This window comes from Mus musculus, chromosome 9 (genome assembly GCF_000001635.26).
Source record: "Mus musculus strain C57BL/6J chromosome 9, GRCm38.p6 C57BL/6J".
Classification (NCBI taxonomy): Eukaryota; Metazoa; Chordata; class Mammalia; order Rodentia; family Muridae; genus Mus; species Mus musculus.
In genome coordinates, this window is record NC_000075.6 from 52,108,468 (window position 1) to 52,252,646 (window position 144,179).

At 41.0% G+C, this 144,179-nt stretch overlaps 1 protein-coding gene and 1 non-coding gene across 4 annotated transcripts; one reads left to right on the forward strand and one right to left on the reverse strand.

Moving 5' to 3' along the window:
• Nucleotides 1-1,101: 1,101 nt before the first annotated feature.
• Nucleotides 1,102-60,263, reverse strand: Zc3h12c (zinc finger CCCH type containing 12C). 3 transcript variants are annotated; one of them, XM_006510333.3, is made up of 6 exons: nucleotides 60,035-60,263; nucleotides 35,208-35,959; nucleotides 18,096-18,235; nucleotides 11,690-11,924; nucleotides 9,072-9,178; nucleotides 1,102-8,335 (listed from the first exon to the last, which is right to left on the reverse strand). In XM_006510333.3, exons 1-6 carry the CDS (start codon nucleotides 60,056-60,058, stop codon nucleotides 6,939-6,941), a joined length of 2,655 nt encoding a protein of 884 aa, XP_006510396.1. In that variant the 5' UTR covers nucleotides 60,059-60,263; the 3' UTR covers nucleotides 1,102-6,938. The 3 variants fall into 3 exon arrangements, with proteins under 3 accessions (XP_006510396.1, NP_001156393.1, NP_001355739.1); NM_001162921.2 differs by lacking the exon at nucleotides 60,035-60,263 and adding an exon at nucleotides 59,564-59,939; NM_001368810.1 differs by lacking the exon at nucleotides 60,035-60,263 and adding an exon at nucleotides 40,802-40,896.
• On the forward strand, nucleotides 7,156-7,272 carry Mir6244 (microRNA 6244). The gene has a single exon (NR_105750.1). It is a non-coding gene; the product is annotated as a microRNA 6244 (primary transcript).
• Nucleotides 60,264-144,179: the final 83,916 nt, after the last annotated feature.

Here is a 144,179-nt window from a genome sequence, read left to right on the forward strand (position 1 = left end):
AGTCCTGGGAAGGCTAGACGCCTCTCCCTCTAAGTGCTTTTGATGTACTGCTTTTGGATATGTTGGAGTCTCTGGCAACTAAGAGCACCAGTGCTTCAAGTGTATGAGCACAGTCTGAGACTGCAAGGTCTCAGCTCATATGTAGATAAGGAAGTGGGAGAAGGGGCAGATGACCAGCTGACACTGGCCAATGGAAAGTGCCAATTTTAGGGACAACACTGGAGAAAAAGCAAAGCAAAGGTCTGCAAAGTGGCAGAGGAGGAAAATCCCACTAGAATTTAATCAGAACATCCTGTTATAATGACCACAACAGAAGTAGAATATTTCCACTGACCAAAATTCCTGCCATTGGGTCAGGAAAACAAGCTCTGGAGGTCAGCAAGGGTCCAGTTCCCCGTCTCAAGGCTCAAGAGCAGGGCCAGGCAGCACTGCACTCATCTGTCCCTGCCGTGGAGTTCTCCTCCTTCTCGTGTACTACAGACAGGAAAAGGTGTCAGTGCCACTTTACAAGGGGATTTGGGAAAGACTCAGTTCATCTGCTTGATCTGGCAAACTGTGTGTGCGGTGTCTCTCATCATACTAACATGTGCAAGATGCACTCAAGCACGAGTTTCACATGTTGACCTCTGCCTGCAGTCTCTCCCAATCTCTGAAAGAAATGACACATTGTCTATAGCCATCTAGGGTTTTGAGCCTCAACTAGCAACAAAATAAAACTTATCTATTATTTGTTTGGTCTGCTGTTTTTTTTTTTCTTTTTTAATACTCATATTGACTGTGTTGCTTTTAGACTCCCGTTTAACTTACAAGACAAGAGACCTTGAAGGATACACTTGGAGCCTGTTTAGAGTTCACAGTTCCCCAAGTTGGTATACCATTCCAGTCTATACTGCCCCATGAAGAGAAGCCTGCTCAGTACCTTTTAATGCCCTGCTGGCCTTCATCAGAACAAGCACACCTACACTTTCCAGCCTTTCTATAAACTCAGTGGATAAAGTCCCTATCCACAACCACACTGTCTTAGCTAAACAACCAGGCACTTCAGAATCACCAGAAACAAAACATCTTAGAGACTAAGAGAAAGAAAACACTCTTACCATGTTTTGAGTCATGACTAATTTTTGACATTTAATTTCAGTTTAATAGGAATTAATTGTGGCTCTAACATTTACATCAATGCTGAACATGTGTAGCCCAATGTCACTAATCACAGAATCTGAGAAAGCCAGGGGAACAGAAAAGGAAATGCTTTGTTTATTTAGAATCTATGCCATCATATGAGATCTATTTTTTCATGTAACAACCACCTGCCACAAGAAAGATGGATATCTTAGAATCTCCCCCTCTATGGCAGAATCATATAGCTATTTCCACTGTTTTGGGAATTGTAAAAGTTCTATACAGAAACATACAGAACAGATAGTGATAAACAGAATAATATGTTTATAAAATGGTTGATCTAAACATATTCATTACTTTATTTTTCCTGTAAGAAAAGCTTGAAGGATGAGTAAGGAAATTCTCTACTGGCAAAAAGCTACAGTTGGGAGGAATAGAAGACCTGACAGCGAGGGTATACCCTGTCTGCAGTATTTGACCATTTGTGAGTATTTCACAGAAGGTTGAAAATTTATAATTAAAAAAACCCCAGAGGAAATATATACATACATACATACATACATACACCCATGTATGTGTTTATACCTTACAAAACAACCGCGCACTTCTTTGTCTTAAAGACATGAGCTGCTTTAGATAGAAGTGGGAAAAGCTTTTCTGGGAAGCATCTTGTTCACCTGGACAGAAAGTTCAGTACATGGATTAAGAAATAAAACTTCACAGGTTTGTAAGGATTGAAAACATGCATAGACATTTTCTACTGTCAAATGGTCAAAACCTGAAATTGTGTTTAGGTCTGAAGGATTGAGGATCCTAGGGGAAAAGCCATGTATAAATATGACAGTGTTGACATAACATGGGTGACAGGCAGGAGGTGAGAGGGTGTAACAGACAAAACATCAATACTGATAAAGCCAGGACTGCACTCCAATTTTAAAAGAAGGTGTAACTACTTAAGTAGGCGGTAGTTTTCGTAGCTATTTAACAATCCTGTAAAGATAGTGTTATTGCTGAGATACCATGAATGGAGCAGTGTGAATGAGCATGTTCAGTGGTGTGTACCTTCAATCAATTCAGACTCGCAGGTGCTCATGAGAGCATCACTCCCATGGCAGGCCCTAAGGTAGCTAAACACTCCATAGTGAACATTCAGACAGAGAAAGAAGACGCATGTTTCTTATTAAGAGTGACAATGTAAAAAATACACTCATTGGTCTAGTCAGCTTTAAACATCACAGAGAAATCTGACACTGTGAAGTTATAGTATGTTAATCTTTAAACTCACTTGTAAAGAAGGGTAAGTCTGTTAAGCATCAGAAGACAAAAACCTAACAGAAAAACGTAACTGACAAATGCAATCTTGAAAAACATGTGGCTGAGTTAAAAAAAAAAAAAGGCTGGTTTTTGGCCCACGAGGCCACTGAGAAACAAAAGATAAAGGAGTCCTACTTAAAAATAAGAACTTAAGCAAAATTCCCAGTCCTGATACCTTTCTTTTATAGATTTCTTGGTGGCTAGATAAGTGACATCTCAAATGATGGATGTGCTGAACGTAACAAATGCTTCCCTGTGACTGTTGCACAGCCATCTTCTGAAGGACACCAGTGACTCGTCATACTGCCTCTAGATGGCTGCTGAGATACAGCTATTGTTGATTATATTAACATGCACAAGAATTTACAGCTTAAGATGTCTGGCTTTTTTTCCCTCAAGGACAGGGCTGGGGAATGGCCCACAGGTAAAAACTGGCCTGTTGCTTGTTTCTGTAAATAAAATTTTATTTAAAAGGTCACATTTTCATCTCTATGCTACCTGTGGCTGTCACACTGTAAAGGCAAAGGTGTACAGTAAAGAGACTATCTGATTCTCAGAGAAGCCTGAATTATTGACTACCAGATCCTATAGAGAGAGCATCTAGAACACACGTGTCTTCCTTGTCACAGGTCCCAGGCCTCCTCGAACTCTGGTGTGTGGATGACTCGATCTTCTAGGCTTATTCTGTTCATTGGTGTGGATCCTGAAATTTTCACATCACAGCGGGGTTCACTTTTAATATATTTGGAACATAGTCATTATCTCCAGTCATAATCTGCTTGATGTCAGGCCTTCTCTAAGAATTAGAGATTAATACAATGGAAGAGCCATCTGGCAACAGACAGACAAGAAAACTGTACCTCTTATTTTATCTTGAATAAGGAATAAGGGTATTAAAAGGAGCAAAACCCAAATACATTTTAGAGTAAATCCCAGCAAGTCAGGGAAAGAGGTTTCAGCATTCAAACACAGGCAGACAGACACATCAACACGTGTGTGCACATGTACACACATGTGAGTGCTTGCTCACATACACACAGTCATACTTACATTCATTACAAACTAAAAAATACAACATAAAGTATATTGTTTTATAAATATATTACTGTCTATATACATATAGATACATCCATAAAAGACATGTTAAATAATCATTTGTATAATCAATACTACTTTTGTGTATTTAAAAATTACACATTCTATTAAAATTATCAAAATAATCTTTAAAAATACCAAGAATAAAACCAAGTGTTTCTTTCCATGTAAGAGGTTCTGAATCTTATCATTGGTCAAATAGACCCTAGACTTGGTCATTCACAACTCAAAGACACCGTTCAATCAGGAAAATGTTATCCATTGAAAGACAACCCCCTATTTTTTAATACTTCATAACAAACGTGTATATATAAAACACCCTCTTTAGGTAATTACATATTTTCATAAATGTATTTTCATGAAATCAAAAATTCAAGTTGTCACCAGTGTCAAATATTTTACTGGCGACCATTACTTTCACTGTTTAGGTCAGTGACAAACTCCCATTAGGATAACAAGAAATGTCTATATTACATGCAAGAAAAGAGGAAATTCTGAGGGCCATTTTGGCCAGTTAGGTACTATTCCCTCTGGACTAAGACACAGGGACAACAAACTGCTATTACTGCATAAAGTACAGTTGACTGTCTATTATTCAGGGGCAGAATATTCCAGTCTGAGTCCTTTTTAATCAGCTGACCAATTCTGACTTTTACTATTCATTAGCACACCATTTCAGGTTATTTATTTATTTTAGCTAGTCTCTTAAATAGAAATTAGAGATTGGGAAGAAATATTCTAGCTAAAATTAAGGTTTATGATCAGCTACAAATTTGATAATGGACTCCTTTTACTTATTACCTGAGGTTTTTGTTTTGTTTTGTTTTTTGAGAAACTGATGTAGCTAAAATTTGCCAATCACCTTATTCTTAACGTCTGAAAGCAGCATTGGTGCTTTATCAAAGGGGACAGACAGACTGTCCTCTTGTCATAAGAAAACCTTTTCTTAGCACACAGCCAATGGCACTGAGAAATGTAGGAGTGGGTGGGTCAGAGCTACCCACTCCATGACACACACTGGCAGAGATGAAAAAGAGGGCAACTTCAGCTAAAAATGTAAGAAGGCCAAATTTTAAGTCATATCCTTTTTACCTAAGGTCTCGCTTAAACCATTTTAGTCAAGTGTGCCCATTTCCAAACAATCACAGTGCTAATATGAAGCAAAAGTGACATGTTCATTAACTGACTTCCTAGCCTGGCCTCACAATGTGGCTGGGCAGCCTGGGTATGAGGAACCCCACATTTGCAACCCTGTTCTTGGCATTCACTTAGCCTCCACATTTCAACTTGTCCTTTAGATTATGACTGAGAGAATCAAGGACAGTTTCACAGGTCGGCTGTGTCACTCTCAGACACAGCACTCGGGAGGGCTGGGGTGGCACCACCTGCAGCACTCCGGGAACAGATGTGTGCCACGCTCACTCAAACACAACAGCAGTAACTGTAGAACATCACTTTCCTGAATTAAGTTTGCTGAACATGGTTCAGATTATTGGATATGCTAATATGCACAATGCCGTTTAGAAGCATTTACTGTGTACCCAAATCCTACTCCATGCAACACACAGTGTCACACAAGTAGTGAAAATGTTATCCTAGTCGAAGATGCTTGGACATTATTTTCAGGCAGCATTTTACCTTTATTTTAAGTTAAGTTCACACTAGGTAAGTTTTAGGAAAAAGAAAATGCCAATAAATTTATTTAATATATTTTAATATATAAAACTAAGACAGACACCTTTATTTACCTTAATTGTTACTTTTATTTTCTATCCTATTCTAGACTTCAATTTTCCTTTAAAAATTTTTTTTATTTAAATAAGGGATAAAATGTTGCCCAAAAGTCTAATTATAGTTACACATTTGTGTTTTTAACTAGATCTACAAATCAAAATAGTTCTTATTGTTAAAAAGATACAATTTGTATCAACAGTAAAAGGTACTTTCTGGTTTCCAGGGCTTTGCCTCTCTCAGACTGCAGGAGCATCTAGACCAAGCCTCCAGGCTGACTACAGGAGCAGAGCTAGACTTGTCGCTGCAACAAGTAACGTCAGAGGCAGCCTCTGTCCATCACAGCACTGTCTGCACTGTCTGCCATAGATCCATCTCTGATGCTCAGAAAGGTCGCTACAGCAAGCAAAAGCCATGACGTTGCAACCAGAAATATCCCTTACTAATACTAGAACAGACTTTAGTCTGTATCTAAAACTACACTATTTGTGGCAAGAGTCTGGCCTTAATATTATAGCAGGCTCCCCAAAAAAACTACCTTCAGGAAAATGGAAAATATACAATATCTTACAAAAACTTTAAGTTACCATTTACAAGTCCTCCATTGCCATTTCTCTAGTGCAGTATCAGTAAATGTTGCATATCCTCAACACATCAGACCACCTCAGGCCAGCCTCAGTAAATAGCAGGAAGCTAGAGTGTATTCAATATAAAAGTTGCATTGAGAATACTTGGATTCATTAAAAACAGGCAAGTACTGAGAAAGGGCTATTCATCCAGTACTGTGCCTCCCACAAAAAGACAGATTAAAAATACATGTTAATGGAAATCAAGGACTTCAATCCCACTTCTACTGTCAAAAAGCACATTTTAGCTAGAAAGCAAAGCCCTAACCTGTAATAGTCACAGCTTTTGCCTTATTCATAAAAAAGAAACATTTTTTTTCGATTGATTGCATCTGCTTTCTTTTAAACTGACCATTTAAAATAACTAATTTTCTTAACAGGAAACATCCAAACAAAAATAAAATAATAAAAAGTGCCATACCGGGAATCACTCTAATATGTACTATTTCCATTTTAACATAACTGGAAGCTTAAATTTTTTAAAAATATAAAGTCAGTGCTGTAGTATATCTTTGTTCCTATAAATAATGATTATAGCACAAAGAAGCCCACTTTCCCCAAATAAAAATAACTTAAAAAGCTGTAAAGGATTCTAGCTACGCTTGGCTTGAGGACATTGTTTGCTAGGTCTAGCCCGGTACCTCCACATTCTGAAGGTGCTGCAATTGCTTGCAGTTGACAGACAAACACCAAGTTAATAAGACAGGAAACAAGGATAAAAAGTGCTGCATATAAACCCCTGATGCACCAAAGAGGAATATCAAAGATCACAGATACATCTAGTAAATCAAACTGGAGAAATTTCCAGCCAAGTGTATATAGCTTTAAAAAGGAAATGTTAAAAAAAAAAAAAAAAAGTTTGAATGTAAAGCAATCCCGTGATAAGTCCACCAAGTGGGGTTCCATACAATTCCATGATACAGTATTTCACATAAATGGATACTATATAACCTCCCTGCCGAGAAGGAGATCACATGTGCTATTGTAGCAAACCTCCCTCAGCAACTGAGCTGAACAAAAAACTACTCAACACCACAAAGATGCATCATGCTTTCAGTAACCCAGCTGCGATTTCTCCACTAAGATGGCTGCGGCGAGCTGCTGGGCATCCGTCATATGAGGATTCCTTTTCATGACGAGCCTCACAAGGTCAGGGGGGAAGATGTTACACAAATTGATAAAAATCTTCTCTCGGTTGTCCTGGTACCTTGGAGGATCGTGTGGCATTCCACAGTAGGGGATTCTCCAGGTGGGTTCCTGCTGCTCAGGCAGGCTCTGGAAGGTGATCGACTCATAGCATGGGGGCGTGGAATTATCGGGTAAGGAGTACGTCTGCCGATAGCCATATGCTTCCAGCCCATAGCTTGGCCTACCCCAGCTTCCTAGGCCTTCCTGGCGAGAATAAGGCTTTCTTTGTCTTGAAGGAGAACTATCATAGAGTCGGGAATCAGAAATGCTGTCTATTCTCGTGGCCACTAAGGACCTCCCTAGGTGTGGTGCCTTCGAATGTGCTGAACTTGGTGGGGAGGGGTAATCGCCAGGACAGCTGGAGCGGGCACCCACGGCAGGGTGCTGCAGATGCATAGCCAAGTGTGGAAGAGGACGCTTGGGATGGAACTTTGGTTCTTCGTGACTGTAACTCTGGACTCTGGTTAAGGGATCGTGGAAATTCTGCAGGAAGGGCTGGGAATTAAGGCGGCTGTGGGGGTGCATGTGCTGACACTTGAGACTCTCTTCCAGCTGTGGGTCAGGAGAGCTGACATAGGAGCGGTCATTGTACCCCACGTAGGAGTCGCTGCTCCCACAACTCATGCTCCCTTCACTGCTGCAGTCTGAAGCCACAGAGTTTACTCTGTAATCAGTGTCTAGTGAGAAACGCCTTTCAGGACTTCGGGGGCCTGAGATACTCAGATTAGAATATGCATTCAACATGGAATAATATCCAACGTCAACAGGGGAGTCACATTTTGGATACTGTTCATAAGGCATTGGCGTTCCATGATTTTTGGTTGCCATCATCATTGGAGGGTATTGTCCCTGTGGTCTTTGATCCTGAGGTGGGAAATGAACTCCAGATGGAAGGCCATTGCTTAAAGGTGTAGTGCTTTGGGGTTTTGCAGTAGAAGTGGCCGGGATACTAACTAAGGAAGGTACAGACCTGGTTTCCAACTTGTTTTTGGTGGGAAGCTTCTCCTCTATGTCTTGGTAGACGTGAGTCCTTATGCTTGGGTCTGACTGCCTCTTTGGAGCACCGCGTTTAACATCCGAAGTGCTGTCTGCCTTGGTGCTGCAAGGAACACTGTTGCTTTTCACCAGTCCCCCTTCATTTGTAGTTTTGGCTGCTGTGTTTCTAGACATGGCACGAAGTTCATCAGCCACTGACCGCTGAGGCTGACTGCCCCTTTCTGGGTGGTAGTATTTGCACTTGTGTCCATACGTACACTTCTTTCCTAGGGAGATAAAATCAGTTAGGCAAAGGAGCACACCATGAGGTCCTGCACAGTCAGTGAGGCGGGGCTATCTGAACGTGTGTAACAAAGGCAGAAATGGGAGCTGGGCTAGGTCTTAGTGTGTTCCTCGCTCTCCTTGGTCTTCTTGCTTACTAGGAAGAGCACCGAGGAAGCTCGAAGTTGATCTCTCAGATCAGATCTGCCTCTTCTCTTCCACGTCTTTACAACTGGGTGGGAAAGTCTGCTATGAAGAGCAACAGGGCTACACTTATCTGATGCATACCTACATAAAAGAATTCCTAGGGAGGCAGAGGCAGGAGGACTTCTGAGTTCAAGGCCAGCCTGGTCTACAGAGTGAGTTCCAGGACAGCCAGGGCTACACAGAGAAACCCTGTCTCAGAAAAAACAAAAACAAAAACAAAACAAAACAAAACAAAAACAACAACCCCCCCCAAAAAAACAAAAAAAAACCCCAAAAAACAAGAAAGAAAAAAGAATTCCTAATTTTCATTCATTCCCATAAAGAGTAACTTGACACAGAATTAGCACTACTCTCACACTGAGAAATCCTATATTGAACCCAAATAAGTAACAAACAATTGTTTAAGGCTAGCACACTCCCTTAAGTTTACTTATAACCAAAAGAAGCAGATAGTAGACAGCACATGAAGTTTGCAGTGTCTATCAACGCGCTGGATTCTAAAGGCACATGTCAAGTATCCATAAGGACAGTTACCATAGGGACAAGGCTGCTTTTTGTGCTCAGGAACAATGGGTTTCTTCCTCAGAAAATTATCCAGACTTGGGCCATGTCTGCCAAGAGGGTCATCTGGGGGCATGAACCTGTCACAGAGATAACAATAAAGAATGACACACAAAAAGAAGGTTATTCTAATCTTAAAGATATATTCATTTATTCTTTTTCTTTTGAAATTTTATTCCATGTGTTAGACTAATATTTGTAAAATTAGAAAGAAAAAAAAAAAAAAAAACCAAAACAGCCGGGTGGTAGTGGTGCACGCCTTTAATCCCAGGACTTGGGAGGCAGAGGTGGGTGGATTTCTGATTTCGGTGCCAGCCTAGTCTACAAAATGAGTTCCAGGACAGCCAGGGCTATACAGAGAAACCCTGTCTTGAAACACCCACCCCCAACCCCCCAAAAAAGAAAAAAAATTAGAAAAAAACCCAAACTTTAAACTACATTCTCCTATAATGTTCCATTCTCCCCTTAACTTGTATCTGTTTTAATTTAAATAACTTTTGTGACAGAATGTGCTACCATCTTTCTTTCTTTCTCTCTTTCATTTATTCATTCATTCATTTTATTTTTGGTTTTTCCAGAAAAGGTTTCTCTGTGTAGCCCTGGCTGTCCTGGAACTCACTCTGTGGACCAGGCTGGCACCGAACTCAGAAATATGCCTGCCTCTGCCTCCCAAGTGCTGGGATTAAAGGCGTGCACCACCACTGCCTGGCACTACTGTTTTTCTTTCTTCCTCTCAGTCTTGGGATTAGAGTACTGAGTACCAGGGCATTTTAGGAGAGCTCTGTGAACAGCCATCTGGCAAGGGAATGCAGGGCAGGTGGAGAAGGGAGGGACAGCAATGAGGACAGACACCACTATGTGCCAGATGAGCCTCACACACCACTGTATCTCCAAGTACAAGCTCCAATTATAGATCAATCAATAATTCTCACTCAGGATCAGATAAATTAAAATACTTTGTATCTGATATCCAACTCTGAGGTCAAGATTCAAGTGTACACAACTCTGAAGTCTGTTCTCTTCCCATTGGAGCAATGACTTCTCAGCTGAGAGAAAACAGAAGGCGCAGAGGTGGAACACGCCTATGATCCCAGTTGCCACAGGCCAAGGGAGGAGGGCAAGACTCTTAGTCTTGAAAGAGGGGAGGAAGTTAAGGCACATCCAGGCTTCCTAGACTTCAGAATGAGTTCAAGGCCAGTCTGAGTTAATAATAGATCATCTCAAAAAGACTAAGAAACAAAAATGTTGAGGCTGTAATTGAGTGTGGCAGAATGTTTGCCTAGCATGCATAAGTGAGGTCTTGGCATTGATCCTGCTACTAAAAGAAGGAACTAAATCTAAGGGCATAAGCGTACCATTGGGTTGTCTATCAATGGAGGAAAGAAAAATTCATATATCATGCACAGAAATAAATTTGAATACTTGTAACATCTTTGTTCTAGCTTGAAATAAGCCCAAGTGTTTACCTGCAAAATGAGAATGTGAGCAATAAAGAAACTCAAAGAGGAACAATCAAAATGGCTAAAGAAAGCACTTAATATGTAGTGTTACTATGATAAAAGAAAAATTCAGTAAGAAACCTAGAGTTAGAGCTGTAGGTCAGTGGTACAGCACATGGTCATCCCCAGTACTGCTAAATAAAAATATTTTTCATGTTCACTCATGTTTCCATGACTCTCTTTCCTTTTGAGAGTCTCACTATGTAGCCCAGATGGTCTTGAACTCATGATTCTCCTGTCCCAGCCTACAGAGTGCTGAGACCACAGGTGCGTGCCAACCCTCACTTTGCACAAGTGTGTCCTATCTCTGTGCATGGGTGTTGGCCTGCATGTGTGTCCTATCTCTGTGCATGGGTGTTGGCCTGCATGTGTGTCCTACCTTTCTGTGCATGGGTGTTGGCCTGCAGTCGTCTTGCAGCATGTGTATGAGTGCTCAAAGAGGTCAGAGGAAGTGTCGGATCTCCTGGAACTGGAGTTACGGAGGGTTGTGAACTGTCATGTGGGTGCTCAGACTTCAACCTGAGTCCTCTAGAAAAGCAGACAGTGCTCTTAACTCTAAGCCATCTCTCCAGCCCTAGGTTTTATGTATCTTTAATAGAACAAGTGTTCTTAGTTTTGTGAATTAATCAGGTGAGAAAATAAACTCATGTTGGGTTTAGATTAACAATAGGTAAATGTCTTCCACATGTTTGTAAGTATTTTTGCTTCTTGTAACTTGTGCTTGTTTATGTCAATTGCCCTTTTACTAACTTTAAGTCTGCAATCATGACCACAGTCTTCCTTCAAAAACAAACAAACAAACAAACAAACAAACAGACTGTTAAATGTGTGTGTTTAGTAAGCTATCATGCTCTAAGTGGACTTGACAGGCATTTTGGGGGGACAGATATTTCTGTCAGCCAGGCCCTTGAGACAGAGTCTAAGAAGCCTCACAAAGCTCACACTGGCCCTTCTATGGTACAAGTATTCAGTTGTTGGCTCCCATCAGGACAAATAGGAAACTGGTGGTCAAAAGAAACCTATCTCAGATCTGGTCAGTGGCCAAATGGAAAGGCTACTACTGCAGCTGCTGGGGACAGCCGGCTTACTTACTTGTCATTGACAAAGGAATACATCAATAACCGCTCATCTATGAACTTCTTCCATTCTGGTTTCTCATTTGCCAAATCTCTGTAGTTATCATTGGACACAATTATACCATCGGACTCAAAAGCCAGCTTCACGATGAATCTGTCATCATAGCACACCACTCGCCTGCCCTGGACACGCCGTGATGGTGTGAATACCAGGATTTTTTCCTTCTCTAGTTTACGTAAAATTTCCTGATCTGCAACAAGAAAAGGGTGGAATTTCAGGAGTAAATACATAATTAGATACATAGTGACTTTCATATGATGAGAGGTTTTCTTTTTAATTAAAAAGATATTTATTTTATGTATATGAGTGTTTTGCTTGATGTAGGAATGTGCACTGTGTATGCCTGGTTCCCACAGAGGTCACAAGAGGTTGTTAGATCCAGTGGAACTGTAGTTAGAGATGGCTGTAAGCACCATCTAGGTGCTGGGAATTAAGCACAAGCTCTTCTGAGCTATCTCTCCAGTTTCCTGGTGAGGGTGTTTTTGGTTTTGTTTTGTTTCTTTTCTTAAATAAGAACTGGACTGTATAGATTATGACTCTCAGTTGTAAGATGTAGCATAATCAGTAACTCTCAACAATAGAAATTTCTTTTTTAAAATTAAAAAAATTTTATTGGATATTTTATGTATTTACATTTCAAATGTTATCGCCTTTCCCAGTTTCCCCTTTGGAAAACCCCTATCCCTTCCTCCCTCCCCCTGCTTCTTTAAGGGTGCTTACCCACCCACCCACCCACTCCCACCTCACTGCCCTGGCCTTCCCCTACACTGGGGAATCGAGCCTTCACAGGACCAAGGGCTTCTCTTCCAACTGATGCCAGACAATGCCACCCTCTGCTACATATGTGTCTGGAGCCACAGTACTCTTTGGTTGGTGGTTTCATCTCTGAGAGCTCTGGGGGATCTGGTTGGTTGATATTGCTGTTCTTCCTATTCTATTATTGAAATTTTACAAAAGCTTTGGTGCTGAAGCCACAAGCACTCGGGTGACAACACAGCCTCTCAAGCATTGTGCCAAAGGGACAGTCATACTAAGCTGTTATTTGGTTCAGTTTTGAGCAACAGGCACATTCCTCTCATCTGTGGGTATGTTTTGTAGGTTTTGTTCCTAACTAGGAGCTGTGATGGTGAGAGTTGGACACGTAGTGATGAAGGAAGCAAAGGAAACACTGCAGAGCACAGGTTCACAAGGAAGACAGCGGGTTAGAAGTGAGTGCTGCTATAGTCACGGGCGTCACATGGTCTGCATCCTGGCCTCTGAAATGTGCTGATAATTGCCAATGAATAATTTTTTATAATTACTCATCAGCACCCAGCCCATGAAGCCCATCAGAAGATTCTCAGTGAACATCTGTGGAGTGGCTGAATAAAGGAGCCACTACAGGAGGCGTGCAGGGGATGCTGTGATCCCCTGTGTCATGCTCCTGAGTACCTCAGGGCCCTTTATCCCCTGAAGGATGTTTCCTGATGGATGTATGGTATGCTTTCAGCCTCACTGAAGAAACCTGCAGAGTAACTGCAGGCAGCCCAGCAGTCACCATCATTGCTTAATTTCCACTTATGAAACAGATTGTGAGGTTGAGAAAAACATTTATTGGGATGACACATAGATAATTCCATCTTGAAAAAAATACAGGTTTAGTAGAAAGCTAGTAAGTTAACATGGTTAGTGCATGTTAAGTATTTACTAAGTGAGTATTAGATTAGCATAGTGCTAGTCTGAATCCATGACTGGAGACTGTAATGTATGGTTACTTATCTACACCTAGTGAGAGAGAACGGAACTATTCCGTTCCCCAGAGACTATGTGGTTGAGGGCTTTAGTTAAGAAAAGTATTACTTTGGGAAGGAGGCACTTAAAGCCTCTGACTATTGTGCATCATTTTACAAGTAAGCTGTATCCTGACGTCTTCCAGGGCCTGCCTGGCATGCTGGGACTTCTGCCCTGGACTCAGCCGTGCCCCACTGCTGTGTTATTCTTTTCCTTTCTGATCTCAGATGTGCACAAAGGTCGCATGTGCACATCTCAGCATTGCTTCCCTTCCTCTGTTTCCAGACATGGTCTTACTGAGGACCAGGTAACAGGACATGTTGTCTCAGCCTCTCAAAGCCTGGACTGCAGGTTTGTGTCCTCAGGCTCAGTTGTTGCCTTTCCATTTTAGTTTAATTAATCATACTCTACCTACTGTTTATCAAAGTAGTACTTATGAAAAAATTAGGAAAGTAGAAGCATAAAGAAATAGGGAGAAAGGAACATCCCATAAAAACATAAAAACACAACTTGGGGAGTATTTAACATTTTCCATATTTCCTTTAAGTCATTTTCTGTGAATTTTTCTACTGTTAATACATGTATATACACACACATACACACATTTCATAAATTTATACACATACATGCATAATAAAAGTTATGAGTTTTATATAGTACTATATTCTCTAAAAAAAAAATAATTATGCCTATGGGCTGGGCAGATGGTTAAGTGGGTGAAGTTCTTAGTGCACAAACGTGAGGACCTGAGTTCAAATCGCCAGCAATTCAGAGCCCTGGAACCCAGATCCCATGCTGGGGAAACACAGACAGATAGAATGCAATAGCCAATCTAGCTTCTAGACAACATATAAGGCAGAAAACAATAGAGGACACCCAGTGTTGACTTCTGGTCACTGGATGTGCATGCAGGGGTGGGAACACTTACACACACACACACACACACACACACACACACACAATTCTGCCTAAACACTGGATCACTGAAAAATGTTCTAATTTATTGAACTATTCTTCTAGTGAGTATACAATTGATTTTTTTCTTTTTTCTTTTTTCTTTTCAATTGAAAATAATTGTACACTGAATTTTTGGTTCTAGAATTTCACCTACATCCCTGCCTATTTTCTTGGAATTCATTTTTTAAGGGGAACTTGAAAATCTAAAGCATAGTAATTCCTCCTCCTTATTCATTGAGAAGGATACAAGACAGCCCATCACAGCTACAAGTGAGGACACAGGCAGTACAGAATACATATGTGCATAAGTGTGTGTGTGTGTGTGTGTGTGTGTGTATGGATATACCTTGTTCCTCATAGCTTGCTCAGCATGCTTGCTTTTAGCACCCTGACCATCAGCCCAGGGGTGGCACTGCAGTGAGCTAGGCCCTTCCACATCAACCATCAATTAAGAAACCACCAACTAGAGGTCAGTCTAGTTGAGGTATTTTCTTAATTGAGATCCCTTCTTCCCAAATGACATTAGCTGGTATCAAGTTGGCATAAAATGAGCCAGCATAAAAATGGAACAATTATAACAATATGCTGTCAAAAACGATGTTGAACCTGACATTTTTCAGAATATCTTCCTGTACTGCATGACCTAGCAACCTTAGCATATACCTTTTCCTTCTTCATAAACTTGAGAACTTTTACCTTTCACTTAAACGGTATCCTTTACAACTTTTGATTTGACTACAATCAGAATGCTAGCAAAAAGCTTTGGTTGGAGGGAGGGAGCAGCATCTATAGGCTGGAGATGCTGGACAGAGGGAACATTCCTTTCCTGGCTGGAACATAGTAGGACAACACAGTATTTCATCTCATGACTCAAAACACTTCAATTTTAAATTCATGATCTGGTTATTTCTTTTTTTCTTCTTTTTTTGAAGATAAAAATTTTTTTATTAGATATTTTCTTTATTTACATTTCAAATGCTATCCCAAAAGTCCCCTATACCCTCTCCTCACCCTGCTCCCCTACCCAACCACTCCCACGATCTGTTTATTTCTAAAAGCTTCCATTAAATAATTTTGGTTCACAGTAGACCTTGGCTGCCTTAGATTTTGAAAAACTTTGAATGGAGCAGGAACTACTCAATTGACAGCCTAAGAACAAATGCATTGAGGGTGGCTGTTGTAACTTAGTGTAAAGGGAGCCTCCTCGGAGCACTGGATACTGTTCACTTTTAGTGTTACTTTGATGGATAAAAAGTAGTGGTTATTTACATTTGTATGCTTTTTTTTTTTTTTTTTTTAAAGATTTATTTATTTATTATATGTAAGTACACTGTAGCTGTCTTCAGACACACCAGAAGAGGGAGTCAGATCTCATTACGGATGGTTGTGAGCCACCATGTGGTTGCTGGGATTTGAACTTCTGACCTTCGGAAGAGCAGTCGGGTGCTCTTACCCACTGAGCCATCTCACCAGCCCCATTTGTATGCTTTTAACTACTAATGAAGTTGGACTCTTTTTTCCTTACTTGGACCCTCTGAGTTGTTTACTTCAACCACTATGTGTTAAAAACAGCTTTGTGTTTGCCAATTTGTGTAAAGGCTTTATGTCACCAGCATGAATTCTTAGTATACTTTAAAAATGTAATCAATAGGTACTGAGTTTTTTTCTTTTCTTTTCTTTTCTTTTTTTTTTTTTTTTTGGTTTTTTGAGACAGGGTTTCTCTGTGTAGCCCTAGCTGTCCTGGAACTCACTCTGTAGACCAGGCTGGCCTCAGAAATCCGCCTGCCTCTGCCTCCCATGTGCTGGGATTAAAGGCGTGCGCCACCACGCTCGGCTGGTACTGAGTTTTAAGAAAGTCTATCAAAAGGTTGGAACTGAAGTTTTGCTTTAATTACATCAATTTTTCCTTCAAATCACTTCTAAAACTTTCTAAATTTAGAAAGGCTGTTCCCTTCCTCCAACTCAAAGACTATAATCTTTGATGGTTTAATTCTGACAACTAAGTCTTCAAGTATGTAAAAATTGTGATAGGGCATAAGATAAGAATCTAAGCAAGTATTTTTTTTTCTAGAGTTATTTCGACATTTTGTTTCTCTGTGCTGGATCACACAGGTATTCCACTCTGTAGTTTACCTAGCTACTTGGAGCCCGTATAAAGCGAGGACGTGACCGCTCCAATGTATGGTTGCGGGGAAAGTTTCGATTTGTAGATATGAGGGACAGTACAGCAGGAGGCATCTGGAAAAGTCCAGAGAGAAAGAAGTGGGCTGGACAGGGCCATGGTGGGGGCTGAGAGGCTGAGCGAGGAAGAGAAAGAGAGACACAAAACAGAGAGAGCAAAGAGAGGCGACCAAGAGAGCTCGCGGAGGAAACTGTGTGGTTGTGTGGGAATGAGAAGCCCGTGAAGGAAAGCTATGAGCTGGAGAAGGTTAGAGTAGGGGTGAGGCAAGAAGAGCTGAGAGGAGTGGCCGGAGGTGTAGGGGTGTGTGTGTGTGTGTGTGTGTGTGTGTGCTTTTGGTATGCTAATAAACACCACAGAGAGCCATTTGTCCCCAGTTCCTTTTGGACCTGGGTTTTAGCCTCCAGCAATGCTTGCCTGTTCACTGTATCCTATTCTAACAATGCCTGAGTGGCATTAGATAAAAAGGAAACCTTAAAAGAATCTTTCTCACTGGAAGCATGGTAGTCTGTATGTCTGTCTCAGTCTCCTTCATTCCCTCCATCCCTCCTTCCCTCTCTAAAACGTTCTGCAGTTCTGTTTACATAGATCCTTCATACTTCTGTTGACACTGGAGGGAGGAAGAGGATTGGATGCTGCCTGTGAGTCTCTATAACTGGACCAAACATTCAATAACAATCAACACTTAAGAAGGACATGTTCGTTCCAAACTCATTCATTTAAACGTGACAACATAATGCAAATAAATAAATAAATAAATAAATAAATAAATAACTGGGATCTGGTAATTTCTTCCTTTTTGGCTGGATCACATATCTCAGGGTCTTAATAGGCCTTTTATGTCCTGTGACCATTAGAACTTGAGAGCTGCCTATCTCTATTTCATAGAGATAGGACAAAAGTAGTTTCTGAAGATCTTCAGTGCGTTTTTTCCCAAATACTATAGAGCAAATGTCAAAGCTAGAATAAATCTACTAAGAACACCTTAGAAAGTCAGAATTTTATAAAATTTGATGTTAAAGTTTCCAAATAAATGAAAAATATCCAACATATAGCTACGGTGGTTTAAATGAGAATGGCTCCTATAAGCTAGTATGTTTGAATGATTTTCCTCAGTTGGTAGAACTGTGTGGGGAGGATTAGGAGGAGTGGCCGTGCTGCAGGAAGTGTCACTGGAAGACGGCTTTGAGGTTCCAAAGCCTCACGCCATCATGCCAACTGGGCTCTTGGCTGTTCCTGCCGCTATCCTCTTTCCATCCTTGTCTTACCACAGCAACAGAAAAGTATCTAGTACACACAGTATTTAGTTAATGCAATTACATTATTTTCAAACTGGCAAAGAATATTGCAACCCAGACAATGGCAGTCATATAGACTGGGTAAACAGAAACAGAGAAGCCTCCCTAGAGTGACAAGGCCCTGCATGGCGGCGGCAGCTGTGTGTGAGGAGCTCACCTGTGATGAGGGCGTCAGGGCGGGACTGTTCTTTTCTCCAAGCAGGAACAAAGACCGTGATATCTTTATGGCCTCTTTCCAAAAACCAATCCACCGCCAATTTTATTCCTCGGCACGAGAATACTTCTTTGTTTCCATGGCTGAAAAATTTGTAGTTTAGAATATTTAAAGCACAATGAAACCCAAATTCAAGTTTATAAACATAAATAGTCACATATTTATAATCATAAAAAACTTGAAATTTAATGTAAAGCTACATAACTAAGAAAAATCAAAGCAGTTGACTTCAATTAACAATTAAAAATCAGAATCTGTGGAAAAAAGAAAATGAAAATAGTGTGGACAATAAAGAAAGATGAGTTTTAAATGTTAACTACAAAGGTTAACTATCAAAAAGATGCAACTTCTTTTTATTAGTGATAGGGTAAATAGAAAGTGTTCAACAGGAAAACTTTCACTAAAAATAGAGAAATGTCGCCCACAGACACATACATACACACATACACACACACTCACACACTCAAGCACTGCATGGCCTACCCTGAGCTCTGCTGCACACCACTGTGTTGGACAAGATGAATGATGACCACAGGCATTCAGAACTGGACCAGCGGTGTCGGCGCACCCACTGTTAGCACTAACCTGGTGCCAGCTCGGCCTTGTCCTAGCAGTTAAACAAGACACAGCCTGATGTTTTTAAAGGACAAGTTTCCTGCTTTGGATGCACTATGTTTGTTGCCTTTTACAGTATGAACACCTAAGGCTTCATTCATTTCTTTCTTCTTTCTTTCTTTCTTTCTTTCTTTCTTTCTTTCCTTCCCTTTCCTTCCTTCCTTCCTTCCTTCCTTCCTTCCTTCCTTCCTTCCTTCCTTCCTCTCTCTCTCTCTCTCTCTCTTTCTTTCTTTTGTTCTTGGAACAAAGAAAAGCATAGTAAAATAGGGAAATGCTTTGCTAACTTTTAGCAAGTATCAGCTATTAGGCATGTTAATATACTGTCCTAGCTGGAAGCACTAGAACCTTCTAATATATGGAAATCAACTTAGAATAAATTAGAAATAAAATCTACTTGCTTTGAAGATGTTGAAAGCTATGTTGAAATACAACTGTAGATTGCATATTGTCCACAGCCAAGGCTAGAGGTGAAACAGGTGTACTGAAATGTTCAGAGGATGACGTAAGGCAGAGTGTGAGGCCACATTTCCTAGGTAAGATGGGCTGCCTGACAGCTGACTAATACAACAGCAAAGTGTTCAATGTGATGTTAGGTTTCATGGGAAATACTGACTGACATTTCATCATTCTTCTAATAAAAAAAAAAAAAAAGAGAAATCTAAAAAGATCCCATGCCGGGCAGTGGTGGTGCACACCTTTAATCCCAGTACTTGGGAGGCAGAGGCAGGCAGATTTCTGAGTTCGAGACCAGCCTGGTTCACAAAGTGAGTTCCAGGACAGCCAGGGCTACAGAGAAACCCTGTCTTGAAAAAACCCAAAAAAAATAAAATAAAAAAAAATAAATAAATACCCCCCCCCCAAAAAAAAAGAAAAAGAAAAAGAAAAATCCCATTATCTCTGGAGAGAATATATATAGCAAGTATTGCTAAATACACCCTACTTGCTAAGCCTTAACTACATTGTTACTTTGATTTAGTGGTTTGGGATCTATTGTTTTATGCTTTGCTAGTAATCTGCATTATCTGGCAATCTGAGAATCAACAATTTAATTACTTCTTGGAGTTCTCAAGTCTGGCCTGCCTAAGCTTTTTCTTTCTGGTGCTTCATTTGGCAAGAATTGTTATACTCACTCAAGAAAGTAAGCTTATCAATAAAGAACAATAAAATGTGTATAGACAGTAGATTATTTACAAAGAGGAAACTACCCCACAGACACAGTTGGGCTAATAAACTGTCTGTCCCATTCTCCTCTGCTCCCCTCCCATAAGCTTCTTAGGGAGAAGACAGACAAGGGGGTGAAGGTTAGCCATGGGAAAGGTGGGACGTTATAGACGCTGCATCTGCAGTGAACCCACATCTATGCCCAATCTTCTTCTCTGAGAAAAAAATAATTCTCTACTTGTTTACATAACTACATAAAGTTTTTTGTTACCTGCGCTTGAACATATTCCTAACTTCTCTTGGCATACTATAAACCAAAGAAAACTGGCATCACTCTATTACTTCTAGGAGAAAATGTAACTTTTAGGTAGGCAAAACATTATTAGGGATTTAAAAGAAGAACATCCATAGGAAACTTCAGTAATTATGGATTCTGTCTCTAGAATAGTAAGACAACAACACAGGATTACTAGAAGAAACGAGCAAATCAACATCATACTAATTCACACTTAAGAGACACAGAAGAAAGGAACAATCATTTGACTCCTGATCCTGTAATATTAGAGGGGGACATCTTTTCACGAGCACATGGAAGCTAGATGAACAGTCACTTTCCAGAAGAGGTAACCCAAATGACCAATATACATGAAATGCTCAATAGTAAAAATGTAAATTAAAGTCAAAATGAGACACCACTTCACACCCATCAGATGGGTAAAAATAAAATCTGCAAACACCAGATGTTGCCAAGAATGTGTGAAAATAGGAACCCATACATTACAGGTGGGAATGTAAATTGATGTAACTATTTGGGAGAAGAATTTGGCAATATTATGAAGTTGAAATCGTACTTTCTTTAAAACATACTAACTCTACATCCTGGTACACTAAACCCCTATAGTAACCTAAAGCTGAATATAATGCAGTTAGTCATTGGCTTCTCTCCTCTGACCAGTCTTCTATTTCAAGTAGACATAAGCTAATGCTCCTCCTACCTTTGCAAGGGGTGTAAAAAATAAAAGGCAAGTGGGAGTGTGCAGGTTAAGTCCCTGAGTGTCCAGGATGTTCTGATCCAACCTCCATCTGATCGGGTCAAAAATGAATGTCATCAGTGGAGTGCTGAGATGCAAACAGGACACCTTTACCCCCCTCCATCGTAAGAATTAGGGACCACTGTGGAATATGGGGAAAAAAGATCTAAATAGCTAGAAGGCTAGCAAAACACTGTCTTCTGAACATGCCAGGATTCCTGGGCTCATAGCAGCAGCTCAGCATTTGTCTGCACAGGAGCAAGCCAGTCATCATTCAACAAGGAGGAGTAAAGGGCGCCTGATTCCCACCCTGAGCCCCTACTGATAGCGGATGGCTTCTTGTGGGGAGGAAGAGCCTGTTTTCTTTGAAAGTGTGGCTCTGGTAGGTCAACCGTGCTCCAGTGGATGGTTCCACACTCCTCAGTATCAGAAGCACAAACTGGACTCACTGGGTTCTCAGAAACAAAAGAGAACAAGAAACTGGAAGGGGAAAGAAGATGGGGCTAGGCCTCAGAAGAGGGAGCAGAGGAAGCCCTGAGTGAGGGAATATATGCTGCTGGCATGGGCACAGATGTCAAGGACGCCATAGCTCAGGCTCATGGGAAATGGAGGAAAAGCCTTGCTTGGTGGTGGTGGTGTATCTGAGTGCTGATGCTAACAGTGTGTACAGAAAATGTCTACAATAGCTCCCATATTTACAACCCGAAGACTGATCCCCTACAGAGACTGTCTCCTTGATCCATTGTATACCATAAACTCTGCCTCCTTGTTTATCTAACCCCAGCTTCTTATTCAATTGTATACAATAACCCTGCCTCGCTCTTCAACTCTACAACAAACATGTGCTCTGGGGTAATATACTTTCTCTATCAGAGAGCTCAGGCCACCCAAATCTAGCTTTTATTGTGTCTGTTTTTCTTCAGTCTCTTGTGGCCCCTGGTCAAGTCCATCCCTGGAGTAGTGCTTGATATGGCAAAAATATAATGTATGAAACTATCAAAGAATTAAGAAAAATGCAATGTTAAAGATGAATGGTCACTAAACAGTCCTCAATGCCTTTAGATAGAAGCCTCCATTAGCATCCAAGTCTCAGAACCACCTAGTAACAGATGGCCACCAGGCGGCTCCAAATTGCAGATGGAACTCGGATCGTGAGGAAAAGTGTTGGGAAAAGAACGAAAAGTTTCTATACTGAGAGATGTAGCAAGATATGACAACTCATGTAGAATAGAAAGATCAGCTGAGGGGTTGCTGATGGAGAATGAAATAAGAGTAATTCTGAGAAAACATTACAAAAAACAGGATCTAAAAGTGTACTGTAGCCACAGATACAAACCAACTGCTTGCTGATTACTAAAGCACTACATTTCTAATTCTTCATGCAAAGAAATTTACTATAGCTTTGTAAGCATTAATGAACTCCATGTGTGCATTCAGAGTGTGTTCCCATTCAATTAAAAAAATCTGACACTATATTTATAATTTAAATTTTCTTTATGTATCAATTTCTTTTTATTTTAATACTTCAGTAATAAGTATAGTTGACATTTCTTATGATGCAACCCTTATATCCGGGGAATATTTTGGAAGATTTGTAGTCATCTTGGATTAAGTAGGACCAGGAATAGTTACTAAGAGCACCTCCTCCCCAACTATTTTGTTTTAGTGGGATTGAATTTCCAGGGAAAATTCCAATCCCCCACTGCAAATACTGAGTTTCTATGGAGCAAAATGGGTAAGCTTAAGATCCCATTGGACTCACCACTTAGAGGTTAGTATGAAAAACCCAGATGTCATTCTTATAAACAGAAGGCCCAGTTTATTGTTATGTTTGGAGCTGTATACTTAAGAGAATTCTACTTTGCAGTGGCCAGAGCTCATTTGAAGTAAACAAAGTAATGTATTTACAGAGATTCTTAGATAAACTCCATCCAAAATAAAAATAATTGTATCTCTGTAAATTATGAAATTTCTCAGAGAATAGAAAGGATGATCTAGAGACCGAGTGAAGCAAACAGGAGGTCATTCAGGTTCCTGACCTGCTTGGCTGTTGGCTCTCTTGATTCTACCCCCTTTTCTCTCTGTTTGCCTCCTTATAAGCCCTAAAAAGGTACGGTGGCTAGACAGACATTTGCATTGGCTTTAGAGTGTGTGGATAACTAGCCCTTCAAAAGGAGAGACCTGCAGCCTTATCAGATTACTCTTTCTTTTTTTTAATTGGGTATTTATTTCATTTACATTTCCAATGCAGATTACTCTTATATGAATTCACTTTCTCAAATTGCCCTAAGGTGAACATTCAGAACACATCTAGGAAAGAAGACACGAGGAGGAAGGACTGTGGAGTTTGACGCTGTAAATCATGAGACCGTTCTAGAGATGAAGATGCTGGTTGGCAGGTGGTTTCTCTGGTAACCTGAACAAGAGGACCCAGAAGGAATCAAAACACCAAATAAGTCTACTACCCTGGAGCTCCAGTGACTCAAATGTCCTTTTTCTTTTTGAGACAGAGCATCTCTACTATGTAGCCCTGGCTGTACTGGAACTTACAATGTAGACCAGGATGACCTGGAACTCACAGAGAGGAGCTTGTCTTTGCCTCCTGAGTACTGGGATTAAAGGCGTGCCATCATATAAGGCTCTCAAATATCTTCATGATGATCCAAGACTATCAGGAATATCAGGTACATTAAGAGTTCACACACCTTATGTCCCAGCTGACATTATTCACCTTAAAAGTTAAGTTTCCAGTACTCTGGAAAAACTTGTAAAAACGTACCAAAGTGCTTTGTGGCATATTTTAAGCTTCTAGCTCTATGCATGAAGACGCTGCATGCAGCGACTTTGCCTGACCAGCGGGACAGGAAAGGCAGAGGTGAAGAATAACCCTCTTCATAAGGCTGTGTCATGGTCCCGGGAAGCTATCACCCCAACAGCTCTATCCGCCCCTGTGCTGGCAGCAGCCCTGGAAACTCTTCTGTAGGAGGTGGCCTGGGAGACCCTGCAGTGCTGTTCTATCCTTCCTGGAGCTTTACTAGTGTCCACTGGGAGCTGCCTCAAATGAATGAGGATGGACTTAGGAACGGGTCGAAACAGCCACTTCCTCTTTTCTACTTCTCCTGGACTTTCTGGACACTTCCTGGAAATTCAAACATCAGAGGAGAGGGAAAACATGGAGCACGATAAAGAAGGCAAAGGAACCCAAGCTGCAACCTTGTTTGGTTGGTTAAGTCTGCATAGGGGACGCCGGGAAATGGATGTAGCTCAGTTGGTAGAATACTTGCTTAGTATATATGAAGCCCGGGTTTGATAATCAGCACCCTTAAAAGAACGCCCTAGAAGAAACACGCATCTATTTACACACACAACCAGGGAACAAACCTTTTTCTAGGGCCACTAAAAAGAAGAGACTTTTAATAAAAAGTCAATAGGCCAAGATAGCATGAAGCCAGGACACTGATAAAAGGAAGCCAGGAAAACACAGGGTGTAGCTCAACCCTAAAGCCTGGCTGCCTTCAGATGACTCACCCTTCAGGAAAGAGGCAGAGAGCAACTGGCAAATGAGCAAAGCAACACTATAGGTAGGACAGCGACCCTCAGAGTTGGAAAGGAAACAACCTCATGCCTGCTGTGCTTTTTGCCTTCATCTGTCTCTGTTTTTCTCATGAATACTGAAGGCAAAAGCTCTGCAATAAGAGAAATAACTAGTTGCCTTCTCTGACAGCCTTCTGTCTGTTCTTTCCTCTGAGGTCCCTAACTAACTACATCCCGGGGAGAACTACTTATGCTCTTCTCTTGCCTCTCAAGGCCATTACCCTGTGGGAAACAGACCTGCTGTGTCAAGCAAGAGCATCCACACTCTGAGGGAAAAAGTCAACTGAGCTGCCGACTGCGTGCTCATTTTACTGACAGTTTTCCATGCCACGTGACCAACTGAGACCAACATGGGACCACTGCTTTCCTATATTCATGGGAACAACACTATCACATGGGAAGAAACCTCTCACTTATTAGAACCAATGAGACCTCCTAAACAAATATACTAGAATATATTCTAGACCCTGTGCAGGAAAGAAAGGGGAGATAAATTTGCGGATGAAACTATAACTATACCACTGACTGTTGGGATGATTAATTTGAGTCATATTACTTTTACAAGGGCCACCAAATTGGTTTCAGATATGCATACACAACTCTCTATGCCTAGTAAACTGAAAAGAAGCAGGAGGTACAATGGGTACATATTATCTTGACTAATAAATATATTCTTTATAAAACTCACTATTTTAACTACTCTGCAAGATCACTTTTTTTTATAGATGTAAAAGTGATTATCTGTAATTGGTTCATATTTACCACTGCAGTATATCTGAAAAACATATACATTTTTCTGTCTTCAAACACAGATGCAATTTCATGAGAAGTCAAACTTTGTTATTTATAATATTTTATGTCATAGTTACCATTGGAGATTTAAAGTCTACTTGCTTATTAATGCCATTAAACTACTTATGAGAGTTAACAGATTAATAAGGTATGTTTTTTAAAAAATATACAGAGGAAGATTCAGGAAACCACTTATTCAATTATAATTTGTGTAATTCAGAAAAAGGAAATGACAGACAGCCACTATTTGCTTTATCTAGTGAATGCAAGTCCCTTTATTATATCATCGTAACAATAAGTAGGCTAGGCCAAGGGAAAGAAAGCTTATTTTAGAACCATAGTTCTCATCTTCCAATGGAAGATGCAAGGAGTAATGAAGAAGAACCTAAAATAGGATAAAGTCATCTACTAAGGAGACTACTGCTTCTTAATGATTTATATGGCAGTCACAGACAAGAAAGAATCAAGTGTCATTTCCCAATTATAGATGACCTTATTACATAAAATTATATAAATGTATTTATTGAATAAATATACTAACTACATGATCAAAGAAAAGCTATTCTTAAAAATCCTTTGCATAACATCTACAACATAATTATAAAAATTGTACCCAGAATGGCACGTTTTAAAATTTAAAATACAAGTGGATTTTCAAGAGTAATATAGTAAAATTAACAGTAGTCTCTGGAATGAAACATGTCTGCTTTTAAGCCACTTTTCTGTATGACCTTGGGCAAATTGTTATCTTGAACTTCAGTTTCCTATACTTCAAACCTTATGTGACTGAGAATCAAAAGAGGGTGATACACATGTGGAGGCTGCCTGAGGGTCCAGCAGACAGTAGCTCCCCCAGTTCCTCATGAGCTCTGAGCCCTCAGGTTTAGAAAAGACACTTGATTTAGAATGGAAAAACAAAACTCTTTTTGTACATGGGTACACTGCAGCTGTCTTCAGACTCACCAGGAGAGGGCATCAAATCCCATTACAGATGGTTGGGAGCCACCATGTGGTTGCTGGGAATTGAACTCAGGACTACTGGAAGAGCAGTCAGCACTCTTAACCGCTGGGCCATCTCTCCAGCCCCGGAAAAACAAAACTTTAATAGCTTCAATTTCACTATGCAGTATAAAAATTCTTAGATATGATGGTCTGAGGACACCACTAAGCATTTTAATTTTCCAAAGAAACAAAAAAGGATCAAGGTAATCAGAGGACTCAAGGAGAAAACAACTGCTTTCTATAATCCTCTATTTCTTTTATTTAATTAAAAAACTTGACCTATTCATTTACTATATTCTAAACTGTTCCTTTATATGATAGTCTCCCTGGGATTGTTAATTATGAATATACACAATGCCCCAGACTTTAATGGATCTTCATACCAGCCAACCATCGTGACAACTACACAGCAGAGCTGGGCAGCAGTGTGCAGAATGAAAGACAGAGAGGATGAAGAGCACTGTTAGCACGTAAGACCCATAATCTCTAGTACTAGAGGTCTTCATGGTTAGATCTATATTATAGAAAATCAAGGGTTTACAGAATAATCCCAGAATAGTAGCAATATAATAGTATTAAATATTTGATGAACAGTAAATTATTTAGATAAAGCCTAGGTGTTCTCCAAATATTTGAATTCATTTTACTGATTTCTTCAATTTTAGACCTTATACGGGAGTCATGTTAGACATATAAAAAATGTATTTTAATTTTAAAGCAACCTAAAAAAATGCCTTTAGAACCTTCATTGAAGCCATCTTTCAATGTTTAATAATTTTTTTAAAGAAAATGTATTTCATTTACACGGTGCTTTGCTAGTGTGAATTACTAGGACTTTCAACACAGAGCTAAAGAACAATTTACTCTATTTTTGTAGTCCAGTTAACTTTCACACTGTACTTGAGAACTTACAATTAATATCATGTTGTAGACTTAGAAGCATTTGAAGATGTTTTTCCTGCAGAAGCAAAGGTTCCGGAGTTTTCTTCCCTGGGCGCACCTGCTCTGGGGCTATCCTACAGGCACTCAGCTCTGCTGTCTCTCACCTCTTTCCAATAGCAGCAAATCACTGAGAAACTCAGGCTAGTTTTCCGGCTGCTATCACAGTAAACCCATGCTGTTACAGGTCATTCAAATCAATGTTTACACGTTGCGTTCCAGACAGAAACTCCACAGCAGGGCAGAGGCTCTTTTGGGGAAGGACATTTCTGCAGTGGGCCATAAAGTCCCACATACATTCAAACCGAATTCCACTTTGCTTCCAAGCAAGTTGTGCAAGATTATGCTGATTCCAGGGGAGAGACAATTTTGAAAAGTCACTGACTTAGGAAAATAAAAATATTCAACCAAAATTGATTATGAATCTAGCAAGAGAGGTAGTACTGAGACCTGAGGAGTGGAAGAGAAAGAGGAGAAGGAAGAAGAGGAGAAAGAAGAGGAAGAGGAGGAGGAGGCGATGGCTGTGGCAGCTCTTTATTTTACAAGGTCCATGTTTGAGGCGAGATTAACATGCAAGTACACATCTCACTAATCTGATCTGAGTGGGCCATGGGTTTAAAGATGACAAAGAAAACATCAGCTAAGAAAAAATAAACATGTAAATTAGTAAAAGTATTCTCTACCCACATTTTGACAGTAATGCTGGTAAGTGAAGCTCTTTGGTTAACTTTTACTATTTTTTTTTTTGCAGTAATTAGAGAAACCAATTTTATTTAAAGATTTACTAATTTTATGTATGCAAATACACCTTCATTCTTTTCAGACACACCAGAAGAGGGCATCGGATCCTATTACAGATGGTTGTGAGCCACCATGTGGTTGCTGGGAATTGAACTCAGGACCTCTAGAAGAGCAGTCAGTGCTCTTAACCACTGAGCCATCTCTCTAGCCCAACTTTTACTAGTTTGCTATGCTTTAGGTTACGGTTTAAATAAACACATGTAAGGCAGGAGGCCACTGCTCTCTCATAATGTGTGACTATCAGTGCTAAGTAGAATTATGTACTTAAAGGGACAGAGGTATTTTGGAGCATAATTAGGCTCTGTCTACACTGCTACAATTAAACAACAAAAAACACATCCAACTTTACTCTATAAAAACAGAAAGAGAAATGGGGCACTGTCAACTAACTTGTAAGTAATACCAGCGATATATTTGAGGGATATTATGCTGCCCTTGAACTCACATTCTAAGTTGGACTTACAAGCATTTTACTGAGAGCCCTGTCCAACAGAAATGAGAATCACATATGTAATTTTAAGTAACCTAGCATACCATATTACAAAAAGTAAAATTACTTGAAATCAATTTTATTATGCATTTTGGTTAACATAATTATATCAATATGTAATCAATATAAGTCAATGAAAAAATTTATATATTATTTGTAATGAGCTTTGAAAATCTGTATGTGTTTTACATTTTGGATGCTCAATTCCAACTAGACATACTTTGAGTTCAATAGCCATAAGCTGCCAGTGCTACTATATATAGCGTGTCAGGAAGGTCTACAATACACAATTTTGTTGAGGGAGCCAAAATGTATCTGAATGAATTCTGGCCAGTTAGGTTTTCCTGCAAGCTAATGAAAGCATCATGATTTTAATAATTGTAAGACAATACTAAACTTAAATAATAAGCAGGCAACAGGAGAAGAACCTAACCCACCACTGAAGGTGAATTTTAGCTTGGGAGAGATGGTGTTCACTACTGAAATTTAAGAATTCCCAAGCCTTTATAAAGTAGATTACATACATGAGAAAATTTGTACTTTAAAATCTTTCTACATGCCAACTTTGTACTAATGGCAGTTGCTTTTCCAACAGAAGTCTTCAGGGGAGGCAGAATATAAACTGCTAAGCAAATAGTTGGATTTATTTTTGTTTTGTGCCATTTCATTGGCATGTCAAAGTACTGATTTTATCAGTGCCTCTTCCTCTCCAGTTGTTCACAGTTCTGTACATAGTTTTATCTCCAGTCTTAGTTCTCAAACACAGTCTCTAAGTTTCTCTATAGAATCATCATCCTGAAGACAAACCTGTAACACCACTCTTCCCTTGGAAAGATTCACTTCGTGGTTCTTCAGCACTAACGGAAGTAATGCAAGGCAGAGCCTATTGGCAAGAGTTTATGCTGAAGTATCAGGTAATAAAACACTGAGTCCGATACTTGGCATAAACATGTACTAAGATATTCTGGTTCACTTATCAGTCAGGAGTTTTATCCCAACCCAAAAACCTGAGTTTGCTGAGAAAGAGAAACTTGTACTGGTGGGGCGGGACTCAATAATTTGGTCATATTAAACAGAGGACAAGTGTCCCAGCTTTGCTTCCAAAGTGTGACAGGAAAATAGGTGCTCCAATGTATTGACAAGGCTCTCGGCTTCTTTTCTTATTTGTAATCCTTACTGTATATGAAATCTGAAAGAAGCTTAGGTAGCAGGTGGAGATCTACTTCATTTGCATGTCCTATGATGAGGCCAGAGCAGCCTACTAAGGAGAGACAGCCCTTTCTAGCAGCAGCGGCTCTTGCTCCTGACAGCTCACATGTTTTACTTTCTTATTGATGTGATAAGTCATCTAAACCTGAAAAAATTAAAATGTTGGATTTGTTTAAGGAAACACACTAGTTTAAACTAAGGGTATATATGGAGAGACAGCAATTTTATATTCCACTGCTGAGCTATCCCAAGTTTGGAATCACAAACTTTAAAGAAATAGGAATCATAACAACAAGAATTCTAGCAATTATGGTAGATATTATATTTTGTTTCCATGTCTGCAAGTGATGTACAAACTTCATCATCATGAAATATTACTATTAAGGAAAGAGGTCTATTTGCTGAATTAATAATATGTGAAATAACTTAGCTGATTTAAAAAAATTTTTTTTTTTAGCATTTATTTATTTAACAGACTTACATGATCAAACAGCTTCTGCAGGAAAATCTCCTAACGGTTTGTGTAAAGGAGACTGCAAGAGGAAAGCCAAAGCGTAAGTAATCAGACGTGCCCGACTCGATTGCAGTAGAAATGCAAGTTTATCAGAGAATATCGAGAAGCACAAAGGAAAAATCCTGCCTGCAGCTTCATCAGTCAGCCTTACACAGTATTTACATTTTAATATATCCTTTGCACTTATTTTTCTTCTATGTGTGCATGATATCTGGTAACTTAGCTGATTTTTAAAAAGAATTGATATTAGCTACAGGGCTTGCCAGAGCTTCTCAGACTAGCTCCACTAACTACACATTCTATTCTGTTCCATACCCAGACAGCAAGCACTTCTTTGGTTCCCATCACTTTACAGGAAACTTAAAATAGCTCACCCTTTCTAGTTTTACATACCACGTCTTGAAGAGCCTACACCTAGTTGGTAATGATGTAGCTATCTCAAATGCTGTAGACTAAGTTGAGTACTCATCTTTCAGTTTGTGGCAAACTGTATTCAATTCCTTTCATTGTAGAACACTAGAAACAACAACAACAGCCAACAGCTCCAACACCACCAAAAGAAAACCAATAACCAAGCTAAAAGAGGAAGCATGATCCCTAAAAGCAACAGGAAAGCTCCACAATTTTGGGACCCATGATAGATCTATTATTCTGGAGACTCCTTTATGACACTGTGGAAACTACCATTGAATGAGTGATCCAAATCAACATAATTATTAAAATATATCATTTATAGCTCATAAGAATAACATGAGCCATTAAGTTACAATGGTTATGATCTGCATGAAGACCACACCAGATGGCATGTCAACATGGATGGGAAAAGGTTCATGAGGCCACGCCCCTAGGAGAAGAACTATAGGCAGCAAGACTTCTGAGGGAGGAAAGAACCAGTTTTCTTCAGGAACAAGTTCCCTGATAGTTTACCTAAATGGTCATCCCTAAACCTACACACATAGGGTAATGATATTTAGACTCAGTAGATTGTGCATGCATGTATGTATATTACACATATAAGTATATATAAAACAATAATAATCATAGAATAAGAAAATATGAATTTGAGAGGGGGTGTTACTGGGGAAAAATAGGAGTAGGCAGAGGGGAGAGACGGATGGGGAAAATTATAAAACTTTAGTGTACAAAATTCTCAAGAAATGGTTCATGAATAAAAGTAAATAAAGCTGGAATAAAAACTAAGTTTAAGTCCCCTCAGTATTTCAAACTGAGCCTAGGGACTCATTCATGGGACTCAAGTACTCTGCCCTGGGCCAAATCCCCATTTTAATTGTTACTCTATTCTTGATTGAGAAGAGATTAGTTCTTTGAGGTAAGGGTACGTGCGTGTAATTTATTGTCTATTACACATCAGCCATTGGTAACAATTATCTCCCATCCTAATAAGCAGTATTGGAAAATAAGACTCCCCCTCCAAGAATCTGAAAATAGAGCCTGAAGACTTCCAGCAACTGGAGAAACACGAGAAGAATATCACATATAGGATTAAGTACCGTGAAAGCCCACAGGGAAGCCGGGAAGTTCAGTGGTAGCTTTCCTAACAGGCATCAGGTCCTATTCAAGCCTTAGCACACTCTGTGTTGTAATAAAGATGGTATTGCTGTTCTACTTTAAATCTGCATGTAAACATGACCGTGTATCAAGACTGTGGTTAGCATTTCACTGATAATGAAATATACTTTCTTACAGTCTGTCAGGAGATAATAAAGATAATAAGATTTTATTCTAAACTAGTTCCATAATTACTTATCACATATAATCTATTACATGGGTAAATATATTAGATACAAAGTGGGTTTGCTAAGTTTAGCATAAGTATATAATTAATTTTAAAAGTGAAGGTATTTAATATTTAATGGAGGCAACCTTCATCCATTTCTTAAAGAAAATTTGGGGACCTGAGTAAGTAGGTATTTATAAATGATTTTGTAACTGCAAGTATAACTTATAAATGGCACAGTGTTTAAGTTCCCTATAAATTTTCATGAGTTCTGACACTTTCAAAATTATAGACATGGTGAAATGTTTTATTGTGACTGAAAGAATAATACTGCTATAATAAAAAAAAATTCGTCAACTTGTTCTCTCCTAAAATGCCTTCAGCACTTCAGTTAGGTGTCAGATTACAAATACATGAAGAAGAGAAGCAATGGGTGTGCATGACCATGGAGCCCAAAATAGGTGCGGACAGAGGTCTGTATAGTTATATAAAAGTAGTTGTTTAAAATGATGTAATTATGCCATGTGTCTTGAATTAAAGCTTTTCAGTAGGTAATTTTCACCATGTTCTATTAAAACTCAACAAAGTCTTCCCTCCTTGCCTGTCCTTCCTCTGTTGACCTTCTAGAGCAGCGGTTCTCAGCCTTCCTAGTGCTGCAACTTTTTAACACAGCTTTTCATCTTGTGGTGACCCCCAACCATAAAATTATTTCAGTACTTCTTGGTAACTGGAATTTTGCAACGGTTATGAATTGTAATGTAAATATCTAATTTGCAGGATACTTGATATGAGACCCCTATGAAAAGCTCACTTGATCCCTGTGGCCCTCAGGTTGAGAACCAGTGTTCTTGCAGTCTAGATCCATTTCTTAATGTTCAGTAGCTGGGCTTCTGGCTGCAATAGCGCAGAACAATAATAACTGCAACTTCCTGACAACAACTTCCTGGCTGTAATGACTTTTTTTTGGCACCACATAGCATATTCTTTCCTGAAAGCCTTCTTCTTCCTCCTCCATTTCTTCCTCCTCCTCTTTGTTTTTGTCCTTGTTGTTGTTTGTTTGTTTTGTTTTTGGGTTTTTTTTCTCTTGATATTTCTAACTTTAGTTCCTTTCATATTACCAACTGTGGGTCACCCCTTCCTTTTATGCACTGATCTCGAGATATAAGAACTGTTAATGCTGATTCTCAAAATACCCATCAAAATAATGGCACCACAAAGTACAGCGTATTGGGCTTTCCCTTGGCTTGACTGAACCACCAGGCTCTTTAGCTGTACTTTTAAAGAGCTCTGCTACTTCTGGCAGTGTCGCCATGACAACAGGTGTTTCCCCAAGGATGTACAACTCCTTACTACTTTCCTCATTGCAAGTTCATGGCTCTTGGAACGATGTATTATCACCATGGTGATCATTTAGTACTTTGGGGTTATTGTAAGAAAAACTATCATTCTGCCATCAATTTTGGAAAATATAAAACAGCAGAGGAGCTCTTACTGAAAGACTTCTCAGAGCCATATGCATGCTTCATACCTGTGCGGCACGTGGCAAAGGTCTTTTCACCATTTGGATGCATTGTTTGCGTTAAAATTCTCTCCTATCTACTTGCTGCACATCGCTGATGAGTTGGTGTAAAACATTCTTCTATTTAATTAAATTAATTAATTAATTTTTGAAATTTTATTTAATCTTCTTTTTCCCTATGTCCAGATTGTATCCCCATCATGGTCCGCCCTCTGGCTGCTCCCCATCCCATCCCTCCTCCTCCCCATACCCCGTCTTCAGCCATCTTTGGATTGCAAAGCATTTAAGGCTTTGTTGCAGTGTTGGGATTAACTCGTGGGGTTACACACACTAGGCAAGTGCTCGCACTACCTCTGGACTGCACGCCACCTCTGTGAAAGCCTTGTAAGGTACGACCAGAGCCTTTGCCACACCTCCTCCTCTGCTCTATGATGAAGGGTGGGCCTTTTGAAGTCAGGCATATTTGGTTTTGAATAATGTTTAGCCATGGTAAGTATTTTAGATCCCATAAGATCAATTTGTTGATAAGTGAAAGAAAGATCCTGTTGCCTCCATCTGGAAGGGATACCCAGGAGAACACAAGCTGGCCCTCCGCATACCTTATGTGGCCTTATGAGCACTTAACTATAACAATTCCAAATAGAGACACACCATATCACATTCAAAGAACTCATTATCACAAGAATAATGTCAAATGTCTTATTAGTAACTTTCAAACTGGGCCATATGTTAGAATGTTAACTACTGAGTTATATAAGGTAACATGTAGTTTTCATTGTACTGCCACTGAAATCACTGCTAGGAAACAAACATTTCAACAACTTCTCTTGGCTAAGTGTCTCTAAGAAACGCTTTGATACCCAGTAGACGAAGCACGAAGCTCTTGAAGATCTCATGTCTTTTTGTGTCTGATCATTCTCAAATGACACTGTGGGCAGTTAACTAGACTGACTGAATCCAGACTAACTTTAAACTTTAGGGCATCAAATTCACTTGAATAAGATATTTTCCTTTCCCTTTCCTCAGACCCTAAAGGATTATGTTTGAATTAGTTCTTGAACAGAGAATTATAATTTTATATAATTATAACTATTATAATACTGATATTTTGGATAGTGATTGCTGAAAGGCACAGTCACAGAAAATTATTAGTATAATAGGAAATCAGTAACCAGACCCTGAGTGTGATACTGAGGCAGTTTTTCAGTGTTACAGAATGATAGTTCATGAATTCAAAGATCATACAACACAGAGCTGAAAAGTATACCTACAATTTGTTCTCAAACCAATGAACAGATTCTTATCTTTTAGAAGAACTGAGTTTTCTAAGTTTTTTTCATATAAAAATAGATTATTTGACTAAAATTCTAGAATTGGTGAGTGGCACCATATGAGAGTCTTTTAAAACTCACAATCTAAGCTGGCAACATACTGATTTTTAAGCCATCACGATTTAGTCAGAGGGTGAAAAAAAATGATCTGAAAAGAGTGTCTACTCAAGGATAGAAAACAAATGTTTTCTAAGAGCTGGTGTAGAGACGTTTAATAATATTGATTTTAATGACTATGAAGAAGAAAACATTTAACAGCCAGAAATAACTTTCAAAGATTTAGGAATATCTTCAAGAAAGATTTTTTTTTTAAACTTACCTCATTGCCACATTGCTGCCATCAATAACTACTGGTCTCAGATTCTCACCGTCATCTACTACAACCTCTTGCATTGGAGATTCAGACCTCTGAGACTCCAGGGATGAGGTTTCTCGCATTACGCTGTTAATAGTACTAACTGTTTGATCGGCTTCACTTTTATTTCCAAGTTTGACAAGTTCTCCCAATATATCATTGATTAAAGCATCAGTACCAAGTTTGTTTAGCACAAGCTGGACCTGTTCTTCAGAATAACCTAACTTAAGTGCAAACTCCAGTTTTGTTTGGTATTCTCGAACCACATCAGGGGGTTTCTTCACTTCCTTAGATGGAGTCTGGGACTCTTCTGGTTTAAAGTCTTGCAAAATGTCACTGTGTTTCAGTAGGCGAGGCTCTAAGCAGGGAGAGCGACATAGCTGTCTGTGAGTCTTGGTTAATGAGCATGGCTCTACCGAAAGGCTACTCAGTTGTTCTGACTCATGATCAGAACTCGTGCTTCCCTCAGAGTCGCCGGAGCTCACATTCTCTTCTGACACCCCTTTTCCTTCCTTCCCCGAATTGACTGTATCCATTGTTGGTTTCTCTACCATAGGCCAAGGCACAGCTGCACTCATCTGTGGGTCAGTGCTCTCCATATAAAGATGGCCAAGATCATGCCCCAGGTGATCCTTCAGGCCCATGAAGCTGTTCCGTGCACTTGACTCCACTTTGCTGCTTTTCCTGTATTCTTGAATGCAAAGCACCCCGTATTCCTAGGGGGAAAAATGTAAGATACTTAACATGTCATATTTATTGTTTGAATCTTTCCTCAGTGATTAAGTCAGAAGTGCCAAACTACTGAATGGCTATGGTGTATTTTGTCTGTGGCCTTTCATCACTTACAGCAAACTTGCCAAGACTCCTGCCCATGAATCCCTCCCAGGCAACAAAGTAACCAGAAAGCCAAACTGGGTTTTTACAGATTTGTTTTCTCTCATCTGTCTGTCTGTCTCTCCCTCCCTTCCTCCCTCCTTCCCTCCCTCTCTTTCCTTCTCACCCCATGCTCTCATGTAGATATGTAGGTATGTAACAAAGAATAAGAGGTCATAAATTTGGAAAGGAGCCTGACACATGGAGTAGGAAGGAGGAGAGGGGAGGAGGTCATGACATAAAAATAGCAGTCATATGTGAAAGCCTAAACAAAAAGTTAATTTACATAGTTAAATGAAGGGACACATATTCTAAAATGGCCAGTGAGGAATGGAATAACAGCAGAGCTAATTACATCCTTTGGTCAAGCATCCTGCCATTTGCCTATGATTCCAGCAGCTGGGCCACTGACACATGAAGATGGTGTCCTTGAGATTAACTTGGGCTACATAATGAGTTTCAACCCAATTTGTCTCAGAAGAAGAAAAAATGGCTGATTATCTTCCATTTTGAGATGAAAGTAATTTTTCATCAATAATGATGACTTTTTGAATACTGAACATTGTAACAGAAAATACTTTTAAATATTATGGTCCTTTATTAATTAGCAAAGAGATACAGATTTTATTCTACATGAAATTTGAGGCAAACAGGCATACTATTCTATCAGTTTTTTGATATTTTTTGATAGAAAGTATTTTTGTACTGCATCAGACTAATACTTGTTTATGGTCATACCACCTTGAGCTGACCGTGTCTGCTCTCAGATTAACAGTACACCTGCATTTTATTTAAAAAAATCACCTTTTCTTTGTTTTCCTTGTAGGAATGTTTTTCCCGTTTCAAATGTCTCTGCTGTTATACTACTTTTCCTTAAGACCTACTGGAAATAATTTAATTCTCTCCTAGGGATAGGTCAGAAAAAGGAGGCTATTTTCTCTTTCTACAAACAACACAAGTTATTAAGGAAATTCTGGTGTTCTACCACTAATTAGCAAGTCAAGAGTAGCTAAACCTAAGGCTGTCATAAAAACACCTATTTGGATAATCTAAAAAAGAAAATTGGAGAAATATTTTAAATTGAACCTCTTTAACAAAATATACATACCAGAAGAAACCAATTATATAAACATTAAAAGAAAATGGTGATTTTGAAATTTAAATTTTGATCTAATAAACCCACTAACAGGAGCAACTATTTCTCCACAATGTAATGAATTTCATTAAATATGATAGATACTAAAGAACATGAGATCTTTAAACATACAAAATTTCAATATTTCTTTGGGATAGAAGTCCTACACATTTCTATAGGAGTTTCTTCAGGGTGTGTTCTTTGAGGATAACTGATAACTTGAATAACTAATACAGCTGATAACTAATACAACTTGATAACTAATACAGCTGTTCTACTAATACAACACTCACTAAGGAAACACTCAACTAACTTCCTAGTTCCTGGAAACCCCACTGATAAAGAGCATCTGCTTCATTATGAAGCTGCGTCCATTTCAACTTTTTCTATTAATATGGATGTGCATGGCCCAATTACTTAGAATTAAGGGAGGGATTTGAAAGTAAATCTGTACTCCTGTGATTTACTAACTACAGTAATGTACTAACACCATAATGCAAGTAACAAATCACAACAGCATCCTAATAATGGGATACAGTTAAAAGAAAATCTACACCGTGGCCTTAGTAGAGCTCCCACCAAAAGTATCTTAAACAAGAAAAATCTATTGGAAGCTGGGCTGCCTGGCAACCAGAAGATGGTTGCTAAGCTGCACTCCTTTAACATGCCATCATGAATGCTAGCACAGTGAAAGAATAATTTGGTATGAACAAAAGCCTATAAAAGAGACTGGGACTTAAGTGCGTCTGGTTTACCCTCAGAGAACAATGCAGCTGCCAAGCCAATCTGGACGCTCCGACATCATTGTTCTGTAAACCCCACAATCTGGTCTGACTGCAGGAAGTGCATTTAATGGGAAATATTTTTGATCTCCCCTGAAAAGTTTGGGGTTTGCATAAGTGGTGTTGTGAGATAATTCAAGATAAATGACTTGCTGACCAAATTGTTGAGTTCAACTAGGGGATATTATTTTAATATTGAGCAGTTTTGTTGTGTTTTTGAGCTGGGGGATCTGTATCAGACATGATAAATACCTCTGGAAAACACAGACAGTGAGATGAAAATTTCTGACTGAAAGATATGTAGATTTTTTTAATTTTCACTTTTCAAAGTGGCAAGCCCAGATACTGCAAAGTTTTGAAACAAAAAAGCCTGACCAGTTTAAAACTGCCCTTCAGTCAATCCTTCTATTTCTCCTCCAGGCTAGTATTTGAAAAGCACCAGTGGTTGTACCTGGATCTGTTTTGCTATGTCCTTTACCACATGGCTATAGTGTAAGGCTGGGAGAAATGGATGTTTGGTTGTTTTTATAGCGTTAAACTCTTTAATAGTTCTTTATAGTAACATAGTTAGCAAACACTAATACTTTCAATTTCATTTGTACATACTATTTAAATAACATTTCACAATATGTTTTTCAATAATAGCCAATAGTGCTTTCCAATGTTAAAACTAAATGCAAGCATGGTCTAGGTTTTAAATGAACAATTGCAATAACTTGATTTGTATTGACTGAGATGGTAAACATTTGGATTTTAAAACTTCCATTTGTAGAGTGCTTCTGATCAAGTTGTAGCTCGTAAAACTTGCCATGACTTAACAGGGCCTTTAAAAACAATCCAGAATTTGATATGAGCCTTAATATTTGAAGAGATACAAATAGCAGTAGTGGGACACACAGAGCTTAAAGAAGTTAACACCCAAAGCTGTGCACAGTGAAGAGTGCCACGGTGCCTCTGTCTGCTTAGCAGTTTAACAATGACTACTAAGTTTTCAAAGAAAAAGAATTCATAGAATGTGTTACTTATCATATGCAATGCAATAATATCTTTTAATTTCTAAACCATGAATGGTTTAGACTTTTAAAGTTTTGTATTATTCAGTCAAGCCTAAGCTTATGCAAGTATAAAACTCAAATAAAATCAACCAGTATGGTCATTTTCCTCTGTTCCTGCAGAAGCAGGGTCACAGCATCACTACAGAATAGACCAGCTTGTACTTCCAGAGTCACCGGAGAACTCTGAGAAGAAACTGTAAACTTTGTATCACAGAACCATTCTATATGGTGGCTTGTACATTATACCCAGATATAATAAAGATATTCTGTTCTTGAACAAAAAAATACTAGGCAAAAATACAATAAAGACATACCCAGTTTTAAAATATCCATAGACTATCTCTAGATATATCAGAAATTCACTCTTTTTCTTGATAAAGACTATCTAAAACTTAAATAATAGTATTTGTTGAAAAAGAACAAATTATGTTAATTTTGTACATGATGATGAAAAGTGACTTATTCTTTCAGTTGTCAAAAAAAAAATAACTATAGTGGCTAAATGCAGGTTTAGGACATGAAGGGCACTGATCTGAAATTTATTGCATCTACTGGAATTCCTCTATTTAGTAAAAAGATTGTTTGCTAGTTCTCAATAGGCAACTTGGATAACAACTCACCTTAACCTGGGTAAAGCTTGTTTTTATCATTCTAAAGAGCACGATAGTGACCAGGAATATTAGGCCATAAACTTGCTACATCAAATTATTTGTTTGTAAAGTCACAATGCATGAAAGTAGGTTCTGGTTGCTATCCAAATGGTTATACTAGAGAACAATGAGAGTAAAATAATGAATATGTAATAAATACCTACTGCTATGGTCTTCCCGTATTTAATTACCATTGTACTTGAGTGAGCACTGTTGTCTGCACCCCTCTAGCTAACAAAGGAAGGATGTTCCTTTGAACAGATTGGTTAATGTTCTGGGGCAACAGATGTCTACTGGAACTGCAGGAGACCAGCAACTGGTGGCCTGCCTATCTTCTGAAAACTTTCAATAGACTTATGCATATGTTCACACAATGGGGCATGTGGTAGAAACGAAAACCTCTCTTTAACCCTTTATGTTCTTTCGTTCCCTCCCAACTGACAGATGAAAGTCTTTGTCTACTTATCAGCTCCCCATTACAGAACTCTTGAAACTAACTGGGATGGCATCTTCAACCTGATATCTGAAATTAACAGAAGAGGAAAAGAAAGAGAAAGGAACTAAATCCCACACCAATACTGACATTGTTGACAAAGCACCCGAATGCTTAATCATCACCTTTAAAAGCAGCTGTTGGAAACAGCGATCAGTCTCAATCCATCTCTGCAAACTAGACTCTTCACACCACAGAAACAATCCACTGAACCTGACCAGCATTTCACAGGGATGCCGTGAGAAACAAAAGCACTTGACAAGAGAAAATCTAAATTTGTTGTTTAGCAGGAGATTAGAACTTGGGTATAACTTGCCCTAAGCTCCCGAGGATTGCTTAATGCCCAAGGCTTACACGCATTCACAAGCTAAAAGTAAGTGTATGCAAAAACATACAAATATAAAACTCTGCCTCACAGATATATTCTCAGAAAGAACCAGTTTCTCTTAGCATACTGGCACCAACACTTTCCTTTTCTTTTGTGGTGCCTCTTCTCCTGCACAGAGCTGAGATTATAGCCTTTACAGCAAAGTTTAACTTCTAAAAGCAGTAAGTAGCATAGATACTTACGTTAGCAGGAAAATACAAAGACATTGGTTTCTGTGGCAGCTCCAGCAGTAACAACAATTTTAGCTGCAGACTTCCAGGCAGGCAAGAAGAACAATGAGTGGTTGAACAGATGGAATGGCAATGTCTTTGCTTAACCTATTACCGAGTGGAGCAACAGCCAATCACAGGCCAGAAAGCTCACAATTAGTTAGTCAGGCAGATGCAAGACAACCTCAGCACCCTGCGTCAGGTTCATAGGTTCCTAAGATAAGCAAGCTGATGTCATTCTTGGGTCTGCCCCGGGCAGCATGTGTATTAAATGAGGGGTGTGCAGCAACAATAGGCCATACAAAGCTGACTAGTAGGCAGCTGCTCTCTATGCGAGCAGTCATTAGGGAGCAGGCTGCCAACAAGAAACACCTGGCTTGGGCAGACTTCAGCCTTGCCTCTGTTTTTAATGCACGAAAACAATGAAAGCAATTATATTTTAAAGTAGAAAAGTTGCATGTTTCCAAAAAAGTTGAGGCTATATATTAGTCTATTAGTGTTTCATCTTTCTTTGAGAGAGAAAGAAAATGAGGTGTGTCAAAGTAGCAGTTAACTATTGCAGCAATCTCTTATAATAGATCAGTTACTGGTGAAATGAGGCAGAAGTTATAGTTAATCTATTTCTCTGGCTACAGTGGAAAATCTGTACTTTCAAGTATTTGTTAGCTGGCCGGTGGTCCGTGGTGGCGCACACCTTTAATCTCAGCACTGGAGAGGCAGAGGCAGGCGGATTTCTGAGTTCGAGGCCAGCCTGGTCTACAGAGTGAGTTCCAGGACAGCCAGGGCTACACAAAGAAAGCCCGTCTTGGAAAAAAAAAAAAAAAAAAAAAAAAAAAAAAAAAAAAGACAACAAAAAAAGGTATCTGTTAGTGTGTTACAAGATAATAAAACTTAGAGCTGGTGAAAATAGCAAAATCAAAGGCATATGAGTTTACAAATAGAATTAATTTTAAAAGTTCTCTAGAAGTATAGTAAAATAAAATACTAATTTGGTCTAAGTTTGTGAAAAGAAGTAACATAAAAATGTACATTTAGACAAAACTAACTTTAACCTAAAATCATTAGACCAGACCAGCTGAGCTATGAAATATAGCAATGTAAAACTCTCTTATTATAGATACTGGTTAGCTATCTAATTAAGTAAAAACAAAACCTTTTATAACATACTTGCTAAAAATGTATTTCATAAAATTTCAAAGTTGTAATACTCAAATTTAAGTCTAGAATATGTTAGTATTAACAAGAAATACTGGGATAATTTTGAAGGACATCTCAAGTATACTAAATAAGTATCCTCGATTTACTTCCACGATCCACATGACTGCGTATATAATCCTACGGACTACTTGCTTGAGTGCTGCATAGGTTATTTCTTGAGTGAGCTAGGATTATGAAAACATTTAATCCAGATGTCAACACCATAAGACATTGTAGTTATTCCTTGCTGAAAAAAAATCTACAGCTGATCTACTTATGTGATGTAGACTACCCATGTGTGTAGTCTAGAAGCAACACATACACATGTATGTACATCACACATGCACATGGACACATACAGCTGTACACACTGTTCCACATACACACTCCCTTTTCACTGAAATGCAAATGAAATTCCAGTATAGACTAAGAACTACTAATTTATGCAGAGCCCAGACTTTAAAGATATAAAACTAAAATACCTGAAACAACCTAAGTCAATTTCTCTTTTCACACACAGGGGGCCATCTGTGAAAACCTAGGACAAGAAAGTTCTCTTTCTTCAGGACTTCTGCCCTTGTCCTTTTCATGTTCGATCAAACACAAGTCAGATGTTTCTCTATTTACAAAATGAAAAATCTATTTCACACACTTAAAAATCTCAGCTATCTCACTACAAACATTCACCATGCTGACTAAAAACCTGATAGCTATTTCCAGAAATAAAAAATATAATATGATATTATAGGTCATCATGTCTATGGATGTTTTCACTCAATAGAACTTAGTATTTACTGAAGCTATGTGTGTGTGTGTGTGTCTGTGCGAGTGTGGAGGTCAGGGGATAACTTTCTTTCTTTTTTTTTTTTTTAAAGATTTATTTATTTATTATATGTAAGTACATTGTAGCTGTCTTCAGACACTCCAGAAGAGGGCATCAGATTTTGTTACGGATGGTTGTGAGCCACCATGTGGTTGCTGGGATTTGAACTTCGGACCTTTGGAAGAGCAGTCGGCGCTCTTTAACCACTGATCCATCTCTCCAGCCCCAGGGGGATAACTTTCTTAAGTTGCTTCCCTCGTTCCACCATGTAGGACCCAGTGATCAAACTCAGGTTGTTGCACCTGGCAAGCTCCTTTACCCACTAAGCCATCTTGTCAGCCCAGTGGCAACATTGTTGAATAAAACACAACTGCTAGATTTTGGACGTTGTGTTCATTTCTGAAGCGAGCGCTACTATTTTTCTGCCAAGCACTGTAGTGATGCAGCAGAAGCAGTTAAACCTCTGGTCTGAATTTATTAGCTCACTGAAAAGTAAGATAAAGTGTCTTTATCATCACAGTTTATTGCAAATTACTAGGTCAAGTACACAGAACGCAAAGCCTCATTTTGGGGAAACATGTATCACAGAAATGAGGAAAATTAGGATCCATCTCTACCTCCTTCCATCCCCAGAGCTCTTTTAAAAGGTGGGGGAAAAAAGGTATCAGCTCTGAAAGCAATAAATCAGATAAATATGATGGGGACAGCATAAATCCATGCACAGTAATTACAGCTCCAACCAAAATCCCAAGCAGAAGTCACGGTGAGAACAGTATTAAGGCCTTTTCCTTTTGTTTGTCAAAGGAAACTACCTAGTCTGAATGGACAGTTACACGTCCCTTAGCTTTCTCCTCTTCTTTATCACTCGCTACCACAGTTACTAGTTTATAGCTTTAATGCTAGAGGGGAGGAATCACAAAGAAGGAAAACTACCCCAGAGCGCAGCAGGAAGCCTGAGCTACAGCACTGGATTAAGCTTTTTTTCAAACAGCAAATAAGGGCAGTGATCTGAAAAAACTAATCAGATCCTGCTGTGATATTTATACCCTCTTGCTTGCCAGTATTGGATAATGTTAAGCACATTAAAACATCTGTAGGTGAAAAGGGCCCAATCTGCCATTTTTAGTGACATAGGCCTTCCCATTGCAGGACAAATAAAAACAGCTGATCCTTACGAGCTCTGTTTGGGTCATTGCAAAAGACTTATATGACAGAAACAATGCAAAGTAACACAGAGAAAAGGAGCCAGCTCAGCTTTTGGTGTTCCCCACAACTGTCAATGTGAAGGGTGAATCTATCATTTGATATCAGGCCTTGTACTGTTGTGAAGCAGGAAAGCGATGCAAAGGTGCCTGGAGGCTGAGCTTGGAAGCCAGTCTCTTGGCCAGAGGTGACTCACACTGACTGTTATCTTTCCCAGTGTGTTACCTTTCTCTTTAATATATGAGCACTCTGGATTCTGACTGACAGCAGCAGCATGGAAGATTATCCTATCAAAATCTCCCAATTGTGCCCGAAAGTTACGAGATAAAATTTTAGCCAAAATTTGTTATTTCTCAGGGTATAAAAAAATGAACTAACCATCCAAATAAAAGATAACTTATATACATAGTTTAAAAAACATAAACTGGGTACTAATAGCCACATCTGAGCATTTTAGTTAGGAAGGCATGAGATCTTCCATCCATGAAACTATTTTTCTGTGTGTTATCTGAAACCTTGAGCACAACACTGAGAATACTGACTATATGAACTAAATACAAACTACTGCTTAGTATCAGTTAAAAGAAACTATCAACTGTATGCCAAGAGCTTATATCACTGTTTATGTGGTGATTCTAGAATGTTCTGAAGAAATATACATTCTCCTAAGTTCCTTCGCCCAGAGAAGACCAGGAAGAGGAGGCACAGGATGAAAACTTCAGCATAGTTTATGTTTGCATCTGGCCCTGAGTATAATCCAACCAGAAATATAATAAAGTACATCCTGTATTTAACAACTGTAAGAAGAAGTATGAGCTGTAATCAGTAAGGTAAATCATCAAATATAAATGATTTTATATTTAAAAAGCTTATAATCTAACAATAGTCATATTGGCTGGCCATCCGTATGCTAAGAGGCCAGATGTAGTGACACCTGCCCACCGTCTCAGCACTCAGGATGTGCAGGTGGGAGAACCCCAACCTGGAGGCCAGCTGGGCCTACAAATTCCACACCTCACACAGTAAAGTAAGCAAACAACAGAGTGTACACACGAATTCATTACAATCCAGATGGAAACAAAGCCAATGGAAACAGCCTGCTGGGACACAGTGCAGAGCTCAGATTCCAAACATACCCTCTGCTCCCTTCTTCTCACTGTTAACCATGGCTGGCAGGTAGAGAAGTAGGTTAAAATGATCAAGACACATCTTCCTTTCAAGCCATGAATAAATAAATAAGCACCAAAAACCAATGCTGGCCTGAAATGTAAGTGAATAAAATGATTAATAAAAAATACAGTACTGTTTTATAATAAAAACATCTTCCCCAATCCATACCAAGAATGAAGTATCAAAAATCTTTGGTATAAGACTTATTTGATCCTAAAAGTAACCCCAATATATCAACAGCAAATAAAAGTAAAGAGAACAAAGGGAGTAAGAAATAAGGTGCAGGGGTTTATAGCTGTTATCCGAGCACTGGGAAGGGAAAACGCTGAGCTCACGGCTGACCTGGGCGTCAGAATGAGATGGTGTCTCAAAGACAAGCACACAACACAATAAGAAACAACCAGTGTGTATTTTTAAAAATTTTTATCCACAGGAAAAACAAACTTTTAAAGAAAAATAAATTTTATAAAAAGCTTACGGGCTTACACTGGCTAATGTTATGTGCACCTGATACAGGCTTTAGAGTACTTGGTGAGAGGGGAACCTCTTTTGAGAAAATGCTTCCATAAGATCAGGCTGTAGGCAAGTCTGTGGAACATTTTCTTAATAATGATTGATGTACGTGACGTGGGAGCAGCCCAGAGCATTGTGGGTGGTGTCATCCCCAAACTAGTGGTTCTTGATTCTGTAAGTAGGCAGGCTGAGCAAGTCACAGAGCACGGCAGTAAGCCGCATCCCTCCTCGGCCTCTGCATCAGCTTCTGCCTCCAAGTTCCTTCCTGGCTTGAGTTCCTACTTTGGCTTCCTTCAGTGGTCCTTGGCTCGTTTATGCAAACCAAACAAACCCTTTCCTCCTCAAGCTGCTTTGGTCATGATGTTTCACCACAGCGATAGGAACCCTGACTAAGACAAGGATCAAAAAAAGAACTCAACTTTTAAACCTTCTGGAAGGCCAAAGACCAGGATAGAACTCCAGGTTTGACCTGTCAGGTTTCTGGAATGCTTTCATCTGATGCCTCTGGGATGGCTATTCAAATTCCTGAGACAATCTTACAAGTGCAGGTTTGGGTCACGAGTTCATTCTTTCATCCAAAAAGTGTGGCCAAAGGTATATGGGGCTGTAATTGGCAGTTCTCTTAGAGTTACTTAGAGTGGGCTGAAGGTTATCTGATGAGGTGATATTAACAGAAGCAGAAGGGAAGAAAGTGGTAGCTAATAACATTAAATCAAAAGATGGCCCACGTTTCAGGGCTATATTTTTGTTTATAAAACAAAAATACACATGCAAAAACCATTCAGCCTTGGAAAACACAACACAGGTTTGCATTCACATGTGAACCGTGTGGTGGTTCTCGCCTGATTCAGGAACTCTTCCCTGCTACAATTGGGGCATTCTAGTATTCACTCTCTGTCCATTTTTCATCTGTTTCATTAAGTTCTAGTTAATTAAATCCTGGTTATTTTCTCTTCTCATCTTTGTCCTCCGCCTGAATATAAAAAACCTCCAGGTGGGCAAAGAATACCCTCCCCTCAGGCTTAGAAAGCTTGACTCTTAATTTTATCTCCTTAATTACCCCTAAGTGTCCTTCCTGACAAAATTGCTTCCAATGACATCATTTTCAGGCTACACAGATAAACAGCTTCAAATAACAAGTTGCTAATTGTCTTTGTATTCAAGACTCTGTCTATGATTTGGGCTTCCTCTGGCCCTATAGTCGTACTTCTTGTTTTACTTGTAGTAAAGAAACAGCAAAAACAAAGATGCAGAAGTTAAAAGATCTTCCCCGAGAAAGGAGGATCCACTCCCAGGATCATAGGATCAGAGGTGAGGACACAACATCTGCCCTAACACTGGAAGTAACTGGGATCAGCGGAACCCGGGAGCCCAGAAACTCTGTCTGACCAATAGCATGGGTTCCTTCCTGTCTGGGCCGGTGCCCTGAGTGCACCTTGGGTGCAAACTCCATAGCCAGTCCCATAGCACCCAGAAGAAGCTCCACTCCCAGGCTCTCTAACATGCTCAGGACCACAGGATTCCAGGATCCCAGGATCTTGGTCACACCAGGATCTCAGGGTCCCAGAAGCAGCTTGACTTCCAGGAGCTCTGACACACCCAGGATCTCAGGATCACAGGAACACAAAAACACAGGATCACAGAGACAGCTGAACTCTGACACAACCAGGATTACAGGAAGGACAGGATCCAGTCAGATATAGCAAGGGCAGATAGCACTAGAGATAATCAGATGACGAGAAGCAAGCGTAAGACATAAGCAACAGAAACCAAGGTCATCTGGCATCATCAGAACCCAATTCTCCCACCATAGCAAGTCCTGGATACACCATCACACCAGAAAAGCAAGATCTGGATCTAAAATCACTTCTCATGATGGTGATGGAGGACTTTAAGAAGGACCTAAATAACTCCTTAAAGAAATACAGGAGAATACAGATAAAAAACAGCTAGAAGCCCTTAAAAACGAAACACAAAAATCCCTTACATTACAGGAAAACACAAGCAAACAGGCAAAGGAAATGAACTATGAAATGCATCTATGACTCTTGATCTCTTTCCTAGGTTTTCTAACTCCAGGGTTGTCTCCCTTTGTGATTTCTTTATTTTATTTTATTTTATTTTATTTTATTTTATTTTATTTTATTTTATGTTTTTGGTTTTTCAAGACAGGGTTTCTCTGTATAGCCCTGGCTGTCCTGGAACTCACTTTGTAGACCAGGCTGGCCTTGAACTCAGAAATCCGCCTACTTCTGCCTCCTGAGTGCTGGGATTAAAGGCGTGCGCCACCAGGCCCAGCTCTGTGATTTCTTTAGTGTGTCTATTCCCATTTTTAGGTCTTGGATGGTTCATACTGGTCAAAGGAAAAATCTACCAAGATGAACTCTCAATTCTGAACATTAATGCTCCAAATGCAAGGGCACCCACACTCATAAAAGAAACTTTACTAAATCTCAAAGCACACATCACACCCCATACAATAATAGTGGGAGAGTTCAACCCCCTACTCTTAACACCCCACTCTCAGCAATGGACAGATCATGGAAACAGAAACTAAACAGAGACACAGTGAAACTAATAGAATTTAAGAACCAAATGGATCTAACAGATATTTATAGAACATCTCATCCTAAAAATATTAAAATCATGTTCTACAAACATCATGGAAATATTATTGACAACTCTTCTCCTTGTGCTTGAAATCAGCATTTTCTTAATGTTTAGCTTCAAAGAGTTTTTGCTATTTTGAAATCTTTAAAATATACTTACTGATAAAATAACTTCTGTCCTGGAAACACTGATAATCTTTTTAAAGTAAACCTATAGTAGACAATATACACAGATATATAATGCGTTTTAAATAGTCTCTCACTAGGTCATGTAGTATCATATAAGGGTTTTTGAATATATTTTGTAATGATTTATTTTTAATATTTTATGTTCTTTTAATATACTTAATTCCCAAACAATTTTCTGTATACTTTGAAACAATTTAGTATTCAACATCAGATATAGGATCCTCAGTTATCGATAGTATTCAATGTTCATTAATGATATTTTTAGGGTATGAAAAATATGAATATAAAAGTTGAACAAATTTTTTATCTATTATTTGACTCTCAAAATACTCATTAATATGTTTGATGTAGAAAATGCATTTAAACAATAAAATATTTAAGAAAAGAAAGAGATCTGACTGAGGTGCTCTTATTATGATCACAGCCATCATCCTAAGTCAAATCCAAGGTTCACGTTTCCATAAGATCTTTTTTTGTTTGTTTTTTTGAGACAGGGTTTCTCTGTGTAGCCCTGGCTGTCCTGGAACTCACTTTGTAGACCAGGCTGACCTCGGACTCAGAAATCTGCCTGCCTCTGCCTCTTGAGTGCTGGGATTAAAGGCGTGCGCCACCACACCCAGCTTTCCATAAGATCTTAATGTTTAAAGATTCCCCAACTCCTTTGAACTTCTTTAACATGACTAGCTGTTGTTAATGTCTTAGAAAATACTTGTTATACATGAAACTTTAGTGAACTACAACTCAACTTGTCAGTGCTTATCTGAGACTCTTGATATATGTGTGTGTGTATATATATGTATATATGATAATTTTATATATCATATATATATACATATATATATATGTATATATATATGTGGAACACACACACACATTACAATGTAAAAGAATCAGAGTGCCTCTTCCCACCCAACTTTTATACCTGCACCTTAACTTTTAACTAGTCATACTGTAATATAAAAGAACAATGTGTGTGTATGTGTGTGCACGAGCCTGTGTGTACATACATGAGTATATGCTGACCCTGATATACTGTAAGAGGAATGACCAAGTTTTTAGATGCTACATATGATATTTAAATGTGATCACAAATATGCACACATTTAATGAAAGATTATATTTACTAATAGTTCACTAAGAGAGTACGTGTGTGTGTGTGTGTGTGTGTGTGTGTGTGTTTGTCTGTCTACTTACCCATGTATCGACCTACCTAAGGTCTTGGGCAAATTAATCTCGCCATGCCTGGTTATCCCCAGTTGTGGAAAATAATGGCATATAATATGGTTTATTTTAAAATTTAATGATCAAACCCTTAGAATAGCATTAGATGCATAATAACACAGTCAGTAAGTATTAATTATATTTTCATATCACATGTGCAACACACTATGTACTTTCTTGTAAAAATCAGTTATAGAAATATATTTAGAAGAAAACCAGGAATGTTGGTTGTATTAAAATGATCTATTAGTAGTTCAGATACTAGAGGCAGAGGTCAAAGGGTCATGAGTTCCAGTGAACTCCTACATAATGAACTCCTACCTCAGCACCAAACACAATCCTGTATGTTCTGAGTTATCTCAAATATGAAAAAGCTACTAGGTTTTCTAACATATAAACATGAGGGGAGGACTTGTCATTTTCTGTAACTTATCCATTTGCTACACACAGGCCTCAGACTTAAAGAGAGATGTGGTTATTTCATTCAACACTATCTCTCAGTGCAATAGGAGCAGATGGAATCACTTGTTGCTATTTAGGTGCCTCTATTTCTAGAGATGACTCACTGGTTTTGTCTCTGAATACTTACTGTAAGTCCTAGGGTACGGTTAGCTACAGCAGGAATCTAATGAGAAGAGAATGAGCAAGGCTAGACTAACTTACATATTTACAGTTTAGAATATAAGAGCCACAAGAGCATCAAACCTGCTGCCTGGAACTAACCTTGTACCTAGAGAAGCTGCTCATAGTCTCTCAGGTCTTCAGCATGATTTCTAGAACGGGGTTGTTACAAGGACCAGTGGGATTAATACATACAGTAACTTGTAATAGTACCTGCCACAGAGGAGAGGCAGAAGCCTATCCTTAAAACTGTTTGTAAGGGAAACTACAGTACAAAAAGTAGAACGCTTGATTTACACTCTTTATTTCATATTCTCAGTAGATAATTATAAAGGTTCTCTCTATTAACCTAGACGAAAGAATAGCATACAGGCAACGGCTCTCATTGGGTCCCACACCCCACTTGTCTAAAGAGCCAAGGAATCAAACAGCTCATACTACTTACTTACCACACATGGAAATAACTCTAAAGTTTTCTTCTTATTAATACAGAAAAAAGAACATCCTTCAGGAGAAGCCTATTATCGTACCTTGCAAGCTGTTCTTCCATTTACAGAGCCACAAAATCAAATGCCTTCAGAGCCCACATGCCCTATTATATTCCTTTGTTTGTGATATCATCCTATTAACTTGTAAAACAAAAATAATCTAGAGCGATGTTTCTTGAGGGAAAAAGAGGTAACATTTAGTTCAGAAAAGCCTAAGACACAGTATATTGTTAAAAAAATGATTACGATGCCACAAAAGACTCTAGTTAGTGATGTTAAAGAGAAAATGTTGGTAACTGGTGAAAAATATGCATGAAAATTGTTGGCAACTAGCAATTTAGAAGAAATACATTGATTTACTGGTGGGCAGGAAAATGGACCAGGTGTGGTGCTGCAGTCCATTAATCCCAGCGCTAGGGAGGCAGAGGCAGGTGGGTCTTTGTGAGTTTGAGTCCAGCCTGGTCTACACCATGAGTTCCAGGACAGCCAAAGGCCATAGTGAGACCCTATCGGGGGTAGGGACACTGGTGGAGAGAAGCAATGAAATCACAATTACAAGAGGATGAAGCAAATGCCTAAGAGGAAACTGGTGCTTCCTTTAAACAGCACCATTCCTTTCCGTTTAAAGACTCAGATGGGAGATGCTAAAAGTTTCCTGTAGACTACATGGCTGGAGACAGACAAGAACAGCCATTCCTTCCTACAGTATGGTCTCACTAACCTTGTCATTTCTACCCACGATGTCTCCTAAAGCAATACACTGCTGTCTTGCCATACTCTTCGGTTAGCTTGCTTTATGGGCCGACAAATTAACTATTGAAAATTAAAGCCGTAATAGTTCCCCCAGATATTACTACTGGATAAAATCATGTATTTAAAAATATCCCTAAAGAATCATTTTGACTTGCAAGAAATCAAACAATGACTTAAAAGTTTATCCTACTGATAGTCATTTAACTGAAATCCAGGACATATAAATTATATGGTACCTAGTTAATTAAATTTTATTGCAAGTCTGTACAAGTAACAGCTTTAAAGTAATACTTTGATGAAAAGCGAGAAAATAACAAGGGGAAAGATTAGCAATCCAAAGCCAATGGAGGTTTAAGCCAGTAGCCAATAGATTCATCAGTTCACTAATTTGCATGCCTGTCATGAGAGACATGCTAAGTGACTGAGACAGGTTACAAAGTTATAGCTGCTATAACTAAGTCTTTGTGTGTGTGTGTGTGTGTGTGTGTGTGTGTGTGTGTGTGTGTGTAGAGAATTAGTTTATTCCGTTTCTTTTGGAAGAAATTTGAATATGTTATGTAAAAAAAATTAAGGGTATTTTTTTTTCCTTTTTCAAATGTGAGTACACTGTTGCTGTCTTCAGATCCACCAGAAGAGGGCATCAGATCCCATTACAGATTGTTTTGAGCAACCATATGGTTGCTGGGAATTGAACTCAGAACCTTTGGAAAAGCAGTCAGTGCTCTTAACTGCTGAGCCATCTCTCCAGCCTAACCCCATTTCTTTCTCTTAGGAAAACTTTTTAACCTGTTGGGCTTGGTAAACAATGGCTAAGGCTGTAGGGGAAGCAACATTCTAGTAAATGAGTGTGTCTGTAAGGAACCAGCATTTGTGCAGTAACTGAGCATTTCACTTTACAGAGATAACAAGGTCTGCGCCCAGAGCTGATCCCCCAGGAGTATGACTCACCTGTGAGCACAGGTAAGATCACACTTCTGTTCAAATCCCTAGCCCAAGAAGGACCTGTTCAGAGCCATTAGGACACAGGAAACAAGGAACAGACGGGCAGAGGATCCTCTGCACCCTGGAGTGCCACAGCTCTTCATACCTAAATTCCTCCCAGAAAAAACTGGTCTCCCTGGAGTACTAACACACAGGATTGCAGGAGGGACAAGCCACAGTCAGAGACAGCAAAACCAGCTAACACAAGAGATAACCAGATGGCGAGAGGCAAGGGCAAGAACATAAGCAAGGTAAACACAAGGATACCTGGCATCATCAGAAACCAGTTTTCCCACCACATCGAGCCCTAGATACCCCAACATATCAGAAAAGTAAGACTCTGATTTAAAATCACATCTCATGATGATGATAGGGGACTTTTGAAAGGACATAAGTCCCTTAAAGAAATACAGAACACAGGTAAACAGCTAGAAGCCCTTAAAGAGGAAACACAAAAATCCCTTAAAGAATTACAGGAAAACATAAACAGGTGAAGGAATTGAACAAAACCGTCCAGGATCTAATATTGGGAATAGAAACAATAAAGAAATTACAAATGGAGACAATCCTGGAGTTAGAAAACCTAGGAAAGAGATCAAGAGTCATAGATGCAAGCATCACCAACAGAATACAAGATATAGAAGAGAGAATTTCAGGTGCAGAAGATAACATAGAAAACATTGACACAGCAGTCAAAGAAAATGCAAAAAGCCAAAAGCTCCTAAACCAAAAACATCCAGGAAATCCAGGACACAATGAGAAGACCAAACCTAAAGATAATAGGTATAGAAGAGAATGAAGATTCCCAACTTAAAAAGCCAGTAAATATGTTTAACAAAATTATAGAAGAAAACTCTTCTAACATAAAGAAAGAGATGCCCATAAACATGCAAGAAGTCTATAGAACTCCAAATAGACTGGACCAGAAAAGAAATTCTTCCCATCACATAATAATCAAAACACCAAAATGCACAAATCAGAGAAAAAATATTAAAAGCAGTAAGGGGAAAAGGTCAACTAATATATAAAGGCAGACCTATCAGAATTACATCATTCTTCTCAGCAGAGACTATGAAAGCTAGAAGATCCTGGGCAGATGTCATACAGATCATATCTTGCATCAATGGGAGGGGAGGTCCTTGGTCCTGTGAAGGCTTGATGCTCCAGTGTAGAGGAATGCTATGGCGGTGAGTCGGGTGGGAGTAGGTGGATGGGTTGGGGAGCACCAACATAGAGGCAGGCTAAGGGGGATGGGATAGGGGTTTGCAGAGGAGAAACCAAGAAAGAGGAGAACATTTGAAATGTAAATAAATAAAATATCCAATTTAAAAAAAAGGGAGATAACAAATGTAACAAGTTGAGTAAGGGGTTATTGAACATATAATTAATTACATAACATTCTAATCACCCCATCAAGTGATTCATCAAGTATGTTTTCATGGCATGCAATTTCTTACTTGGGGTATTATGTTAACACTCAAAAGTTGCATTTTGGAGCATTTCTGGTTTCAAATCATGGGGTGCCCATATCACCATAGTATGGATAATGAGAAGCTGTTCCTAATAACTATAACAGCTAAGGGCAGTCCTTCCCAACAGTCATGCTACACGGTTATATCCTAACTGCTGTCTGTTACTATCACCATTTTATAGATAGATGAGAAAACTGAGACTTAAGGAAACAAAACTGAAATGTGGCCCAGATCACACAGATGCCACGTGGCAGCACATCGGGAGCTCAGTGTGGTTTCCTGGCTATAAAATCAGCTCCCGAGCACTATATCCACTCACACTGGCAAATCAACCAGACTGTGTGCACAGACACTGATAGGTGCGCGGGAATGGACAGTCATGTGCTGCTGACAGGAATGCTAACGAGTATACCTTCTCTAGAGGTCAGCTGCTGTAATCACGTGCCAGACAGTGTGTTTAAAATATGGGCTGGAGAGATGCTTCAGCAGTTAAAGGACCTGAGATCAGTTTCCAGCACTCAGTTCAGGTGACTTACACCAGTCAGGTGCCTCTGACTCCAGCTCTAGGGCATCTGACGTTTCTTCTGCTCTCTGGAGACACCTGTACACTTGTGTGCATAAACTCACATACATGCACATGGTTGTAGAATGACAAAGATAAAAAATGAAATTCACAATGAAGGCACTGTAGGCACAGAGCCCTATACAGAGACATTTGTCCCTCAATTGTTTATTATAGGGGAAAAATTCTATCGAAATCTATGTGTCCAGAAATGTATCCATTTCTTTTTGGCTTTCCTAGTTGGTAGCATGTAGTTTTTCATAATAAGCCCAAGTAATCTCTTTTTATGTTTGTGATATCAGTTTTAATGTTTCTTTCTCATTTCTAACCTTGAGTCATTTTTTAAAAATAGAATTGTAATATTTGATTATTTTCAATGTCATCCAGGCAGTAAAAAGAAGCCCTTAAAGGAATATGAAGAGCAGAAACTGTAATGTTCATACATGGTTTTGAAGGATGTGCTTATAATGATTAAAGGAATTTTAAAGTAAAAATAAGGAGTCTAACATTTTAAGTTATCTTTAGGTGAGAATTATAGATGTTTTCATTATTATTTTACACCTTTTCTATGTTTTACAAATGTGATTAAAATGTGCCAAAATATCACACTGTAGTCTTAATTTTAAAAGATAGGTTGAAGTAGTAAAAAATAATTGATAGCGTTAAGAAAATATCCCCGTTTATTGAGTGAGTCCTTCCTGTGGTCTTGGACAGACTAAACTCACGACTTCTGTGCTACTCCAGGTACTTGTTTTGTCTTAGCAAAACCAGGAATATTTCATCTATAAAGACCATTTATTGTACATTTCAAGTTGTTTATAGCTGTAGTAGTCATCTTAAAATTATAACTAAACTCCCAGAAAGTAATGCCTAAGATCAACTCAATCAGGCCAAAGAAAATGACACAAATATTTAAAAAGTGTAAGTTACAGTGAGATGGCTTCAATTATATGAGCAAACCATTCAATGTAAGTGTATGAAACAATTAAGATAAATTATGAAGTAAAAGCCAAGATCTGAAACAGAGTAAATCTCAGAAGAGGATAAAAATGAAGCCCACATAATTTTGAATAGGAAATGAGTACAGATGACTAAGAATAAAAACTAATTTTAGCTTCATCCTAAAAGACATAAAGTAATAGATTTAAAGGATTTTTTAAAAATCTAAAAATATAAGCTTGCAAATTTGTAACAATAAAAGCTTGATTTTATAAAAGTTTTACATCTGACAACTTCAAATCCTCGGAAATACAACTAAAAGTCAGGGATTAAACAGAAAGCAAAAGAAAACCTCCTGTTCAATCGAACCAATGATGCTGTTAAGTGTGTCTTAATGCTTTGTATCGTGTGTGTGTGTGTGTGTGTGTGTGTGTGTGTGTGTAGTGCTTGTGAATGTCAGAGGTCACCTGTGATAGCTAGTTTTCTCCCTCCACTCTGTAGGTTCTTGATTTTAGACATCAGGCTTGGAAGCAAGCACCTTTGCATACTGAGCAGTCTTATCAGCCCTCATTTATTATTTTGTCCCAGTAAAAGCAAGGCTACAAAGTAGATAGTGTTTGATGGTTTGATGGGTAGCAACAGAAATGAAGTTAAGCTTCTTACTAAGGTTGAGACCAGAACTGACAGGGCTAGGGCAGGCTGATGTCAGAGGCCGCATATGACCTTCCCATACAACACATACCTTCATTCTTCAACCTATGTATCTTAACCAGATGTGCCCAAACTTCTGACACAGTAACACATAACATTACTTGCAGAGCTTGAAAACGACAAAGTGGAATTACCAAAACCAATGAACAAAACCCTTTATGTTTGAAGCAAGCCTACAGTGCTGTGCTGGGCTCCATCCTTAGGGTCCTGACTTGTGTTGGACAGACCCACCCAGCCACTGACTTTTTAGGTACAAGGTTGCCTTGCTACCGTCTAGTTTCACAATGCAGAGCTGATGTCATCTGTAAATTAGAGAAAGTGAGTGACAGTGTCACTAAGGAGTAGCTAAACCCTGTCACTGACGTGAGTCAACATAAAAGCTCCTGGCATTTACCACACCTCGCACAAACGCCACTCTGCAGAACTATGTAAGTCTCAGTCACCTGGACCATCAATTTATATGTGCACACTACAGTGCTCACGGGAGGTCACAGGACAACCTGCGAGAGCGGATTCTCTCCTTCCACTTTGTTGGTCCCATCAATCAAATCCAGGTCTTCAGGCTTGGCAGCAACCTTACCAGCCCAACTGTCAAAGATTTTTAAAGTTAATTTTTAATTAAAGCACGATGAAATCAACCTTCTTACTTGTTTGTTTGTTTGTTTGTTGTTTGTTTTTTGAGACAAGATTTCTGGGCGCAGCCCTGGCTGTTCTGGAACTTGCTCTATAGACCAGGCTGGCCTCGAACTCAGAAATGCATCTGCCTCTGCCTCCTCGGTGCTGGGATTAAAGGCGTGCGCCACCACTGGCCAGCCGCTTTCTTATTCTTTGCTTAATGGGTTTACATATCAATTCAACTTGTGGTAAAAACATGTATTCTTTTCTATCACTATGTTTAGAGATACATTCTTAAACCACAGACACAAAACAAATTTTTTACTGAGATATTCAGTAAAAGCATTATGATATTGATATTAGGAATATTCGGTACAGTGCAGGTCAAATTCCAGGCTCTCAATGGTTAAAAACTAAACCTGGAATCTTCCTTCAAGAAATGTTAATTATTCACTCATTTGTTACTTTTCTTCCTAATACAAACAATACCACATGACTGCCACATGCCACAGACACTGGCCCACCCACTCTGGTTTCCAGCCAAGAGTCCTAGGACATGGCTCTCCCTCTGTGCTATCTACTTGAACCTAATTTTGAAGCCTTAGATGAAATCTGAAGTTTTTACTTCTTCGCTTACAGTGCTTAAGAGATTTCCATTCAGCATTATGGTCTATCTGTTAGTAAGAAGTCCTCCAGAGGTTAGGGCTCTTACGCTATACCTAAATTATTATTTACCAATGAAACAGGAGTATACCAACTTTAAATGAGCAACAACTGGCAGATCAGTTTATAATTGTACATTCTAACATTAAAAATATTTCTAAAACAATTCAGCCAACATCTTTTTTTCTTTAAAAACTTCAAATCAAAATGCAAAAGAATTACAACTCTTCTACACGTAGAAAGCAAATCACCAAGCATATACTGACAGCAACACTTTTAGATATCGGCAGTAGTTAAATGCAAGAACCATGGAACTCGTCTAGAGTAACAAGGTAATTCAATTTTGGACTAGAAAAAAACGTTTTAAAGATAATTTTATATTAACCACTTGGGGTCCAATTTGGCAGTTGTAACTGATTAAGATGTCTCCAGAGAGGCCCCAAATATAAAACAGGATATTTTTGTTGTGATCATTTTAAAAGGTGGTAAAAGGAAGTGAGTAATAAAAGCCCCCCACCACCACCCCCAGCACGCAAACATTCCAAGTTTCTATTTTCCATTGCACCAAAATAGTTCCATTAGACTTTCATGGTTAAATAGAAGTTAAAAAAAATATTGATCTCTTTGTTGTTAATCACCTGATTATGGGATCCAAGTCAGTGCTCAGAACCCTGGCTGCAGTAGGTCCCCAATTCAAGCCCACATAGCAAAGAGAAAAGAAAATGCTCATTTGTTTATAATGTTTCCTCTTTTGTTTTGGAGACAAGGGTGCAACCATTATAGCCCTGACTAACCTAGAACTTGCAATAGACACCAAGCTGGCCTGGAATTCAAGAGATCTGCCTGCTTCTGCCTCCCAAATGTTGGGATAAAGGCATGTTTACTCTTCTTAATGGTCATATACTAGAAGAATTGCAACTTACTATGAAAGTAAAAGCAACTCTTCAAGAAAAATATTCAAATATTTCAAGTCATAAATTCAGATTCAATCAAACAGGTTATTTTTGACATCTTTATGGTGCCATCAAGTGAATAGATTTACATTGCTGATGTGCAAGAACAGAAGGAAATGTCTGAAAAATGCATGGGCTTGGGCTTGGGCTTGGGCCATCTATTCAGAAGTCAGAGACTACCAAGATTTAAGAAACTGTAAGTAAAATCAATTGCTTATACATGTGAGAGACTACATAAACTTAGGTTATGCCCTTGTACCCATGACTTTGTTTGATACATCCTCTTCTCCAGCCCTGGCTGGCCTCACACTTAGGATCCCGTTGCACTAGCCCAGGGCTGGGATCACAGGCATGTGTCCCACTGCTTCTAGCTGTAGTCTTTTTAAATGGGTCTTGGAAAGTCAAAAAAAAAAAAAAAAAAGTGAGGTACGTCTGTCTCCTGGTTTCTGTTTATATTTGAAGTAGAGACGAAAATCTCAATAAGGCAATGAGTGAAGAACTGTACAACTTTCTCAGATTTCTAAATATACAACGCTTAGGCCCAATTATCTCTTCATCTATTCTAAGGCGGTTAAAAAAAAAAATCTGAATCAATAAGCGTCTGATGGAGCTGGAGATACTCCAAGACAGTCCTGCAACCAATAGGAGAACTTTCCCTAAATGTGGATTACGGCTTCATCTCTTTATCACAAAACTGAGAACACAAACCCCCAGTGTTAACGGATACCCAAAGCAGCAGGAGACCCGGAGTAATCAGTGCTTGGAAGCAACCGCTGTTTGTAAGGATTTTCAGGGACAATAAAGGATGATAAAACAGTGTAGGGAGGAAAAGCGGGATTCATTTCTCCAAGTTAAGTAACACCTTGTAGCTCACAGGGAGTTAAAAATGAGCCCAGCTGAAATGGGCGCGGGCTTTGGGCAGGAGGGTGAGGACGGGGATCAGGCGAAGGGTGAAAGGTTGGTTTCCCTAGGACTCGCCAGAGGACGGGCGGAGAGATGGCTAATGAAAGCGAATGGCTGGGGCTGGATAGAGATGCCGGGTGATGCCTCACCCCACGAGCGCGCGAGGGTCCGAGCGGCAGGATCACAGCCGTGGGTCCGTTTCCCTCGGCGGCGCCCGGGCCCGCCTCCATGTTCGCTGGCCCTGGCCCTCGGGCGGGCTGGAGCTACTGGACCGGCGTTCTAGGCCTCCGGGCCCGGCCTCCCCTCGTCGAATTCCCCACGGGGGCTGGCGCCGCCCGCGGGCAGGATGCGCTCGGCTTTCCCGCTCAGTGTTCGGGGCGGCGGGCGCTGCGCCACTCGACCTCGGGGGTCGGAGCCGCCTGGGCCTGGAGTTCCCTGAGCGTGGCCGCTCTGGCTCCGGCTCCGGCGGATCCTGAGCTCCGCTCTCGGGCGCGGCCTCCCCTGCCCCGCGGGCCTCCCGCGCCTCTCGCTCGGGAGCACACCGCACTGAGGGCGGCGAGGAAAGACTAGCGCGGCCATCCCGACCCTCCTCACACCCCGCGGGCCTCCGTGCCACCCACCTGCAATGTCTTCTCCGCAGCCATCACGGCATGCTCTGGAAGCCGGGCCGGCCCCGGGCCCCCTCCGCCAGGCGGCCGCCTCTCGCCTTAGCGCCGGGCCGCCGCGGCCGCCGCTAGGGCTCGGGCCGAGCGGGACGCTCCCCCATGCCGCCGCCTCGCCCGCACGCCCGGCGGACTGCACGCCAGGGCCGCGGCTCTCAGGCGCCCCGGGGCTCCGCCGCCCGCCGCCGCGCTCCTCGCTCTCTGCCTTGCTCGCCCGCTTACCCGCCCGCCCGCCCCAAGCCGCTGCAGCCACTGCGTACCGCGTTCCTCCCCTCCGCTCTCTTGACTTCCTTCGCTGCCACTGGAGCGGAGCTTGGCAAACCAGCACCTGCTGCTGGAGAACGCCGAGAACTGAAACAGGAAACCCTAAGCCAGGGGGGGAAACCCGGGAGGCTTGGGGAGGGGTGAGGGGAGCTGCTGGGACCTGTCGGGCTCTACCCGAGCCTCCTCCCTGCCCGTGCATTCCCCTCCCGGCCCAACCCTAGGTAGGGTCCCTAGTCCTCTCCCCAGCAAGAACTCTGGTCCCACCCTTGACCCTGACGGCGCCTCTTGTGCTGGCCACAACATCTCCACCTTGCACCAGCCCAGATCATGCCCGGGGCAGCCAAAGAAATCCAAGTGTTGCTTTCTAGGGGCATGTTACTTGTTTGTTGACTTATCATTAATACCTTGAAATGGGGGGTGGGGGCAAACAAAACACCACACCCTGCGTAATAAAGACCACTAAAGGAATTTAAACAAATGAAGCTGTAGGGGATTCACCCTTTGGGAAGGGCTTCCTTCAGCTAGGAAACCGGCTTTGCTGGAAATGGCAATCAACGTCGGAATTGAGGTTAAACCCGAGATGAACACAGATCACTTTAGGTTGGGTGCAGGCAGCCCTGTGCACAGAGGTGAACACCTGTGAATAGCCCTGAGCGCTGAGCGTTCCCGTTTCAGAGAAGTGAACAACACCTAGAGCAATCTAGGTCAACTTCTCAGAAACGCTCCCACCTCTTACTCACCTGCTTATGGAAATGTTAAATCAAAGCCTTACTTCTTGCCCTTGCAGGCTGCATCTAATTCTGAAACAGGAGGAACACTATGCCATCCATCATCAGTAGTTTACTTATCTCATGAAATCGTCACCATAGCCAGGTGAGCAAACTATTAGGATCCAGTTTATCGTCAGACTAGCGAAGTTCTCAAAGTTTATACAACTTAGGTTAGAGGAAAGATCCCTATGTGTTTGTCTCAGGGCTGGCCTAAGACGCCTTTGGCTACACGTTTCACCTTTATTAGAATTGTTTCTTGCTTTTCTGAATTGTTTTCAATAGGACGTAGATCATTTAAGCCTGGATCCCTGGCTACTCAATGTTCTAGTATTCATGATGCTTATTGAAGCTCAAACTGTATAGTTTAAGGTTTCTTTCGTTTTACAAAACCGAAACCCGCCTTCATAGCTCCGTGGAGCAGCACATCTATCCCCGTTACATCTGTTTTGCACTTTAAGTATTGAGGAGGTCCCAGCTGAACGCATCCTTCACATGATGCCCATGGACACTCTGAGCCTAAGAAAGCAGAGTGTCTTACTTAGCCTATTCTCTACTTTTGGCAGACTAATTTGGGGGCCTGTTCAATAAAGATTGCAGACAGGAGGTTGGCGTCTGTGGGCCACAGTTTTAGTATCACTTTGGAGACCCCAGGAAGACTAGCAATCTGCTCTCTGCAGCAGGTCAGATTTTTTTTGGCAAGAAGGATAGAATAGAATACTCTGGGAAAGCTGCCCCTGTACACTCCGCCAAACCTACAGATCTCTGGAGCAGGACTAAGAGAGTGGCAGGGACTTAGAAAGAATTTGGCTGGCAGACAACAGTAAGTAGCAGCCTTCTGACATGACTTTAGTGACACCAGGAGGTTTCTCCATTCTTAATGCAGTGCCGGGACAGCCTTCTTATTCTGCAGTTGACTCAGCCAAATCCCAATGAATGTGGATTAAGCATAGCTGAAGATCAGGGGCACTGTGTTATGTACTTTGGAGATAAGATGAATATCAGCTGTAAAAGCTACTAGTTATTGGATGATTATAAAATTCCAAATACTATTCTTTTCATGAGTTTTCTTGTTTAATGCCCCCAAAACCCGTGTAGAGGAGAACCTGCCATAACCCCCCCTCCCTTTGCAGAGAGAACCAACACCAGAACTACAGGCAGCAGATAACCAAGAGCAGACAACCAAGAGCGCAGGATCTACACTTTAGGCAGTTTGACTCGAGAATTAGGAGCTGTTTAAGAATATGATGTAATAATCGCCCAATATTCACATTGCTGTTTAGCTGGGGAGATAAGAACACCCAAAGAAAACCCTGAGCAAAGGGTTTGCAAAGGGAAATCTGAGGCAGATTGTGACGGGTGAATAGTATTCTGATGAGTTGTAGATAACCAAGATCGTGTCCAAGGACAGCATTGATGAACAGCCAGGGCGATCTGGGGAACAGAGATTCAAAGAAAAAGGCTAGAGAGGAAAAGAAGAGCAGAATCATAGATTGTGTGAAAACAGAAAGGGGGAAGAGGGAGGCATGGAAGAGAGAAAGGAGAGAGGTAAAGATGGCTATTTGGCTCTGGGTAGCCCACTAACCAGTGGAGAATCTGTGACAGGTTTTAGAAGGTCATCTAGAAAACCTCATATTGTAGGTAGACAAGACTACACTCACTGGATGGTCAGAAGGGAATGCGAAGCAAATGCTGAGGCTCACATGGTAGAACAAACCTGAACTAGTGATATGAATGGCAAGGTAAGAGAGGAGAGGAAGAGACTCGTTAATTGTTAAGTGTAAACCTCAGAGGCCTCCTGGATATCTGGGTATACACTCAGTGGGGTGGGGTAAGAGTGGGAGAGTGGGAGTGTGCCGTCACGTGAGTGTAGTGTGAAACCTGAAGGAAAGGCAAAGGGTGGGAGGGACGGAACGACTTCTAAAATCCAGAATTATTCTGTTTTAAATGTGCAGAGTGTCACAGTGTTATCTGTGGGAGATAGTTTAGTATATAGATTTATCTGCTAATGAAAGAAAAAGATGGAAACTTAACATGGTCTCCATTATACAGCAACCAGGTAAGGCTGTTCATTTGCTTGTAAAACAGTGTTGAAAGAAAATTTCTAATAAAAATAAAATGCTTCTATGGCTCTAAGTTAAATAGGCTGTCTGAGACCCCATTTACATCATCCTCTTACCCCAAGCTGTACTTCCTGGTAAGGAGAGAGGCATATACAGGAAGATTTTCACAGGTATAGAGGAAGTTCTAATATTGCAATGAAACATAATTTAATCTGAACCTGTCCTTTCGGTGAGGTAGGAGGTCAAACCCTACTTGTCTAGCAGTAAACTTTCCCTGGGCATCCGGCAAGTCGGGCCCCTTCTTGCTATCAGTTTTGGGGAGTGAATCTATATTTTAGTTATGAGTTCAAGTCTGGACCTGGAATTGCAGGATGGAATTGAAATAGAAGATCTCTTCAGAAAGAACGGATAGGAAGGATGGTTGTGAGAGACACTCTCCTTCCTAAAGTATGCTTTCAGATAGACTAGCACACTCCTAGATTGGAGCTTGAGTCATAAAAGATACAATTTTGGATGCCTGTCCCACCCCACTGTGGCTTGCCTTCATCAAGAATTTCCATTGGTCCCTCTACCTTACATAACAAGGCCAGAGGCTTCAAACAGTTTCAGGGTAAAAACTGTCACGTACTCTGGCAACTACTTGTACTCAGAGGTCTCCTAGTAGTGTCCGTGGGACTTTCCTTATGGATCATTTATGGACCTGAAACTACACTTGGAGTTGCAAGAGTTGCCTCTCGCGTCATGCCTCTACCATTCCTGTCAAAATTCTTACCTTAGCTGAACGGAGATCAGTAGTTCCTCCAGTGTGCCTTCCTCTTCAGCTCTTGAGGAAGGAAACAATCCTTTCCTCTAGCTGACGTGATGGGCTTCGTTCGCAGCTTCTATATCCTTTCGGAAATTCTGCAATTCCAACAACCTATAAATAAAACCTAGCTTCATTCACCCTCATTACTCCACGAAAACTATGTACTAAGTACATGTCCTGTGTAAGACACACAGGGGTATACAGTATGTTCTTGGCCAGTGAGTCTCGGGGGGTGTGGCTACAGCTGCCTGTTAATGCTGCATTCTTAGGGAAGGAAACTAGAAGACATGAGATAACGTGCTGCTGACCAATCCCGGGACTTCATTTTTCTGATGGGTGACCACAAGATTCCATAGCAGCTGTTTGACTCGTTTCTCCAGCATTTGAGGGAAGCCATCAAGGAAAACCACCAAGGATCCACAGGAGCAAAGTTTTCTGTACGCCATAGCCAGAGCCATAGCCATGTGCTAGCTTTCTGAGCCTGGAATGGCAGCACCGTTTTTACCATGTCTGGCAAACACAGGGGATCTGAGAGCAATGGAAGTATCTCTGTTCTCTCCCGGAGAACAGGATTACAGTCCCACTGCAGTGTACACTGCTCAGAACTTTGAGAGGTTTTTCTCTCCAGGTGGGGATTTCAGGGGAATGGAAATGTCTTTCGCACCTCTGCAGTCACCTGCTCTCTGAGAAGGAAACCAGCACTTAGAATTGTAAATATGCAAAATCAAGCTAGCTGAAAACAGTTAGCCTCAAGGGGTCATATTGAAAGATCATTAACTGGTATTATTTGAAAATATAAAAACAAAACAAATAAACAAAAATTAAATAGAGATGGCTTAAATACATGCTGATGGAAGGCTATTTATATTGACATACTCTTCTCATTCATTGATTCTATATGCAGCTGTTAAAGAATAGAGTTGCTTTATGTCTACAAAATAAACCTCAAAATACATTGCTTACTGAAAAGGGAAGGTAGAGAGTGCTTAGCTTTTGTGTGGGGGGAAAAAATCTATGGTTACATAAGCATATGATAGCTCTGATGAACACACAACAGACTGGAGACACTGGTTAGTATGGGCAGAAGGTCTAAAGAACTGGAAGGAAAGGGTAGACGAGAGATTTTGTTGTTCTGTGTACTTAGTTTTTGAACTTTAAGTTGTATGTATAAATTCACCATTCAATAGCTGGGCGTGGTGGCGCACACCTTTAATCCCAGCACTCATTATGTTAAGCAAAACAAGCCAGACTTAGAAAGGCAAACATCACATTTTTCTCTTGTATGCTGAAACAAGTTTGAGATGGGAGAGGAGGGGAAGAGGGAGAAGGGGAGGTAGGGAGGGAGAGACAGAGATTCAAGAAGAAGGAGAACTATTTGGGGAGGCAGAGGCAGGCGGATTTCTGAGTTCAAGGCCAGCCTGGTCTACAAAGTGAGTTCCAGGACAGCCAGGACTATACAGAGAAACCCTGTCTCGAAAAAACAAACAAACAAACAAAAACAAAAAACAAAAAACAAAAAACAAAAAACAAAAAAAAATTCACCATTCAAAAACACTATTTAAAAGGCAATTTTTATCGATAATGTATCTTTTGGTTGGTACATTTCTACTGAATTCCATAAATAGTCAGGTATTTTTAAAGTAATAGAAATAATTCCAACTTTACACATGGTTGGTGGGAATGCAAATTAGAATAGCCACAATGGAAATCAAGGTTCCTCAAAAAGCTAAAAATAGAACTACTAAATGACAAAGCTATTTCACCACCCAAAGAAATGAAATCAGCACACTATAGAAATACTGATGTACCTGCAGAATTAGCGTAGGTGCCAATCAATAGGTGATATGGATAAAAAAATGCTGTATACACAATGGAGTATTAATTCACTCACAGTGAAGACCAAAATCGTGTTATTTGTAGAGAATCAGTTGAACATGAGATCATTATGTTAAGCAAAACAAGCCAGACTTAGAAAGACAAACATCACATTTTTCTCTGGTATGCTGAGATGGGGGAGGAGGGGAAGAGGGAGAGGGGGAGGTAGGGAGGGGGAGACAGAGATTCAAGAAGGAGAACTATTTGGGGGGAAGAAGAAGACTGGTGGGAACAAGCAAGGCCTTAACAAGAGAGGAAATTGGTAAGATCAAAGCACATTCTATGCCTGTATGAACATACCATAATGAATCCACTTAGTCGGTACAATTAATAGATATTAATCAAAAAGAAAGACACTGTTCTCAGTGACAAGGATGAGGAAGTGAAGGAAGCCCTGTGAGTTGCACGTGTGGAGTCTGGGGCTTCCCAGCAAGGGAAAGATTTCCATTTCCATGATCATGTGGAAGGGGAGATCCCAAGATTGCTTAAAGATTCCCAGACAGAATTAATGGATTAGTCACAGTGCTTACAACTTAGTTGCTAAAACTCTAACCTCAGAGTCTATGAGGTTTTTTTTTTTTTTTTTTTTTTTAGAAAGGAACTACTTTAATTAAGGGAAACATTTGGGGGGTGCTCTCATAGACAGAGACTGGAAGGAGTGCTTCTAGATAAGCCGCATGGCAGGTCAGATAGCGGTACAAGCAGACTGAACACGGTGTGGTTTTTCATAATGCTCATCACCTAGAATTCTATTTGCCTATGCTAGTGTCTTTCTGTATTACAATGTAAGTCCCACTGCTCTGTCTTTCTCCCAAAGGTCTTCAATTCTTTTGTCGTACTAGGAATGTGACAATCGAGTTAGAGAGTTGGACACCCCAACATTCCAACCTGTGGCTATTTATTTCTCTTTGATCTGTTAGAAGGTAGCGAAGACACGCCCATAGGAACTAGGACTCAGGATTGTAGCCTTTAAAAGAGAGGTCAAAGTAAAAAATTCAAATCCCAAAGTGAATGGGAAATCAGAAAACTCATCAGATGTGGGGAAATGAGAGGAGGAGTTGACTACTGAAATATCTGGGGCAGTACAGGCAGAATAAGAAAGAGGAAGAGGAGGGCAAGGAGGAGGAAGAAAAAGAAGAAGAGGTGTGTGTGTGTGTGTGTGTGTGTGTGTGTAGGGGTAGAAAATGAAAAGGATGCCAATCAGCCAGCAAACAAATGAAAAGAAACTGTCTTATAAACAAACAACCAAGTGTGCAGCAAGAAATGAGAAGTCAGCCTTGTAGTAAGGCTGCAACGTCAGGAAGTGCAGGATTATCAGTGGAACATACTGGCTGCTGAGTCACTGTGGGACCGGAGACTTCTGCAGTAGTGGGGGTGGATCCAGTCACCCTGACTTAGGGTCTAGGTTGGCTTCAGAATCTAGGAGAGTGGGAAGATGAGTAAGCTTAGGGCTAATGTCAGACAGTTATGAGGGAAACAATCTAGATGGCTCTGAGCGCCCACTTTCAACCTTTGCGTAGAAGTCAGTGGGAAATTTACACAGTCGGTTATTTCTGTCTGAACACTGATATTCCAGAAGCTACCTGGCAAAAAGAGTCTAGAAACTAGCAACAGTGATCTATATCTGTAAACCCAGCACTCAGGAAACTGAGACCGCAGGATTGCAGGTTCAAGGCCAGCCTGGGCTGCTAATTGAGATATTGTCTCAAAAGGTAAAACTATCTAGGAATCAGAGGTGAGGACTCCAGGCAGGCAGAAGAAGCTACTCAGCCTAGCGAGCAAGTGCCACAGACCTAGGATGGAAAGGACTAGTGTTAAAGAGCGGAACATGTTGGAGGCATCTTGTGGATTTAATAGTTGTTTGTCAATCCCAGGTCAGGGATCAGGTGCAGGTGACCCCAGAAGACCTTTGTATGACACAGCTTGTGAGCTCTCAGAGTTAAAGGTACAGGTGGAGCCATTCGTCTACTTCTGTGTCTCTGGGCCATGATTTTGGTCTCCTTATCTGAACCAATATTGGTGGTTTCCTGGAAAGCTTCTTTGGCTCTTCAGTCATGAGACAACTTCTTCTAGCTTTTGAGTTTTATACACAGAACCTTGAAAGTTTACAAAGAAAGCCTAGGTCTCCTGAGCTATCCTTACAATGTCTTCATGTTGTACTATGTATGTGTTTCTGTGCGTGCATGTGAGCCTAGAGATCAAGGTTAGCTGTTTACCCCAGCGTTTTAGATGGATGATGGGGATCCAGACTCAGGCCCTTATGCTTGGTGGGGAGCATTTTACTTACTGAGCCATCTCCCCTTCTCTATGAAACCTTAATTCTTTCTCTCTTTCTCTCTTTCTCTCTTTCTTTCTTTCTTTCTTTCTTTCTTTCTTTCTTTCTTTCTTTCCTTCCTTCCTTCCTTCCTTCCTTCCTTCCTTCCTTCTCTCTCTCTCTCTCTCTCTCTCTCTCTTCCTTCCCTTCCTTTCTTCCTTCCTTCCTTCCTTCCTTCCTTCCTTCCTTCCTTCCTTCCTTCCTTCCTTTCCTTTCTTTTAAGTGAGTATTGCATGCTTTAGGCAATGTCTACTTTCTGATGAAGATCTTGCTAGAGGGATCCAAGAACCAGTGATGCTAGTCTGGATAGCTACAACTTACAGATAAACACAAGTTTTGGCAAAGATATTGTAAGAAATGAGCTGCTGCCGTTGTGTGTTTCCATAAAACATGCTTCTGTAGACTCACACACACATTGGAGACAGTCTTTACAGACACTTCTGTTTTCTTATTGGTTGGTTCTTTGTGTTTAAAAGCAAGATCTGACATTTCCTGAGAGCCTCTGCAGTAAAGCTGAGTTACAGAAAGCTTAGCTGTGTGGAACCAGAGTTAAAGTAGGGGAGGATTGTACTTGCTTTAAACTCTGGGACCATTAAGCATTCTATTGTTCTCTTACATTATAATGGCTACATGCTCCTTGTAGAGAGTTTAAAGCCTTGCTGTTTCAAAAATATGAATCATGTTTTATCCATCACCTAGACAACCAATCACCTCCTACCTTTTTATTCTCACACCTTAGACCTGTATTTCACTGCCTTCTTTAATTCAAGCAAAGCAGTTTTGAGCACTGGCAATCAGCTCAGAATCACAAAATTAAATAACAACAAGAACCCACTCCACATCCTAAACTATGGTTTTGAAATCTGAGACACTGCCGGGCAATGGTGGCGCACGTCTTTAATCCCAGCACTCGGGAGGCAGAAGCAGGCAGATTTCTGAGTTCAAGGCCAGCCTGGTCTACCAAGTGAGTTCCAGGATAGCCAGGGCTATACAGAGAAACCCTGTCTAGAAAAACTAACTAACTAACTAACTAACTAACTAACTAACTAACCAACCAACCAACCAACTAAATCAATCAATCAATCAATCAAGTATCAAAGTTGCCAGAAACAGGGTCTCATTCTGTTTCTGTGGTCCCTACAACTTGGTTTCCCAAATAGTCTGTATACAACAGAGATTCATTCAAACATTTGATGATTACCCATAGTGTTCCAAGAACTGTTTATATATACCCTGATGCCCTGGGGTCAACTTGAAAAATTCTAATTGAAGTAAGTTGCTTCAGTCTGTTCTGACAAGCTCATTTCCTATCATTCTTTGCTCATTCTCTACCGGTCAGGCTTTCCACATTTCTGCTATTTTTCTCTCTCTGGAACACCCCTTCTCAAATGTCTGCAAGGTTTTCTCACTAATATTCTTCATGTTTCTGTTCAAATATCATCTGATTAGAGAAGATATACTATATAGCACCTTAATTAGAATATCATGCCACACTCTTCCTTTATATACATTCTGGTCGTTTTCAGTCCCCTTAGCATAATGTGAAATTCTGGAATAGGAAAACCAACATAAAAATGGTAAATTATACTGATAAGGACGAAATATCTTTATAAGAAGCCAAATGGTTGTGTATGAGTAGACGTTGGCTTATCTGTAGATGAAGAAGATGGAAAGCTTCTCTGGGCATGGTAGAAAGCAGAAAGAGGTGATACTGTGATCAGAACACATCGCAGGAAACCCAAACAGATGTAGATCCAGAAGCTCCTTCTTCAGCAAAGTCTCCCATGGCTGTAAGAATGAGGCCAAGCAACAAGACAAGTCTTAAGAGTGTGCCAAAGGAATGAGATAAGTCGTCTTGGGCGAGCCAGGTGTCAGCTGGCCCTCCCCCATCCTTCACTGCAGCTAGCAGTAGGCTGTCAAGCAAGCCTTACGTTGCACTGTGCAATCTCCTTTGGCTTCTGTAATGTAATTCTTTATGAGTACCTACTTTACTTCTCTCCAGATTAGTCTGTTTTTTGATTCTACCACGTACTCCTCTAAAGAAATATTTTGTAAACTAGTGTGTGTGTGTGTGTGTGTGTGTGTGTGTGTGTGTGTGTGTGCACGCGTGCATGCACAAGCATATTCTTCAGGTAGTATACCTACACACATGCCAAAGGATGCTATAGAAGTCACTAATTAGGCTAGGCTGGCTGGCTGGCTGGCTGGCTGGCAAGTCCTCAAGATCCTCCTGTCTCCACCTCCCCAGCACTGAAATTACAAGCACACCCTACCACTCCCTACATCTACATGGGTTCTGGATATCAAACTCAGGTTCACATCTACTACACAAACACATGGAATATACAAATAAACCACTGGGCAAAAAGATGTATGAGACAGCTGGTACTCTGAAGAAACAATGTAGAGTACTACTGGGTTTCGAGGCTGGCTTGTGGCTGGTGGCTGGTGGCTGGTGGCTGGTGGCTGGTGGCTGGTGGCTGGTGGCTGGTGAGCTGTCTCTTCCAAATCCTCCCTGAGCTTCTTACTTAACAGATCCAGCCACATGAAGTACACTGCAGTGAAGCAAAAGGCAAGTGAAAGACATTCCGAAGAGTATTAACTTGTTAAGGATCCTTCGTAAGAAGAAGTATATTGTGCTAAGAAACTGAGAGAGAGAAAGAGAGAGAGAGACAGAGAGAGAGAGACAGAGAGAGACAGAAATGGAGAGAAACAGAGAAAGATAAAGAGAGAGACAGAAAGAGAGAGACAGATAGACACAGAGAAAAAAGAAGATGTAGAGGGAGAGAGAGGGAGAGGGGGAAGGGAGATCAAAGAAGAGAAAAGTAGTGTATGGTCAGTAGAAGGCTGGGAAGGGAAGGCTCTTGGTCCAAGTACAGGCTGGCTGCTTTAAGTGGGTCATGTTCTCTTTCATTGCCTTGGATTTTATATCTTTTCCATGTCTTATGTTGGCCCAGCCTCCCTTCTTTACCTGACTTGTCTAGCGCTTGTAGACTCTTTTAGTTTGCATGTCTTTAGTGTTCTTGGTAAAACTGTATTGTCATTATCAAAAGTTTTGAACCCTTGTTTATGCGGATCGGCTGATCTCTCGTCTACAACACTCTTCTCCTAATGAATTTGTGATACAAGATTTATGTCAGTGTTTCATTCTGCCCTTGTTAAACTCATCTATCTGTCTTAGATGTCCCTCTTCTAAGCTCTCAGAGTCTTGTGTGATCATTAAACCACATAAAAGTTGAATGTGTTCATCTAAATCACACAACAAAGCTAGGATTTAAACCTATGTTTGTAACTACAGTGCCTCACATGCCGAATAACATGACGCACATACACCGCTTAGGACAAACCCTGACCTTTAGAAAAATACTCAATAAATATTAGACTTGATGACAGACAACCTTGGTCACTGAGTAGCTTATAGTTAATAGAGGGCATGGGAAGTTTAGTAAATGAATAAGACAGAGGAACAAATTGAGTACTTGGGAGGATCTTAAGTGCTGCTGTGTTTCTCAAAAGGCTCGTTTGGTAACGTACCAGACATTTAGTAACAATGATAGTGACATCTTTCAAAAACGTGAAAAGGAAGAGTAGGAATTTTTGAAACAGGGATAAATTCACTTTTAGACAGGTTGAACTTGAGAAGTGTCTAGGATGTTCGCCTGGAGATGAGCAGAAGACCGAACAAATGGCAGCAGATTCATGTTGTGACATGGGCATCTTGTTTGATTATTGCTTCAGCCTTCACATTACCTCTACAATACATTGTGCTATTCAGCCTCCTGTTGCTGTGACAAACTACCCAGGACTCCCACTGGAAGTGCTTTTAGGTCTATCAGAAAGCAGAAAATCATTCAGGGAGCATGAGGTAGAGCAAACCTGCTCAATTCATGACAGCCAGAAAGCAAGGCCAGAGAGGAGAAAGAGGCTGGAGTTCCAAGGTGCCTTTCAAAGGTACTCTCTGAATGACCAACTTCCTCAAAGGAATGCCCATCTCCTAAAGTAGTCACTACTCCCCTGTAACACCCTACTGTAAGAATCCACCAATGGACTACTGCATTGATAAAACCAGATGATCCAATCACATCCAAAAACAGCAGCTCAGAGCATTGCTCCATCGGGAACAAAATCTTCAGTGTACAAACTTGGGGGAGGCATTTCAAGTGGCAATGTACAGCCTCTTCTCCTCTACCACCATCTTGACGTAAACCCTTGCCTTGCCCTATGTCTCACATTCTTCATCTGTCGCATAAGTATACAGACAGTATACTTTTTATGTGGTTTACCTTTTGAGTTTTCTGTGTGCCTTAGGGTAAATTTGTGTAAGTCTTAGAATGCATGAAGGTCAAGGAAAGCACAAAAGTACAATACGTAGGCAAGATTGCACTGGGGCAATGGAGTCCAAGGAGCAAAGGTCTCTAGAAGAAAAGTAGCTGTCAGGCGTTAAGTAGACGAGGAACTTCCAAGTATGTGATTTTTTTTTCCTGTTAGTGCATGTTTACCCGGAGTGGTGAAAGACAAACTTGAACAGGGTTATTCTAACCAATCAGTAATCAAAATGGTTCATATAACCGTTACATACAGAAAGGCTGAGTCAACTGGAAGCTCTTGTTAGAAAGAACAAGACTGAGCGAGAATCTGGTTTATACAAATCACCTCTGTTGAGTCAAAACTATTTGTGTCAGGCTGATGACTGGCTTTCTTGTAATTGCCTGCCCCTGTTCAGTCACTGGGAGCCAGAGAGGTGCATCCCATTTATCCTGTACACAGAACACTGCTGAACTGGAGACCATGTACTGTACACATGTCTTCTCTACCTGTCTTCTTCATCTAAACCCTCTGGACTCTGTGGTAACAAGCACCACAGTTAACATTAGGGTTAGGAGACAGAGTGAGTTGAGGAAAAACAGGTCTGAAGTCTGGAGGCTAGTTTTGAGTTTGAGCAATCTAGTTTCACTTGTGATAAGCTGCATGCTTGAGCAAGCTAGTGAATCTCACTCATGCATGCCTTTCGTCTGCTAAGTTGCTGTGTTCGTAATTCCAAGGGAGTTAGGTTTTGTGGTTAACTACATTCACCCCAAATCATGTGGTCACAAATAAGCTTCCTTGTTTAGTAGGTGTGACAGTTAATACTTGAGTTATTAAAATGAATTGCTAAAGGTCTTTAAGCTTCTGCTTAAAAGGACACTGCTCTCTGGGAATAGGACACAGATATAATTCTTACCAAACATTTTTGTCTTCTTTCAGAAGTACAAAAATTAAGAAAATTCCTTCTAGCCAGGATCAGAGAATATGGGAAAACTGCAGCAGAAGAGAGCACTGTTCCACTGCCTGATAAAATGCATGCACTTTATTGCTATGATTTAATATCCAAAGAGATAGATGAAATGAAGTATAGTAGGTAAGATTCTTCTTTTTAAAACACTAATTATGGAAGCAAAGAGAACAGTCATGAGTTCAGAGACAGCTTGGGCTAGATAACGAATTCCAGACTAATCTGGGCTACATGGTGAGACCCTGTCTCAAAGAAACTCATGGTTAGGGAAGAAATTAAGTGGCAAACCACAAGCTCCAGGCCTTATGTCTGATCCTCACATCACAAAAAATATGACTAACAAAAATGTATAAAATAAAAAATATAGATATACTTTACATACATATTACTATAAATTCATATATTTATTCTATATATTCTATATGTACTATAAAAACTTTGTTAGCCATATTATATATATGTGTACACATATATACATACATATATGTGTGTGTATATATATGTGTGTATATATATGCATATATATATCATGTATATATGACATATATGTATGACATGAAACTCAATACTTTCAACTCTGAACCTATCCATCACTTCTTCATATACTTCTCCCGAATGTAGTAACAACACTTAACTTTTATTCTCTGCGACTCTTAAGCATAGAATATTTGTCAAGGCACCTTTTTTTTTTCTTTTCCATTTTTTATTAGGTATTTAGCTCATTTACATTTCCAATGTTATACCAAAAGTCCCCCATACCCACCCACCCCTATTCCCCTACCCACCCACTCCCCCTTTTTGGCCCTGGCGTTCCCCTGTACTGGGGCATATAAAGTTTGTGTGTCCAATGGGCCTCTCTTTCCAGTGATGGCCGACTAGGCCATCTTTTGATACATATGCAGCTAGAGTCAAGAGCTCCGGGGTACTGGTTAGTTCATAATGTTGTTCCACCTATAGGGTTGCAGATCCCTTTAGCTCCTTGGGTACTTTCTCTAGCTCCTCCATTGGGAGCCCTGTGATCCATCCATTAGCTGACTGTGAGCATCCACTTCTGTGTTTGCTAGGCCCCGGCATAGTCTTACAAGAGACAGCTACATCTGGGTCCTTTCGATAAAATCTTGCTAGTGTATGCAATGGTGTCAGCGTTTGGATACTGATTATGGGGTAGATCCCTGGATATGGCAGTCTCTACATGGACCATCCTTTCATCTCAGCTCCAAACTTAGTCTCTGTAACTCCTTCCAAAGGTGTTTTGTTCCCACTTCTAAGGAGGGGCATAGTGTCCACACTTCAGTCTTCATTTTTCTTGAGTTTCATGTGTTTAGGAAATTGTATCTTATATCTTGGGTATCCTAGGTTTTGGGCTAATATCCACTTATCAGTGAGTACATATTGTGTGAGTTCCTTTGTGAATGTGTTACCTCACTCAGGATGATGCCCTCCAGGTCCATCCATTTGCCTAGGAATTTCATAAATTCATTCTTTTTAATAGCTGAGTAGTACTCCATTGTGTAGATGTACCACATTTTCTGTATCCATTCCTCTGTTGAGGGGCATCTGGGTTCTTTCCAGCTTCTGGCTATTATAAATAAGGCTGCTATGAACATAGTGGAGCATGTGTCCTTCTTACCAGTTGGGGCATCTTCTGGATATATGCCCAGAGAGGTATTGCTGGATCCTCCGGTAGTACTATGTCCAATTTTCTGAGGAACCGCCAGACTGATTTCCAGAGTGGTTGTACAAGCCTGCAATCCCACCAACAATGGAGGAGTGTTCCTCTTGTCAAGGCACCTTTTTAAAGAAGTAGGACATTATGATAAGGAGCTTGGGCAATAAAGTAGGAAAAAGTGAATAAAATAAGGGAAAGTCCAATGCAATGAGAAGGTCTGCCTAGTACTCCAGAAGTTCTCAGTAGATGAGAAGTTACTTCCGGAACTGACCAGTAAGTATGAAGAATGGACAGTGTGAAGACCTAAGGCTAGGTAAGAGGAAACAGCCAAGTGCTTACTGTTGCATGTAGGAACATATCCACTATCTCTCAGTACACAGTAGGCTGAGACCTCCCAAACTGAAGCAACTGCTTTTGCTCCTGCAAGGCTGAATCTCTGTGACATTGCCCAACTGTGGTGGTGTTGTCCTCTCTTTATTCTTAAGTGAAAATGCTTTATTTCTTAAGCTATAACACTGAAGTGGAGGTTTCTGGTGCTGTCATGTGATGCAGACTCATGGTATCTTGCTGAGGGAGACTCATGAAAGGATGAGTGATGTTTGGAGAGGACTCAGGGGACTGTGATGGGGCCCTTGCACAGCTGGTTTTGTAATGCTTCATTGGTCTTGAGTCTTCGCTGACCTTCATTTCATTGAGAGAGGCACATGGCAAAGAACTCCTGGCATCCTCTGGTTCTGGTCGTTCCTGATGGCTCATGCTGATTCAATGGAAGCCTGGTTGTTTCTTCTGGATTGTGCCACCACTGCTGATTTGAGTTTGGTATCCGGACACTACTGAACTAGACTGCTGGTATTCTGACAAACGAGATTGGAATTGTCCCAAAGAACTACTTCTAAACAGGTCGATATCTGCTTGTCCTATTTACCATCTTTTCTCCCCTACCTTTGGATGGTAGGATAGAAGGGGGATTGAAGTGTGTGAGAACCATGATTAAAAGTAGGTTTTAAAAAATTTAAGCCCATATTACACAATAATGTATTCAATATATTTTTTAATTTTTAAAGTATTTTTTATTTTATTAGATATTTTCTTTATATACATTATAAATGTTATCCCCTTTTCTAGTTTCCCCTCTGAAAATCCCCTATCCCCTCCCCTCTCTTCCTGCTCCCCAACCCACCCACTCCCATTCCTGGTCCTGGCATTCCCCTATACTGGGGCATAGAACCGTCACAAGACCAAGGGCCTCTCCTTCCATTGATGACCGACTAGGCCATCCGATAACTGTGAACATCCACTTCTGTATTTATCAGGCACTGGCAGAGCCTCACAGGAGACAGCTATATCAGGCTCCTTTCAGTAGTCTCTTGTTGGCAACTGCCTAGTGTCTGGGTTTGGTGATTGTTTATGGGATGAATCCCCAAGTGGGGCAGTCTCTGAATGGTCATTCCTTCATAACAGAAAGTAACAATTACTTTTCCTTAATATCTCTTAATATCAATGGACTCAATTCCCCAATAAAAAGACATAGACCAACAGACTGGCTACATAAACAGGACCCAACAGTTTGCTGCGTACAGGAAACCCACCTCAGGGACAAAGACAGACACTACCTCAGAGTAAAAGTCTGGAAAACAATTTTGTCCAAAAAAACAAGCTGGAGTAGCCATTCTAATATAGAAATAAAATCGACTTCCAACCCAAAGTTATCAAAAAAGACAAGGAGAGGCACTTCATACTCATCAAAGATAAAAGCTTCCAAGTTGACCTCTCAATTCTGAATATCTATGCTACAAATGCAAGGGCATTCACATTCATTAAAGAGAGTTTAGTAAAGCTCAAAGTACACATTGTACCACACACAATAATAGTGGGAGGCTTTAACACCCCACCCTCATCAATGGACAGATCCTGGAAACCGAAACTAAACAGAGAAACAGTGAAACTAACAGAAGTTATGAAACAAATGGATTTAACAGATACCTATAGAACATTTTACCCTAAAACAAAAGGATATACCTTCTTCTCAGCACCTCATGGTACCTTCTCCAAAATTGACCATATAATGGTCACAAAACAGGCCTCAACATATACAAAAATATTGAAATTATTCAATATATTTTTAAGCAAGTCAGGATTTTACTCTCATACAATTAATGAAAGATTATCAGTTATCTTTTTGTAATCACTAGAAGTGTTAGAGAATCGGGCCAGAAGACTGTGGAGCCATCTACCATGTCTATCATCCAGAAGCACAAAGACCCCAGGCAAATAAAGGGCATAAAGGTCCTCTGCTGACATCCATAGATATTAAAGCTGGTCTCCTCCAACCTCATGCTGTACAGGAGGTGACTACTCATGAGAAAATAGTTTCTGCTCTTTCCAGAACAGACTGGAGGAGGTCTATCTATCCCCTTTCTTTGTGTGTCATTAGCGTCTTGCTTCAAACCTATATAGTATGATCCTCCAGTCAGAGGAGTTTAGGCCACATTCCAAAACCTTTGCTCTAATTAATACCCAGTATGGTCAGTTTCTATAGTACCAGGAGGTATCTGCCTCAGGATGCTTCTCATATATAGCAATCAGGGATAAAGGCCATGAAATAAAAACATTAAACATGCGTGCATGCACACACACACTCATTCACACAGTTATAAGAATCCTTTAATTCCAGTGGAAAAAATACAAGATATTTTGGCACACAACTTTTAAGCTGTTTGATTTTAGCTGTTTGATTTTAGAAATCTTAAGAATTCTCCAAGAAAGTAAATGCAATACTGATTTCATGATGTTTTGGTCAACAATAGACCACTCATAGACAATGGTGATCTTGCCAGCAGCAGACAGATCCAACTCCCTTCAGTGGAAGCTCAAGTACTCCTGGGATCTAGACTAACAGCAGAAAAGTACACCATGCTGAGTCAGCATGAAGCAAGGGTGACTTTAGTAAGGAAGTAATAAGAGAGGTAATACACAATTTAGTGTAGGCATTTAACGAGACATATGTTAAGCTCTCAACAGCACCTGTATCTGCAATTCTGCCACTTTGGAAGCCACTTTGGCTGAAGGATGTAATTTAAAACCAGGTTTAAAGAGTAAACAGAGTTTAAAACCAAATCGAAGTTCAAAGGTTAAGTAAAGCAATACGAGCTGGTTTACAGGTTTGCTTTATCTTGGAGAAATCCCTTTGTAAATAAAATTGTAACTGGCATATGAGATATATTGCTCAGATCAGGGAGGAAGGCTGATACTCTTAAACTCATAGGTTCTTTAGGGCCTGGCTCAAGGAAGATTGCTCACTTGATATTTTAAAACTTTCTTTGACAATGTTTTAGGAACATACAGTGTTTTCTGTAGGCAGCCTTCAGAGTGGGTTTCTGCCTGCTTTCTGCCAATAGTACTGAGTTCTTGATTGTCAACTAATAGGAAATGTAGAATGAACTTCAAGGGTGTATAGTTTCTTTCTGTTCCCTATGCTTTCTTATTTGCCCCAGTCTTGGTATCCTGTCTCAATCTTGGACGATTTGATCATCTGCAAACCTTGTAGCCTTCTCAGCAAATGCACAAAACACAAAGTCACTTAACAAAGCAGTTCTCGGGTCTCAGACTGTGTACACAGTGTTGAAGGATGGTGATTGCATTTTTCCCTCTGAGGAATATTATATGAACAGTATTTTAGTTCAAAACTTTGAACACAGTATGAAAAATCAAGGCAAGGAAGGTTACGTGGGCAAAAGTGCTTCCTATGCAAGCAAAAGGACCTGGGTTCAGATTCCAGCGCCCACATATAAAGTCAGGTATGGCCAAGTACTGGCCTGTAACCAGGGTGCTGTAGGGAGCAGAGACTGGAGGATTGCTAGGGCTTGTTGGCCACCAGCCTAGCTCCAGGTTCAGCAAGAGACTCTTTCTCAAGGGAATAAGCAGGACCTCCGATGCCCTCCTTGGCCTCCATGTGCACACACACACACACACACACACACACACACACATACACACACACACTTAAAAAGATCCAGGTGTCACTTCATTGCACAAATACATACTCATTAATATAACAAAGATATAGGATATATTCAATAAGTACCGACTGAAATAAATAGATTTGAAGTAAAGGTAATAGGACTCTTTCATGCTTAAGGCACACCAATATTAGGTAACCCCAAGTTATAAATTAAAATAATAATAATAATAATAATAGTAATGGAAGAATAGAGCATTAAAGATTTTTTCTAGCATTACATTTTTCCTTTAAGTTTCTGTCTAGACCTGTAACAAAATATATATGTAATGAAGAAGCTTCAAATTTTTTTTTGTAATTGGTAAAACATAGACTGTAATAACTTATATCAAACACATCTAATAGTCTTCTTACAGTTGCTCTGCAAAGATGGCTGTGATGCAGATGCACGTCACACGCAGACATTGCTAAAATCTCTGTGGCCTCTCTGCATTCTCTCCCAGCTCCCAGTGTGGCCAATACATTCAGGGAAACCTGATGGGAATTAGACTTTCCTCAAAAGCTTGGGCACTTTTTAATCCACATATTTCTAAGAGTTCCATCTGGAGGCCATCTTTCCCAAGCCACGGTGCTGAGAAGATGGGTGGCCTTCCGTTGGTGCTTACTCAGTCTTTGTCTTTCCTGTGAGTCATTATTGTCCCCAGATGCTGCGGTAAGGCTCACTTTCAGGGTGCCCTTTTCATTCATTTGGAAACTAAAAAGGCACTCCGTGCACTGTGTCCTTCATCATGTCAGCCGCCGGCTCTGCTGGACTCAGACGCAGAGGCACAGTCACAGCTAGTGCATGCTGCAGCATGCTGTCAGCTACAGAGAAACAGTCGGTTGGTCACATGGGGCTTGTTAATGAGATGCTCAGAGGCCTTTGAAGGCCAGAGGCCTGGAGCTAATAACACCTCACAGCTAGGCTTGCAAAGAAAACAGGCCTTTATCTATCTCTGTGGCTGGGAGATAGATTTGAGGCATGTTAGAAGTCCCTATTACATATCTCTTCTGAGATGCATGGAACAATACTTAGTTATTAAAAGCATTTTACAAATGTTATGCCATGCAACCTTTTTCAGTCTCAGTTTTATGAGTCAGGGTCTTATAGAGTTCAGGCTGGCCTTGAACTCATTATATAGCTAATGAGGAACTTGAATTTATATTATTCCTGTTTCTGCCTCCAGATGCTGGGATTATAGGTGTGTGAGGGGACCCAGTTTGTGTGATGCTGATGATGGGACCCATGGATTCCTGCATGCTAGGCAAACATTCTACCCATGGAGCTGTGTTCCCACCTCAATATGCAATCTTTACAACAATTCTGCTCCAACCAGGAAACTAGCTCCCAAGATGTCAAGGGACTTGCTGAGGGTCACACAGGTCGTCAGTGGCAGAGCCAGAGTCCAAGCCCGATCCTGTCAGCATCCAAAGCTCTTGAACTTCACCAGTAAAGCCAAATTTAACATTTGAAATCATGTAGTATGGGTAGCAGGAGGGACAAAGCACTGTATTCCTCACAGACAGGAAATTGTGAGTTCAAGAGAACTGTTTGAGTGTAGTGCTGAGGTAAAATGAGTGACCTTTGGCGTATTCCTGAGAACATGGAGAGTGAAGTGACTCAGGGTATAGCTAGATGCTGCTTAAAATTAGAGAGATTCTATTGGCTGTTGCATTCTTCAGTGTACTAACGCTACCCCCAAATTATCTTACTATATAGGTATATATATCTTACTATATATCTTACTCCCTCCAGTGCAATGATGAAGAAAGGAAATAAAGAATTTATATATTCAAGATTTGCTAACTTTTGAGCTAGTAATAATTGCCTTACTCCAACAAATGGTTTACTAATGAAAGAACAGAATGCTAAGAATGCTGTGCGTGTAATGCACAGGCTGCAAGAGTTGGAACCAAGGCTTTTCAGATCACCATCATCATTACCATCACCACCATCATCATCATACCATCATCATTTATGGATATACAATTTAACAAGTGTTTAGAGACAACTCGGATCCTACAATCAGATATGTTGTTTCATGACCTAGAAAGATCTATTACAGTGATTTCTATGAGGCCAAGAGGATCTGGGTAGTATTGCCCCAGTGTGCTGGCTGGTTTTATGTGTCAACTTGACACAAGCTAGAGTCATCAGAGAGGAAGGAACCTCGATTGAGGAAATGCCTCTATGAGATCCAGTTGTAAGGCATTTTCTCAATTAATGATCAATGAGGTAGGGCCCAGCTAATTATATGTGGTGCCATCCCTTGACTGGTAGTCCTAGATTCTATAAGAGAGCAGGCTGAGCAAGCCAGGGGAAGCTTGAATTGCTTTTTGGTCATGGTGTTTTGCCCAAGCAATCGAAACCCTAACTTAGATATCCAGGCATCCCGTGGTTTTAAAAGCATGTTTCTATTTGGCTTTCTCAACCTTAAGAGATGAACAACCTTCAGGAATTAGTGCTGCAGCGAAACCAGGGTTGCCCAAGACCACAGCAGTGCTTTCCCTTGTACTGGATGACTTATCATTGATATGGGATGAGCAGGGGTTCTGGGCAGCTGATTTATCAGCTGGGCAGCTGATTTATCAGCTATTAGTAGAGCAGACAGAGAGTACATCTCCAAGGCATATGGTTCTAGTTTCAGGTATCTACTTTTTCATTCCTGCACCCCAAAATGTGAGCTAGTTGTCTCCTAAAGTTTTCCATGGTATTTTGTGTAATGTTCCACTGTGGCCCATCCACATCACTAAGATGGACTTATTCAAATGACTGTGTTCTTATCTCTTTCCAGTACTTATGTAGCACATTGCTTGGTGTACAGTAGACAACAGATGGACAGTCAGTGACTGATGGTAAGGCATGGGGGACAGGACCTGTGAAAGGAGGCACTGGAAGAGAAAGATGATCTCCAGTCACACTTGATACAGTTGTCCACACAAGCTGTAATGAATCATTTCTTGTGTGGCGGTATAGTAATTAAGTCTTTCATTTTATGTTTTATTATGGAGTTTAACTTGAAATGCACATACTTTGTGTTTGCTGGGTGCTGGGCATTATGGGATTGGTTTCAGTTCCTAAGAAGCAGCCAGTCCAGTGGGAAAAGTGAACCTAGGTAAAGAACTATAAACCAAGGTCACATGATCACTGTGATGAAAGCACATTTGTGTTAGAAGGGGTGGGGTATTCCTTATGTCATTTAATTTTAACAATATAGTGAGATAGAGACAATGATTGCCCTGTTTTCAGACTGGGAAAGTGAGACTCAGAAAAATGAAATGAAATTTTGAATATTATACAGTGACAAAGTTGGTAGAGTCAGGTGACAAGCTCAGATTAAATTGCATTAAACAACAATAACAACAAGAAGAAGAAGCTGAGGACTATTGCACTATAGCATCCAGTAGTACAGAACAGAGAGGGATCATTTGGGAGCAATGGCAGTGGATGACAGGGAGGGAGAAGAGACAAGTGAGAGAATGTCAGATCAAGGAGTTGACAACAGAAGAGGAAGAGAGAACTGCAGCGGTAAAGTCCCAAGGGACTCAGAAATGTAATGTGGTCAGGGAACTGGGGGAGTTTGGTATTTGTTAAGGAAAGAAACCAAGGAACAGCGGGGGTGGAAAGACAAAGATTTCATCATGGGAACTAAAATGTCTCCAAACTTCTATCGTTTCTGAAAGAATCTGTTCCTTTGCAAGGCTTTGCAAATGAGAAGGAGAATCTTCGTTACTTGCTGCTCATGTGCCTGCTAGGTGTCTGTCTGGCCACATCTACGTGATATCCCAGAGGAGTGAGTTCTCGGCCGACAGTCAGAGAAGAGCTCTGAAATACTGAGATAGAAACTCTGCATTTGCCTTATTTATAATAGCCAGAAGCTGGAAAGAACCCAGATGCCCCTCAACAGAGGAATGGATACAAAAAATGTGGTACATTTACACAATGGAGTACTACTCAGCTATTAAAAAGAATGAATTTATGAAATTCCTAGGCAAATGGATGGACCTGGAGGGCATCATCCTGAGTGAGGTAACACAATCACAAAAGAACTCAAATGATATGAACTCACTGATAAATGGATATTAGCCCAGAAACCTAGTATACCCGAGATATAAGATACAATTTGCAAAACACATGAAACTGAAGAAGAACGAAGACCAAAGTGTGGACACTTTGCCCCTTCTTAGAATTGGAAACAATCACCCATGGAAGGAGTTACAGAGACAAAGTTTGGAGCTGAGACGAAAGGATGGACCATCAAGAGACTGCCATATCCAGGGATCCATCCCATAATTAGCCTCCAAACGAAGACACCATTGCATACACTAGCAAGCGTTTGTTGCAGGGACCATGATATAGCTGTCTCTTGTGAGACTAGGCCGGGGCCTAGCAAACACAGAAGTAGATGCTCACAGTCAACTATTGGATGGATCACAGGGCCCCCAATGGAGGAGCTAGAGAAAGTATCCAAGGAGCTAAAGGGATCTGCAACCCTGTAGGTGCAACATTATGAACTAACCAGTACCCCGGAGCTCTTGACTCTAGCTGCACATGTATCAAAAGATGGCCTAGTCAGCCATCACTGGAAAGAGAGGCCCATTGGACAGGCAAACTTTATATGCCCCAGTACAGGGGAACGCCAGGGCCAAAAAATGGGAATAGTGGGCGAGGAGAGTGGGGGGGTGAGGGGGGGACTTTTGGGATAGCATTGGAAATATAATTGAGGAAAATACGTTAAAAAAAAAAAAAAAAAGAAACTCTGCATTTGCACAGAAGCCCAAGCCAGTTAGACATGAGCTCAGAATATGCTACAGTTTGCATGATTTTGTCCCTCAAAGGCTGATGTATTGAAAGTTTGTCTCTAAATGAAGTGAGATTGAGAGGTGGAACCTTTACAACATGGCACCTAGTCATGGATTTTTGAGTTAATTGAGTCCATGTCTTAAGAAAAGCCTGCAGCCCCCCACCTCCCAGTTTTGAGAGCTGATCTTTGCCCCCTTCATGTAACCATCACTTTGACACTGGCTGTTGTGAAGTGCTCTTCAGCACTGAGGAATTGCATTGACTCAGAATTTCAAGCCCCCTTTCTTCATAATGTTGGCCTACCACAGGTAATCATTATAGTAACAGAAGCACACACTCATGCTGACTCTTAGACCTAGTAAACAGTGGGTTCCCAGGATATCTTAATACTTTTTTAAGATAAATGAATAAAAGAGAATTTACCACCAGAAGTACTCAAGTCTAACAAAATTTAGAGGAAAAAGCTAAGAAGAACTAAAGACAGTTGTCTTATAAAATCAAGAAAAGCAAGCAAGATCTAGAATGAATATTTTTAACTGATAGTAGCCAGACACTGCACTGTGAGCAGAGGTGACTGAGTGCAGAAAAGTCAGAAGGCTCTGGCATGAGTTTTGTTGGAGCTGATTAGTACGGAAAGAATACACACAATTTCCTTTAGAGTAGCCAAACTTCCCTAGTCCTGTCTCATTCTTTTTTTTTTTTTTTTAATAAAAAGAATTATTACCCATGAAACTTCACATGAAACAGTCTTTACTGGCTCCTATTGTATTTAACATAGGAAATCAAGCAACAGATTTTTTTTATGACTGTTTCTTACAGGTTTTGCTGAAAAACCACGACTGGACAAGTTGATTTGACTCAAGGCTATGTAGCATAGTATCTGGAACAGAGGGTTTACAGGCACTAAGAGATACTTTGTAAGCAAGCCCTCTCTCAGCAAAAGGCTCTTGGCAGGAGGTGGATAATGCTGAGGTGGCCTTCTCCGTCTAGGGTCTAATGTGCCAGTGGTCTTTGTGGCTGGTTGATCGATGCATGCCTTGACAATAAAAATAGCAGAGGTCAGACTGTCGTTGTATTATTAACATAGAAGAACTTTCAGGTCACTCTTGGATGGCTGTTTTTGCTTTTTTGTTTTATTCTTGTCTGTTCGTGGAAGTGCACTGGATTATCGAGAGATAATCCAGCAAGAGATATGAACCATGGGGCCAGGAACCTGTCTTCTCTGCCTATGTTTTTAGAAATAAAAAAAATCCAATGGAACCATGAAAATGCTCCTTATGGGTTTTCTAATTCTCTATTAGAGAATTACCACAAAAATCTTATAACTTTGTTGTTGTGATAGAAAGCAGAAATAACACCAGTTATAAACACCTTACTGTAACTATGGCTTTTCCTGGCATCATCTCTTCCTGGCTAACACACTGCCTGCTGAACTTTACCTTCCCTCACAGCATCACTTGTATCTGTGTTAGTTACTTTTCTGTTGCTGTGATAAAATACTCCGAATAGACCCAGTTTAAAGAAGAAACAGTTTAGTCGGGCTTAAGGTTCATGGACTTAGAGCCCATAGCATTGAGGAAGGTCATGACAGCAGGCAGCTGGAGCATAAAGCTGACTGATCATATCTCAACATGTACAGGGAGCAGAGGCAACAAGCAAAGAGTGGGGTGGGGCTAAAACCAGTCAGAGCCCCGCCCCAGCTAGTGACTAGCTAGCTTCCTCCTCCAGGTCCTGCAGGCTCTTCTGAAGACATGGCCTCAATAAACTCAAAAATCCCTGACTAGGTGCCATGTTGTAAAGGTTTCAACTCTCAATCTCGCCTCCTTTAGAGACAAACTCTCAGTACATTAGCCTTTGAGGGACGAAATCAGGCAAACTGCAGCACATTCTAAGCTCGTGTCTGGCTCTTGGGCTTCTGTGCCAGTCCAGTGTTTCCTCAAGAAAACCTCCATATCCTAAAGGGTACCATCACCTCTCCAAACAATGCCACCAGCTTCGGACCAAGTGTTTAAAAACAGGAACATTCGGGGCACATTCTCGATCAAACCAGAACAATCTTCTGTCACCAGATGTACATCCCCCCCTTTCCTAATGAGTCTCCCTGACGGTCATGGTTTCTCTCCTTGTTGCTCATACATTGCATTTGGAAATTATTTCAATACAATCATTTCTAATTTTTTTCTTAATTATTTCTAGTTTTAATTTGGCAAAACCATCTCCCTCCCCCACCCCTGTATTCCAGCATTTGCTATTTCAGAGTTCCAGGAGAACAGTGCCTCCACCACCCCACCCGCCCAGGGTTGATGACAGTATTGTTGCTTCTCTTCCATTTCTTTATCGTGAATAAGTGAGTGTGCTGTTACTCAGCTCCAGGAGTTATACACCAAAGGTGATGCTAAAAATTTCACTCATTCATTCACTCATTAGTTTCTTCAATTATGCTTGCTCTGATACTATACTGTGCGATTAAAAGCAGTGAGACAGCCCTCTCTCTTGAGAATTTGTGCACCACCAGGAAGCCTAGCTTTAAACAGGAGTGACCACAGTGAGCTCCAGTAAGATTCATGAAAAGTACCAGAAAGCTATCAAGAATGAGACGGTAAGCTCTGCTTAGAAAAAGGGAGGGAATTTTCTAGAAAGGAAAACACAACAATAATTTTGAAGATTTGGGATTCACTTACTAATGTTACAGGGAGTACTCTAGGTGTATTAGTCAGGGTTCTCTAGAGTCACAGAGCTTATGAGTAGTCTCTATATAGTAAGAGAATTTGTTGATAACTTACATTCTGAAGTCCAACTCCCAGCAATGGTCAGCAGCAGCTGTGAATGGAAGTCCAAGGATCTAGCAGTTGCTCAGTCCCACAAGGTAAACAGATGAAGAGAGTGAGTCTTCCTTCTTCCAGTGTCCTTATGTAGGTTTCCAGAAGGTGTGGCCCAGATTAAAGGTGTGTGCCACCACGATTTTAATCCCAGATGACCCTGAACTCAGAGATCTCCCTGTCTTAATCTTCTGGAATTCATAGCCACTATGCCTCAAGATCTCCATGCCAAAATCAAGGTCAGAAACTTGTATCTCCCAGCCTCCAGATTAGGATCACTGGTGAGCCTTCAATTCTGGATTGTAGTTCATTCCAGATATAGTCAATTTGACAACCAGGAATAGCCACTACACTAGGTATGCCATTATGGTCAGGTGGGGGAAACACAAGTATGCCACATGTTCAAGACAAGGAATGAATGTGGAGGGGTGGGAGAGGAGACTGGAAAGGGTGTTAGGAACACAAGGGGACACTACCACATTTACCAATACCGTTAGCAATGTTGGTGGCCATAGGAGCCGTAAAGAAATTTAAGCAAGGTAGAGATAGTATAAGAATTTTATCTGAAGAGCCGTTGAGCTTCAACTTTTAGAACAGATAGATTAGAAAGAGATGTGGCTGGAAACTTTCCAACTTTCCTAGGCAGGTTATTAGGTGCCAGGGGGCTAGAGTGGGGAAAGTAGAAGTACCCCTCACTCAATGACTATTCTCATGGTATTGAAAGAAGACGGCCAGAGCTGTGTGCCGGAGAGATGTGGGGTGGCAAGAGTGATGGTTTAAAGGGAACTGTCAAAAGTGAAGTGAAATTGATGGGAGCCAAGTGACAGCCTGGAAAGCCTGAGACAGGAGGTGGCTGGAGCCAGATCTTGAGAGGGAAGCCTGCACTTGCAACAGACCACTGCGTGTTTCTGTTGTGTACATGTATGATTTCACAAGTTTAGGTGGGTAGAACTCATTTCCTGGAAGCAGCTACAATGAGAAAAGCTCACACTAGAGTTCTTAGCACACAAGTGTGACTGTTTGGTCAAGGCAAGGGCAGAACTTGTGAAAGGACAGATGGATCTTAGGTCTCTCGGTTGTCTTCCTGAGCTTATAAACGAGTAGAACAACCTGCCACCAGGAAACAAATTACATGCTAAACTTTGCTGTTTAACTTAGAGGAATGTCAGAGACCATGCTTTTAGCTCTTGCATATTAATACAGAGACGTTCTGGCAGTAGGCACAAGAACAAATTACTATGGACTCCTTTTCTTGGTTCATATCAAAACTATATTAACATTCTTGGGGGGGTGCTTACTCCTACTGTCTATGGTAAGGGACATCCTTCAGACTGACTGAAGCCATTTTATTTATTTTTTTTTTCCCTTGCCTGGGTTTATGTACAAGGACATAATTGTATCTATTTAAACATTTTGTTATTTATATTTATTCAACCTAGAATTATTAAGACATCATTGTTTCCTTCCAACTCACAGGAGTAAAATATCTTGTATTAATCCTCCCTGGAATGATGCTTTTGTAAAAAATATAAGAACAAATAAATTATTAAAGCACTTATTTTATTTTATAGTTAGGATGAGGACTTTATGTCACTGTATTATTTCTCATCCTCCACAAAAAAAAATGACACTTAAGGCAGAAATAGTCTGTTTGTCTTTAAATTTCAGGCCTCATGCCATTATTTTATACAAGTCAGGAAGGATCTGATAGTACAACATACACAGTCCAGACCTTAGAGAGAATAAAACATGGCTCCTCATTTGTTCTTACCTAGCTATCTTCTGTCATTTAATGTTCACTACCTAGTGAAATTCTGTCCAGATAATTGTGTATGCACACTATGCAGAGAATTACTTCATCAACTAATATTAAAGATACCCCATGAATACTTCCACATGCCAAAGAGTTGTGGGTAACCTCTCACTGAGAAACACTTCACGGGTGATTACAGGTTGTGTCAGCATGAAAGGCGAAAAAGGACAGCAAACTTAGGCACATCTGTGTACTAACTATATTCATATGCATATTAGTAATAATGTTTAGATTGAGCCATTTATATATGTGCTGAAGAATATGTATGAATATATGAATCATATAATTGTAATTATATCAAATATAAATAAAATATACTCAAAAATCAATGAATCACAATAACTTAGCCTAATTTGGCAAGTATCCCTATACTTACATTTAGCAGAATTCAGTACATTTTTCTTCCTATTATTTTTTTGCCTTCCATTTTTGAAATTATAAGTAATATTTTATTCTACCTCTAAATCCTTTCATGTATCCTCTTTGCCCACGACTGAAGCCATTTTAAATTATGAATGCGTGAACTGGGATTAAGCAGGGCTAGAACATATGGAGGCTAGCATCAAACTTCTCAGGAGAGCACGTGCTCTCACACTGGCTTTGTGTGAACATAAATATCCAGAGCCTAAGGAAAGCTTAGCCCAGCGCTACATCCTGCCTCACGAGGGGATGGCAACGACAGGGCACTAAGAGAGAAAGCTGCTTGCAATGGAGGTGGCTGTTCAGCTCCCCCTGGGCTGGCTGTTTGAACCATTATAAATCTGGATATGAGAACTTCTCCTACCCACTCCAGTGGTCACACAGTTGTTGTCTGAACGTGATTGAATGTTTTCATGTGTGGGACTGAAATACTAGTGGGACAGAGGTCACGCCATTAAAAAAAAAAGTACTCAGAGAAACTTTGCTCAACTGTTTGCTAATTTCTTTTCTTTAATCTCTTAAATGTTTGTCACTTTAACTTCCCTAATGAGAGGACTTGGGATAAGTAACAGGGAGGAGGTTGGTCATGGTGTCTTCAGATCAGCTTAGCACCTTAGCACCCCACTGTGTATTTCCTTTCCCCTTGTGTCTTAGTTTTCTGTCACTGTGACAAATGCCTGAAGTCATGAACTTACAAGGAGAAAAGGTTGATTATGTTCCAGGGTTTCAGAGCTTCAGTCCTTAGTTGCTTGGTTCCATTGCTTTGGGTCAGTGGCGGCACAGAACACCATGGTAGGACTATGTGGCATAGGAAATCTTGTTGGTCCTGGCCTTGCTTGAGACACTCTCTTCACTGCTGTACACAGGACACTACATGAACTGTGAGCTTCTACCAATTCTCCCGTCTCAGCCTCCATCTTACCGTTAGGAATGCTTAGAGTCCAAACACATGCAACTGTGCCTGGCTCTACATGGGATTTTAGGGATCTGAAGTCAGGTATTCATGCTTACCTGCAGAGCACTTTGCCCCCTTAGCCTCTTCCTAGCACCTGAGTCCCTAGGTTTAATATTGTAACTCTGTCCACATAGGCTGGGAAACCACTAATGTAAAGGTTATGAAGAGAGAGGACTTGCCCCCTTTATATCATTCATTGCCATATTTATCTTCTTCATATCTTTTCACTATTAAGTAGATTTGTCATATAAAATATGAATTTAATAAAATATAAATTATAGGACATGGAATATATTTTGCAATACAAATGAATAATTTTATGGCTATAAATGACAATAAGTAATATCACATAAAATATTTTCAGAACATCATTATCTTAACTAATTCAACCAACCTAAAGAATAAAAGAGAATATGTAGTTTGCCTAAAATTCCATTGGAATAGACAACAGTAAGTTTGGCTAACCATTTTTCAAATATATTATTAAGAGCATAAGAAATGTGTTAACTAAATTTACGCATTAATTTATATGTATATTTTATTTGAACAGGATATTACATATCTTGTTTTTATCATGGTGCCTGTTATCTCTGTTCCACCCCATTAAGACTTCAGTATCCCATTTGTGAACCAGGCCCATGTTAATGGTCAGGGTCTCAGAGCTTCCTTGTAGACCAGGACCAACAAGATTTCCTACGCCACATAGTCCTACCATGATGTTGTGTGCAGCCACTGACCCAAGCTCTGGAATCCTGGAACAATGACATGTTCAGGTGACATGTCAAATGACCAATGTTAAAATCTATATGCTTATTATATAGAATCTATCTATCTATCTATCTATCTATCTATCTATCTATCTATCTATCTATCTATCTACCTGTCCACCCATCCATCTATCATCTGTGTCCCCATCTATCAATAACATCTTCCTATTCAGCATGTCAAGTTTCAAAAATTAATTCCTTACAAAATGTGAACAGATGCTGTGGTTACCTACCCCCACCCCTGAACTCCCTACCATGCAAAACTGCAATGCCTGTGGTAAGGGAAAGGAGATGAACCATTCTAGAGACAGTGTCTGCTATTGCATGTGAACAACTACTTATGTAGTGGAAGCCTATCCACTGATTGGTTAGTGCACTACCTTGGATTAGACAGTGAGAGCTCCCACCACCAGGATCTCTATGCAGAAACACATTAGGGGAGCCATGGATGGTACAGACTCGTCTGCAGGCCAGTTACTGCTACTCACGCAACTTCAGAACTCAGGGTCCTGCCTGTTTTTTCTCCTACAAATAGATTCAAATATCTCTTCTCCACAGTTGTCCTGCTCTCCTACCCCCTAACCCCCAACCCCAAGAAGCTAGTTTACATACCAGGCCATCTTCCATCATTCATTCCCAGTGTCTTTCTGGAATTCTGTGGATGGGCCACCGTATTCAGCCATCTCCCCCATTAGTGGCTTTCTATGTTGTTTTCAGTTCTCGGATCTTACACGTGCCCTGACGTCGTGGCACGCACCCTCATCAGGTTGGCTCCTGGAAGTGAGATGAAGCACCGACGAGTTTGTTGGTCATAAAAGCTTGTAACATCTATAATTTCCATATATTTCAGTAATTTTTCTTTATCCCTCATCAAATGCAAGTGCTATAATCTTCTCAGGCTTTTCGGTTGACAAAATGATTATCATGATTATTCTTACTTTACAGTTACCCACCTTGGAGTGAATTTAAACCTTTTTTGCATGGTTGTTGACCATTTATATTTGCCTTTATCTACCCACATGTTTTCATTAGTTTTAACATTTTATATTTTCCCTTTTCCTGCTCATCTGAAAATGATTTTGTAAATCAAACTGGTCTTTTTTCATGTTATTTAAAATATGAATTCCAAGAATAGTAGTAAAAAGGAAGGGGAAGCTACCAGTAGAAAATTATAAAAGAAATAAAACTCATATTAGGCACATTTCAGAGTCTTCTGTTCAGCAATGTTTGGTGACACTTACTGATGAGATCTGAGATTATTTTCATTTAGGTGAAGATAGCTTTCTGTAGAGCAGCAGCCATGCCAGATGGAAATGATCCCGTTGGCCCAACCTGTTAAAGGAAATGCTTTGGCAAGAGAACTGCTCATCTTGACAGTAATTTCCAGAGATGAATATCATAGTTACTAGAGATAAGACACGTGAGCTCTCAGCAGGCATCGTAGCAGGAGAATAATCATTAAGCATATCGTGTTCATCTCACTAAAGAGTAGCATCAGGTATACACAAGCAAGTTGTTACTTCATGAGCTTGGGAGTTGAGTGACAGCCCATCTAACGAGGCCTTTAAACTAGGCAGGCTAACTTTTTCTTTATCATTAATAGGCTTCAGTTACTGGCAATGAGGTCATTAAAAATTAGTATATGTAAGTGGAGTAACATCTTGAAGCACACCTAAAGAGAATGTGTTTGTTAGATGCTATCTGATTGCAAATATTCTAGGGGAAATCCCTGCTTGGTGGAATGATCATGAATCTATCAGCGTCTATCTATCTTCCTGTCTATTTATATATCTACCTACCTACCTAACTATGTAGTACCTCTCATCTGTGTATTCATTTGTGCTCTCCCCATCGTCCGTCTGTCTGTCTACCTACGTTCTTAGTGGGGATGACTCTCGTAGCTCACTTCTCTTTGAATATTAATTCAAAGTAAAGAGGTGGAAGATCCACTCAAGAGCAGAACTTTTATGCCAAATCTGGAGAAGAGCTCAGTCACATTAGTTGTAAATAAATGGGGTTGTTTACATGGCAGGGTTCATGCTACATCTTTAATGTGACTCCTTTTCAGGAAAATTACTATAATGTTTCAAGTGTGAAAGAAACCTTCTCCCTCCCCCAGAGATCCTCCCAGGAGTGGTTCCCACACATTGGTTTTATACTGAAGGACCACAGGCATAGACACTTCAATAGAAGAACATGCTGGATCACAGCAGAAGAAACAAACACTAATGTAGCTACCATTCCAAATACTGGTGTACTTGATTAAGCAGTCTCTGTAGAGTGGGGCAATTGTGTTTACCCACCCTTGACAGCATAAGAAATTATTGTTCAATGAAAGAACGGTGGCTTTGGAATTTTCTGTGTTAAAGACTTTTTAAAATTAACTTTTAAAGATTTATTTATTTATTTCATGTATGTGAGTACACTGTCACTTTCTTCAGAAGAGGGCATTGGATACCTATTACAGATGGTTGTGAGCCACCATGTGGTTGCTGGGAATTGAACTCAGAACCTCTGGAAGAGCATCCAGTGCTCTCAACTGCTGAGCTATCTCTCCAGCCCCTGAAATTAATTTTTAAAAAATTCATTTATTTTAGTATGTATGAATGTTTCCCTGCATATATATATATATGCATTACATATATTCTTGGTGCCTGAGGAGATTAGAAGATACCATCCTCCTGGAACTATGGTTAGAGGTGATGCCTGTATATATCATGGCAGTGCTATGAATCAAGCCAAGGTCTTCTGCAATAGCAGCAAGTGCTATTACTAAACCGCAGAGACATTTCTCCAGACCCTGAGTCAATGTTTTTAGCTAAGAATTTAGAAGCTGGAGAAGATTAGAAACTATCTAAACTTAGTTAAAACTGTATGAAAGTTGGTCACCTATAATCCTTGAAGCCCGTAGAAGAGGATTAACACTAGTTGGAGGCTAGCCTGGGCTACAGAGTGAATTTTAAAGGTAAGTAGTATTCTTCCTTGTCTAGCTACATATCACCTGCATCTGGGTTCACATTGAAATAATCGTTGAGAAGCTGATGGTGAGGCTGTGTGGTGAGTGAAGCCTAAGATATTTATTGTGTGGCCTTCTCCATTAAAGGTGTATTACCTAACAAATTGCCCTATAAACAAAATAAATAAAGGTAAGTAGTTGCCAATGAAATGTTTGAAGCTTACTACCACTACCTAAAGAAAATTGAAAAAAAAAATTAAACAGAAGTAAATATGTCTGTTACATGAAGCAGTAAAATCCTTAAGTCTAGAAACTTCGATAAATTGTAGGCCTTTTAATATAACCAAACTGTAAAGTTTAAATAGTAAAGACAAAATAGGCTAAGTTATATTAAGATAAATAATATATAAAGAAGATATTTAAGACATACATGTATAAATGAAATGTGCTAAAAATAATGCCATTTAATCATTTATCAACTCAGTAAATTAAAAAATTGACTGAGTTAGAAGAAAAGATTGAAAATGGAAAACATTTTTTAAAAACATTTCCAATTCTCCAGGAAGGAGCAAATTTCTATGGCTTCCAAGGCGAGGCCACAGGTAAGTTCCCAGAGAACTAAGGGCCAAACACGAGGACATTGGCCTTTCCTCTGCCCCTAGTGGGCTGGTCCCCCATGTGCCCTGTTTGTCAAGTCAGACTCCATGGGTTGAACAGTTATACCTACCTACTCCTGACGTTAGCTCTGCACAGCACAGCCTATCAAACAAAGAGCAATTATAAAATGCCAGACAATTGTGTCAAATGCTGGGCAGCAAACGGATCTGCCAGCGGGTCACAGATAGTGTTTCGAAACATTTCAGTTTAAAAACAATATGTGACAGAACAATGCGTTTGAAGTTTGTTGTTCACCTTCTTTGTTTATAGGCAGCACCATGGCCTTCTCTTGCCCAGGTGATAAAATCTAGTCAGGAAAGCACAGCCATCTTATGTGTGCTTTTCTGTTGTAGAAACTGTTGGCTGAGCGATTGCCAGAGGACGGAAGGCTGGGAAAGTCTTGAGAATTCCAAAGTGCCAGCATGCTAAGTAGTTAGAAGGAAGGAGGTGAGTGGAAGGCAAGTGTGTGTGGGGGTGGGGTGGGGGGGAGAGAAGAGACACACCGACACTCTCACACTCTCTTCCCCACCACAGTGCGTCAGAAGGCTGACACATCACCCTGGACACTCTCCACGATGTGCCACTTCACTCCTAATGCAGTGACCTAAATTTAAATGACTTCCAGGAACAAAGACATAACTGCCTGATTCAGATCACAACAGCACTTAGAGAACCAACTTGCAGTTTTTGTCATGGACACCTGCCAAACGCTGTCACTTGGTTTGTTGTGGCATTCAGATGGCTTTGCATATGCTGTGTGTGTAAAAATGTTTTCTGGTCTTTTGTGTCTAAAACTGGGTCTATCCACAAGATTTCAACTTAAGAGTGTTTTAAGACGGTATTATTTAAAGAGGCACCCCAAAGCAAGGAGGGTGAATCACTCCACAGCACTTCCCAACCCATCTTGATGGTCTTACTTCCTACTTCAGTGAGAGTTTAAGGTAGATGGGAAAGACACAATCCAAAGTCCTGAGACTATGACTCTCCACTGTGCTCATAAACTCTATCCCAAAGAGTAGTGATGAGTTCTATGTGTTCCTAGATCTCAGTTGGGTACTAGAACCGTGTCTATCCAGGAACATACTTCTAAAAATGCAAGAATTAAATTCTCCTATCTGGTAAATCATGGCTGCTTGCTGATAGGACATAAGTTCTCTGTAGGTATATTTGAACAGTTACAAACTCCAAAGGTCTCACACCACCTCTTTGTCATCCTACACCACCTCTGTGTCACCCCACACCACCTCTCTATCACTCTGTATCTTACAGAGAAGCTGGGTTACAGCATGCTTTGCTCTGTTAGAGATTTTTTTAAAAAATGCCTTTCTCTGACATTCAAAGGCAAAGTCTTAATATTGGTTACTTTGCAATGTGTTTCTCCTTCCCCTTATGTCTCCCTTCTTTGCTCACTTTCTGGTTATTAAGTATGATATTTTGTGTTTCTTATTTCTGTGATGTCTAAGGTTTACTTGGGCTCACAGTTTGGGGGCGGGGTACATCCCATATGACAGGGCAAGGCATGATAATTCAGCGACACAGTCTGGGTCCATGAGTTTGTGGAGAAATGGCAACCTACAGTAAGGGTCTTCTCACAGTGGCCTACATCTGCCATCTAGACACTATATTCGGAAGGTTCTAGAACCTTCTTAAACTTGCACTACCTGTCATGCACAAAGTGTTCAAATACAAGAGTCTGTGGGGACAATTTAGCTCCAAACCACCCTAATGCCAAAGCTGTTCCTACCTCATGGCCTCTCCATTTGCCGCCAACTTTCTGGAATGTTCTTTCCTGCTCCTTCACCTCCTATAAGACTTGGGTACTAAGCCGGGTGGTGGTGGTGCATGCCTTTAATTCCAGCACTTGGGAGGCAGAGGCAAGAGGATTTCTGAGTTTGAGGTTCGAGGCCAGCCTGGTCTACAAAGTGAGTTCCAGGACAGCCAGGGCTACACAGAGAAACCCTGTCTCAAAACAAAACAAAACAAAACAAAAACAAAAACAAAAAAACCCAACAACAAAAAAACAAACAAACAAAAAACAAACTCACAAACAAACAAACAAACAAAAAAACTCATGGAGGAAAGTATTCTCAGTCAAGAGCCTGATAACATAACAGTCTTTCAATTAATTCCTGTTGTTTGAACGAATGAACAAAAGTACAGAGTGCTTGTTAGCTTGCCCATTGCTTTAGCTCTAATGCCAAGGACACTGTCTGGTTCATAATGAACTTTCAATAATTATTTTAGTGAATACACAAACCAAGTTAGAAACCAAAACTCATACAATGCACTGAGGCAGCCATTGAATCCCAAACACATCTGTGTTAGCTATGCAAAGTATTTGGCTTTTGCTTGCATTTGACTCTAAGTTAGTCCTAGATACATTTCTGTTCTTCAGTCTCAGCTGAGTCCTCAAATGTCTTTAAAGGATGCAGTGAGCCTATGGAAAGAAGAGATTGTAAGCTGGGTAGGGAGTTGAGAAGGCTTAGGAATGTAACTACGGGGCCAATACTTCTTCCCTGAATCCTACTGGGTGGCCAGCTTATTTATTCATTCAAGCAATATTCATAAACTTTCATCAATGTGCTAAACACTCAAGATGCAATTCACTCATTGACACTTCCATGCACAGTGCCAAATGTCACCTCTGTTCATGTGACTCTAGGTGGACAAACTGTCCAGATATAGAGAATAGAGACGACCTCAGGAAATGGTACAGAAACTAATTGTACCCCTTCCTAAAGGGAGGTGGCAATTTGAGGGGCTCCTTCAACTCGACATTGAGGTTTTCCAGGGTATTCTATGTGATACAACACAATATTTGTTTTATGTTTTTCTGAAATGAAGAGGGTGATGAACCTTTGATGATATAGCTCAGAAACTCAGAATACCCAAGCTACAATTTACAAAACACATGAAACTCAAGAAGAAGGAAAACCAAAGTATGAACACTTTGATCCTTCTTAGAAGGCGGAACAAAATACCCATGAAAGGAGCTACAGAGACAAAGTGTGGAGCAGAGACTGAAGGAATGACCATCCAGAGAGTGCCCTACCTGGGATCCATCCCATAAACAACCACCAAACCCAGACACTATTGCAGATGCCAACAAGAGCTTGCTGACAGGAGCCTGATATAGCTGTCTCCTGGGAGGCTCTGCTAGTGCCTGGCAAATACAGAAGAGGATGCTCACAGTTATCCATTGGACAAAGCACAAGGTTCCCACTGAAGGAGCTAGAGAAAGGACCCAAGGAGCTGAAGGGGTTTGCAGCCCCATAGAAAGAACAACAGTATGAACTAATCAGTAACCCCAGAGCTCCCTGGGACTAAACCACCAATCAAAGAAAACACATGGTGGGACTTGTGGCTCTAGTTGCATATGTAGCAGATGATGACCTAGTTGGTCATCAATGGGAGGAGAGGCCCTTGGTCTTGTGAAGGTTCTGTGCCCAGTATAGGGGAATGCCAGGGATAGGAAGCTGGAGTGGGTGGGTTGGAGAGCAGGGGAAGAGGGGAGGAGATACGGGATTTTCAGAGGCGAAACTAGAAAAGGGGATAATATTTGAAAAGTAAATAAAGAAAATATATAATTTTAAAAACCAAACTAACCAACCAACCAACCAACCAACCAACCAACCAACCAAAAGATTAGATCTTGAATTCAACAGGCAGACATTTCTAATTCCTCATCCTTTGTTGTAACATCCTAATTCCTTTGTTGCTAACATCTCATCTGATCGAAAACCCTGAAATATTATGCCTTGTGTTTTCACAGGCAAGGGAGGAAGTCTGTCTCATTCTGTCACCCCCATTATTGTCAACAATTTTTAACTCTATTCACTGGAAACCTACATAAAACCAAACACAAATCACATAGCCTGATAGAGTATAGCTTCTCTTCCATGGGGCAAGTGGGAAGGAAAGTTGCTGAGACAGGTTCATCTTAAAATCCACAGTGTGAGGTCAAGTAGGTGATAAAGAACTAGGAGGGGGCTTTGGGAAGAGAATACATCTACGTTTACCACATATATGGACCAAGGGGAGTCAGCTGAGGGAGATATTTGCAATAATTACAAGACAAAAGGAATGATTGCATAATGATTAAAGAAATAAATGTGTTGAGGGAAAGCAGGCTGTTGCAGGGAGAATGGAAGAGGGCTTGAAGAGATGGAAGAAAGCTTAGACTGTCCCCTGAAGCCACCATACCATCTAAAACAGGTATAGACAATCCAGTGGCTCAGACTAACATGCTCAGTAGCACAGAGTAACAATATTGCTTTACAGGTACAGGGATTAGTCATGTTCCTTGAGAAGGCCAGTTTCTATATGGCATCGAGAGGAACACAGGGACAGTTCAATGAGCTGATAAACAGCTACTGGAGAAAGCATCTTATTCTAAAATAATTTGAGATCTTAAAAAGTTGCAACAGGCCGGGCTTGATGGTGCACACCTTTAATCCCAGCACTTGGGAGGCAGAGGCAGGCGGATTTCTGAGTTCGAGGTCAGCCTGGTCTACAAAGTGAGTTCCAGGACAGCCAGAGAAACCCTGTCTCAAAAACCAAAACAAACAAAAAAAACAAGACAAAACAAAAAAGTTGCAACAGTGTTGCGAGTATAGATCAGGGGAGGAACACTTTCCCAGTGTGGTGGTTTGAATGAAAATGGCCCCCATGGACTCAGAGGAAATGGCACTATTAGGAGCAGGTATGGATTGTTGGAGGAAGTGAATCACCGGGGTGGGCTTTGAGGTTTCAAATGCTCAAGCTAGGCCCAGTGTCACTCTCTTTGACTGTTGCCTGCAGATAAGGATGTAGACCTCTTAGCACCCTCTTCAGCACCGTATCTACCTGTGTGTTGCACACCCTCCACCATGATGATTATGGACTATACCTCTGAACTATAAGCCAGTCCCAATTAAATGCTTTCCTTTGTAGGAATTGCCATGGTCATAGTGTCTCTTCACAGCAATAGAAATCCTAACTAAGACATCCAGCGTGTACAAGGTCTTTGGTTTGGTTCCCCAAAAGAAGAAAGAACAAAATGGACATGCTGGGGAGGCTGAGAAGTTGCAAAAATGATGTGAACTCTTTACCTTCTCTCCATATTTACTGTGGTTGTTGATATCACCACGTTTGCTTTATATAGTTTTCTCTTTCTATGTGTATGCATATAACCTTTTTCTGATACGGTTGAGAATAAGTCAAGATATAATGGTGAATTTTAAACAAAACGTTTCAATGCATATTTCTTAACAAACAAGCACTCACAGTACAAATATTAAAATCAGGAAAGTAAAATCAACTGAATGAGACTAGCCAACTTACAGACATTCAGTGTTGTTTTAGTGATTAAAAAGTGAAATGTCTTACACACTGGAATAAAAATTTAAAACCTTTCACTAAGACTATGTATTCTTAGTAAATCGATGCAAAGATAATTTGAAAGCACAACTTTAAAAAAAACTAAATGAAACTTTTAACAGCTGCATATCCAATTATGGAAAAAAAGCAGATTGATTTCAAACAGTTTGTAATGCTTACAGGAAAAAAGCTCTCTCTATTGAAATAAAACTGCTAATGGAGTTTTCAGTAATGGAAAAAAAAGACACCTGGGTCATTATTTTTACGGTAATGTGTGCCAGAAATCAGGATTATAGAAAATTACTAATGGGGACACAGAACTGTACCATTACATTTCTCAGTGCTCCTTGAAAACTGTGGAAATTTTATTTCTGGTAGGCAAAATGTCATGTTGTATTCAGAGAGAAGGTTCCATAGCTAGTGTTTCAGAGTCCAGGAGGGGGCAGGAGGTTGTGTTTCTCTAACACTGAGACATTGTAACACTCATGGACAAGGACGAAAGGGAGGGGGTAAGGGCTGCACAGCAACAACTGGTGTGGGACATGACTAAATGTTGCCCTCACTTTGCACAGCCTGGCATAAATCCTTCAAGTCCTGCCTGATGCTGTCAGTCCAACTTCATCTGAAGACTCTGCACATCATCCATGTGCGTTTCCTCCTTCCTTTGTTTATCTATTTAAATGATAACAGCAGTGCACACAAACAACTCAGCCCATTGAATCTTGGGGATTTGCCATATTTGTGACTCAGGAATTTGCCATATTTATGGCTCAAAACTCTTGCATAAGTAGCCATGCCATGAAGTCTGGTTTGATGAGAGAGGTACATCCAATGAGAGATTCAAATGATAGGAAGCACTTTAGCAAAATGCTAATTTTATATCCAGTTACATTCCTTTCTATCCCTGCACGTAACCACTGTTAAATTTTTAAATGTATCCCAGTCTTTTCCTAAACATTTATATAGTGGCATCTAACTATACAAAACTCACGTATATACTAAACGTTTATATAGTGGCATCTAACTATACAAAACTCACGTATATACTAAAGATGTGCAGGTAGGGCAGTTCTGTGTGCATTGTTTTATAACTATTGTGTGAATGTGAGAAACTGTGTGTATCTCACGAGGTCTGGTCTAACTCCTGGCCATAGTTACACAGCTCCATGTAATTGCTTCATGCTTATGAAACCATTTGTCTATAATTCCCTTAAAAAGGTGTGTTTTTAAGCGCTTTAGTCAAAACTAATAATGTGATACAGATATTTGTGCACATAGACAAACTCTAAGAGTTTCTCAGAAATTGAATAGCTGGGCCACAGCCGTATATAGCTAAAATATTATTAAACATTGCAAACTTTCTCCCCCAGTATTTTAACAACTGATTGTCTCTCAGTATCCATTTTTGTATATAGTTGATGATATTATATATTGTAAATGTGCTAAGTTCTTATTGACTTGATGTGTGTACTGGCTAGTTTTGTGTCAACTTGACACAGACTGGAGTTATCACAGAGAAAGGAGGAGCTTCAGTTGAGGAAATGCCTCCACAAGATCCAGCTGTAAGGCATTTTTTCAATTAGTGATCAAGGGGGAAAGGCCCCTTGTAGGTGGTACCATCTCTGTGCTGGTAGTCTTGGTTCTATAAGAGAGCAGGCTGAGCTAGCCAGGGGAAGCAAGCCAGTAAAGAACACCCCTCTTTGGCCTCCGTATCAGCTCTTGTTCCCTGACCTGTTTGAGTTCCAGTCCTGACTTCTTTCAGTGATGAACAGCAATGTGGAAATGTAAGCTGAATAAACCCTTTCCTCCCCAACTTGCTTCTTGGTCATGATGTTTTATCCAGGAATAGAAACCCTGACTAAGACAATGGGAAATTATGGTAATATTTTTTTTTCTTGATAGCTAGCAAGGTCATACTGCCTTAGATAGCTCCTAGGACCCCTTCCATTGCTTCTGTCAGTAACTCTTTTATAATTGTTGATTTTTTTCTATGTAGAAGTGTAACAACATTAATGCCTTTTGAAGTTTTAATTTCGATGAAATTTGTCAGTATCCTATTAATGCTTCCATATTCTAAGAAACACTGGCATGTGCCCAAGTCACAAGCATATTTTCCCATGTTTTCATTCAGAAAATTTATAGTTCTGGCTTTTATGGTTAGGTTTATGGCCTACCTTAAAGTAATTGAATATAGAGTAAATAGGATAAAGATTCCTTTTCCCCGTGAATATATCCTAGAGTTGCAGAAACATTCATTTGAAAGACTTTGGTGACCCACTGAACGGACTCAGGGCCTTAGTAGAAAATGAGCAGAGTACAACTGTAAGGGGTTATCCCTGAATCGTTTGTTCTTCTACGCTGACTCATTTGTCCTTATGCATGCACCAAGATGTCTCAGTTGACATCACTTTATATAAACCTTCAAAGCAGGGAGTATAGTTTCAGTGTGGTTTCTATTCTCTTGCATTCTAGAATCATTGGTCAGTTTCTATCTAAATTCGACTAATATCTACTTTCGGTATAGATTGCATTGAATCCACAAGTTAATCTGAAGTAATGGATATCTTAATAATATCTTCAAATACTTCTCCATAACTTTTACTTGGCTTCCCACTTGTTTCTTTTAATGTTCTATAGCTTTTGGTTTAGCTAGAATTTTGTGTATTTTTATGAAGTATAATCCTAGCAATTTGATTTTTCTATACTTTTAAATACCTTTTTTCAAATTTATAATTTCTAAGTATTTGGTAGGGGAGATAGGACAATTAGACTTTTCATGTGTCCTAATAGTTCTAATTTACTGATTAAAATTCTACTGTTGTTTTTTCTTCTCTGTAGATTCATTAGAGGTTTCATATAGATGCCTCATATAAATAAATTTCATTTTTCTTCCCAATAGTCCAGCTTATTTAATTTTTCTTCATCTCGCACAGCAGCTAAACCTTTCCTTTATTATATTCTTAGTACATGGTTTTTGCACATTTCAATTTAGATTGTGAGACTAATGAGAAACCCATGACTGGTGTTTTGCATCTTGTCAAGCTGGATGGCAGCCCTTTAACATAGAAACATGTATAGCATAAATATGTCAATTTAAACCATTTTTATGAAACTTCTCTACCATCTCTCTGCCAAAATTTTCATCTCTACCCTAACATCATACACTCTGCTCTCCTCTCTCGGCTCCCATCCAGCCCAAGGAACCACCACTCCACTTGTGAGTTGACTACTCTGGACTGCTTAGGTAAGAGAAGCCATACATTAGTTTTTCTGTGACTAGCTATCATTTTTGGTTTTAATTAATTAGTTAGTTAATTAATTAATTAATTTTAACCTTTTCTCTTCATATCCCACTCATTGCCCGACTTCTTGTCGTCCCCACTCCAGCTGTTCAGGACCCACATTTGCTACATATGATTGGGGAGGCCTAGGTCCAGCCCATGTATGTTCTTTTGTCGGTGGTTCAGACTCTGAGAGTCCCAAGGGTCCAGGTTAGTTGACTCTGTTGGTCTTCCTGTGGAGTTCCTATCTCCTTCAGGACCCACAATCCTTCCTATTCTTCACTAAGAATTCCCGAGCTCCATCCACTGTTTGGCTCTGTGGGTGTCTGTATCTGTCTGAGTCAGCTGAGGCAGATGGAGGGAGGGATATGGGAAGGAGGGGGATGGGGAGGAGAATGGGGGTTTCAGGATCACATGCTAGGAAAGACAGGAGAGAAGGCTAGATGGCCATAAAAATGCATGGAAATCTGCAACTGACAGGGGTGAGGAGGTAGGGGGGCATCTCCAGGATGAGACATGGCCTGGGACAAGAGAGGTGCCTAAGAATCAATGGGGATGGATGACCTTAGCTGTGACTCAGTGCATTGGGGATATGGAACCTGATATGGCAACCTTCTGTATCCAGAAAGGAACCCCAGTGGAGTGATAGAGACACCAACTCACCCACAAAACTTTCAAGCCCAAATTTGTCCTGTCTACAAGTAATGCAGGCACAGGGGAGTGAGCAGAGACTAAGGGAATAGTCAGCCAATAACCGGCCCAACTTAAGACCCATCCTATGGCCAAGCACCAATCCCTAACACTATTAACGATACTCTCTTATGCTTGCAGACAGGAGCATATTGTCCTCTGAGAGGCTCCACTCAGCAGGTGACTAGCTATCTTAAACACTAGAGTCTCAATCTTCTGGTCGCATTCTACTTAAGGCTGAATAAGGTTCCACCAAATGCAGATACCATGTTTAATTACACTCCTTCAGTTATTGATGGACACTTGAGTGGCTTCCACATTTAGTGATTATGAGTGATGCTGCTATAGCAACGGCTGGACCCATATCCAATTCTTGGCTTTCAATTATTTTCTCATTATATGCAGGTGAAATTGGTAATCACATTAATTTCTTGAGGAGTCGAGGTTCTGTATTAAACAGTAGCCGGATCGTCTTACACTTCCTCCAGCAATGCCACAGATCCAGGTTCTCCATGCTTCCTGGTGTGGTTTGGTTGGTTTTGTTTTTAGTATCAATTATCGTAGTGTGCATGGGGTGGCATCGCCTTGTGGTTTGATCTGCATGTCCCCAGTGACTAGAGATGCCATGCACTTTTTTTTTTTCATGAGCTTGATGATTATTTATCTTTCAAAAGATGTTTCTTCAAGTTTTTTTGCTCATTTTTAATCAGGTTGAGTATTTTTGTTACATTGTAGACATTTTATATATTCAGTATGTTAATCACCAGTCACTTACACCTAACCACACCAGACTCTAAGCATTTCTTTAATTCCTTTTTACAAGTTGGAAGCTTAGCTGGGTGTGGCCTTGCCCTGAGGTCACCCTTCCTTTTACTCCACTTCACATGCAGCTTGCTTACAGTTCAGAGGCTTAGTCCATTATTATTATGCTGTAGCAAGCATGGCGTGCAAGGCAGTCATGGTGCTAGAGAGGTTCCTCAGAGTTCTACATCTTGATCCACAGACAACAGGTAGAGACAGTGAACTTCTGAGGCCTCAAAGCCCACCTGCAGTGACACACTTCCTCCAACAATGCAGTACCTACCCCAACAAGGCTATATAGACTAATAGTGCCACTCTCCATGGGGGCCATTTTCTTTCAAACTACCACAGACTTCCCAGGGAGTTCTATCATAGACCAAACTATTTTTGGAGCAAAGACTTTGCTAGCTTGGACTACAACACTATCGTGTAGGGCTCATCCGTATCTTGAGTTTAACTCACAAATTCTTTGGCATACAGTGCAAGGGCAGCTCTACATCATAAAAAAAAATAACAGAATCCTGACAGCCTTGTGGTAAGGATGGGGTGACAAAGCAGAACAGGGTTAAGAAATGTTAAGATCTTAAAAATACTGGCAAAACAGAAAAGGAAAGGGAAGGGAAGAGGATTGTGGGAGGGGGTGACCAGGAGGGGGCAGTGAGCTGGATGTAAAGTGAGTAAGTAAAAGAAAAAATTAAATACAAAAAAAATACTGACAAAAATGTTCTCTCACATAGGAAATTTATTAGTCTAGAGGGGCACGTCTAAAACTAGAATGTAGTAATCTTTGTGCGGTATCTGAGTGAGTGCTCTACTAACCACAACTTTTAAACAAGTTAATTCCTTTAAAATTCTCTTAGTACCAACCATATACATGCATTGTCTTAGGAAATGTTGGCTGTCTACAGCCCTCTGCTATGCCTACCAGCGTTTATTCTGTGAAAATCTGCAGCATGATTTCTTTTTTTCCTCCTCTGTTTCTGACTTCAGATTCCTGATGAGATTGATATCTGTGTCACAGACCAAGGTACCTTTTGGCAGGACCCATGCATGATCGAGAGGAAGATGATCTAGAGGTGAAACCCAAGACAGAGCCAATCCAGGGTAAATGCAAAGGCTACTTGGAAATACTGGCTATTATTTCATAAATAAATGATACTTTGAAAAAAAAAGAGAATTTAGTATCAAACCAAATACTAGTTTCAACTCTCAGGTCACCTAGGTATCTTTAGGGAATGTTTACTGAAGGCTGAAGCTAGCAGCTCCGTTGTGTTACCTTTCCCAGTATCCAGACCCCCTACCAGGGTGGCATGTGTATTTTGATTGATGAATTCTACACTGATACTTGATTATCACTCAGAGTTCAAAGTTGAGATTAGGGTTTCTCTTGTGTTGTACGCTCTATGAACTTGGACAACAGTGACATGAGACCTCCATTGTCATAGCATTGGCAGCATTTTCGTTGGCCTTAAATTCTGTGCTCCATCTATGCATATTCGTGCTTACACAAACCCCTAGCAATCAAGCCTGTTACTCTCTGTTTAGTTTTGCCTTCTTTAGAACGTCAGATAATCGGGATCAGAGAGCACACCGATTCTTTGGAATTGGCTTATTTCACTTGATAAAATATATTAACGTGTCTTCATTTGGTTTTTCATTGAACAAGACCTCATGTCTTTATAGTGTTAGATAAAGTTCCACCGTCCGTCCGTAAACACTCACTTATCCATTCATGTATCAAAGAACATTTTGGCTGCTTTTAAGCTCTGTCAACCAATAAAATTGTTTCTCTTAAGTTACAATATATTGGAAGTTATAGATACTATGGATTTTTATAATGGGCTTTGACTACTGGATGTAGTTTTTTTTCTCTCCTCTCTATACACTTAACTGTATTGCGCTTCTCTCTATACATGGGGCCATGTTGGACTCCTTTCGGTACTGTACCCGCTCTGAGCATCTCTCTGTACACATAGCCATGTTGAGCTCCTGTCATGCCACGGCTTGTGTACCATTGATATATTGACTTCTCTCAAATGTAAATCTTTTGCTAAACTCCTCTTCAGAACCCCAGATTCACATGCCAAAGCTCAATGTACAATATTAAACGCAGCCCATTCAAACTGAACCCCTGTTCTTCCTCTCGGAACTTCAGTCTGACATACCTATAACCTTTTTCTGTCAGTTACCGTTTCTCCAGTCTTCCTAGTAGCTTGAGACTAAACCCCTGGAACCTATGAACCCTTTTCTTTCTCTGATATTTCTCAGATAACTCAGTAGCAAGTCGAAGGGAGCTCACCCAATATGCCCAATCTTTGTCTGATCACTTGACAGAGCTCATGTTGCTTTTAAACCACCACCATGTTTTATTTTAAGAGGCCGAATAGCCTCTTCAACAGTGTCTCTGTCTCTATCATTAGCGTCAATATTATAGCCTTGAGCTTTCATTTATAATATTTTACTTAGAAACAATCACAAAGTTACAGAAGAGCTACACATTCAATACAAAGAGTTTATTTTTCTGTTCTGTTCTCTCACCCTCCTCCACTCAAATGCTTCAGTGTACGTTTTCTATCCAAACAGTACCATCTGTGTGCCAACAACCTAATGTTAAACTCAGCAATCGAATGGCCCAGCTCCCTTCAAATCCTTGCTGAAACCTCACATTTTCAGTGGTGCCTACTCAACTCCCAATTAATAATTTAGACTCCCCCTTGCTTTGATTGATGTCTCTTTAGCACAATGCACAAATGGATTGGCCTGAAATGGATGCTGTCTGATCTTCATAGGATATTGGAACTGTGAGAAGTGGAACCAAGAGACACTTGAGCTGCTCCGTTTAATAAAACAAAAAGTTTAAAGTTTGCTGAGAGGTTGGGGGGGGTGTGTGGAGACTTTGGGAGCAATTGAGAATGTTGGGATTAAGATGCAAACAGGATCCACGGATAGGCATCCAGGGACATTTAGGTACAATGGAGACTCATTTATGAGAACATTGTTGGCGGCATTGTCGGGATGCCACTGTTTGTGCAGACAGGGTTTGACTCCCATACTGAGAATCCAGTAGAAAAACTTGCTAAGGTGAAAGGCGATAATGATCCATGTTTTGGGAAGGAAGTTGGCCATCTCACGGTAAATGGGATGCTGAACTAAGCTATAGACCATGCTTTTACAGAGAAGGATAATCCCAGAAGCCGGATAGTTTAGGACTTTTTAAATATAGGCGAGAGTACTTCTGAAGTCCATCTACTTATTCCTAACCAAATCTACTGCACGCTTGGTGAAAGTATCCACCAGTCAAATAATTCCATTTGAAATTTTTAGGCATGACTGGGCAAAAGAACATCCTGGATCGAGATGGGACTTTTCTTTTCCGCGAGCTTGAAGAATAATGTAGTATGCAGGACTCAGCACAGATCCACACAGTCAAAGTCTTTCACATACCATGAAACATTCATGCTTATAAACACCATGATGCATACATGCTCATTAACATTGCATATGAACATTGTAGGTTAAAACGGATGCCATGAAATAGTCTGCAGCAGTAACTGATTTTAATCTTCTGCTTTTTTATAACTGGCTTTTACCTGACTCTTACTTTTATCAGGTCTAGTAAGATTGTCTCAGCTTTCCCTACCTCCTTAACTTTCATTTTCTGCTTTCCTGCCAATGGCTCATTCTATTACATTCCATAGAGCTCATATTCTTGGAGAGGATTTTTATTGGCCTGGCTTGTCTTCTTGAACCATTTCTCCCAGTTCAGAGTTGATGGGCTGGGTCAGTCAGTACATGGGGTGCCCTACAGTCAGCTGATACCCCTGGTTGTGGTCAGGGGGAGACAGGGTGCTCTGGTAGAAAACATGGCTGCTATAACATAGTAGGGTTTTAGAAAATGAAGTTCCTTACTGCACTTCTCAAGGTTTTTAAGTAATTTAAGTCTAGTAGCAGAGACTCACAGGAGGGTTCTGGTTTGTTAAGAAGGCTGGTGAACCTGATTTAAAAACATCAGCCACTGGGCAGTGGTGGTGCATACCATTAATCTCAGGACTCTAAGGCAGAGGCTGGAGGATCTATGAATTCAAAGGTAGTCTTGTCTACAGATTGAGTTCTAGAACAGCCAGGATTACACAGAGAAACCCTGCCTAGGAAAAAACAAAACAACAAAACAAAAAGCAAACAGGCTTTTAAGTGTGTGTGTGGGAGACAGAGAGAGACAGAGACAGAGAGAGAGGTCTTGAGGCTCAGATGGACCTCAAGTTCAGGATCCTGTGCCTTAGCCTCTGGATTGTTGGATTGTTGGAATTTCAGGCATGCAGTACCAGGCCTGGCTAAAATAGTTTTGTTTGTTTGTTTGTTTGTTTTTGTTTTGTAAGATGGGATTTCACTGTGTAGGCTTTGCTGCCCTGGAGCTAACTGACCAGGCTGGCTTCACACCCACAGAGCTCTTGCCTACCTCTGTCTCCTAAGGGCTGTGGTTAAAGAGCATACCCACACCCTAGCCTTCAAATAGGTTTCATTTGAATTGAAAGAAAAGGCTCTACCTATTAAAATCCAGTATAAACAAGAGATTTCCCTGCAGTGCATGGTTGAGTATCATGTCCCATAATGTTTCCTCTTAAAACTGTGAAGACGTTTACCCATCTATTTGGGAAACTGGAAAGCAAAGCAAAGCCTTTTTTCTTTTTAAAACCCATGTGAAGTATCTTGGAAAAGATTGCCAACGCAGGGGTGTAGCAGGCTTTTGGCATACTGACTGTCTCTGCAGCATGCTTTCTGTTTCCTTCATAGTCAAAGAATACAGCAAAAGACCTTCAAGGCCAAATGAACATTTACAAGTGAATCATTTTGCTGCCAGGAACACAGAGGGAAATGCTGAAGTTAAAAATGGCATCTGAGAAGCACATAGGGGAAACGCGAGTGGAACCAGCGAGCCCCAGCCCCGCCAAGGTGCAGGAAAGGAAGGTCAAACAGTCTTGCCACAAATCATGACAGGAGTGCAGTGAAGTGGCTCATGTCTGAGAACCACATTACTAGTTGGACTGAAGTCTACCATTGTTTGTCTTTATCAAGGAACCTTGGACAATATGAAGACACATTCTAAGATTACTTCAGGACAAATATTTCCCAGGCAGGGTGGAAAAATGTAACTCTAAGAGAACTAAGAAATAGAAGACAATGCACATTAAATTTAAAGAGAGAAAGGAGTTTAGAAGTAGAAAAATAAGTGAGAACACAATGCTTAAGCTGTGTGAAATATATAGAAAAACAGAGTGACTGGGAACTAGAAGGCAAGTGCCAGGATCCTACGGTGCTATTCTGACAGGTGACTGATTGCTGAACTGGACACAAATGCATGTTTACACCTGAGACTATTCGCTCATCTGTCCACATGCACACACGTGTACCTGTCTCTGAATGCATACACGCACCTCATTTGAATGAAAGTTTTATGAAGTGCAGAATCGTGTTGGCTTTCTTTACATTAGCCTCAGGTACGCAAATGTATGATTTTCTTCAACAAGGTATATATGAAAGAATTAAGACTTTATCTTGCCTTTTAGTTCAATTGTGTTTCATTGATGAAGTACATTTTTCTTTTGATTTTAAAATATATATATATATATATATATATATATATATATATTCAGAGCTGAGGACCGAACCCACGGCCTTGTGCTTGCCAGGCAAGCGCTTCACCACTGAGCTAAATCCTCAATCTAAAATATATTTTTAATTAAAATATGATTACATCAAATGTCTTGTGTCTCTTTCATCCTAGGCTCCAAATCTTTAGGTGTGAGTAACATGGAGAAACCACAGAAGTCAGTAAGAGAAGCTGTTCACTAGTGCAGGGAGAAGGAGCTACAGAGTTAGCAAATCACCGATTTTTAACTCATTAGTGGTTGCTAATACCATAGAGCAGACAAATCTGCGGCTCTTGAGGTTGGTTGTGTACTGTGTCCCCGAAGGACTTTGAAAGCTCTTGACATCTATCTATCGCCAGGAGAGATTCAGATGGAATTCATCTAGGGCACCAAGATGTGATTGCCCATAAACTTCCAGGCTTTATAAACTGTGTCATATTCACCCTGGGTAGTCATATGCAGCCACAATAACACTCCAATTATTCTTTGTTTAGTTTTATATTTTGCCAATCATAAAGGAGATGTGTATTTTATAACGAAGAGAGCTACTTCCTGTCAGTTTATCCCAGGAATCAACTTCAGCCTCTTCATGCTCAGAGTGACCAGACACTGTGTTCCTTCTGATCTGATATAATTCTCGGTGAGATAAAAAGAAATAAAAACAGATACTGTCCTTAGTGATAACAAATTCTATCTAAAATAAAATTCTCATGGAGGCAAGCGTACTGAAGGAAAGACACATGGTTCTAGAGAAGGGTCTCATGGGGCCAGGTTGAGGAGGAAGAGTTGCTCCTTATTGCTTTATGGGTGACACACTGGATAAGAGAGTACACACACTTCCTTGGCTTATTCTCCCGTCACTTCTATCCATCATAGGCACATATACAGAAGGAGAGTTCCCCTTCCTGCTGATGCTCACACCCCCTGAAAAGCACTATGCTCAGAACACCTTCCATTGCTCCTCTGTTCTGAGTTCTCAGGCCAATCCCCGAGCCAACATTACCGTTTCCTTCTTCCCACAGATGTGTGGCAGGCTGGGTTTAGCTTAAAGATGCTTCAATTTTGTCTCTGCCACTTAGTGGCTCAGTCACATTAGGCATCATAAGGCCTCACAGGGTCTCAATTTTTTTATCTGCAGAACAGGAACAGCAATGGCTCCTTTATAATGTTATAGTTGTGTGAATGACAAAAACAATTAATGTAAGTGTGACATGTCTAGGGGAAATCCTGGTACTTAGTAAGTGTTCAGTGAATGGTAGCCCTTATCCTTCTAACCCCATATTTCTATCAAATTGGTAAAAAGAATGACTTTCTGACTTTCTTCTGCCTTACTGTAATGTGTCTTGTGCCCTCACTATGCAGAGTCAGCCCTACATAACTGTGGGCTCTGAATCTGTAGATTCAAGTTAAAAAAATAACTTAGATCTCTACTGAGCATCTAGACACTTTTTTCTTTGTTAGTACCCACTGTAAATACTCTATAACTATTCACACGGATTTTATACTGTATCGTAAGTAATTTGTATTACTTTGTAAGTTGTAAGTCATCTAGAGATGATTTAAAATAAGCAGAGGGACATATGTATGTTATTTGTAAACACTATGCTGTTTTATACAAGGTACTTTAGCACTCATGGATGTTAGCATTTTTAGGGGTCTTGGACCAAATCCTTCAAGGATAAATAGAGATGATGTGTTGACACTGTAGGGATGCTACTACGTGCATCTGTGATTGATCCCTTCTCATAGGAAGGCCTCTCCAAACTCCAAAATTGAAATTGCTGGGTCGGGAAGGTAATGTCAAGATCCACGCATTTTCCATGTCCTGAGAGGTCCACTTCATCCCTGAATTCTGCCTCTGTGCTCTGTGAGTGAGCTGCCATTTATACCGAATTTCCTCATTTCCTGTCATCACGTGTCCCTGAACAGTCACTCACAGCACACCCGTAGACCTTATGCCAGCTCTGGAGAAGCAGCCGTGAGAACAGGATTTGTTTTCATAAAAATTCTAGCAGGCAGAGCATTGGATCACAAACTTAAATGCAAGTAAACATATAACTCTCCCCCTATCCCCCATAAGCAGCATGAAGAAAATAGAGGGAGGACAGGGATGTGCCTTCTTTAGTGAAATGACCGGAGATTTTACTTTCTATTATAAACATTTTTGTATGAGAGCTTTTTCTTCCAAAGAGAATAAGGAGATGGGAACCACACAAAGGTTACAGGGGGCTCTTCCCACCCCTCTTAAATTTAATTTTTTATTCACTTTGCATCCTGCTTTCGCCTATCTCTTCCCAGTCCCATCCTCACAAATCACTCCCTCGTTATCCCCTCTCCTACTTAGATGAGGGGAGGCCCCTCTTAGGTACCACCCTGCCCCTGCCCAGGACATCAAATTACAGCAGGACTAAGCACATCTCCTCCCGCTGAGTCCTGACCAGTATGTCCTGTTAGGGGACAAGGATCCAAAGGCAGGCAACAGAGTCAGAGACAGCCCCCCCCCCCCCCCCGCTCCAATTGTTTGGGGACCCACGTGAAAGCCAAGAGGCACATCTGCTACACATGTGTAGAAGCCTATGTCCGGCCGCTGTATTTTCTTTGGTTTGTGGTTCAATCTCTGTGACGCCCCATGGCCCAGGTTAGCTAACTCTGTAGGCCTTCTTGGAGTATCTTTGACCTCTCTGGCTTGCTCAATCCTATCCCAACTCTTCCACAAGACTCCACAAGCTCCACCTGATGTTTAGCTGTGGGTCTCTGCATCTTGCTTCCATCTGCTGCTGAGTGAAGTCTCTAGGGAGACAGTTATGCAAGGCTCCCATCTGTAAGCAGAGCGGAGTATCATTAATAGTGTCAGGGATTGGTTCTCTCCTATGCGATTGGTCTCAAGTTGGGTCAGTCGTTGGTTGGTTGTTCCCTCAATCTCTATAGGAAGATCTTTATATGGAAGCAACAGCTAATGTAAGGGTCAGGGCTTGGTTGAACTTAAGATGTCTGAAAGATTGAAACATGTGACTGAGGCAGAGCAGTGAGAGATGAGGTCAGAGAAAGAAGAGGGGAGGTGGGGCATGGTTTTTAGGTCATGTAGCCTCAGGCCAAGGAACTGCATTTTATTCTGTTGAAATGGTAAGAGGCTGTAGACAACAGCAGCAGAGGTGGAAGGATCTAGCAGGGGCCACAAACACCTTAGAGCTGAACAACAGAGTGTGTTAACTGAGTGGCATGTAAGGAGGGAATCACAAATGACTCTAGATTTCCGTACGAAATCCATCAACTAGTGGTGTCATTTACTTAGACGAGAAAATAGAAGTAGTTTGGCATGTGGTGTTTAACAAAGAGGAGAGAAATAATCCTGTTTTGATTGTTAAGTTGGAAACGTTTCTGAACCAACCAATTGGGAAGAGGTAAACAATAGAGGTAGAAGTCTGGAACTCTGGGAGAGCCTGGCTTGAGCCATAGACTTCAGAATTGTTAACCAGCTAGATAAGTTAGTATTAAAGCCACAGGGAAGAATGCAGACAGAAAAGCAAAGGCTCCAAGGACAGGCACCTGAAGCATTCTAACATGTGAGCAACAGATGCCACAAACATGACCTTGGATTTTCCTCACCCCTGGGCCTCCTACCTAAGGCTATTCAGCTTCCCAGCTCAGTGCAAAGCAGGAGTGCTTCCTAATTTCCCCAGGCTCCGACTTTGCCCATGGGAGTGTTCCCTACTTCCCCTAGGCTCTGGATTAGCCTGTGGGATGTGTTCCCAGCTTTCTCAAGGCTCTGACTTCGACTTATCATTAGCCCAGCTCTCTTCCAGCATGCCTCCCTCTCTGAATAATTATGGAAGCTTGGTCACTTTTCTCCACTCTGTGCATTAGTCTTGTCTCCCAAGCCAGCTTGCTTCTTCCAGGACAGAGAACATGTCTGGCAAATCCTTGTATCTCTTTGGAAAACCTAACAGGTAATTGCTATGTGCTCAAAATGCCTACTGCCTGACAGGCTGCATGTGAGTGGCCCTTTCAGGCATGCTGACAGAAGCCTGGGATCCAGGTCTAGAGTGTCACCTTCCTCGTGGTGCTGCTCAGATAGGGTGAGCTACTGTCGATACCTGGAAGATGAAGTAAGCACCAGGAAAGCGTCTTCCGACAGGCAGTTGGACAAAGTGAGGCACGGAGATGTGAAAGGACTTTGGTTACAGATAAGTACAAACAAGACAAAGAAAGACCAAACCAAAAGCAAAGCATCGCAATAGAAGATCAGAATGTCTGTAGAAGAAGAAAGGAGGTTTGTGCACTGGAGGCTGCTTAGTTGGTGGAGTGATTTCCACACAAGCATGGGAACCTGCGTGACATCTTCAGAGCCCCTAGGAAAATCTAGGTGTGCTGCTGTCTGCTTGTAATCCCAGCTCTGGGAAGGCAGAGATAAGCAGACCACAGGAGCTTTTTGTCTAACCACTCTAGAGCTCTCAGCAGTCTCTGGGCCTCAAATACAAGGTGAGAGTCAGGAAAAATACCCAAGGTTGAGCTCTGGCTTCCTCACATACGTGGGTATGTGTTGTGCTAGCTTTTTCTGTTGCTGTGACGAAACAAAACCAGGTTGGAGGGGAGGGGTTATTTGACTTACACTTCCAGGTAACGGTTCATCACTGAGGGATGTCAGGGCAGAAACTCCAACAAGAGCTAAAGCAGACAGTATGGAGGAAGGCTAAGTACGGGCTTCATAGGTTAGCTTTCTTACTCAGGCCAGGACACATTGGGCTGGTCTTCCTACGTCATTCATCAGCCAGCAGTCAAGACAATCTCTTGCAGACATGGCCCCAGAGGCCAGTGTGATCTGGGCAATACCTCAATAGAGATTCCTTCTTCCCAGCATACGTGTGCGTGCACACACACATATTCACCCACATGAGCACACAAAGAAAATAATATAAAAAGATTTGCCAAGTGGTGCTGCACTCCTATAATCCCAGTAATTCGGTGAATAAAGCAGGATTGCCAATTTGAGGCCTGCTTGGGTTGCATAGTATGACACTCACAAAAGAAAACAAACAACAGCAGCAGCAACAGCAGCAGCAGCAACAACAACAACAGAACAAAAGAAAATTTTTTAAAAAAGGAAAAGCTTTTAGCAGTCACTCCAGGAGTCTGACCACAGCCCTGTCTGCTGATTAAAAGGCAAGCCAGTCTGAACACACAGGAGAGAGTTAGTCCTTGCGTTTCTAGAATACTGACAGAGGTTGCTGCAGGGTGGGTTCTTTGTGTTTCTCTTTTCTTCTAGAATATTGTAAGTTGCCTGCTGCTTACAGAACAGTTAGATCATGGCTAGCTGTGGCCCAAATGCCAACTCCTGGAGGCCTTCTCAAAGCCTGTGCAGCCTCTGATCAGCAGCGCAGAAAGACAAAGGGGACGACCCGCCCACAGGCACGGAGGACAGGAGGAGGGGTGGGGAGAGATGGAGGGAAGCAGCGCATTGAATCCAGGGAACAAAAAGAGAAACAGAGCAGCAGGTGTTAGCTGGGAAGAATATGAGGATGCTGGTGAGTGGAATGGAGCCAGGACGATCAGAAACAAAGAGAAGATGAGACTATTGGGAAAGGAAACACAAAGGCACGGCATGGAGTGAAAATCAGAGCGGAGGGAGTGAACGAAACGCAGAAATAATAGATGGCGTGTGGGCTCACGGGAAAATTGTACTCCAAATTGGAAAAAGTAGCTGTTAGGGTATGCTTTGGGATACAGAGGGTGTCTGGGACTGTTTGGCCAGAAATGAGGAATAATGAGGTCTTTAATAAAATTAGACTTAATATATTATTGTTTTTATTTAGTGGTTGAAGATACATGGAGATTGGAGGCGGGAAGGAAGTAGAGCCTACGTAGTACATAGCTGGTATAATCCACGGGTCCACAGGAAGGACGGTTTCAGTGACTGAAGGTGATATTCTTACGCGTGTCTTAGGGCAAGCAGTGGACTCTTACTGGCATGTCCACTGTTAATGAAAACAGTCACCTGGACTGTGTGCTGGGCTCAAACTAAAGAGAGCGCCGAAGTGCAGCCGAGAAAGGGATGACTCTCGTGAAGGCTTTCTCTGTGCTCCCTCATGCTTCGTTATAGCTACATACGCAACCCTGCAGCATACGGTCTTCAGAGGTGTCCTGAGAGCATAGTTTATCCCTTCCCTTTGACTTCATGAACAAATCCTGAGGCCTGACTTAATTGGGATGGTTAGACCACGGTCAATGTGAGTCTATGAAAGTCAAATATCTTGTTACTATTTCTTAGAGTCCTGCCCATTTTGGTGACTCCTAGGCACCTGAGGATCCCGTCAGCCTCATGTTGTCAATCCAGAGAGCTATGGAGTAGCGAGGCCCCACTCAGGGGCCATCTGGGTTGCCGTGGAAGTGTCCTTTTGATGACTTCTGGTTCATCACACAAAGGAGAGTGAGGAGAAGTCACAGAGTCTCTCACAGCAAGCTACTTTGATTGTTTTATTTTATCCAAATATTGCTTTGGTTCTTTGCTGGAACTGCAGCGAAGAAAGCTCTATGTATCACATTTGAGATCTTGGATGGTTACCTGCAGAGCCAAGGTGATTGTTTAGTGGCCACTTCTAGACATCATGATACAATCCTATAGTCTACCTTTGAGGCTCTTGGGAACTCTTTTTAGGTCTCCATGTGAGGTCCAGTGTGTACTCTAGAAATAAGGAAATTTGCCATAGCTTTAAAGTTGTTATGGAAGCCTTGTTTGTCTCCAGGGAGGTAGTGGGTTGCATAAATGAATCATAGTTTCTAGAGTAATTTTACCCTCTTAGTAGTCCTGGGCTGGATTTGTGAAAGAACCCATAGGGGACCCCTATATATTCCAGGGTCTTAGTATTTCTTAAGTGTGGTGTTCACTACTGTGGTCATTTGTCAAGAGAGATAGTTTGCATAGGGGAGCTTACATCTTGGGTTCCAGAATTTGAAGAGCAGTATGCCTGTGACAGAAGAAATAATGTGTGCAAACGTGATCCTCCCCAATAGTGGGCCTGTATTGTATGCTTTGGTTGGAGGGTGGAAGAAAATTATGGAGAGGTTAAGGGACCTACTCAAGGTTACAGCTAATCAGGCACAAAGCATTATTCTCATATTCCCTTTTGCACTACTCAAAATATTCCATGCCCCCACACAACAAAAAGGAACCAATGAAAGCATGCCCCTAGACCATTGACACTTGACCCTTGGCAGGTGGTCACTCTGTAGTGCACTTTCCTCACAACATGCCTTTTCAGATATGACCTCAACTCCTTCTCCCAGGGCATGTGGCAGTGATTAGGGAAAACCCTATAGAGAGTCGACAGCCCACAAGCCCATCAGAGGACAGGGACACCATACTTGTCTTAATAGCACGACCTTTTCTCCTGGGGCACATTTCTCACTGTCAGGTCTGCTTGGCAGCCCGAATCAAGACACTGATTCATTTGAGTTGTTCATATTCTCTCTTTCCTTATTAGGAGAGTTCCTGGCTTGTTTGTAGGTTAGGGTGTGTCACCTCTCATCTTTTATTACAAAAGTCATGGACTCTCTCACTGTTCATAGGAAGGCCTGCTTCACTTTCACCCATTTCCTCTCATTCACAAGGTCAGTATTTTTGTATTCCATTTTCACAAAGGTCACTTTTCATACGTATCAGTAAAAAAGGAAGCTCACCCACGATCTTTAAGGCCCCCTGACACTCCATGGCTTGGTAACTGTCATGCAGCATATCCTTCCCCTATCTGCTTCTCATACCCTCTTGAAGTCCTTGTTTCTGTTGAGTAGAGTTATAGGCAGTGAGTTTTTAATCTCAGCATAAAGAGAAGACAAGAGAGGATATATATTCAATCAAAGTAAGTAGATTGTCTCTAGAAGTGGTGAACTTCCGAGGTTTTGGGGTGGGTAATGAACACTCTCTGAAAAGCAATCGCATGTCAGAGATTAGTAGGGATCCCAACAATAGCAAATTGAATACTTTTCAGGTAGGAGATATAGAAAACCAGGAAAACAACTAGTCTGCCTAGCAGAATTAGAAGTTCTCTTACATTGTTTTCAGCCACATACTGTAGATGGATGTACTGAGAGATTAAACCAAGAAAAATCAGATACAGTTTGTTTCTTCCAGTTGGCGATTGTCTTAGGATTTCCACTGCTGTGATGGAATGCAGTCAGCAAGAGCTACTTGGGGAGGAAAGGGTTTATGTGGGTTACACTTACATATCACAGTCAGAGTAAAAACTCAAGCAGGGCAGGAACTTGGAGGCAGGAGCTGATGCAGAGACCATGGAGAGGTGCTGCTTATTGGCTTGCTCTTCATGGCTTTCTCAGCCTGCTTTCTTATAGAACCCAGGACCACCAGCCCAGAGCTTGTTCCACCCACAATGTGCCAGACCGTCCCACATTCATCACTAATTAAGGAAAGATCCTATAGGCGTCCTACAGTCATATCTTATGGAGGCATTTTTCTGAGTGACTGTGGCTTGTGTCAGAGTGACATAAGACTATCCATCACAGGGTCTTAGTGAGATATCTTAAGCTAATTTTGTTAAGCCCCTTTTAAACAGAAGAAACTTTGGCCTCAAAATGAGAAGTAATTTTTTTTTCAAAGATCACATAAGTAGTCATGTTGTCTGTTAAAACACAAGAAATGCTCACTAGATTAAAGGACCAGGGAGAACAGCTGTGGACTGAGAGTCTTGTAAATTTCCCTTTGACTGACGCTGTCATTTCCGAATTCCCTAGCTATTGTTTTAGGTGAAGTTGAGGAAAGAGCTTTATTTTGATCCTCTGGCTCATGAGACAGGGAGAAAGAATGTAGTGTTGGAGAGTGTTCCTGCTAAGACCTCAGAAGCCTCACCTAAGAAGGGGCAGTAAAACAACAGACAGGAAGGGAGCAGTGTTGCCATGGTACCACATAAAGGGATACCATGGTTACCACTCATTAGATCAAGGCCAGAAGTCATCATTCTATATGGATACTTTCATTGCTTTGGGCCTAAAAAAGTATTTTCAATTTTAAAGAGGACACTATTGAGACTTCATGCTCAATGTATCTAACTGTACCAGCTAGTACTTTACTAAGCCACTAACATTTTTAATATCTCGCTGTGCTTAGTCCATAATGACCTCATTTCCCTTGCTCACAGACAGCCTCTTGAGGTACTTTGCAAGGCATGGGATATGGACTGAATACTCAGACAAAGGAATATGACCATTAGGAGACTGAGTTATGAACTCATGTAATACTGGCTTCTAATAACATCTCTGTTATTTCCTCTTGATAATGATAGTGATAACCTTGAGGGCTATTTTGAGAAGTAGCTATTTGTGGAAGGCACCTGAAAGAGGGCAAGGTCTGGGTGAGGCCCTCCATAAATATTATCATTTAAGCCTGAGAAACATATTAGTACAAAGCCAATTTTATCCAGGTACTGTGAAAGACTGGATCTCAGAAAGGAGCCAAGGGGACAGAGATGTGAACTTTGCTGTGAAGACCCTGTCCCCACACCGTGTGTCTTTTAAGGCACCGAGTGTGTGCTGGCTATGCTCATAAGGAACTCGCATTTTCAGCTTGTGTCCAGAACCCATTTCCCTCCTCAGCCCAATCCCTGTGCTATGTAGCTCCGCTCTTTGGAATTTCTAATCTCTAGATAACTACACATTGTGTTACTTCTGCCAGAAAATATTTCTAGCTGGTTAATTCATCCAAATTCCAGATTTCAGGTTAACGATGAGTATCTTCTGGGAAGTCACTCTGCCTCGTGACCGAGCTGATGTCCCCACTGAGTGCATCCACAGGTTGTACAGCCAGACAGCTCTTCACACTTACCCTGATTCTCCATTTCTTGCCCACTCCATGAGGCTATATGTGGAGTGACAGCAGAGACCCCCGTCTGGCTAGTTCAATGTCATCCTCAGTGCCCAGCAGAATAAATGACCACTGAGAGGGTCTCCTTTCATATTATTTTAAAAGTTAGTGAATAAATGACTTGCATGCTAAAGTTAGGGGAGGAAGTTCTGGTTTGATGTCCATTCTGATCAGAGAAGACCCTTGTTACCATATCATTATTGTCCCTATACTCTTTATAGAAATGGCCCACGTACTCTTTACATTTTATAACAAGGAGGACGTTCTTGTAGTTCAAGGTAATGACATGTGATGATTTTTCTAGATTGGATGTTTTTAAAGCATATCACCAAAATGTATGTACTAGAAGCTTGCTTGCCACTGTGACAGTATTGAGTGCTAGGGTCGTTAGGGTTAGTTCCCGAAGGAGTACTTTTTGTTATAAATCACTTGATTCTTCCTGTACTTTGGCTTTCTTGCTTGCACACACGCCTTTTACAACCATGAATCCCTCTGTTGTGTTACAGCAGAGATGGGGTGCTCCCAGATGGTGCTGAGGCCATGCTGATAGCCAGCCATTAGACCCACAGCACCCCCTCCCTCCTTCTCATTATCCACCATCAGGCATTATGTTATAGCAACACAAAACAGAAGAGGCAGGACCGGAATCACTTCTGCTTATCAAAAACCTACAGTTTGGCCAGGATTTTGGTGCTTTATATTTTACAACTCATGGTCAGATATGATTTGGTTACTCCAAATGTAATCCTCTGAAAACCCTGACAGGCTCACACTGGAAATGGCAATTTCCATACTGAGCCTTGTTTTCAATGCCCCCTGTACACTGTTCACAAAGTCTCAGTATGTTCATTGTTAAAAGAAATTATAAGAGCAGTTGTGGAACAGAGAGAGCAGGTACATCCTGAATGCTGTGTAGCAACATTCCCAGATCATATCTGTACTTCCAAGAATGACTGGTTGAATGGTAGGCATGTGTAGTTGACTTCTGTTTACCTTAACAACTAGACCGCCCCTTCCGTGGCTCAGAAGTCATCTTCTACCCACCTGTGTCAATATCCTATGATCACACGCACTTCCTTGTGTCTCACATTTTCCTCCAAGTTAAGACAATGATTACAAATAAAAATACTTGGTGTTTGTAATTTCAGAGTTAAGAAAATGATTACAAACCAAACTATGAAAATAACCTGAATCTGCTGGTGGAGAGTGATACCTAGGAGGCTGAAGCAAGAAAATCGCAAGGGTAGTCTGGGGTTTATAATAAGCCCTTCTGTGAGAGCGAGAACGAGAGAGTGAGAGAGGAAGAGAGAGTGAAGGTGGAAGCAGCTAGAGAACTCTCGGTTACTTTCCCTGGGAGTTTTCCCATGTACCACATGACTCTCAATCAGCGGTTGAGCATGCAGTGACCATACCGTTATCACTTAGGCTTCGGTTCCAGCAGGTGACCCGGGCTCGGGTTCACTTCCTCTTTGTGTGAAGAGTGCAGCACATGAAAGAGGAATCACAAGGGTAACTTCCCCTAGTTCAGGGGGACAGCAGTGAACACTTATTAATACTCCAATTATGATACATGTGACCTAGAGACCTCCGTGAGGTTGCTATGCAAGAGGGTGTCAAGAAAACCCATTGTTTTCCATGAAAAAATCAATCAATCAATCAATCAACCTTTTATTCGAGGTGGTTTCATGAATAAACACAAAACGTGTGAATTGAGTACAGCATCATTTTCAGGTCCTCTCACCCATTTTCTTCAACTGCAGGTTTCACTACATAGCCTCCGCTACAGTTTGTGCATCTTTTGAGGAGCAGAGAAGAAAGCCTCTTCTTGCATCAGGAAGGGGATTTGGAAAACACCCAAACAAAAAGTGCTGCAAACTAGAGAGTGAATGTGTTCCATACCAAGCTGGCAGATGGGAAGCCCCATTTACACTTTTTGCAAACGTTTCCTCTCTGAATCCTTGGAAGAATCCACTGCAGTGTGTGTCATTCTTCTTGATAATAAGATGAGAACGTGGATGATCAGCCAAGACTAGCAACTTACCCAGGTCACAGAGCCAGGGAAGGCTTACACCAGAATATGCCACCTATAGGCTTCTCTTTTCCTTTTAGCTCAACCTTGTCATTTGTAAAAGGAGTATTTACCTGGGACAAAAACGGCTGAGCCCTACCTAACCTAAAGCAATGTTACCAAGAGCAAACCACTCCTTGTCATTAGAATTCTTTTATTTATTTATTCAGTTGTAAAATGAGGGGGAGTGGACTAGATGAACTTTAACACGTTACAGTTTGAAGTTCTTAGAATAATTTAGTAAATGTAACATTTTTGTCAGCCCACTGATAAAAATACAGTATGCATATTAATCTCCTTAAAATTAGGAAAAGTGAGATCCAGAGCATATTTAATGCAGTGGCAAACTGGTGAGAACTAGTGTGCTCTCCATATCTGTTGCGTTTTATTCTTCAGTAACTTTTGAAAGCATGACTTGATTTTTGCTCCAGGCTGGTCACTCATGCTCCTTCATAGGCCCTGGGATGATTCTGAGGGCTAGGGAGTGAGATGTTCTCAGTTGAAAGGGTTGATTAGAAGGCTTCCTCCCTTATCAGTGTGCTGGCTTTGAACATACCTGTGGTAGCAAGGTCGTCAATGTGTACAGAAGTATCCTTAGGTAGTTGTTATCAATTATTGCATGTCTCCCATTGAAGGCTGATTACCTTAAGGGAGGCAAAAGAGAGAAAGGCAGATGAGGTCACCTCTATATTCCTCAATTTGTTCATTAGGAAAACCAGGGAAACATAACCTAACTATTAAGCAGCTAAAGTTATATTTATCTTTCCCTCTTTCCTTTTCTCTTCCCTCTGCTCCTCTTCTTTTCCCTCCCCTCCCCTTCCGTCCCTTCCCCTCCCTTCCCCTTCTTATTGGAGAGTGTCTACAGGGACTATGATCAGAGTGATATTAACTGCTCCCCAAGGGCTGAAAATGGTGTACATGCACTTTAAGCCAACCCGATGTTCATTCCTGCAACAATGATGCCACAGATAATTGAATTTTCTTCCTAGCAAGGCTCCTTTATCAGACAGTCTGGTTATAGGACATTGCTATGCTTCTGATTCCTATCTCTGATGCTATTGAGAAGTTCAAGCCCTTCTAATATATTCTTTTTTCTTCGAATGCATTCCCTTTGCTTGCATTAGACAGTGCTGGTTTATATTACCTGTACCATGTAATCCTGACACATACAAAAAGTATCCACACTGATGTGCCATCTAATGTGTCGGCTCCCATAATATCTTCCCTTACTGGTTTCTATAATACTCACGGCAGCTTTGGATGTTGTAAGTAAAGTGACTTTAAATTTGCCACAATGTGTCTTCATTTCAGAATGTCTATTCCATGGAAGAGATGTGTGGACTTGTTCTTGTCTTACCTATCTTCCCATAAGGCAGTTCTGTGATCTTCATGGAAATGCTTAATGGAGTATATTACTTTTTTTTTTTTTTGGTTTTTTCGAGACAGGGTTTCTCTGTGTAGCCCTGACTGTCTTGGAACTCACTCTGTAGACCAGGCCGGCCTCAAACTCAGAAATCCGCCTGCCTCTGCATCCCGAGTGCTGGGATTAAAGGCGTGCGCCACCATGCCCGGCTCAGTATATTACTTTTGATTGAATATAAAATGAGTGGCTTTATTTACTACTTGATAATTTAATACATGTATATAATGATTTAAAAAATATTTTATGTGCATTGATGTGAGGATGTTAGACACCTGGAAGTAGAGTTACAGACAGCTGTGAGCTGCTATGTGCGTGCTGGGGATTGAACCCAGGTCCTCTGGAAGAGTAGCCAGTGCCCTTAGCCACTAAACCATCCCTCCAGGCCCCCACATATGCAATGATTTTAATCATATGTATTCCCAGACCTCCTTCAACTCCTTCCAGGTCCCTTGCCATGTTCCCCTGCTCCAATTTCATTTTCTTTTAAAAATATATCACATGCTTAGTCTAAACTTAGTACTTTCCAAATGTGCATGGATGGCCAGCCATCAGCTTGAGCATGCCCAATCTACCTGGGGCTATAACCCAGAAGAAAATTGACTTTTCTTCCTCAGGAGCCATCAACTACCAATAGCTGGAGAAGGAGGTCTTTGTGAGCCCCTCCCACATCCATTCCGAATGTTTATTGGCTTATTCTTGTATAAATCTTGTGCAGGCAACCACAGTGGCTGTGGGATCGTGTGTGCAGTGCCGAGACAACACTGTTTGCCCCAGTTCTCCCTGACCTCTAGCTCTTACAACCTTACTTCCCCTCTTCCTCAATGTTCTCTGAGTCTTGGGGTAAGGGATGGGATAGAGGCTTTATAGATTTTTAGGTTGAGTATCCCACAGCCATTTGTTTTCTGCACTTTGACAAATTGTGAGTCTCAATATTAAACACCCGTCCACGGTGGAAAGAGGCCTCTCTGATAAGAGGCTAAAAGCTGGTCAAATTTATGGTTATAGAGATAAATATCAAGATGGCAGTTTTATATTATGCCAATTTATCACCCTAGATCCTATGAGTTTAGTAGCCCTGGAGTTTTGTCCAGATGTTAAAGTACCAGGAATGAGTTTCCTCTATAGAGTGGGTCTTAAATCCAATCAGAAAGCAATTGGTTATTCCTGAGACCATTATACCGATTGTGCCTATGGGCACTCTTGTCGTGGTGATCATTGTCTCAGCTCGAAGGTTCACATATGGGTAAGAATGTTTACACTGTTTTCTTCCTCAACAGCCTGTTAGCCATAGCCAATCAGCCACAAGTCAATATCCAGGTTGGTACCAGCTGATTTTTTCCCATGTTCTGTGACCAAAATCTATGGTGTCTTCAGCAATAGGGTCTTCCTGTTGGTGGACAAACCAGAGCAATGACAATAGCCTGATTGCTTTCGGTGGCCTCTGGGACACCCCTGACCAACAACTTGAAGGGTTGAAGGAAGGTATTCTACATCTTCATTGGGAGTTTTGTCTGACAACGTAGGCTGAGCGTAAGATCTGCCCATGGGGTCTCTCTCTCTCCTTCCTTCCCTCCCTTCCCCCTCTCTGTCTCTCTCCACATATATAAAGCTTACAGAATAGTATGTTTTCCTATGACCTTTTCTGCCCTACCATCTTCCTCCCATGTCTACATTTCCAAGTCAAGGAAGTCAGCTCAGCTGCAGAATTGCTCCAGGCTCCATGCTCTCTTCTAGGAGAAACCGGGGGAGGAAGAGGCATTTGCATCTGCCAAAATGTCAGTCTTTTACAATGAAGTTAGAGTTCATCTTCTAATCAGTGTTGAGAAATGACATAAGGAAAGCAGGTGCCTGGGTGCAAGATTGAAGTGAGAGCCTGGGTACAGATGAGAGTTTCATGGGTTAGGTGCTGAGGCAGGGGCTTTAGTGGAGCTGCTGTCTTGCTTGTCCTTGGCACAGACCTTTTCTTTGATGTGACGTATCTGTTCTCCTTTCTGGCAGTTAAGAGTTTTGTCATTTAAGTTTCACATATTTTCCTTACTGGTGAGCTGCTATCCAGATAGCTGGGACTATGAGATCCATAGGAATCTGTGTGTAGAGTCTGAGAGTAGCTACTGAGGGAGGCTAACAACTATGGAGAGAGAGAGAGAGAGAGAGAGAGAGAGAGAGAGAGAGAGAGTGCAGCGCTGCCAGTAGTGAGCCTTAGGCTATGGGGACAATCTAGAGGAAGCTCTGGTCAGAGGTGGCCAGACAGTAGCACCCATAGCATGTAGTCACTGGTGGGAGACTGATAAGAAAATGTTCATGAAGAGTGGAGGCTGCCTGAGGGGCTCCCATGGCTTCCACGTTCTCTTGAACTGTGTTCTAAACACCCTCATGATGTGAGCCTTCAATGTACACAATGGTTCCAAACGGTCTAAGTGATTTTTTTTTTAAATACGGAGTCTTAACTTTCAGAGCCCAGGCATGCCTCAAACTCTCACTGATGTGTCTGCCTTGACCTCTCGAGGGCCGAGGTAACAGAATGAGCCATGGTCTGGGTGAGAATCCTAGTTTTTAACATTTGCTCATGGTGTGACCTCAGACAACGTCTTAAACCTTGCTGTGCCTCATAGGCCTCATAAATTGGAGATAAAATCAGGTATAGTCTTTTGGAATTAGTATACTGCAGGCAGAAGATGCTCTATGCAGGCTAAGTAGGTAATAAATATATTTATTACTGTTATTGATCGGTGGAATGTCAACCCTGGGCCAGTCCCCTTTGTTAGAGTATCTGTCAAGTAATGTTACAACTCGTCCTTTACAGAAGGTATAACTGAGAGACCGGAGATTCCAATCAATCCCCCAATTACCAGTCCAGTGGCAGTGACTTGAGCCTCTGCTTGGAGTTTGTGTTGTGGGCAGACTTCGCCGTTTCTGTGTTTTATGGTTCCTTCCACGTTAGCACGGGCTCCTGAGGCTGCTGCAAAGTTCAGCCTCTCAGTTCCAAATGTCAGCCTTCCATTTATTGTCGTGTCGAGGTGGAACAAGGGAACACATGTCACTTCGCACAAATGTGAGCAGACAGGCCCACATGCAGCATTTTGAGGAACTGTGAATAGATAGCTTAAAAAAAAAAAAAGAAGAAGAAGAAGACCTCTAAAGGTCTCCAGAGAGATAGTTTTATTTACTTAGCAAATATGTGCAGTTCCCAGTATTATTCTGAATGCTTTATAAATAATCTGTTCATTTAACCCTTACAACACCTCTATTAGATAAGTGCTTAGTGTAGATCGTGTCGATATAATCATTTTGGAGGGCAAGGTCTCTTTGTGGTCTAGACTGACCTTGAGCTGAGATCCTTTGCCTGCGTCTTTGAAGAATACCTTTTCAGCAGTGGTAACCGTGGCACACTTGGACAATGGTAAGAAACAGAGCTGGACGTGACACATCTCCGGAGTTTGTCATCTTCAGCACATGCTCTCTGCCTCCTAGGTTAACTCTTCTCTTTCATTTGTGTCCATTCCTTCCCCCTGTCCTACTGTGAGGGAGGACTTCTTGGAAAATCACCGTCTGAGGAGGAGGCTCCAGGCACTCTGGGACTGGGGATTCTAACTGCTGCAGAGGGGAACCCTTAATGGTGATTCGGCATTTCTTACTTTGGATTTTCCCCCCACTACGTTTTTATGTTATCTCTGTATTCCTCAGCAGGTAGTTGGATTCTAACCCTAGCTCTTCCATAAATGTGTTATGTAACATTGGACAGGATAGCATTTCTCTTGTCTGGCCCTTCATTTCTGTGTTTTAAAAAAAATTTTAATGGTAATTTTAACATCAATTCTGAGAGATGTTAATCTCAGATATCCCTAAGCGGGGGAGGGTGCTAAAGCAATATTTATTTACACTATTCCCCTTTCCCTCTCCTCATTATTAAGCCATTTGTGTGCTCTGGACTAACCAGCACAAAACAGACTGCCCTGTAGTCTCATTTACCCCAAGAGATAGAGTAGATGGGAATTGACTGGAGGGATTTTATAGAAACAGTGATTATAATCTCGTCACCACCGATGTCATTCTCACTTCAGCTCTGGAAAGCCTTTGCTCAGGTGACGACAGGTGGGCATTGTATTGGTCGAGTGGGGCTCACCTGGATATCTTTTGTATGCTAGCGGTGAAAATTGTGTCATTAGTCACCAGCTTTCTTCCTCGGCATGTCTTCTCTGGCCCTGTCACCAACAGAATGGATGTAGTCATACGCTGGCATTGCTGTTTCTTACTTTAGAAATAAAACAATTATAAAAAGGAAGAGAATGCTGTTCTCAAATTTGAGTTCAGCAGTTGTCGGGTGAGACTATGCTCACGCTACAAAAACATTCTATCAATTAATTCTTTTAGTCTTGGGGACCTTCTATGTGATCTGGCATTACATCTAGGGTTGGGACTAGTATGTGGCAAGAAAAGGTATTTGGAGTATAACGAAGACTGTGACAGTTAATATTGTTAACTTGACAGAAGACTTACTGAGAGGACAATCCTATGGGTGCACCTGAGAGACTATCCAGATTAGATTCTGTCTAGGGAGATGCACCTCAGTACAAGTGCTACCATTTCACAGGCTGACACCCTGGACTTAATACAGAGAAGAAAGTGAGCTGAGCATTAGCACTTGTTAGTTACTTCCTGTTTGATGACTGTGGATCCAAACGTGACCAGCCGCCTCCAGCTCCTGTTGCTGTGCCTTCCCCATCACGATGGACTGGACCCTTGAACTGCAACCCTCAAATGAGCCTTCCTTCCTTAAGTTGTTTTAGTCAGGATAGTTTATCACAATAATAGGAATGGTAATAACTAACATGGGGACTTGAATAATAAGAATATAATATCACATAGAAACAAACTAGCATATATGATAAAGAGACATAGACACAATTATGAGAATGTACACTTGCTTGGGCCTGCTTAGCAGATACACTGCAATGCAGGCACTGTCTCCCGAGTCATGTCAATTGGCACACTTGTTTGTACATGGCTTACTTTGCTCTGCAATGTTTTAGAGGCCTCTCTTTGAATTTCTTTCCAGAATGCCATTACCCAGAGATGCCAAATTTATTTCTTTTCTTGGTGATGGATGCATGGATTATTGGCATTTTCACTATTACGGATGGCATCTGTCAACTCTGTATGCTTCTCATCAAAGTACCTGAGAGGTATCTTAAGAAAGGAAGGCTTATTTTGTTTATGAAGTCAAAGGGTTCAATCCATCATCATGGGGGAGTATGTGGTTGCAGGGCATAGCACCAGCAAATGGAGACTAGGCAGTACAGGAAGGAGCCAAGGCAGGATAGAGCCTTCCGTGACAAACTCCAGAGATCTGTTTCCTCTAACTATGCCCCCATGTCTGGCCTTTCCCCCTCCCCCAAAATGCCACTGAAATATGAACCCTCCCTGGCATTCAGATCCTGATTAGAGCTAATTAGAGCTAACTGCTCCTGGAAACACCACAGACACACTCAAGTTGACCATCAAGATCAATCATCACACGGGTAAAACCACTATGAGCATTTGTGGGCAAATCTTTGTATTAATGCACACTACATGCAGGTACAAAATTCTCAAACAATAAAAAACATTTTTAAAATTGGACAATGTACTGGCTGTTTTTGTGTGTCAATTTGACACATGCTGGAGGTATCACAGAGAAAGGAGCCTCCCTTGAGGAAATGCCTCCATGAGATCTAGCTGTAAGGTATTTTCTCAATTAGTGATTGGAGGGGAGGGGGTTGGAGGTCCCATTGTGGTGGTGCCATCCCTGGGCTGGTAGTCCTGGGTTCTATAAGAAAGCAAGCTGAGCAAGCCAGGGGAATCAAGCCAGTAAGTACTATCCCTCCATGGCCTCTGCATCAGCTCCTGCTTTCTGACCTGCTTGAGTTCCAGTCCTGACTTCCTTTGGTGATGAATAGCAATGTGGAAATGTAAGCTGAACAAACCCTTTCCTCGAGCTAGAGAAAGTACCCAAGGAGCTGAAGGGTTCTGCAACCCTATAGGAGGATCAACAATATCAACTAACCAGTACCCCCTAAGCTCCTGTCTGTCAGCCATCAATGGGAGGAGATGCCCTTGGTCTCGTGAAGATTCTATGCCTCAGTACAGGGGAATGCCAGGGCCAGGAAGTGAGAGTGGGTGGGTTGGGGAGCAGGGCAGGGGGAGGGTATAGGGGACTTTTGGAGAGGAAACTAGGAAAGGGGATAGCATTTGAAATGTAAATGAAAAAATATCTAATAAGAGAGAAAGAAAGAAAGAAAGAAAGAAAGAAAGAAAGAAAGAAAGAAAGAAAGAAAGAAAGGAAGGAAGGAAGGAAGGAAGGAAGGAAGGAAGGAAGAAAGAAAGAAGGAAAGGAAGGAAGGAAGGAAGGAAGGAAGGAAGGAAGGAAGAAAGAAAGAAGGAAAGAAGGAAAGAAGGAAAGAAAGAAAAAAGTCCTTCAAAAATAAACCTTTTCCTCCCTTCCCCAACTTGCTTCTTGGTCATGATGTTTGTGCAGGAATAGAAACCCTGACTAAGACAGGCAATGATATGTTTCTATTGTTTTTCTCATTATTTTTTCTATATTTAATATCTAAATATATTATAAACCCAAACATTATTTTTGCTTAAAAGATTATTTATCCTTTTACATATTTAAAATTGAGAAACAAGATTCATGAACCTTTGGTTCTCAAGAAATTTAGAAGTTCTGTCCTATTCTTCAGATATACATGACAGATTGCTTCGTATTCTTCCTTATTTACTCATAGCTTAGGTTTTGTTTGTTTGTTGGTTGGTTGGTTTTGTCTTTCCTTTTTTTTTTAGCTTCTTTCTTTGTTTTATTAGATACATTTCCATTGTGTGGTCAGGTTCACTAATATTTCCTTTTGAATGTCTAATTGGATATTAATCTGATCTAAAATTTTCATTTTAGCTATTCATATTTTAACTCTTCCATTGGGTTTTTTTTAAAAAAATATTGCATACATCTCTTATGTCCATATTTAGATTCCTAAATGTATTACAACATGTTAAAATACCTCTAGTAATCTTCTAACTATAGTATTCTTTCCTTCTTCTTCTCCTTCTTCTCCCCCTCCTCCTCTTCCTCCTCCGTCTCTCCCATCCTCCCCCTCCTCCTCCTCCTTCTTCTGCCTCTGTTGCTGCTGCTTCTCCATCTCCCTCTCTCCTCTCCCTATCTTTTTTAATCTTTCCTGTATTTTGTTGTTGTTGTTTTTTGTTTTAAGACACAATCTGAGATAATAAGGCTAGCCCAAACTAGCCTCAAACTGGTTATCTTCCAGATTTGGCTGGTTGAGTCAGGGATGACAGGAATGTGTCACATAATTAGCCATTTCTGTCTTGTATGAATATCTTTCCTGCAATTAATCTTCTCCTTTCCATATGAGCCACTGTCGTAGGTTGAATAAGGATGCCCATAGGCTCATATATTTGAATACTTAGTCATTGAGGAGTAGCACTATTAGCAAGTGTGTCTTTGTTGGGGTAGGATAGGTATATCCTTGCTAGAGGAAGTGTGTCAGTAGGGGTGGGATTTGAGGTTTCAAGGGCCTAAGCTAAACCCTGTGTCCTTATCTCTTCCTGCTTCCTCCTAATCTGATGTAGAATTCTCAGCTTCTTCTCCAGAACCATATCTGCCTGTGTGCCACCATGCTTCCTACCATGGTGATAATAGACCAAACCTCTGAATTGTAAGCCAGACCCAATTGAATGTTTTCCTTAATAAGAGTTTCCATTGGTCTTGGTGATTCTTCACAACGATAGAAACCTTAAGGAAGACAGACACAGTTTCTGATGTACAAGACCAAGCAGATATAATTCATTGATGATACCGATCATCCTGTGGTCAGCGTGTGTACCTGTGCTCTCAGCTCTGTTTCTGGCACGGGATTCAGACTCAGTAGAGCAGACTCTCAAGTTAATGGAAGGTCTTTAGGTCTCAGGAGTGCTCCTTCATGGTCTATAAAATCAGTACTATCTCCTCTCATCCTCTAGGGCAAAGACCTTGTATATTTTAGTTTAACTGCACTAGATTCTACGAGTTTGCCCTTGTCACCAGCATTGTCACAACATAGCACATTCACTAATCTTCTTAGTCTAGGGAAAAGACCATCTTGGTGGCAAGAGATAGTTTCTAGTTTTGCTGACCCTTCTGAGAAAGCTGAAAACTACTCACTCCCTGATAATAGTCTTAACACATAATAATCAGTGATATGTGATAAGTGCTTTACCAGATAACAAAAGAATAACAAAAAAGTATTCCAGATAGATGTAAACAAAGTTTTAGCCAAAGCTAGTGATTCACAGGTATGGTTCTATCTCCATGTGTCCCTTTGCTATGCTAGGACAGTGCCTCTTATTTGAAACCCATTTCAATTTCTGACAAGAAGCTTAAGGGACATTTACCAATTCTCTTAGGAGACTTCCCCATTTCTATCAGGCAAAACAATAAATAAATAAAGCAATAAGGCCTGGGAGATGACTGTGTCTGTAAAGCACCTGTCTTGTGGGCATGAGGACATAAGTTTGGAGCCCTCGGACCCACATAAAATGCCAGCAGCATGTGCCTACAATCCCAGCATTAGACCCATCAGTCGCTGAGACAGGCCAAGCTCTGGAAGCCCCATGGGTCCTCTAGCTGTACCTACTTGGTGAAGCTCCAGGTCTGTGAGAGACTCCATCTCAAAGAAAAGATGGAAGGCGCTGGTACCTCAGGATCGACACCTGAAGCTGTCTTATGACCTTCCATGTGTGTCAGGCTGGCTGTCACCTGCACACAGATCCCCCTCCGCCACCCAAATCAAAGCATGTTGACTCCTTCTAGGCATGATAAGGATGATGAATAGCAATGAACCAAGCCATTCTGACTCCTTATTTGCTCGTTTGCCTTAGCCTCCCCTCCCCCTTTTGCAGGTCTGTATTATGTCGTTTCAGAAAAATTTCCTGCTTGAAGAATAAAAGTCTCAGAAGATGAACTGACTCATAGGGCTACGGGACTATTTTCCTATTTCCCTTTAAGCATTATTCAAAGAAACTAATTATCTTCGGAGAGCTGGGAGATTTTTCAGTGACCTCTCAGGCTGAATTTGTAGTAGCTTCATGGGAGGATTTTTGATTGCTAAGCTATACTCATCTATTTTTTTAATTTAAATAATTGCCGGTGGAATATTAAGACATGATTCATTTCAAAACACCACTGCAGCTGCCCCTAGGCTAGCTGTGACCTTGTGTGAGAGACGGATGACGCTTCTCACATTTATTGGCTCTATTTGCTTGGTTTGCTTCTAAAAAATGTAGAGTTAAAAGGAGACAAACTAATATTTGGACATATGTTCAGCATGATAGTTCACTCTTCATCATCACAGCCAGGAAAAATGTCATCGGTGGGGAAGGAGATGCCGGCTTTTATCAAGTCTGAAGCAGATATTTTCAGCAAGCATGTTCTTCCTAAGTGTGTTAGGGGACAGGAACTCAAAGCAGTGCTGGGATGGGGTTCTGAGGGACACATGGTGAGATGCTGGAAGGGCAGAGGATGTAAAGATTGGGAAGGAAAAGGGACCTTTAGATTTCCTGGCATGCTTCTCTGAGTGATTATTCGGTTATCAGACCAGAAAATGATGGGAAGGAGGGAGTGGGGAAAGGCTGGGAGTGAGAGTAAACAGAATGCATTTCTGTGTGAAATTGTCAAAGAGCAAAGTCAATGAATAAACAAAAAGGGAGTCAGTGAGATTGTTACAAATAAAACAATCAAAATAGAAAAGGCCACTTGTTTTCCTAAATTGTAAACGGTAAAGGCAGAGGATAAAAACTGGAAGCAGTAAATTAATTCAACACTTGAAATGATGTCAACAGCGGGTGGTAGCGCTCTCTTGTGTTATGAGGTTTAAAGAAATTAATCCATGAAAAGTCCTTAGAGAGTGAGTGTACCCTAAGAGGTAGTGTGTTATTCCAGCCTGTTTCCTTTTGCAGCCAGTCATTCGTGAGGAAGTGGAGACTTTACACACATTCACACACACACACACACACACACACACACACACACACACACACACTCACACACACTCACACAGATACACACGTACACACATATACACACAGACAAACACACACACAGATATATACATACACATATACACAGACAAACACAGATGCACACACATATACACAGACAAACACAGATACACACACACAGATATGTACATAGACACACACACAGGGATATACACAGACACACACAAATACATACACAGGCAGAGAAATACAACACAAACACACAGACATACATACAAACACACATACAGACAGACAGACAGACAGACACACACACACACACACACACACACAGACCTGTTTGGTTTCAGTGTTCACAGCTATCACTGTTTGAATTGCATGTCTTCCGATCATGTCTCCAGAGCCTGCACATGGATAATCCCTTTGAATTGATTAGCCTGGTCTGTTTTTCCTCTGGTATGCATTCTTCCTGGAACTGGAACCTCACTTTGGCCACAGTTTCCCTGCATTTTTCTTTCCTTGCCATATTCAAAACAGAATAGAGATAAGACAGTTAGGACCAGTAAATGAAAGAAAGCCGTTTGTTAAATAAGAAAATCAGAAGCGACAGCCCGACCGCAGTCAGCATGACTCTAGCCCGCTAAAGTCCACATGCGCAAGCAGGCAGCTTAACTCCTACAATGTTTCTGATAGACCAGAGAATTGCTTTTCGTGCCCTGCACTGTAGCCCCTGGATGGATCCTCAAACCTGCCTGGTGTGCACCATCCTCACCCCCATTCCAGGGATGTCTGATGAACTTTGTTCAGACCTGCCCAGTGTCTGGCAGCTCTGCATCATTTTCAGGATAATAAAACTGCCGCATCTCTCCGTGAGATCTTTTAAACCCATCTCTCCTTTACTTCCGGGGTCAGATCCTCTTGTCAGTAGGTAGGGTGTTAGAAGTGGCCTATATTCAGTACTGAGAGTTTGTTACAGTGTCTTACTTTTCTGATTTTTGTCTACTTGAGGGACAAATTTGAAACAGGCTCATCGCTTCTTTAAATTTCCAAAGATTATAGAGAACTTAGCATAAATGATGAATTTTGCGTTCCAGTTCCATCCTAAGAGTCAGAAACAACGTGGCCCCTTGAAAAGCTTTCTTTGCCAATTTACTTCTAGCTCACTGCAGATAGGGTTCAGCTAGTTCTGCTTGACATTGATACAGATGTCCCTTGGACTCCTCCTCCCAAGATAAAGTGTTCCTTTTGTAAGTCCTGCTGTTCTAACCACAGCAGCTCTTGGTGACCCTGAGGAAGGAAAGAGAAGCCACTGCATTGAGTCCAGAGTATGAGACTGCCCTGTCATTGGTCACAGGGTGCGTGCTGGCCACACCTCTTGCCTCTTGTTCTCTTAAAGACTCAATTTCTTTTGTAGATGACAGTAGACAGAGTCCATCTTTCTGGCCTTTCTGTGGCCTTGAGGACACTATTTGGTATTTCACTGCATTCATCTTGTAATAAACAGCCACTAGAAGCAAAGAGATGTCATGTCTAATTGGAAAGGTAAAGTCTACTGTGAATACAAGGGCAAATGGAGAGGACTTTTGAATGACCTTGCTGCTGTCATTGTTAGCTTGGCTGATGCCCTGACTCTGTTGACTCCTGGTGCACTACATCTGTAACTCCTCAAGTGCTACTCTGTGAGCCTCTCACCGACATGATCTCACGCTCACGTGGGACTACATTTTAGTTCCTTTCAACATGACACCTTAGCTGCCTTTCAAACTAGTAGCTCTAAATCATCCCACCAAGTAAGGTTCAGATTTTGAACATCTGTCATCTCTTGAAAGCGGGTTTTGGTGTTGTTGTTGTTTTAAATATGTATGTGTGTGCTTGTGTGAGTTTGTGTGTACATTGTACATGAAGTGCCCGTGGAGAACAGAAGAGGGCATCTGATCCCCTGGGAGCTGGAGTTAAGAGAGGGTTGTGAGATGCCATGTGGGCACTGGAACTCGGGAACTCGGCAAAAGTAATCAGCATTCTGAACTGCTGAGACATCTCTCCAACCCCAGACAGTAGTCCCCCTGCCTCAGTAAAAGTAAGCTTTCTAACTTACCTTGTAAGGAATTAGAGTGCTATCTTTATTTGGAATATTTCCGTTTCTTCTGACATTTAGTGAGCCGCTAGAGAAAGCTGATGCGCGTAGCCTGCTGTCTTTTACATCAGTTATTTAGTGAGTCGAGCAAGAATACATTAGGCCTATTTTTAGCATGTTCTTTCTTATAAGCGCATCATGAACGTCAGAGAGTCTTAGCAGCCTCACTAATGTGGGAAGTGAACTTGTCAGATATCAGTTCCTCTGCAGGGTCAGGCTTAATTGAAACGCCGAGATGGAGATAGGGAACCACACTAAAGAAAACTCCAAGTGATTCAAGGAGTGGTATTTATAAACCTGAGTCAGCAGTGAATCAGCTCTCAAGTGGGGGCTCAGGGGACTGCTTGGTTAAAGCGACAACAAAGCCAAATTGAAGCTGAGCCCGCCCGCCTGGGCTTCTTGTTCGATATCCTGGGTTTTCTCTGGAATTACTGCTGTACCTCTGCAGAAGTCTGAGGAGCAGGCTGTGACCCCTGCTCTCCCCATCCCGCCCCAGGTGTTTCTCTCAGTGTTAAAAGCAGCAAAGACATCAAGAATAAGTTCATTTAAAATTAAAATGTGCTGTCTCCTTGCAACCTTTTTTTTTTTTTTTTGGTCTTGAGGCAAGGTCTCATGTGTGGTCTAGCCTGACCTTAAACTTATTATGTAGCTGAGGATGACCTTGGACTTAGGATCATCCTGCTTTGATTCTTGAGGGACCAAGTACCACAATGGCACATTGTGTAAGAAAAACCAAGAGTAGCACTTTTTGGAACTTCATACCTGATCCATTTTAACCACTTACAAAGCCTATATTTAACAAGAGGTGGCTCTGAGTCTTAGGATGTGAGAGGCTGCTGGAAAGAACACAGCCTGAAACAATTTCCAGTCAAGATTCTGGTTCAGATAATCCTGTCAGACAGACCCAAGTTTCCTATCCCATGTCCGAGTGGAAAGCAGTAAATCTCAGGTCTTAACCGAGCCACCTCAAATAACTAAATGGTCAAGCTCCACTTCAGTGTACAGTAGATTCACTAACATCCTAAGTGGCAAAAGATAAAGATAACAGAAATCATTTAAAAAATTCGGAAGCTCAAAGCATGATATATGTACAGATGGACCCTGTCTTCCTGAGATCTGATACTGGTGAAATTATAACCCCCGGTTCGTTCGTCCTTCCTTCCTTCCTTCCTTCCTTCCTTCCTTCCTTCCTTCCTTCCTTCCTTCCTCTCTCTCTCTCTCTCTCCCCCCCCTCTCTCCTCCTCCTCCTCCTCCTTCTTTTTTAAAGTGAAAATTGAAGACAGATTCCAGCCAAATTTATTAAGGTTTGTGATCATTGTTAAACATGTATCTGAGACTTTTTCTCTTGAACTGACATTGGATTAAAATGAGTTTATGTGGGGACCAAGAACTCAAGCTTATGTTACCAGTCGGCAACTTGAGGACAGAATTCATCAGTGTTTAAAGACAGTTAGGGAGCATCAGGCTCAGCAACACTTGGCCAGAGAGTTGTCCGTCCAGGATCCCATAGTGAGGCTTCACAGTGTAGCCACGGACCTCCTTCCACAGTGAGTCTGGAAACTTGAATGACTTCACCACTGGCTCACTGGCCAGAGTTCATTTGCAAAGAGAAAGAGGTGATTGCAGAGACTGCGTTATATCATATATAATTTAGGTAGTCTTTAGCACTTAAGAAAGAAAAGCCTGTTTGAGTTCACAGAGTGGTTCTACCGCATATTTTTGCGTTTTCAGATTCAGTTGGGAGTTGTAGGGTTGTCAGGGTCTAATTTCCTCAGGAAGCATATTTAAAAAAATAAAAATGGGGGGCTAGGAGATGGCTCAGTAGTTAGTTAATAGGGCACACTACTCTTGACGAGAACCAGAGTTTAGTTCCCAACACCCAATGGTTCATAAATGCCTGTAACTCTCGCTTGTGACTTCCACAGGCACCAGGGTTCATATGCACATACTCACATGTACACAAACAAACATAGATAATAATAATAATAATAATAATAATAATAATAATAATAATAATAATAATAATGAAAGTTAAATTTTTATCTAACCTATATTTATCACCAAAGGAGATACCATTTTAAAGCTGTCAAGTGGAAGGGGATTATACCAATCAATGTAAAAATGACTTAAGAAGGACTGGAAAGAACATTAAAGACTCATTCTACTGCATGTGTCTCTACTTTCTTCTCAGCTTGATGGGACTCTGCTGTGGATCAGCCTATACACTCTTGCCTGACAATCCCTGGATGTGTAGCACTGAGGCCAACCTAGTCCCTTGGTTTACTCTCGGACCTGAGGGAAAACTCCCGAAACTGTGCTCCAAGAAGTCAGTCGTCTAAAGCCAAGCATGTAGATATTTCTTAAAACATGTTGTTGAGATGATTATTTCCAGATCATGTGCTAATTCTTGGAGGTGGGGTTGGGCAGGGGACAAGGCACACAGAGTTTGTCTAGGTCTCCCTTCAGGAGCCAGAACCTCTTTATCTTTTTGCTGCATAGCTTTAGACAAAAGGGCTCCTTCTGAGGGTCTGAAGCCCATCCTTCATGAACCAAATATTCTTCCTGGTGGTCTGTGGGAAGGATATACTCAGGTTACATCATATCAACAATAGCTGAACATCACCCCACAGGAGTCCCAGGCCTCTCTGCTTTGGTGGGTTTACCTGGTTCATGGATGAAGTACTGTGTGTTAAGATCCCCGTCTTTGAAGACAAACAACAGCTTGGAATCTTTGCAACTAGACTCAGTATCTAAAGGCATCCTTCTCCTCAGAACAGATGGACTTGAGGGTCTGTTTCTCAATATAAGCCTGGCCAACTGCACTGAATACATGAGTGACTCAGACCATAAAATAGCATTAGGAAAGTGATTGCTCAAATAGCTCTCTGTGTGTGATAATACCAGAGAGCTTTGAAAGCAGCCCATAAAACTATGGATGTAGAAGCTTCCCTCTATGTACAAATGTAATAAGACCCTGCTGCTGATGGCATCACATATATAAATCATAGAACATGGAGAGATGAAGCTGTGACAACCTGAAACCTCATCTCTGTTTGCTGGCATTCATAGAGCAGGGAGATGATAAGACTAAAACTATCTTTTACATAGAGAAACTATCCTTAAAGACAAAAACAAACAACCCCAAAAAACAACAACAACAAAAAACAAACAAAAAAATGGAAACCAACAAAACAACAACAACAACAAAAACAAACAAAAGAATAAAAGTAGTCACCAATGTTACCCAGTTGTGAACCTCGGGTGCCACATTCTGGTTAGATTTAAAGTCCACTCTACAAGATGGGAAACATGCCTGATATTATTAACTGGGCTAACAACCAGTGTCTGACTAAGTTACAGTCTCTAAGTTAGAACCTATTATGATCAGTTGGCTAGAAGGACATAGTCATAAGCTGCTCCCTTGGTTCGTGTCTCCGTACCTCTAGATTAGACAGCTCTTAGTCTCCACCAGAGGAACTTCTTTTTACAGTGAATGGTGGTTAACATAGAGACTCACAATTTGTCAGTGTTCAGAGTGTAAGTCAACATGAAGAGAACAAGAGATGGTGACATGCTCCACTCAAAATGGGATATCTGTATCACACGCCTCTCCCCAAGGCTCCCATCATGTTGGAAGAGCGGGCAGAAGGCTTTTGAGATCTATGCAGTGACTATCTGCAGCGACATGGTATTTGTCAGATGGGGCAGGGCTGTTGTACAATACATTAACTCATAGCAGCCGTGACTCCAGTAGATCAAAGCGTCTGAAATCCCAGCAAGGATGCGGTGGGAAGCTCACGGAGCCCTTCTTGTCTGAGGAGCTATTGGCAAGTGATGGTTGCTACAGAGCAGGGTGTCAGTTTTTCTTTAGGGATGTGGCCCTGAGAGACTCTCTGTGCTTCAGTAAGTAGATGGTCTTACACCCATGTGCGTGCAGGCAGCTCTAAGTGGCTATAAGAGAACAGATCACATGAAGTTGGGAGAAAAAAGGCGTGGGGGATGAGGAGGAATCTTGGCATGCAGGGGGTGTGCATCGGAGTAGATTTGATCAAAATATGTTACACATGTATGAACATTTCCAAAAACCAAAAACTTTAAAAAAAAGAAAAGGAATCTTTGATTTTGAAAGAGGAACCCCACCTTTATGTATGTGAGCAGATGACGTTGACGCTTATGCTTTCTTCTCACCCCATTTTTTTATACTCGCTGGAGCACGATGATCTGTACTTTCTGTGGTAGATGGAACCCTTACCCCATTCTTCTAAATGTTACCTATTCTCTTCACTGCTAGAAGAGCACGGACTTCAGTTCCGACTATTTACTATCCAAACTAGATACCAGCTCCACCCCTCCACCAGGGCCACATCCTTCCTGCCCCCTTCCACACTAATAATGGGATCATTACCCTATACTTACTTAAAACCTTAAGGAAACTTTTACTCCCTGCCGAAATAATATTTGTAGATATTGGTATTTGTATAAACATTAGTTCGTACTTATGTTTCTAACCATACTATTAGTTCAAATTTAGATTTAAATTTGTGTATATGCATACACACATATACATGTAATTGTCTAAGAGGAAAATTATACATAAATATAAGTATGGAGACATAGTCTCTCCTCATAGTTGTTTTCTCACTACCTTGGGCCCTTTGGGGACTCGTTTGCCTCGTGTCTGTGGCAGATAATTTCCTAGAGTGTGTCCTTGCATGAAACAGGTAGGTGGTGTAATCCCTGGCTCCTTCCATGTTTAGACTCACTTGTGTTTGATGCCAACAAGTATTGTGTGGTTCTCTTTGTAGGAAGTTTGTGGTTGGAATCCTGAGAGTTTGGGAGACTATTCTTTTTTTCTGGCTTGTGTGTCAGTACAATTCATGATGTTTTTTTCTTTGTATGTAGCATAGTTTTTGTGTTGAACAGCCTGAATATATTTTTATATTGGAATTTAGAAACTCTGCTAGGGTATGCCCGAGTAATAAGTGCATTTAAAAAATGCACTTATTTTGTTGCACCTCCATAGACACTGTGTGCAACAAAATGAGTTCTTTAAAGTTGCAGAACTGAGCCTTTCTTTAAGCCAGGGAAGATTTCTCATTACTTCCCTGATTAGTGCATCCCTGCATCAGCTCCCTTCCTTTTTGGGAAGTCCCAGTTGGAGGCCCTGCCTCTGTCTTCTGAGTCTGAGAAACATTTCCTCATCATTTCCATTCCTTTGTGCCTTTCTTTCTGTGAAAGGTATCTTGGCCCGGTCCTCCAAGCACTCAACAGGCCCTCTGGATTTATTTCCGGAATCTCTGAAGTTAAAAAAAAAATCACATAAACAGAAATGACACCAATCCTCTTTGAAATCCAAAGCCTGCTGTTAACATCTTGGGGCTAGATGTCCCTGAGAGCTTTGCTGTTATTTGCTATCTCACTCAAAAACAAAAGTTTCTCTCATTGGTAGCAAGCAGCTGCCTTCTGGGTCATTGTTCTGCTTAATTTTCCATTTACCTGGTTACTGGGTCCCTGGGTGGGGCTGTTACTCTCTTTTCCCTGTGCAGGGTCCTCCCTGTTTGCTGCCTTTGAGAGCCAAGCAGAGGAGGATGGACGTAAGTGACTGCAAAACCAGATAGAAGCAAGTCTGCTTTCAGCAAGTCTGTTCAGTAGTCAGTCCTTGCTCCTGGGAAGCACGCTGCCCAAGGTGCTAAGCCAGGGCTTCTCTGGGATGCCTCTGTTACATGCTTCCACGTGGACTCCATCAACTGAATCATAAATCCTTTGGGACACGTTGGAGCTGGAAAATGGAGGGCGGGGGTAGACTAAACATATTTGAAGGTGAAAGGCGTTATCCAAGTGGAACAGGATTGAGAGGTGCCTGGGGTGACTTATGGGGTCACAGAGACACTTGGCTCCAGCGTAGGGAAATGCAAGGGCAGGAAGTCGGAAGTGGGTAGATGGGTGGGGATGGGATAGGGGGCTCCTGGGGGAAAATCAGGAAAGGAGATAATCTTTGAAATGTAAATAAAGAAAATATCCAATAAAAAGAATTTATGATCTTAGCATTATATTTTATTATACTGACCTTCGTATTAGTTAAGAATGTCATATATTATGAATGTTAAGAATGCTGATTCCATTTAAGTGTAAAGGCAATGTGAAAATACATTGCAGAATAGGTTTATGGACCTACTATGAGATTAAAGCCAAAATTCCGTTATCCCCTGACTTCTATAAACCCCGACTTGGCCTTTTAGGCTACAGTGACATTTTGGGTTCTCAGGAACCAGTGTCAGTTTAAACCTAGTTTCCAGCAATCCAAGAAAAGTTTGGGTATTTCCATTTCTGTAGAGTCACCCTACTTGGTGGCTACATTCTGTTTAGGGAAAACTAGGAGGAAGAATATTCACGGTCCTCATGAGGTCCTTCTTCATAGGAGTCTGTGACATTTGGCTAGGACCTTTTTATATTGGAGACAAGAAAAAAAAAGTCCCTCCCAACTTGGAGGAAGTTAAACACTATTCCCCAAGACTCTTGAGCCTGTTGAAGGACAGATGTGTGCAAGGTTTGAAGATGAGGAGGGTCAGAGGATCAAGAGCTCAGTGTGGGCATATAACCTTAAAAGAACTTTGGACATCTTCTCAGTACTGCCGAGTAGAAGGCTGCAGAGGCCAAGATCTCAATACATAGAAACCTGACAGGGCAACTCTTTTATGTATGTAAGACCTTTAGATCTCAAAAGAATGTATAGAAATTGAAATTTTCAAAGGGAAAGCCCTGGGCTTGAAGACGATAACACAGCAGTCAAGCAGGCAGTCTGTGTGCAATCACGAATGGCAACTGAGAAGAATGTTTGCAATGAGCTGAACATGACCAAATATCAGAAGCTGCCAGGACATTGATTGGGTAGATGAGGTCTCAACGGTGACATGGAATTCTGCCAATGGAGATTATTGACAGACTTGGAAAAACAGTCATCAGGAGTGGTGGTAAAAATCTAATTAGGTTGTGGTAAGAGAAAATTAGAAGAATATTGGAGGCAGTATCTATGACATCTTTCAAGAAGTTTTGTGTAAAAGATGCATACAGTGATACATTATGTATGGGCAGAAAGACCCCATCGATAGATGCCAAAAGACATGGGACAAGGAAGTGAACACCCCTGCAGTAATTTCTGGCCCATTTAATAACTGCAGGTATGAATCCAGCCTTTAGTTCCAAGCCACAGAGGTGGGCTAACTCACCATTCTTCCATTTGCTTGTCTTGCTGCCTTTGTGGTTAACTTGGGCATAAACACCTCTTCCCCTCTCCACATATGTGTGTGTACATGTATGTGTGCATATGTATATATGTGCACCCATGTATGTGTGTTAGATTGTGTGTGTTGTATACATGTGTATGAGTATATGTGTGTGCATTTGATTTGTGGTTGGCTAAACTCCTCTATCACTCTCTACCTTACCCCGTTGAGACAGGGTCTCTCACTGAACCTGGACCTTAACAAGTCCTAGGAATCCTCTTGCCTCTACACAGGCAGGGCTGTGCCTGGCTTTTCACATGAGTGCTGGAGATCTGAATTCAGTTCCTCATGCTTACACAATTGAGTGTACCTACTGAGTCATCTCCCCAGATGCCAATGTCAATCTTTATAAGAATACTTATAAACCATCATGAAGAGAAGCTTCCATTTTTAGCCGTGTATTCATATCAATGCAGAACCACTTCGTGCTCTAACTCCACAAAAAGTCCCCGAAGAATGCTTTCTAACAGGACAAGTTAGGCTCGGAGAGAGAAGTTGCTAAATCTTAGGACCTAGAGAATGTTTGCTTCCATTAGCCACGGACATCAGCAGCCTTGCACAGGTCCCATGGGCCCTGGGTGTTTATGAGAAGAGACCAGACTTTTTGTCTTTCATTCAAGGAACCTTAAGAAGCCCCCGGAAGCTCCTACCTGCTCCCTTCAATAGTCACTTGCCTCTGCGGACTTGCAATGATAACTCATTTTCTATATTTTCCCTTCAGCTTGTTAATTTACATGAAATATTGTATTGCCAACGATTGATCGATACTCTACCTATTTCACTTAGGATTAGGACCTGGCCACAGAGTTTTTAATTTAAAGAGATTAGCAAAGGGCAGGGCACTTCAATAGCTACAAGGTCTAATTCTTTTACACCTTTACTTACAAAAAAAATCCAGCATTGCCTGTGATGTCATTCCAAGACAGATTCCCAGCAGACATAGTTGAAATACCCAGATTTGGCACAATCAGCCCACAGTACAATTACCTTAGATCTAATGACAGAAAGGATAATGAATACTGAAAACCGGTTCCCGGTGCTGGAGTTTATCATTGTAAATCTATTTATTCTTTGTATGGATCTAATTTAGTTAGTTAGTTTGTTTGTTTTGATTTGAGATTCTAACTGGCATATATGATGTACTTTGTGCCCCAGAGGTAGCTGGAGATAGCACCCCGAGCTTTGATGGGGCTGAGAGGAGGGGTGATACCGTCATGCCCTCACCCTGTGCCTGCTGCCTGATTGCTAGTTAACCCTGCAGAGCCACAGCGTTCCCTCATGCTGTTTTCTGTCTCCAACCAAG

Excerpts from the sequence above, each read along its gene's own strand:
- Zc3h12c (NM_001162921.2), bottom strand. The coding sequence starts at position 59,644 with ATGGAGGCGGGCCCGGGCGCCGCCGAGGGAAACGGACCCACGGCTGTG. Across the intron at positions 11,925-18,095 it reads CCCTGACGCCCTCATCACAG|ATCAGGAAATTTTACGTAAA; the intron begins GTGAGCTCCTCA and ends TTCTTGTTGCAG. Across the intron at positions 8,336-9,071 it reads AAAGCAGCCTTGTCCCTATG|GAAAGAAGTGTACGTATGGA; the intron begins GTAACTGTCCTT and ends TTATCTCCCTAG.